The sequence below is a fragment of the Melitaea cinxia genome, chromosome 20 (genome assembly GCF_905220565.1).
Source record: "Melitaea cinxia chromosome 20, ilMelCinx1.1, whole genome shotgun sequence".
Taxonomy (NCBI): domain Eukaryota; kingdom Metazoa; phylum Arthropoda; class Insecta; order Lepidoptera; family Nymphalidae; genus Melitaea; species Melitaea cinxia.
This window is the reverse complement of record NC_059413.1, coordinates 10,741,495-10,885,673: the sequence shown is the minus strand read 5'-3', so window position 1 is coordinate 10,885,673 and position 144,179 is coordinate 10,741,495. Positions and strand designations below refer to the sequence as shown.

Sequence of the window (144,179 nt, the reverse complement as noted above, 5' to 3'; positions counted from 1 at the left end):
TGAGTGAGTGAGTGAGTGAGTGATCTTCTATAAGGTCGAGGTACTACCCCAGTCGAACTGCTCCAGATGTTGAGGCCTATGACCAGCAGTGGACTGCGATAGGCTAAAGTGAGTGAGTGAGTGAGTGATCTTCTATAAGGTCGAGGTACCACCCCAGTCGAACTGCTCCAGATTTTGAGCGGGAAATCCCCTGCTGCACAGCCTTCCTCAGTTCGCTAACCTCTTGGTGCGAGTTCGCAATTTTTGAAGTGAAAGGACAATACTCATGAAGTATGAGAATAAAACCCAAAGAAAGAAAAGAAAGAAGACGCAAAAGAAATGTAACTCAAATTATAGGTAAAAATAAGTAATTAAATATTACATAGGGGGCATCATCGAAATCAGTGGCTATATGTGTGAAATTGCTATTCGAATTTTAACATCTGCGCCACATTGCTACTCGAGATTTTAGAGGTAACATAATGTATTAGTAAAAGGAACAGTAAACAGATACAGTTGTGGTTTAAGAGTGTATATAATGACATTTTTATGCCAACTTCTCTACTATCCCAACTACTTTTACAAGATAATAGGATGATCGAACTAAAAACACGATATGAATGTACTTGTCATTTTAATAATTACGCTTAAAAGTCATCGATTCTCTATGTCTAACACGATATGATCCAAAAATGATGCGTGATGCGCGAACTGCTCCTCATGTCTAGCCCACCCTAAGTAATATAAATCGCTCATGACGTGGGCGCAACAGCCCAATGTTCTCCTCCCATGAATACAGGAGCAGTAATATCCTGATATGCCATTCCTGCCATTTTCCCTTTTATAAAGAACGTAGGTGTAATAGATCTTGCTTCTTACGTGCCTCGATTGTATGCGACATCTTATTAAGACACAGTTTTCATCATTAATGTGTATTAACTCGGGATGACGAAAAATTTCAAGTTCATAAGCACCTGTTTGCTTGATATGCTCACTGCAATAAGAGCGGGCGATTTTCAAGTGATACGTGCCCACAGCAATCAAAATCAAATCTTCATGTGTTAGTCTTGGGAAGTCTGCCAATTCAGGAAGAGTGGTTTGCATTCGTATAAATGCCACCCTTTGTCGATTTAAGTTGTGTTCAAGCACATAATCACATAAATGATTGGGATTATTTACAATATTTATTATATCAATGAATTGGTTTGTGTACCTACTGTCCTCGTAGGGCTCTTGAAAACAGTTGATGATGGCTGCGGCTATCTTAAAATCCTTCATGGTGTTAATTCCTTAATCCTTCATGGTGCGATTAATCATACCTATGTGTTTTGTCGCCGACAGCAATTAGGTAGTCATTTTTAGTACAATCGGTTTAAAATAACAGGAAAGAACGCACAGATCGCAACAAATACTGTCGATGGACTGCGCGGGCGACGCGGCACTCGCGCACGAAGTGAGAAGCCTATAACAGGCTCCGACAACGTGTGAATGAGACAGAGAAGTCGCGCTTTCGACCGACGACCGATGGTTACTTGGTTACTTGTTTGTTTTTTCAGATAGCACTTTAATTAAACTATAAGTCCCAGCTGCTCATGTTACCCCTGTAAAAATTCAAATGGCAATTTCATACATATAGCCATTGATTTCGATGATGCCTCCTATGCAGCATTTCATTACTTATTATTACCTATAATTTGAGTTACTTTTCTTTTGCGCCGGGCCTGGGTTTTTTTTATTTGAATTCGATGAAACGATAATGCGTCACGATAAAGAAACAAAGACATAAATGTATAGAAGGGAATGAGATAGAATACGTTACTGCTCAAAGCGCGTAAGCGACGCGTTTTGCAAAGCGCTTACAACCTTTCTCACGAGATCGTGATCATCTTCGAACAAATCGCAACGACCTACCTCCCTATTTTTGTTAGTGGATTGTTAATACATCGTTATTCAGAAGTTTCTCATCTGCCGCGTGTAAATTGCGCTTCGTATACACACTTTTTGATTTTTAAGATCTTTATTTTTAAATCTTCTTTTCGCTTCAGCCTGTAATAACCCACTACTGGGCGTAGGCCTCTTTCCCCATGCAGGAGAAGGATCAGAGCTTAATCCACCACGTTGCTCCAATGCGGGTTGGCGGATATATTCCCTACTTTGAGCAACGATCGCTATTAGGTGTGAATGATAACAACCGGCACCGACGGCTTAACGTGCTCTCCGGGGCACGGTGGTGAGACCCACAAGGACTGCACAAACACCCAGACCACGGCAAATATCTGTATGGCTAAAATCTTATTTTATCTTTGAGGTATAGAACTACTCTTATTTATTTTATAAAAATTTTTAATAAACATACATTCAGTCGTCAAATAATGTATTTTAAATATCAGCGAATTATTCTCTTAGTTATCACAATTATATTTTTAGTCTTAAAATAGACACAAGTTATGTTTGCGGAAAATTTATTTATATCATTAAAATAAATTTATTATTATACAGATTATGTGGTAAGGTCAGCTTCACACATAATCTAACCTACTTAATAATAAGTAAACGCATGTTTCGTTTACATTTATGTTGCATAATATAATAAAGTATAAGTATAACTCAAAATATATAAGAAAAGGAACTTTTATTACGGGTAATAATCAATCAACAAGGTTAGACCATGTGATAAACACGTATGTCAATATCAGTTAGGAAGAACAAAGTTATTCCTTTTTTAAGATTTTTTTCTCTTTCTCTTTTCTCTTTTCTCTATTTCATAAGTATATACATATATATAATGGTATAAAATTAGGTTTATTAAGGTAATTTGCATTTATGTTATACTAGCTGTGCCCGCGGCTTCGCCTGCGTTGAAATCAGTGTCACAAAGTTTTCCCGGCAGACTTCCAGTGAAACTCTCATCAAAATCGTCTTAGCCGTTCCGTAAACCTTCCTCTTGAACCGCATGAAAATCCGTTCGGTAGATTTTGAGGAAATCGATCACATACACTTGGGGGCATTGTTTTATAATACACTAACTGTTGCCCGTGACTACATCCGCGTGGTTATGAAGATATGCATTACTATAAAGATGTTTAACGCATTTTTTTTTATTTCAGTCACTTGAAATGCTTATTACACTGAGTAACTTTTTAAAAGGCACAATTTAGTATAATTTAATAGTTATTTTTATAAAACCTCTCTATACACCACATTCTTAGTTTTATTTTCAGGCTGCAGTATAAATAAGCTATCGACGAACTTATAGCTGCTGTATATGTTTCATACAAACTATCAACCCCAATTAAACCCCCTTAGCGGTGGAATATCGCAAAATCCATTCTTAGCGGACGTCTACTAACTATAATCTACCTCTCTGCCAAATTTCATCTTTATCCATCCTGGATGGATGGACCCTCCAGCAGTTTTTTGGTTCTCGTGATGAGTGAGTCAGTAACCTTTCTCTTTTATATACATATATAGATTACGTGCATTATTTGGACACCTCCTCACCATCTATAGAGCATACATTTTAAATTTTAAGTCTCTTACTTAAAAAACATAGGACTTTCATATAAACTTCCAACCCCGTTTTATCCCCTTAGAGGTCAAGTTTCGTAAAATCTGTTCTTAGCGGATGTCTACGCCCTATAAGGAACTTACCTGCCAAATTTCAAGTTTGTAGCTGTTATAGTTTCGGAGATTTCGTGATGAGTGAGTCAACCTACCATCCCCCGTTTTAACCCCAAAAGGGAATCGATTTCTAAAGACACATTATTTGGACACCTCTTCACCATCTATAGAGCATATATTTTAAATTTCAAGTCTCTCACTTCAAAAATATAGGACTTTCACACAAACTTCCAACCCCCATTATATCCCCTTAGGGGTTGAGTTTCGTCAAATCTGTTCTTAGCGGATGTTTACGCCCTATAAGAAACCTACCTGCCAAATTTCGAATTTTTAGCTGGTCTAGTTTCTGACATTTCGTAATGAATAAGTCAACCTACCATCCCCCGTTTTAACCCCAAAAGGGAGTTGATTTCTAAAGGTACATTATTTGCACACCTCCTTATCATCTATAGAGCATACATTTTAAATTTCAAGTCGCTTACTTAAAAAACATAGGACTTTCATACAAACTTCCAACCCCCGTTTTATCCCCTTAGGGGTCGAGTTTCGTAAAATCAGTTCTTATTAGATTTCTACGTTCTATAAGGAACCTACCTACCAAATTTCAAGTTTGTAACTGTTATAGTTTCGGGGATTTCATGATGAGTGAGTCAACCTACCATCCCCCGTTTTAACCCCTTAGGGTTTGAATTTCGTAAAATCCGTTCTTAGCAAATGTCTACGCCCTATAAGGAGCCTAATCTGCTAAATTTCAAGTTTGTAGGTATTATAGTTTCGGAGATTTCGCGATGAGTGAATAAACCTACCATCCCCCGTTTTAACCCCAAAACGGAGTTGATTTTTAAAGATACATTATTTGAACACCTTTTCATCATCTATAAGGCATAAATTTTAAATTTCAAGTCTCTTTCTTCAAAAACATGGGACTTTCACACAAAGTTCCAACCCCCGTTTTACAACCTTAAGGGTCGAATTTCGTAAAATCAGTTCTTAGTGGATGTCTACGCTCTATAAGGAGCCTTCCTGCCAAATTTCAAGTTTGTGGGTATTATAGTTTCGGATATTTTGTGATGAGTGAGTCAACCTATCATCCCCCGTTTTAACCCCGAAAGGGAGTTGATTTCTAAAGATACATTATTGGGACACCTTCTTATCATCTATAGAGCATACATTTTAAATTTCAAGTCTCTTTCTTCAAAAACATGGGACTTTCACACAAAGTTCCAACCCCCGTTTTACAACCTTAAGGGTCGAATTTCGTAAAATCCGTTCTTAGTGGATGTCTACGCTCTATAAGGAGCCTTCCTGCCAAATTTCAAGTTTGTGGGTATTATACTTTCGGATATTTTGTGATGAGTGAGTCAACCTATCATCCCCCGTTTTAACCCCGAAAGGGAGTTGATTTCTAAAGATACATTATTGGGACACCTTCTTATCATCTATAGAGCATACATTTTAAATTTCAAGTCTCTTACTTCAAAAACATAAGATTTTCATACAAACTTCCAACCCCCGTTTTACCCCCTTAGGGGTCGAGTTTCATAAAATCCGTTCTTAGCGGATGCCTACGTCTTATAAGGAACCTACCTGCCAAATTTCAAGTTTGTAGGTGTTATAGTTTCGGAGATTTCGTGATGAGTGAGTGACCTTTCGCTTTTATATATATTATATTATAGATTAATGTGTATTTTAAAAAGATTTATTTGAGTATTTTTTTACAAAATTCATCTATCCGATAATATTGTAAGATAGTAGGTAGTTTATCTACGCGAGTCTTCATGACACGTAACTTTTGCTAGCAGTATCTAAATCTATTAAAAATACGTGGACGATTCTTATCGTATCGGTATATATTTTCTGTCACACGCTTGACAGATTATTGGCACGTAATTTATAAGTCTGTCAGAATTCTTCATTATTCTGTGCGAACTCCTTTGGAAAAGAAATATGTCTATATTAATTAATTTCCACTTCAAAAGACTGAACGATTCGATTTCTTTGGCAGACTTTTCTCATTGATTCTAGACAAGGTTATTATAAAAGAAAATTACTTTAACGATAATGTAGGTATTACGTTGGATTATTAATCAATATTAATTATAATTAAATCATTGTAACATACACAATCGGTATTACTGCCTTACTTCCATTGGTACTATCAACATCTTAACAATTACGCTTTACAGGTAAAACACGAATACGAAATCAGGTAAACTTGAAAATATATGTGACGTGGAATGACATGGAAACAAGATAGTTATATATATATTAAAAAGATTACAATATTATACAATCAAAGCGGCCTAATTATTTTTTAAACCACAGACAAATACTATAATCAAATGCTCTACATTTATCAATACATATACATATAATTGTCTAAATTTAGTTTTCTTTGTGACACAGTGGAAAGAACGTCTGACCAGATAACATAAAGTCGGGGGTTTAAGTCTAAACTAGCACTGCGGAATTTTCGTAATAGAACAAGCCTCATAAATTAATCTCCCTTACCGTACATGGGACGAAATACATGTACCCAGAAGTGTGAATATATCTGTCCGTACATAAGTTAAGACTGTACTTAACAGTATCAGATTTTTTTTGTCAGACTTTCTTTTACTACGCTAATATGAAAAAAAAACAAGTGCAGCAAGAACTTCTTGACTAAGGTTACGACTATGATCGGAAAAAAGTAACCTAAGTAAGTATAAATTACTAAACTATTAACACAGGTCGATAAAGTATTAAAATATTAACACAGGTCGAATTGCGGTCTCCGTCTAGTACATAGATAATTACAAATCAACTACAACAAACGTCCACAGTCCAATGTCCAGATATCTCAAAGTAAAATGAGATCGTATAGTAACCGAATTGCTGTGTAATAAATAAAATATCGTCGACTAATCGTTATTCGAACGCGTGTAACACACATCCTACAATCGTTGTCAAGTATATAATAACGTATATTTCTTTTAATCCGCACTTTTCAGCACCTGCAGCATAATCAGCAATAATACTGGCGCCTTCGTGGAGTTTCGTCACGATTGTTATATAATCTTTGTTAAGAACAAGTAATTAATATGATGTATAGTTATGTGTATACTTATAATAGTTTCGTGCTTGCATTTCTTTGCAAATATTTACTCCAAGTCAACAAGTATGTGATTGATTTTTTAGTTACACGTGATTGATCTAATTGATAAGAATCTATAATCAATATATATATTTTAATTATTTATTTATTTACAGAAAAAATAAATAAATACAATTTATGTGATAAACAGTGCAGCAAAAACAATTAACAGCTTAACAGTGCACTGTGTATTAATTTAATAGTAGCGTTATAGAGTCAAATGAAATGAAAGAGGAATTCCGTTCCATAGCTTAATTGGCTAGAGCGCCGACACGGCAAGTCGGAGACGCGGGTTCGAACCCCGCTGGAGCGGTCAATTTTTGATATGATAGTCAAAAATGTTTAGAATTTCCTAATGTGGGTAACACAAAAATAAAAATAAAAATCTTAGATATGAAAGAGGAATGATTGATGAGCAGAAATGTCAATTCGAATCTATGGCAATTTCAAATCGACTAAATTAAATAATGAATGGTTTTAGATTTTAGATAAGAGTTTACAATGTGAACAGTTTTTGTAATTTTGTACGAAGCAAAATACTGTTTTAACATTGCCGAAAGAATTTAAAAGCGACGCTGTTAATGCTGCTATATCACTGATTTTCCAATCGTTTATATGTAACCTTTATTTTGCGATTGTTTTTATATAATTTTCTAATTTTTTTTATTATTATTTTATGATGCTATGATAATATTACAATGGAAGTTAATTAGTACTATATATATCTACGTAAATCCAAACACAATACTCATAGTTGTTAGCTATTGGTCAACTACTGACCTATGAGCTTAACACTATAATAACTAAGAATTCAATTTCTCTTATTCATTTATGATATACCTGTGTTCATAATTTACACAAACATTTACATAATTATTTACATACTAGCTGCCCGGACAGACTTCGTTTTGTCAATAGTTAATAACTACATAGTATGAAACAAACTCACTTCCTGCTGTCTGTATGCTTAGATCTTTAAAACTACGCCACCGATTTTAATGTAGAACTTGTGGAGGCCTATATCCAGCAGTGGAATGCGATAGGCTGAAGTGATGATCAGCTTTGCACCCGTGCGAAGCCAGGGCGATTCTCTAGTAGTAAAATCAATGTAACGTTTTTCGAGTGATGACTTTAATTTTTAATTATTTTTTTTTTTTGTTATGAAAACCTTTCGCGGGACTTAAGGAACATAAAAAAAAAAATTAGCGGAATTTGTCGAGCCATTCTCGATTTATGCGCTTAGCAACATTCATTTTTATTTATATAGATAATGTTGGAGCGTTAAATATGTAAAATTATAAGTTTAAAAATCTTAAAAACAAGACGTTTATTGTTATCTCAAATCACGATTCAGTGCGTGTACTTTACATAAGATTCGTGGAAAACGTGGTCAACTGATTACAAGGTGTTTTACTTATATTTTAGATTAAATAATTATCAGTCACCTGTTTTAGGTTTACATAATTAAGAAAATGATGAATTTTTTTATTAATTATTATTGTCTCGGTCGCTATTAAGTAGAAAATAATCGTATTGGTGTGTAAGTATCACGTGATATTTTATGAAAATTATTTTAAAGTGCGGAAATTTTACGCAATCTCTAAAAATTATTGTTTTTCTAGTTTTGTTATTTCTGTAATTTATTTTTGTTGGTGCTTACAAAGTTTTTGATTGTTTTCCATTTAGTCATACCGAATAAAAAATCTGTTTAGTCAAGTAGGCTTCGAACGAACTTTTGAGTTGTTATTTCACAATTATAATTATATTTATTTATAATTCATTGTAAGTTATTACGTATAACTAAATAAAGGAATTATAACTATTTATATTTCTATCAAAAATTTTTAACATCATTTTAGGTCTGAACTAATAGATAGTGCTGTGTGGCTACGGCACTAAAGAATTTAGCCACCCCCTCTCTTCCCGTGGGTGTCGTAAGAGGCGACTAAGGGATAACAAGGTTCCACAACCACCTTGGAACTTAAGAAGCCGACCGATGGCGGGATAACCATCCAACTGCTGGCTTTGAAATACACAGGCCGAAGACGGGCAGCAGCGTCTTCGGTGCGACAAAGCCAGTACTGCGGTCACCAACCCGCCTGCCCAGCGTGGTGACTATGGGCAAAACACATGAGTTCGCGTTATTTTTAGCGTAAACTTGTGGAGGCCTATGTCCAGAAGTGGACTGTATAGGCTGTAATGATGAATAGATTGACAAAAGAAAATAAACAATTTGAGCGGTAACGGGGTCGTGACCTATTTGCAGTTATATCGCATGACTTATTTGATCAACTTTGGCAAATATAGCTTATGTGACCTTCTCGGTGCTTTGGATATCTTTATACACATACTTTAACGTACATGGAAGCATAATATGTAGATACGGTTTCACCGTTATGACGATAGAGTCTATAACTTTATCCAATAAAGGATTATATACCTATAGTTATCAGTACATTGAAGCATATCTATGAAGTTCGGTTTCATCGGCTTTATTATTAATAGTCTATAAGTTTAATTAATGAATAAGAAGATTTTATAATGTAAAATATCATTTTAATAACAATCTGGTGCATAAACACGTCTGCTGTATAGGAAGTATTCGTAGATATCTGACTAAGATCTATAAAAAGAATGCAGGCGTGTACTGTTAAAAAAATGGTTATTAGATATTTTTAGTAATAACTAATAATATATACCATCTTTAGAAATTTTAACATCATTAGTATAAATTACATTATGTTTGATGCTTTATAAATATTAGAACATTTTTTTTATATGATGATGATGATAATGTCCTCCTTGATGCTTCTTCTCTCTCGTCATCTAGCCTCTTTTAAGTCCTTTGAAATAAAGCTTAGGAGGTCTACGTCTGCATTAGGCTAAACTATCTGAGTGACTGATGGCGAAAAGTTCTGGGTACCTCACTTACTACAGGATCACATCACTACTTGGGAACATTATTATGCGGCTATTATCTTCTATATAAGGGTGAGATACTTCACTAGTCGGACTGCTCCAGAGTTAAAGCAAGATATTTCCTGCTATGGCCTACCTCGACGTTGAATTCACCATTAGTTTAATAAAAACTTCAGACATAGTTTCTCGGATAAATTACAGGCAACTATTTATTTTATTTTGACGCGACGCCGCGTTGGCGCAACGGTTACAGTCATGGATTGTACCTGTTGCGCTGGCGGTTGCGGGTTCATTCCCGCACATGACAAACATTTTTATTGGCCATACAGGTGTTTGCCGTGGTCTGGGTGTTTGTGCAGTCCTTGTGGGTCTCCCCACCGTGCCTCGGAGAGCACGTTAAGTCGTCGGTCCCGGTTGTTATCATTCACACATAATAGCGATCGTTACTCATAGTAGGGAATATATACGCTAACCCGCATTGGAGCAGCGTGGTGGATTAAGCTCTGATCCTTCTCCTACATGGGGAAAGAGGCCTATGCCCAGTAGTGTGATATTACAGGCTGAAGCGTATTTATTTTATTTCACACAGTAAAGTAGTGTTTGACTACCACACTAATACTTATATAAATAGTATTAATAAATCTACTTAGACTTATTTATGATTTGGTTCACGGCAAAGGCACCTTATGGAATGCACTTCGATTTAAAAAAACGCCAGTCGCCGTCTACTGCTATTTTTGAAATGCGTAGTAAAAACTATTATTTGACCATGACCTAAATATTTTATTCATACGTATGGTAATGCTTTGTTTTGAATGTCTGTTGTTTTATAATACGAGTGTGTAATATTCCGGAACAGATTCAGAGAATAGATGACAGTACTCCTTGCGTCAAGAGCGATTTGATCCTATTAATATTATAAATGGGAAAGTTTGCGAGGGTGTGCTAACCTAACCTAACATACGAGTATACGCTTGTTAGTATCCCGATATTCCAATTTTAGTGTTGTTTAGTAAATTTATCGAGGAAGGCATGGTTTAGGATTTAGGCTAAATAATTTAATTTCAATTTTTTTTTCATTCAATTCGTTTTAATTCGTTTCACCACAAATCATTTTTATTTCACATTAATCATAAGGAAAAAGAACTAAATTTCTTAACTTACAACTTAACTTTGTCGCCGCGTTGGCGCAACGGTTACAGCACTGGTTTGTGGCTGTTGCGCTGGCGATCGCGGGTTCGATCCCCGCACATGACAAACGTTTGTATTGACCATACAGATATTTACCGAGATCTGGGTGTTTGAGCAGTCCTTGTGGATCTCCCTACAGTGCCTCGGATAGCACGTTAAGCCGTCGGTCCCGGTTGTTATCATGTACACATAATAGCGATCGTTACTCATAGTACGGAATATATCCGCCAACCCGCATTGGAGCAGCGTGGTGGATTAAGCTCTGATCCTTCTCCTACATAGGGAAAGAGGCCTATGCCCAGCCGTAGGATATTTATTACAGGATGAAGCGTACAACTTAAAACTCTTTCTTGAAAGAGGAATATCAGCACTAGCAATCACGAGGTTGTTCATGATTTATTTTATTAATCGTTTACGATATGGCAAAGTAACCCTGTGCAGGGTGTTCGGAATATACGAAATACAAACACAAATGCCCAGAACCGGACATTTACCTGCACGACCTTTACAAATATTTCGCCACCTGCAAGGAATACACCAGCTTATTAGAATACACAGGATACACAGATCTATTGTTGGTATACAGAAAGCTTCTAAGAAAATAATTGTGTTTGTTTTTAAACAAACCGATAATTTACGTCTTCAGCATTTTAAGCCGATACACATTATTAGGAATAACTCGAAAACTACTGATCACGCTAAAGGAAGAGCTATCAAATAAAAAAATAATTGAAATCGATACACCCACTAAAAAGTTATTAAGTAATAAACATCAAATATACAACCGAATTGAAAACCTCCTTTTTTGAAGTCCGTTAAAAATGTCAGTCAGTGATACATAGCTGAAACAATTAAAAAATAATAATAATCAGATTTATTTTTAGTAGAGTAGTAGAAGAAACATTATATTTAGATATTTATTAGAGGTTTCACTCAACCGTTCAAAACAAAATAGATAAATCTCTGTGTACCTACTTTAGTTTACCGGGAATAGTCGTCAAGGGGTCGCAGGAGATTAAAAAAAAATTGCACGCGTACAAATTACACATTTCAGAATTGAAACTTTTTTGACAAACTAATTGAAAAAAAAAACATATAAAAAAAAAACAAAAGTCCAACGTCACGCGGTGTTTCCAGGCTGTGGTTCACACGTTGCCGCGTCATACGTTCTCTCAAATTTTAACCATCATGCGTCTAAAAAAGTGTCACTTTAAAAATAGAGTACATAGTTTGAGTTACCTTAATTACTAGTATCACCATTTAATATGTAAATGTTAAAAATTTACAAATTTAATTTGACTGAAATGACTACAGCATTATTTGGATGCAAAAATAACCTTGACATTTCAACTTCACAACGCCGCTCGAAGTGTGTTTTATGTAACGTTAGTAAAACAACTCATTTTGCTTTACTAAGAAGTTAATTGTTCCTTAACTACGATTTTCATGCAAATTTATTCTCTCGCAAAAATGTTTTCAAAAAAATAGAGAAATGGACAAAAAGTTATTTTTCATTATAAAATTTTCAACAATAATTTTTATGAAGTTACTTACCGATCATCTATATCATCTATAGCTATGGTTTCTCCTCTATATCTAAGTGTTGTAAAAGGGTAAGTTGCCTTATAATCTTCCTCAAAAAGTATAAACGTACGCACACATGCATACATGCACGCACACCAACAAGAAAACACAAGACTATTTATAATGCTGCTCAAAAAGTTCAACTTGCATTTAAGGGTTAAGGTTGGCTAAGTAAAAAGTATTAACACAAAACACTTACCACTAAATAAACATCTATTTATAAAACAATCATTCACATAATTGTAAGAACAAGGTCTGTATGAAAACAAACGATTTGATCGATGTAACCTAGGCCTAAATGCGCCGCTTCAGAGGTCATTCACGTTTAGATGTGAGTCATTAACGAATCATACGTTCAAGGTCATACATACAAAAACTAGTGACACAATGTGATTAATTACTATGACAGCTCTGTAGAGTTTTGTATTTAAAAAAATAAAAATAAGAGATTGACTGAGGAGGGTTACAGCTGGAATATGTTACAGCTGGAATATGTTACAGCTTATAATTTGGAGCAGTACGACTGATTTACCTCTACCTTAAACCATATCGCAGCTCAAAAATACTATAAAGAGTGTAATAAGGAAACCACAAGGACGAGAAAAAATATATTTGTAGATATTCAAATATCTGTTCCGAGCGGGAATCGAAACCGTGCCTTCCAACGTTGTCATATGTATATTAGTACTGCGACATACACATGGATATGTTTATTTAATAATAAAAATAGAAATTTTACGACTAAGCAGCGTTTTCGGTGCGACAAAGCCAGCCCTGCGGTCATCAACCCGCCTGCCCAGCGTGGTGACTATGGGCAACACACATGAGTTCGCGCCATTTTTGGCGGTCATGACTGCGATTGGCTGAAGTGATGACGACTCATATTTTTGGTGTGTCTGAATCTCAACTCGAAAATTTCATTTCAGAAAAGTTTGGTGCGCGTACATGTTAGAGAATGTGTTTAATATCGACCATATATAAACTAAAAATTAACAAATACAGTAGTTGAGTACATACCATGAATTTATATCAATATAGTTGACGATTTTTTGACGTAGTGGTCACAGCAACTGCGTGCAGCTGTTGCGCTAGATGTAGTACTAAAACAATATTATAATACTGTTGAATTCAAAGTACAGTAGGCTTACATACCTTTTCTTTTTTTTTTTACGTGGGGAAAATCCATCATGGATACCCTCCAGCACGGGGGCGCCAGAGGGTTATGTCAGACTCCTACTGACTAAAAACCACCACGTGTGAGCAGTCGTTCGCCTGGGTGGGGCGAGTTGGGGTCGCGTTAGCATTCGCCACCTCGCCCAGGCGGTAGGCTTACATACCTATGTCAGATGTACAGATGTCTATCGTGATATTGACGTTGTCCGTTTCATGACCTGACTGACTTGTGTTAAGAATATAGACTTGACCAGCCCGTTGGCTCAGTTAGTAGTGACCTTGATTTCTGTTCCGCGGATTGTGGGTTCGATTCCCGCCGGAGTCTGGGTGTAATATTTGTATTTTTATATGTATTATTTCTATGTACGTTTAACAAATATATAGTTATAACAGTCGGCTGTTACCTGTAACACAAGCATTAGGTTCCTTATCATAGGAACAGACGACCGTGTGTGTATGTTATAAGATATTTATTTATGGGTGAAGGCACGTTAAATAATTATATTTTTTTACACTATATTATGTACAAAACTATTAATATACATCAACATATTGTGCATCAATCAATTCGTCTATTTTTATTTAGGTATGCCATGTACTAAGCCATTCGTGGCAATTGACCTCAGGTCAGCAGTACTCAAAAGGGCCACGTGCGAAGTTCACTTGAGCGCGAGGCCGTAGTCCGCGTCGTTCACGTCTGACTGTAAGCAAGACTAATTGAATTATACTTATAGGTAATGTCGCTAAAGGTATTAAAGAAATTGAAATGAAAGCCATGTGTTTTCATAATATCAAAGATGAATTACTTAAAGTGAACATATATATTTATAAAAAGATTTTTTTATAATGTGCCTGTACCATATTGAAGATTTATAATTATATTTGCTAACAAATGAAAAAAAAACCGACTTCAATTACATCGACAAGTAATACAACGTAGGTAGACGAAAAAATAGCCAAGTAAATACGCATTATCAAAGATCACTCCAAAAGTTGTAATCAGATCTCGATGAAATTAAAATGCAACTACATGATAAACATTGGCTTTCGATTAAATTAAAAATTATCAAATTCGGTACACCCAGTAAAAAGTTATGCGGATTTTCGAGGGTTTCCCTCAATTTCATCATCATCCTATCATCATATCCTAGTTTCCTTATCATGGTACCACACTTAGGATATCTCCTTTCCAACATAAATTTTATTTGCTCGCAAACGAAAAAAATCGATTTCAATTACATCGACAAGTAATACAACGAAGATCGACGAAAAAATAATCAAGTAACTATGCGTTATCAAATATTATTCAAAAAGTAGTTATCAGATCTCGATAAAATTTAAATGTGACCTCATGATAAACATCAGCTTTCGATTAAATAAAAAATTATCAAAATCGGTACACCCAATAAAAAGATAACTTTTTACTGGGTGCGGTGGGGTGGGGGGTATATATATGCGGTCGAATAGAGTAGTCCTCCTTTTCTGAATTCGGTTAAAAAATTGTAACAAATGCTGTTAATGTATGTCGGTAATGCTGTTGCTGTAATGTAACGGTTGTCAATGTATGTTAAATATATTTTTTGGAGGCAATTTATAATTATAACACAAGCATTAAATTGCTTATCATAGGAACAGACGACTGTGTGTGTATGTTATAAGATATTTATTTACTTATTTATTTATTTATATTGAACTCAAAACTGTATTATTTGTCTCCTATGTATTTGCATAGCAAAAGGATATTTGTCATGCATCAAGTTAAAGTAATTAAATAAATTTTAATGTAACTTCCTTTAGTTTGAGTATGTACTAGTGACTAGGATATTGGATACTTTCTATGCCTATCTATTCCTATAGCATTGTTAGGAGACTGGGGATGATTAAAATAAATGTCATATAAATCGCTTTCATAGTTATTATATTCGTGTTTAAATATTTAAAATTAGTCTTTACTAAAAAGTATTGAAAATGAACTCCATAGAGACGAACCCACAGTATCTGACATTGAAAAGATTCAATTTCACGGTATCCAAATTTTCAACAGCTGGTTGGTACTTATTTTTGGCTCACATGAAGTTGATTACGAAATCTTAATGACGTTTATCGCAAAACTCGTAGAATAAAAAGCTTATAATATGTTAAATATAAAGTAAGTAGTATAAATCAAATTATCAGTATAAATAAGTTAAGTCATAATGATATAATGAGTACGACTTTTGTTTGTTAATTTAGTCTTATTCAATATATAATTAGACAAAAATTAAGTGCGGACAACATCGATTAATTTTTTTCAGCGATTCTTATTATATTTATATGTATCTAAGCTATCTCGCAACTTCATACCGCCATTTTTTTAGGAATAAATCAATTTTTTTTAATTTTTTTTACGCATCTTGTCCTGATAATAACTTACACAAAAAAGGATTATCCACTGTGTTGCACACACTGTCTTACGAATATTATGAGCATATATATATATATATGTACATCATTGTCATTTTTTATATTGTATAGACAGATATATGTATGTATATTTCGAACTAAGTCAAGAAAGTACGTAAGACGTAAGTCATCAATGAGTTTTAAACGGTTTGTTTTGTAAATAAGTTTATTGTAATAATAAATACAAAAACAGTGAGGTCAGAGACCGCTGTACAGTCGACGCGCAACGGCCTTGTCACTCGGGTTGATGACGTTATATTCGCTACCTATACTGTCGACCTTAGGTTAGGTTAGGTAATAACTATATTTAACTGCTTTTGTATAATTTTACGCTATTAAAATTCATTTTATCGATATTGCAATGGTATGAGAACAAATTTTAAATTTGTGTTAAAAAGAATTAGATAACTTAATCTTATTAAGTGCAGGATTACATAGTTGATAAAGATATGTGGACTTAATGACGCTGTATTACATGCAAGATATTACTAATTTTGAACTAAAACACAGTTTATATATTATTTTTAAAAGAGTAACTGCGGAAATTCTTGCCGATTGTCGAAACCTTGAATTCAGTTTATCGAAGTAAAATTTCTTTTCGCACGCTTAACTTAGGAAGTAAGCTGGTGAACGCGTGACGAGGGCGTTACGAAAAGTGTGATTGGGCGAGGAGAATGGAAGCTGAGAGTGACATAGTGAAGATAGAAATAGAAAGAGTTATGTTTCGTAAAGTACTGTAGGAGATAAAGAAGTTTTACTTCAGTCGTGTGGTTTAAAGCACACTCGTTTTTTAGATTTTGATATTTATACAATACTTCCTTTTAACTAAGCACACCAGTATAGTACCTATGCCGTAACACCATTTGATATAATATTCAAATGAATCATCAAGGTATTGCAATTTATGTGCAATGCTCATATATAAAGTTACGGTATTCATGTAATAAAGTTTTTTTAAATTGTATTACAGCTTTAATTCATCACTCATTCATTCAGCATTTGCTTGTTTCAGAAAACTGACTAAGAAACACGAATCTAAACATGAGTAGATAGTTGTATGATGTAATTTTTGTCTGTGTATAAAAAATATAAAAGTGGGTGGATGGAAGAAGTTAAAATTAAGATATCCTGATTTAAATTTGACCACTAAAGGTGGAAAAAATAAAAGGCATTTGTATGCAAGGGTTCTTAAGCGGGCAATATTATGTATATGGCAAATAGTAATTGAGAACACAAAAGTGATATTTACCACTTATTGCTGAATTAAAAAAAAAAAAACAATTGCAAAAAGAAACCAAAAATTGGTAAGATTAATAATTTACTGAATAGTGGTTCTTTTTTTTTACTTTCTACATACGAAATCTAAAAATAAATAAGATGAGAATGGAACTCGACCATAACATTATTTTCCATTGAATAATAAATAACATATTTTATTAATTCAATTGAATATTTTCAAATTTAATTTTTACTTGAAAATTTTATATCCCAAAAGAATAAGGTTCTCTTACAGGAAAAGAATATAGAACTAATAAATAATTCGATCAGGAGATACTTACGGTTAAGGTTGCATATAACACTGTATATTATCTAAGTTAGTAATGTACCCAATGTTAAGATAATTTTTATTTTATTTTATTGTTTAATTTTTTTTTGCTACCTTAACTTTCATTTATTATTGTCGAGTTTTTTTTTAAATTAATTTGTTTTATTATTTTTGTAAATGACATTATTTTGACTTTTGTTAAGTGTGTATATCACTTTATGACGAAATAAATGTTTTCATTTCATTTCATTTACAAATTAAAATCTAATTAGTAATCAATCACAAACTCAATCCAATCAAATTAGTACACTACTATATTAATATGTTCTTAAATTAAAATTCAAATAAACAAACAAATAAACGCTTCACACTCAACGGCAAAAAAAACTCAAATTCATTTAATAAATAATTAATTGAAGTATTTTTATTAAAGATCTTCACCTACGGGTTATAATACAGTTGCCGTAACGGGAGTGCACACAAGATACACGTGGTTTCGTTTGAATATTCGCAAAACGCAGTGCAAATTAGCGATACAGATTAAATCATCAAGAAATTGCGTAACAAATATTAAATTTATATTTTATTGATTGAAGCAGGTCATTGATCGATTTCTCTTTGTTTAAAAATGTCGTGGATGTTCAAATAAATAAAAACAACTAATTTTATCAGTTCACTTATAAAATTAGTTGTTTTTATTTTAAGTTTTATCTTAAATTAATAAAAATTTTAAGTAATTGCTTAACAGAAAAAATGAATTCATTGTGGGTAGTCTGGAAGAGATCACTCACTATCTAGTGATAAGACCGCCCGTTGCATGAGACCTAATTTTTTTTCCCTTTAAGCTTTATTCTTATGTAATTGTTATATGTTACTGTGTGCAATAAAGTTATTTATTATTATTATTATCTCACTGAATGCCACTCCGCCCGCCCAATACATAATCGATACATATAATCACTACTTATATAAATAATATAGTAAATCTACTATATTATTATTATTATTATATATTAATTTACTATATTACTATTATTTACTTTTATTATTATTATTATTTCTTTTATTCAATATATTTTCCTTATGATTACATTTTTAAATATATTTATAAAAAAAAACAAATAAAAATATTTAAAAATATAAAAATAGTAGTCCTCCGGTGGCAGGTTGAGGCCCAGGCCACCGGTAGTTAAGGTTCCAGGCTGAGGAACCTCCTCACAATGCGGGCCGTTTCAAGCAACACTGCCTTTTGAATCCGACCCTTGATCCAACAGTCAAGTGAGAGTTTCTTAAGGTGTTGGTCGAAACTCTTCGCTAATAAACCATTAACCGATACAACAATAGGAACAATTATTGTTGAGTCTACATTCCACATGCCGGTAATCTCGTGGGCAAGGTCTAAATATTTACTTAATTTTTCTTTTTCGGCCTTTACGAGATTATCGTCATGTGGAACTGTAATGTCAACAATAATTGCTCGGCGCGCTGATCGGTCTACTAGCACTATATCAGGTTTATTGGCTGCAATAAACCTGTCAGTGACAATAGATCGATCCCAGTAGAGCAATGCACGACCATTCTCAAGAAATGGCGTTGGGTTATACCTATAATAAGGCAACTCATTTTCAACGAGGCCGTATCGAATAGCAAGTTGTTGGTGTATAATCCTGGCTACTTGGTTATGTCTGTGCAAGTACTCACCGTTAGCAAGATGACTACAACCAGAAACAATATGTCTAATGGATTCTCCAGGCTTATGGCAAGCTCGGCATATGTCTGGAGTTCCATCTTTCATGATATGTTTCCGGTAGTTATTCGTCTTAATAACTTCGTCCATAATTGCACAGACAAAACCTTCGGTTTCTCCGAAGAGGTTCCCGTGTTGTAACCAGGATATAGAGCTGGGCTGGTCTACATCTGGGTCTGTCAGAACTTTGTAGAACCGGCCATGTAATTCCTTGCTCTTCCATACGGCCACGCGGTCAACGGTACGCATTATTATAGGCTTACGACATTTCTCTTTGCCTAAGGACAGCGGAGTAAAGCCCCTATCAACTGCAACAACGTCCATGTGTATATCGCTCTTCATATTTAAAAAGTACTCTCTGAGATTATACACCTCACGATTGTGGAGATTTTTAGCGTTTAAAAAGCCACGACCCCCACATTTTCGTGGGATGTATAATCTCATCACAGACGATCGAGGATGGTGTATTCGGTACGCTGTTAACAGTTTACGGACTTGGCGATCAAGGGTATCTAATTCCGTTTGAGTCCATCTCAAAATGCCAAAGGTATAGACGATCAAGGGCATAACCCAACTGTTAAAGGCACGCACCTTGTTACCGCCCGAAAGAAAGCTATTGAGAACTTGTTTCAGCCGGCCAAAGAATCGTTCCTTTACCAGTTGTTTCATGGCTCCGTCATCAATGCCCAATGCCTCTGACATTCCGAGATATTTATAGGTTTCACCTTCGTTGAGAGATCTAAAAGACAAAGAGTTGTTAAGTTCTAAATTTTCTGATGATACAATTCTACCTCTTTCTACATGGATGACAGCGCATTTATCCACACCAAACTCCATTCTTATACAAGTGCTAAAGGTTTCAGTTATTTTTAACAACTTGTATAAGTCTGGTAGTTTGGATGCGAAAAGCTTCAAATCATCCATATAAAGTAGGTGAGAGATTGCTTTGCTTCCTCTACGAAGGTGAAAGCCCAACCTTGAATCCTCTAATAAAGTGCTTAGAGGGTTCAAGGCTAGACAAAACCACAATGGACTCAAACTATCACCTTGAAAGATACCCCGCATAATCCTTATCGGTTCAGTCGATCCTGAAATATCAACCGCACCCGGATGACGTAAAAAAGTGTTCCACTGCCTCATACACGTACTCAGAAAAGAGCACAAAGCAGCATCAATTTTGTATAGCTCCATTACTTTTATAAGCCATGTATGAGGCACTGAATCATACGCTTTCTTGTAGTCAATCCAAGCGGCAGCCAGATTTTTCCGGTTTCGACGTACCTGTTGGCATATGGTCATGTCTATGAGGAGAAGTTCCTTGGTACCGCGACTAACAGACTTACATCCGTTCTGAGTCGTAGCCAAAATATTATTTGTAGTAATATGTTTTGTAATTTTTGCGACGAGAACAGATGTAAGTAGCTTATAGATGGTGGGTAAGCAAGTTATAGGGCGGTAGTTTTTAGGATCAGCGGTACATCCCGATTTGTATAACAGGAATGTGGTACCAGTCGTCATAAATTTTGGTAATGAATTAGTACAAATTGCATTTTGAAATTGTGATGCCAGGATGGGGTGCGAACTATGAAACCATTTAAGCCAAAAGTTATGTAATCCGTCCAGTCCAGGACATTTCCAATTCGACGTTGAACGGATTGCATAACTTATATCTTCTGAATTTATCTTAACTTGTTCCATTTGTGGAAGTGAGCTGCACCTCTTATTATTATTATTATTATTAATTCACCAATGTTACGTAGAATGGAAAAAAGTAAGGGAGATTTTTAGTGTGGTCAATTTTACTGATGTCACTTTCATTAAATTACAAAATTATAAGAAACTAGCTATATCCGTGCGAATAATTTGCACTAAATAAGTATAATAATCATCACTTTACAAAATTACAAAAATGTATTTATACGTGAGTTGATTTGAAATTGAACAAAAAATTTACCGACCGTCAATCATATTGACGTTGTTTCAAAATTAAAGTCATAAATTTATTAAGTAAATGTACAATTTTAATAATTAATTAATTTACAAAAAGAGAAGCAAAAATATTTTTTTTTAGTTATGAATGCCAGTAGAGCAAGTAATCTAAGTATAAAATGATATATAATTTATGAGGAGTAATGATGAGGTTTTTTTCTAAAAAGGGAGGCAAACATCCTAATCTTAGCGTATTAATATATATACCTAATGATCGTTTAAAAAAGGTTATATTTCAATAGGCAACAAGAAATCACTTTTTTTTTTAATACAATGATAGGCTTGCGTTTGACCACTATTTCACCTGATGATAAGTGAAAATGCGGTCTAAGGTGGAGCACGCTTACCTAGAAGTAACCTATTCACTCGCGACTTACTCACTTGCCGGTAACAAAGCTTTTTATTTGCCTAGAATCGATTAACCCTGAAACAATTCAACTATTCTGATAACTTATACTATTAGAAATAATAAATATTTGTATATCATTGAATATAACAATAAAGATGAAGATAAAAATAAACATGATTACTGTGAATATTCACTGTATCATGACATGCCTTTATTTGGACTAGGTGTATATACTTTTTCAATACGTATCTGTATATAATTAAGTTAGCAAAGTAAGCTACCGAAGCCACTTTTACAGAATAAAGAAACAATACTTTAAGTCTAAAACAAACTGAATTAAATCAGAAGTTAGGTCAGAAATTCCATAATGAGTATTTATATTGATATGAATAATTTTTTTTAAATTATATTCACTTTCGCATCGAGAAATATTTACGATTTTCCTTATTATTTTTAAAAAATATAATAAATTACATGGAGAAGTATGACGCCACGTTTTAAGTGATTTTACAATAATCATCGGTTGAGCATTTCCGAACGTCTGATTGTAAACTGTGTTAGTTATTTTTAAACCTTGTTTTGAGTATTTCGTAGTTAACGTATTACTACGGAATTTACAGCCGGACACGCGTCCGGACTTGTTTTATGATGTAAATATCATTGACTAGGAAATTGTGATTTAAAAATACGGGAGTTCCTTAACTGGTATATTCGTTATAGATTTCATTCATTCATTCATTTCATTACAGCCTATACGGTCCACTGCTGGACATAGGCCTCCACAAGTTTACGCCAAAAATAACGTGAACTCATGTGTTTTGCCCATAGTCACCACGCTGGGCAGGCGGGTTGGTGACCGCAGTACTGGCTTTGTGCCCGAAGACGCTGCTGCCCGTCTTCGGCCTGTGTATTTCAAAGCCAGCAGTTGGATGGTTATCCCGCCATCGGTCGGCTTCTTAAGTTCCAAGATAGTTGTGGAACCTTGTTATCCTTTAGTCGCCTCTTACGACACCCACGGGAAGAGAGGGGGTGGCTAAATTCTTTAGTGCCGTAGCCACACAGCACCCGTAGCCACACAGCACATTCATTACATTAATGAAAATACTAGCTTTTACCCGCGGCTTCGATCGCTTAGATTTTTTTTTATAAAAAGTGTCCTATGTTACTTCTAATACCTCCAAAAATACGTATACAAAGTTTCATGATGATCGGTTAAGTAGTTTTCGCGTGAAAGCGTAACAAAAAAATTTACATTCACATTTATAATATTAGTAGGGATAGTATAAAAAGGGCTAAAATATATAGGTACTGGTATAATACTTCAGGCCTATCGCAATCCACTGCCGGAGATAGGCCTCCCCAAGTTCGCGCCAAACTTCCTGGTTTTCCGCAATCCCAATCCAGCCTCCTCTCATCCTCAGTTTGATTTCCGTTCGGAAAGACTTGAATTTGTAACAGTATTTGTCTCTAGCCTGGGTGTCTTGCTTGTCCTGTTACGTCCTAGTTATTATTACGAACACTTTCTAGCTATTGTTATTCATGCTAGTAAAATTTTCCATCAGTTGACAGTGGAGTAGTGTGGTGGATTAAGTTCCAACCCTACTCTTATTTGGAGAAATTACCAGGATCACAGTTTATACTTTCTGAAATATAAGAGCACGAAGCTTCGTCTAACACAAAGGAGAATAACATTTAACATTATACATGTATTCACACGTAACCAAATTATTATTCACATGCTGCTGCACGCGACGTCGTCTGTGTGAACGCTATACAGCACCAAAAATACCTACGATTATACCTTTTAAAATAATATTCATTTACCCGTTTCTTGTTTCCATTTCATATCTACAGAAAAATCTCATAGATGGCGCTGCTTTAAAATTGTCTTGTCTGCTTATATTCATTTAATTATGTTTATCGGCTTAGTTACTTATATTGCGTGATTTTTATAGTGTGAAGCTAGCTTATACAGCATGGTTATTAACATAACTAGCTGTGCCCGCGGCTTCGCCCGCGTTGAAATCAGTGAGTCGCAAAGTTTTCCCGGCAAACTTCCAGTGAAACTCTCATCAAAATCGGCTTAGTCGTTCCGTAAACCTTACTCTTCAAGCCCTCTCTCCATTGGTGAAACCGTATGAAAATCCGTTCAGAAATTTTGAGGGAATCGATCACATACACTTTTGGAGACTTTTTGTTATAATAATACACTAACTGTTGCCCGCGACTACGTTCGAGTGGTTATGAAGATATGCATTACTATCAAGATGTTTAACGCAAATTATTTTTTTATTTCAGTCACTTGAAATGCTTATCACACTGAGTAACTTTTTAAAAGGCACAATTTAGTACAATTTAATAGTTATTTTTATAAAACCTCTCTATACACCACATTTTTAGTTTTATTTTCAAGCTGCAGTATAAATAACCTATCAGGCAAACTTATAGCTGCTGTATATGTTTCATCCAAACTATCAACCCCAATTAAACCCCCTTAGCGGTGGGATATCGCAAAATCTGTTCTTAGCGGACGTCTACTAACTATAATCTAACTCCCTGCCAAATTTCATCTTTGTCCATCTTGGATGGATGGACCATCCAGCGGTTTTTGAGTTCTCGTGATGAGTGAGTCAGTGACCTTTCTCTTATATATATGTAGATTACGATGTATTATTTGAACACTTCCTCACCATCTATAGAGCATACATTTTAAATTTCAAGTCTCTTATTTCAAAAACATTTTACACACAGTTCACAGTTTATGAAGATAGAAAATAGAAGTGGAGACAACACGCCACCTTGTGGAACGCCGGCAACTACGTTTAGCCATTCTGAATATTAATCTTCGACACGCAAACGCTGCCGCCGTCCGCACAAGTAACTATGAAACCAGCCAATTGCCGATGGAGAAATGCCAAGAGAACACAAGTACAAGCCAACAGTATATCAAAATCCACAGTATTAAATGCATTACTGAAGTCCAGCAGGGTCAACACCGTGAGATTTTGTTTGTCCATGGCCAATCTAATGTCGTCGGTGATTTTGACCAGAGCCGTTGCCGCACTATGACCTTTACGGAAACCGGACTGATAAGGATTAAGGAGGTTATTTGAGTGCAGGAATAATGTTAGCTGCTGATGGACAAGACGCTCTAAGACTTTAAACAAAAAAGGAAGGATTGATATTGGGCGAAGATCAGAAAACGTGATGGAATTAGGTTTCTTGGGTAAAGGAATAATTTGAGCCTCTTTCCAGCAGGTAGGAAAGGTATTGGAAAACAAGGATTCGTTAAAGATGTGAGTTATAACAGGTAGAAGGGAGTCTAAGATAGGTATGATCATTTTACGGCTAATGGAATCTGATCCTACGGCATCTGAATTAACGGCTAATATGCTCTTCTTGACATCACATACAGACAATTGAGAAAAGAAAAAAGTGGATGACAGCAAAGGAGTCCTAGTAGCAAAAAGTTGATTAAGAGTGTTAGGTTTAGTCATAGAGTCTATAGTGACAGAAGATGTAAAGTGTTTGTTAATTTGGTTAAGGTTAAATGAATTTGAAGGTATGTTTTGTTTGATCTTGCCAACTCCTAGAGATTTGAGAAATTTCCAGATTTTCGCAGAGTCTGCTTCCTCTAATACGGAATTGTGAATATGGCGTCGTTGTGCATCCCTACACGCCTTGTTGCAGCGATTCCGAGATGTTCTATACTTCTCCTTATTCAACGGGCTCGGGTCAGACCTATATCTAGCTTTGGCTTTGTTCTTTAGAAGCTGCAAAGCCTTAATTTCCTTTGTAAGCCAGGGAGCAGGCAGATGTCTGACACGCACAGGTCGAACAGGAGCATGGACATCGTATAGTTGAGTTAGGCGGGTGTTAAAAATATTAGTTTTTTCATCCACCACAGTAGTGTTGAATAGCTCTGACCAGTCAATCCTAGCAGCATCCTCACGTAGGCGGTCCAACTCCATACTACCAAAACTGCGCTGCAGAAGAATTCTTGACTTTGCTTTTGGTGGTCTGATTTTATATGAAAGGAAAATGAGATCGTGGTATGAGAATGCATCAGCTGGGCATTGTCCATGCTTAACAACAAAGTCTGGGGAGGAGACAAGTATCAAATCAAGGAGGGATGGAGTACATGTAGGTAGGATATGGGTGGCGTTCGAGGGAAGAATGTGCATGTTTTCAGAGTTTACAAGAAAGCGAAGGCGTGTGGCTCTGCAGTCTTGCTTAAGGAGGCAGGTGTTAAAATCACCCATCACTACCGTGTGACCATACTGTGGTGTAAGTACTTCTAAGAGATTTTCAAGAGACGCAAAATAGTCAACAGCGGGCGATGGGCTACAATAAACACCCAAAAGGAGTTTTGTGTTACACAGACGGATTTCCAAGAAGAGGCCCCCCCCGTTTTAACCCAAAAAGGGAGTTGATTTCTAAATATACATTATTTGAACACCTTCTCATCATTTATAGAGCATACATTTTAAATATCAAGCATCTTACTTCAAAAACATAGGACTTTCATACAAACTTCCAACCCCCGTTTTACCCCTTTAAGGGTCGAGTATCGTAAAATCCCTTCTTAGCGGATGCCTACGTCTTATAAGGAGCCTACCTGCCAAATTTCGAGTTATTGGCTGTTATAGTTTCGGAGATTTCGTGATGAGTGAGTCAACCTAACATCCCCCTTTAAACCCCAAAAGGGAGTTGATTTCTAAATATACATTATTTGAACACCTTTTCATCATTTATAGAGCATACATTGTAAATATCAAGCATCTTACTTCAAAAACATAGAACTTTCATACAAACTTCCAACCCCCGTTTTACCCCCTTAGGGGTCGAGTTTCGTAAAATCCGTTCTTAGCGGATGTCTACGCCCTATAAGGAGACTATCTGCCAAATTTCAAGTTTGAAAGTGTTATAGTTTCGGAGATTTCGTGATGACGGAGTCAACCTACCATCCCCCATTTTAACCCCAAAAAGGAGTTAATTTCTAAAGATACATTATTTGGACACCTTCTCACCATCTAAAGAGCGTACGTTTTAAATTTCAAGTCTCTTACTTGAAAAACATAGGACTTTTATGCAAACTTCCAACCCCCGTTTTATCCCCTTAGGGGTCGAGTTTCGTAAAATCCGTTCTTAGCGGATGTCTACGTCCTATAAGGAGCCTACCTGCCAAATTTCAAGTTCGTAGGTGTTATAGTTTCGGAGATTTCGTGATGAATGACCTTTCGCGTTTATATATATTATTATAGATTATATATATATTATTATAGATTATAGATTATAGATAACAACAACATTCAAATATGCGTCGTTACAGAATGCGTTGAAGAAATAAAGGTTCACTGCTCGTTCCCCGTAGGTGATAGCGTGATAATATGTAGCCTATATGTTGACCCGACTTCTTAATAATATTCGTGCCAAATTTGAAGTGAATCCATGCGGTACTTTTTGAGTTTATCGCGGACATACATACAGACAAACAGACAAACAGACAAAAAATTCTAAAAACTATATTTTTAGCTTCAGTATTGATTGTAGATCACCCCAAGTATTCTTTTAAAAAAATATTCAATGTACAGTTTTGACTTTCCTACCATTTTATTATATGTATAGATTCCTAAGACTTGCAGGTATTTTCTTAACAATTTTTTTCCGCGTGTAGAATATTGAATGAATATTGCACAAAAATTAAAAAAGTATGGGATTCTTTTTTTTTTGAAACAAATGGTTTAAATTCCGTTATTGAAGTAAGTAAAAACTTTCATACTTAGATACAAATCATAAAGGTAATAAATTCGTAACTCTTAAAAAGTTTTATTTAAACTACGTTTATATTTAATTCACTGAAAAAACAATAAATTAAGAGGTCGCTAAGAAACACGAAGAAAATTGTGGGCAGAACATATACAAATGAATGGTTCCGCTAATTTCATCGAAGCGAAAACAATGGCTGATAGAGTGTACCAGGAAGCATATAATACCCGTGACTCATTACCAACACAAACGCTGCTTCAAACTCGTAATACAATAATATTTATAATTGAAATACGCGCCAGAAATGAGAAAAGTTTGTAAACATGTCTGTTTTTTATCGCTTCGTCCGTCTTCACCACATTAAGGAGTAGAGGGAAAAACTTGTGTTTCATGTAAATATATGGTCAGTACGTGTTTTGTCGACATGTTATCATATAAATCATATTTGATTGTTTCAGTCTGAATAATCAAATTATAAGTGAAGTGAGTGTGTACACTTATCTTTTTAGTATAACAATATAAGTATATATTACTGAGTTTAGTACAACGAGTATAAATTGTGATCGGTATTTCTATCTTACCTCTTATCTTTCGAAATGCTACTAAATACTTTTATTTGACGCTGAGATAATGCCTCACGCATCGCTTCGCGGGGATTGGCTGCGAGTTGTGCTGACATGATAGAACAAGCATGTAGGTGTTTACAATTTTATTGCTCAGAGTGAAGGATCACATAACGGTGTTCCTGAACCCTGATCGTAACATGCAAAGCGGGTCAGCATAAGCAGCTGATTAGCACTTTCGTTTCACGGCCTCTTTTAGGGCAATCACTTCCACACAGAAAGTTTTCTCGGCTGAACAGCACATCTCGCTGCCGAGTACGCCGCTACATAACGCTCGAAAGCGAAAAGTATCCGTTCTTTTTAGTCCATCTTAAAAGTAGTTAGTTGCAATGCCACATTGATGTGGCGGAAGAAAAGTGGCAAGATATTCCAATCAAGATTAATTCATCATCATAGTCATCAGCTCACGGGCGCCCACTGCTGAGCATAAGCCCCCCTAAAGATTTCCACGACGATCGGTTCTGCGCAGCACGTATCCAGCAGCTTCCCGCGACCCTGACCAGATCGTCGGTCCACATTGTGGGGGGCCTGCCAACGCTGCGGCGCCCGGTACGCGGTCGCCACTCGAGAACCTTTCCGCTAAGCCTTTCAAGATTAATTGTACTTAAAAAATTCCATAGATGGCAGTAATCACCAGGCGGGTAGCCCCTACCTCCTTTCTTCCTTTGGTTACTTCCACAAAATATATTTCTATTACTTAGTCGTGTATCTATTTATATGTCCATTTATATACATTACGGAATAGCTCTACGGAGTTGAATCCTTTTCCTTAATAAGGTATTTATATGAAGACGAACCCTTTTTCGGTAATGGAATTTTTATACGCTACTTTGCTTCCTCATACAAGTTATAACTACGTTATAATACGAAATTCCGTTGAGATATTAAATGAAACATCTTGAAATTTTAGACCGTTTATTTTTGTACCTATGAAAGAATGTGTCTTCTCCTAAATACTTTAAAACTGTAAATTAAAATTTTCTTTTTATGACTTTGGTTTAACAAAAGTTGCCTAGTTAGTTTTTCTTCTTTATTTATTTTTTAATCTTAGTATATATTACATTTTGACCTATATATTTCTTAAGATCAACGGAAATTTTTAAAGGTCCTATTTTGATACACAAAATTTAAAGCCCTGACCCCAATCTTCTCTAACTAAAAGACAATTAAGAAGCTTCCCATGGAGAGGCCATGACATGGTAAAAGTTTATACCGGCCATGATGTAGACTTTAGTAGTTTTCCCATAACGTTTTATACTTTTGCCCCTGATAGAAAACAAATAGCTTGAAGTTTCGAATTCATGGTTGAAATAAGTGTCAATATAATGCAACGGCCGCGTCTTACACCGTTGCGTACCTACTTATGTAGTTTCCTATTTATTTTAAAATAAAAAAATATATTGTGAAATTTCTACGACTGACATTTGTTAACCATGAATTATTGGCATAAATATCGTAATAATATATCATAATAATCACATATAATCACATGCTTTTTTAAATTAATAACAATTATTAGTTAATAGAAAAATTTGAAATTTGATAAAAAAAGCAAAGTTAGTTAGTTTTTTTTAAGAACACAATAAAAAAAAAAAAAACACGTGAACAACATGTGAAAAAGTCTGTGACTGTAACTATGCAGATCTCTTGACTTGGAGCAGACTGTAGTGATTGATCGTTGATTTTCGTCACTTTGATATTTAATAAATATTTTATCATTGTTATTATTTTATTACTAATTTATCATTTGTATTATTGATTGGTAAGGTATCGATAATAGATTTGGTGCTTTTGCTGAAACTGATTGTGCTTGCTTGCTGGCAATATGCTGAAAATTTAGATACACAGTTCTTGAAGCAGTTATATATCATATAATATACTGTATATAAAATTTCCAAATAATTATCTGCGCCTTGCGGTTCGACCCGTGTAATATCCGATTGCATGAGAATGTCGGGATAAAAAGTAGATATGTTATTGTTATTTCTGTCTACGTATAAAGTTTCATAACAGTCAACTTACAAGTTTTAGCTTGAACGAGTAATAAACATTCATCTATCTATCCATCCATCTTCACTAACTTTCTATTTATAATATTAGTACAGTCTGAGATCTTTATCAAAACAATCAAAACCAAGGTAACCTACAAATACATCACTGCCATCCTATTACAACGCTTAACTATTTATCATATTCTGTTAAAATGCGTGGGTAAAACATGTGTTGGCTTACAGTTTAATTTAAATATCCTGTATTAAAATTACACTTCGTTTTAAATGGATAATAAATCGATCGACGATGAGAATTCTTATCGAACTGTTGTTAAAATGCTCAACTTCAAGTAATGTTGAACTATTAAAACTTAGTTTTATTAAGATTTAACTTCTATTGGTGACAAATAAAAAGGTTTTAGGCACATAATAGCTTCGACATGAAAAATATTAATATGATGTTTCGTTGTGCTGATATCTAAACACATTGTTTTATTTTCAACACTACAATCATTTAAAATCCTACAAAATCAAATCTCCTAAGCTTAAATCAAGAATTCTTCTGCAGCGTAGTTTTGGTGGAATGGATGTGGAACAACTGCGGAGGGATGCAGCTGAGATTGATTGGACTGCGGTTTACGATGCAGGTACAATTGACAGCCAGGTAGCTGTTTTCAGCTCTCTGCTTACACAACTTTACGATATTCACGCACCCATTCGACCAGTAAGAATAAAACATCTACCTGCCCCATGGATTACACCCGAAATTAAAAAATTGCAGGAAAAAAAGTTCGTGCTAAGTCGCGGTACAGACTGAATAACAGTGAGGCTAATAGAGAGGTATACGTAAAGGCTCGGAATCACTGTAATAGGGTGTGTAGAGATGCACATCGTCGCCATATCCACAAATCTGTCATCGAAGAAGAAGATTCTAGCAAAGTCTGGAATTTTCTTAAATCTCTTGGAATTGGCAAAGCACGTCTGGATAATAGTTCTCAAAATCTTAATCTTGACGAGTTAAATCTCCACTTCTCTTCGTCTGTTGCCATAGATAGTGCAACTAAAGCCCATACAAGAAATCAACTTTCAGCTTTGTCAGTTCCTGATTCTCCCATTTTCTTTCTTGATCAGCTTTCTGAATGTGATGTTAAGAAGAATATATTAGCAATAACTTCAAATTCCGTTGGTTCCGATAGCATTAGTCGGAAAATGATCATTCCTCTCCTTGATATACTAACACCGGTAATTACATCCATTTTTAATACTTCCATCTCTACCTGCACTTTCCCATCGATGTGGAAAGATGCTGAAATTGTACCTCTCCCAAAAAAAACTAATCAGTCGTCCTTATCCGAATATCGTCCTATTTCCATCCTCCCTTTTCTGTCCAAAGCACTCGAACGGCTTGTGCATCAACAGCTCAGCAGTTTCCTTTTGAAACACCGTCTGTTGAATCCCATGCAATCCGGTTTTCGTCCAGGTCACAGTACGACTACTGCGCTTGTAAAAATAACTGATGATATACGATCAAATATGGAAAACCAACAGGTCACGGTATTAACGTTTCTCGATTTTAGTAACGCCTTTAATACTGTGGACTTTGATATACTATGTGATATTTTACGTTCTCTTAACATATCTCCTGAGGTTGCTGATTGGTTTCTTAGTTACTTGCAGGGTCACCGGCAGCGAGTTAAATTGAATGACTCATACTCCAATTGGTCAATGGTCAATACCGGTGTCCCGCAAGGTGGCGTGCTCTCCCCTCTTTTGTTTTCAATATTTATAAACTCTATCTGTAATGTAATATCTTTTTTCTACCACCTCTATGCAAATGATCTCCAGATATACTCTCACTCCACTGTTCATAACTTATCTCAGTGTGTATCGCGTATAAACAATGACCTTTTAGCCATTGGTAAATGGAGTAAAGCCTATGGCCTAAATATAAATCCAAATAAAACGAAAGCTATTATTATAGGAAGCTCCAGACTGCTCAGCCGCATTGATAAATCTGAGCTATCTCCTGTTACATTTAATGGATTCACCATTCCATATAGCGAAAGCGTGAGAAATTTAGGTGTTATCTTTGACCAACATCTCTCTTGGGGTCCTCAAATATGTGAAATTAGTCGCAGACTGTTCGCTTCGGTTGGGTCTCTCCGCAGATTGCGTAATCTTCTGCCCATTCCTACTAAAATTGCTCTTGCACATAGTCTCCTATTACCAATTCTTGATTATGCTGATACTTGCTATTTTGACATTACAGAGGAGCAGCTTAATAAGCTTGAGCGCATTCAGAATGTATGTATAAGATTTATCTTTGGACTACGCAAATATGACCATATTTCGGAATTTCGCAAAAAACTCAAGTGGCTCCCAATTCGCCTTCGCAGGAATACTCATATCCTTACCCTACTTTACTCCATTTTATTTAATCCCTTTACCCCTTCCTATCTGAAAGAACGTTTCAAATTCCTTTGTGATTCTCACGAACGCTGTCTTCGTTCTGACAGTAATTTTCTTCTTGAAATTCCTTCTCACTCCTCTTCCTTTTATGACAAATCTTTTACAGTTCAAGCCTCTCGCTTATGGAATACCTTGCCCTTGAATATCAGACGTATACAAACACCTGCACTTTTTAAAAAGACTGTTTGGAAGCATTTTCTTCAAACTCAACAATAAACAAGTAATTCATAATTATAATGTATACATATATGTATTTATATGTATGTATGCATGTATGTGGGTATATATGTATATATGTATGTATGTATGTATGTATTTATGTATCTATTATAGTATGTAGTATGTATGTATATGTTTAATTATTTGAATATTTATAATAAATTTGTTGTAACTTGTACACCTATGCTGACGCTAGACCATTTCCTTTGCCCTTAGGTTGCCTGGAAGAGATCGCTTTTTAGCGATAAGGCCGCCCTTTGTACCTAATGAATATATTGTCAATATTTTCTTTCTTTCTTTGATATGTATTATTTCTGTTTTTGGTGTACAATAAAGTGTATTATTATTATTATTATTATTATTATTATTATTTCTTTTATTCAATATATTTTCCTTATGATTACATTTTTAAATATATTTATAAAAAAGACAAATAAAAATATTTAAAAATATAAAAATAGTAGTCCTCCGGTGGCAGGTTGAGGCCCAGGCCACCGGTAGTTAAGGTTCCAGGCTGAGGAACCTCCTCACAATGCGGGCCGTTTCAAGCAACACTGCCTTTTGAATCCGACCCTTGATCCAACAGTCAAGTGAGAGTTTCTTAAGGTGTTGGTCGAAACTCTTCGCTAATAAACCATTAACCGATACAACAATAGGAACAATTATTGTTGAGTCTACATTCCACATGCCGGTAATCTCGTGGGCAAGGTCTAAATATTTACTTAATTTTTCTTTTTCGGCCTTTACGAGATTATCGTCATGTGGAACTGTAATGTCAACAATAATTGCTCGGCGCGCTGATCGGTCTACTAGCACTATATCAGGTTTATTGCAGCCAATAAACCTGTCAGTGACAATAGATCGATCCCAGTAGAGCAATGCACGACCATTCTCAAGAAATGGCGTTGGGTTATACCTATAATAAGGCAACTCATTTTCAACGAGGCCGTATCGAATAGCAAGTTGTTGGTGTATAATCCTGGCTACTTGGTTATGTCTGTGCAAGTACTCACCGTTAGCAAGATGACTACAACCAGAAACAATATGTCTAATGGATTCTCCAGGCTTATGGCAAGCTCGGCATATGTCTGGAGTTCCATCTTTCATGATATGTTTCCGGTAGTTATTCGTCTTAATAACTTCGTCCATAATTGCACAGACAAAACCTTCGGTTTCTCCGAAGAGGTTCCCGTGTTGTAACCAGGATATAGAGCTGGGCTGGTCTACATCTGGGTCTGTCAGAACTTTGTAGAACCGGCCATGTAATTCCTTGCTCTTCCATACGGCCACGCGGTCAACGGTACGCATTATTATAGGCTTACGACATTTCTCTTTGCCTAAGGACAGCGGAGTAAAGCCCCTATCAACTGCAACAACGTCCATGTGTATATCGCTCTTCATATTTAAAAAGTACTCTCTGAGATTATACACCTCACGATTGTGGAGATTTTTAGCGTTTAAAAAGCCACGACCCCCACATTTTCGTGGGATGTATAATCTCATCACAGACGATCGAGGATGGTGTATTCGGTACGCTGTTAACAGTTTACGGACTTGGCGATCAAGGGTATCTAATTCCGTTTGAGTCCATCTCAAAATGCCAAAGGTATAGACGATCAAGGGCATAACCCAACTGTTAAAGGCACGCACCTTGTTACCGCCCGAAAGAAAGCTATTGAGAACTTGTTTCAGCCGGCCAAAGAATCGTTCCTTTACCAGTTGTTTCATGGCTCCGTCATCAATGCCCAATGCCTCTGACATTCCGAGATATTTATAGGTTTCACCTTCGTTGAGAGATCTAAAAGACAAAGAGTTGTTAAGTTCTAAATTTTCTGATGATACAATTCTACCTCTTTCTACATGGATGACAGCGCATTTATCCACACCAAACTCCATTCTTATACAAGTGCTAAAGGTTTCAGTTATTTTTAACAACTTGTATAAGTCTGGTAGTTTGGATGCGAAAAGCTTCAAATCATCCATATAAAGTAGGTGAGAGATTGCTTTGCTTCCTCTACGAAGGTGAAAGCCCAACCTTGAATCCTCTAATAAAGTGCTTAGAGGGTTCAAGGCTAGACAAAACCACAATGGACTCAAACTATCACCTTGAAAGATACCCCGCATAATCCTTATCGGTTCAGTCGATCCTGAAATATCAACCGCACCCGGATGACGTAAAAAAGTGTTCCACTGCCTCATACACGTACTCAGAAAAGAGCACAAAGCAGCATCAATTTTGTATAGCTCCATTACTTTTATAAGCCATGTATGAGGCACTGAATCATACGCTTTCTTGTAGTCAATCCAAGCGGCAGCCAGATTTTTCCGGTTTCGACGTACCTGTTGGCATATGGTCATGTCTATGAGGAGAAGTTCCTTGGTACCGCGACTAACAGACTTACATCCGTTCTGAGTCGTAGCCAAAATATTATTTGTAGTAATATGTTTTGTAATTTTTGCGACGAGAACAGATGTAAGTAGCTTATAGATGGTGGGTAAGCAAGTTATAGGGCGGTAGTTTTTAGGATCAGCGGTACATCCCGATTTGTATAACAGGAATGTGGTACCAGTCGTCATAAATTTTGGTAATGAATTAGTACAAATTGCATTTTGAAATTGTGATGCCAGGATGGGGTGCGAACTATGAAACCATTTAAGCCAAAAGTTATGTAATCCGTCCAGTCCAGGACATTTCCAATTCGACGTTGAACGGATTGCATAACTTATATCTTCTGAATTTATCTTAACTTGTTCCATTTGTGGAAGTGAGCTGCACCTCCTTCTGACAACATCCATCCAATCACTCTCAATGTGATCAATGGGGTTCGACCAAATATTTCGCCAAAAATTATTTATCGATTCCCGGGTCGGTAAATCACCATTGACCACATTAGTAGTGCACTGTTCCCAATTCCTGTATACTTTTCGTTGGTCGCTTTGAAATATGCTATTTTGATGATATCGATCCCTGCGTTTTTTATACCTCTTAATGCGTTTTGCCCATGCACAGAGTTTTTGCTTCAGAAAATCTATGCGGTCTGAGACTGATGTTATGTACTCGTTGGATCTTATATTTGTACCCGCAAAAGCCTGGTGTACAAACCGCATGATTTTTGGACGCCTGTTACCTGTCCTGAAACATGTTAATTTGGCTATTAGTGTTCTGGTTAAATTTATTCGTTTTTCAATTCTGGTCTGCCAAGCTGGAGCCTTGTGGGATGGTAAAGTAACTTTATTTGATGTAAACTTCACATTAGCTACATTACAAACAGCTGCAGCTCCACAGTACAGAAGTGAGTGAGTATCGGATAAATTTTGAGTGCTGTCTAAATATTGTTGTAAAATTTTATCCATAACACCTACTAAAGCCAAATTACGTCTGTGAATAGGCAAACGAGGTAGCTGTGGCCTAATATTTGGTGGCAAGGATCTATATTTCAAGATAGCATCCTCCAAAGCTCTCCTCATAGGCTCATTATCCTGTTCGTTTACCGACAAATCAACACTGTTAGGAGATAAATTAAAATTTATTACCTCTCTTGTCTCTTTTTGCGATGTTTGTATAGCACGAATGTGACTAACAGTATTAAGTTGTGGTAAATTTGTACGCAGCCGCTCAAGTACTGATTCATCCAGTAGGTGACAACGCTGAATGGCTCGTACTTGATCCGATAGTCGTTGTGCGGTTACGGTGACGGTTGGTTCAAGCGCCTGAAACAGAGACAACATCGTTGAACGATACGCAGTGAGGTTAATTCCCCCACCTGTTGCCTCATAGTACGCTCGCATGACACTCTCATTCACTTTTTGAGTCCATCTCATGCGGCGCACAGCACCACCGGCAGCGGGATTTCTTGTGGGAGGGCGTTGTCCCGGAACTTCCAAGCAAGCTGGTGGTGGGCGTATGACTCGTCGACGGTTAGATGGTCTCGTAGATGAGTCAGCATCGTCAGCGTCCGATTCCGCGGTAGACGGCGGTGTTTGATACTCGTCGTCAGTCGTTGACGACTGTGTTTCGGAGCTCGATGGAACCTTTGGTCTTTTTTGTGCGCGTCGTCCTCTGGCTTTATTCATTTTATCTTCTTGTTATATGTCATTTTTGTGATATTTAAATTGTATTTTTATATTTTAACATATTTTAAAATAATAAATTAAATGACAAGATAAAAAAGCGTCATTTCAGTTGACAGCTGCCAGGTATTTTCTTATTATTATTATTTTCGGTATTTTTTTTTCTCAGCCTTTGGCTGGTTTTTCTGCATTTACGGGTCAAAACCAAGTAAATGCAGCGTGTGGTGTGTTAAAATTATGTGTTGTGTGGGATTTCGTGTTCGTCAATTTGCAAGAACTTTCTTACGATTCGGCATGTATTTAAAATGGCGGCTTTTTGTAAGGTGATATAAAGAGTTTCGTTTAATTCTAGTAGTTTAAGACTATGTAACAGATGGTTTGGGATAACACCTGTCGTGGAAAGAGCTATTGGGATTATGTATACTTTATTTTGGTTCCAAATTCTAGCTACTTCCTCCTTTAGTTCAGTATATTTGTTGATTTTTTCAGAAATTGTTTTTTGTAGGTTATGAGTGTTGGGAACAGCAATATCTATCAGATAGGTTATTTTATTTAATTTATCTTGGAGCGTTATATCCGGTCTATTGTAGTGGATGGTTCTGTCTGTAAGTATTGCGCGATCAAAATAGAGCTTATGTGTGTCGTTTTCTAAGACTGTTTGTGGCTTATATTTGTAATAAGGTGTGTTTGTGTTCTGTATGAGTTTGTGTTTTAGTGCTAACTTTTGGTGAATTATGTTGACTACTTGGTTATGTCTATGTGTGTAATCTGTTTGTGTAAGTGTTGTACATGCCCCGGTAATGTGTTGGATGGTCTCTGGTTGAACGTGGCATTTGCGGCATTTATCGTTTGGTATTGAGGAGTCTTTGATTATGAATTTTCTGTAGTTTTTAGTGTTGACTATTTGATCCTGTATCGCTATTATAAATCCTTCGGTCTCTGGAAATAGGTTTCCTATTTTAAGCCATTTGTTTGAGGCTGCGGTATTTATGTGGGGTTGTTCTAGATCGTGAGGATGGCGGCCGTGTAATACTTTTCGTTTCCAGCTATCTAGTTTTTGTGTTTGAAGATCGTTACTTTCGGTATTTAGAGAGCTTATGTCTTCGTGTAAGTTTAGTGGAGTATAGTTAAAATCATTTATTATTATTTTATTATTATTATTTTTATTATTATTATTATTATTATTATTATTATTATTATTATTATTAGAATAATTATTTATGAGATAAATTATAAACAAAAAATATGTGTGTACTTATGTACGCACGTAAGAAGTTATACTTCATTGGCTAGTTAACTTCTTCTTCGTTGACTAGCTAACATCATGGTGTCGGTTTATGTGACGATGTGCGCGCATTGTAAAAATTTACTCTCATCATTTTTCCCAACGCGCCTAAAAGTATAACTAAAAATAATTGTGTTTGCAGGCAAACGAAGAAAAACCGACTTCAATTATATCGACAAATAATACAACGTAGGTAGACGAAAAATTAGTCAAGTAAATACGCATTATCAAAGATTACTCCTAAAGTTGTAATCAGATCTCAATGAAATTTACACGTGACCATATGATAAACATCGGCTTTCGATTAAATTAAAAATCATCAAAATCGGTACACCCAGTAAAAAGTTATGCGGATTTTCGAGAGTTTCCCTCGATTTCTCTGGGATTTCATCATCAGATCCTTGTTTTCTTACCATGGTACCAAACTAGGGATATCTTCTTTCCGACAAAAAAAGAATTATCAAAATCGGTTCATAAACGACGGAGTTATCCCCGAATATACACAAAAAATATATCTATATACTTTCGAATTGAGTAGCCTCCTCCTTTTTTTGAAATCGGTTAAAAAACGATTACAAACTTACTTATACGTAAGTCACGAAGGATCCTAAACTCTATTTGTCCTTCATTTTCAGAATACTTCCTTCCGTAATCTATTGGTCTAAACGATTTTTGTGTTTGAGGTAATGGCCCTATTTCGTGTCCTCTCGTGACTCAACAGGTAAATAGCAAATAAATAGAATTGAATTTTACCTGCTTGTGTACACCCTCAAAGTAAACACATTTCAAATACAGGTTAAACATGCAAATCTAACACGTATAATACGGTTGTAATTCTTTTTCAAGTGTATATAAAACAGAACACACAATCAGAGTAATGTTGTTTAATTCTAAACAGATTGAAACTAATGTTTTTATGTACAAAAATGATAATAAATAGCGAATAAAGAAACTTTATTTTAAAAAAACAGTTGTACTATACTCAAGGGCGCGTTTACACATTTCCAGAAACAGCTGTCCATTTGTATCATTATTTGGCTTACGATGGCTTCCGTATATAAAAATGTATAAAAAATTAGATTCCGAAATATGGTAAGGCTAGGTTCAAACTATTTTCTAGGATTATAATAATTCTAAAGAAAATTAAGTTAAATGTGATCACAATGACTATTTCAATAATTAGTATACTAGTGATTTGATGGGAAAAAAATTGTTTTGCAATTTTTTTAAATTCTCGACAAGCTCTTTTTGTCCCATAGCAGATATGAAAAAGAGCAATAAGGAGGTAAAACGGATCCGTTTTTAATTTTTTTTAAAGTATCGTTAGTAAAAGAATTAAAATGTTTCTATTCATTTAAAAAATAAAAATAAAAGAGGTATATTTTTCTGCACCTATTCTATATGAAAGAAGCTCTAAATTGAAACATTATATATATATATATATATATATATATATATATATATATTTATAATGAATGTTTGTCTGTATGTCCTTTATAGATTCGTAAACTATGCATTTGATCGTGTCATGATCTTCAGTAGTGTTGTGCATGAGCCCACGAAGGTTTCTGAGTTGGTACGACCGAAAAAAAAAAGCGTAGCAACGTCACATAAAACATCTTAAATGTCAGTATTACAAAATAAATTATCTCTCTTAAGTGTATATGAAAACTACTTTTTTAATTATAAGGAACCATTATACATTTTGTTTATCCTGCTTAAACCCTTTGCCGTACTTTTGATCTACATACACAAATAACCATGAGTTTTGTTTAAGAACTTAAATTTAATTTATTCTCTTAAATGTTCTACGGTGTAATAGTCACGGGCTCTGTGCCCTCGTATGTCAAAGCGGTTGACTTCGCTCGACCTCCAGTGCTTCAGGGACCGCGTATATCAATGACACTTTCTTTACATCTCTTCCCTTGTAACTCATTTTAAAGAATATGATCTTTATTATATTATACTAATTATTAAAGAATTTTGTACATTTTATTGGGAATTTCTCTAATTTTTTTTCAAGTCAGTAGGTCATAAATATTATAAAAGTGTAGGTACATGTATTTTTGAAGTATAACTTCTGTACGCATGGTTGACTTGGGGAGTAAGCTTGTGAATGCGTGATGAGAGCGTTACGAAAAGTGTTGTCGGGCGAGGCGAACGGAGGTTGAGGAGGAGATATAAGTTAGTGAAGTTAGAAAGAGAGAGAGTTTGGTTCCACCATCACCATCACCTTTCTACCACCGAACCGCAAGGCATCGCATGAATCTACACCGCTATGTGGTTGAAATCCCACGATCTCGCACTAAACGATTTGCTTCCTCGTTCCTAATACGCACCGCAAAAATTTGGAATGCCCTTCCGGCTTCCGTTTTTCCAACGAACTATAATTTGGGTATCTTTAAATCAAGAGTGAATAGGCATCTTCTAGGCAAGCGCGCACCACCTTAAGCTGCATCTTCACTTGCCATCAGGTGAGATCGCAGTCAAGCGCTAGTCTATATATTAAAAAAAAAAAGAGTTATGTTTCGTAAGTTTTACTTCAATCGTGTGGTCTAAAACACACTCGTTTTTTTACTAGCAAATGTAATATTCTTATTTTCATGTTTCTTATTTCAGCAATATAGATTTTCCATATGATTTATCGCCATGTTTTAAAATACCTGTAAAATATTTATTCGTTAACTTTTTTCCTTATGCCTTATTCATTTTTACATTATTACTTTCCTTATACTTTTTTCCTTGTATTGAAAATTCGTACAATAACTCGGGCCTCTGCTCGACTTCCAAATGAATTATCGATAGCATCTCCAAAATCCATAATAAAGACTTTATTCTATTGTCAGTCGATATCTTCAAAACTTTTTTCGCTGAAACATGCCCGACACAAGGTCAAGGGGCACGTGAGTACAAAAAGACATATCCTCACGTGTCGTGTGTATCTCTAGATTAACCTCTTGCCTCGTGCCTTTCCAATTCCGACTTAATCAATTTCACGTGCCATTTAAAGAATTGTATATCTTAACATTTAGACTAATTGAACGGGCTAATAGAAATTCATACGAAATGACTGGCAGATGTAAATAAAACAAATGTTTTATGTACATTTTTAAACTAGCTGCGCCCTGCGTTTACATCCACGGTAGCTAGCTACTTAGTTCAGAAAAATTAAAATTAAAAATTACGAGTTACCTATACAAACTTGAATCTCAATATCAACTTTAAAAAACATCTAAAAAAATTGGAACTGATCACTTTTAGTTGTTATCAATAGCCTATATACCCATTCTCGTACTTCTAAGTCCAGATTTAACGTTCCATGTACATTTTAAACCCTTGACCGAAAGAGTTTTCCAAAATACTTTCCTTAAAAATATTTTTTTACTTACTTCTATATATGTATATTGTGTTATATCACTGTGCTAAAATTAACATAGAATAGTTTTGGAAATATCGCGATAAGTCCGTGAATGAATAAGTGACCTTCGGTTTATAAGATTGAATTTTAATTCTTTGATACAAAAACTATTGAACCTATTGTGAAGAATCTTGATATGCAAACATTTGTTGATCTGGAAAAAGTTTTGGTTACATAAGATGTGGGATTTATAATAATAAAACTGCAAGACATAAGTTAGTGAATTCGATAATGATAACTCGAGTCAATAAAAGAGTTTCTATGTTACAAAAAAAAAAATGTGGCTAAGAAATATGGGGTCGCTAAACTGTAGTGGTGGCGGTTGTCGAACTTAGTTTTATGTTCTAACACTTAATGAAATTAACTTTATATAGTTACCAGCTAAAGCTAAGATTTTAAACTCCCTGATGTTAGGTGTTTGCGTTGCTTGCTTTGCTTCAGCCTGTCGCAGTCATCTGCTGGACATAGATCTCCCAAAATTCGCGCCAAATATTCCGTTTGTGTGCAATCTTCAATCAGCCTCCAACGCCGATTGTACGCAGTTACGTCGTCGGTCTAGCGGGCTGGAGAACTCCATGTGTACTTAAAATTAATTTAGGTTGTAAACGGGTAAACAATAAATTAAAATTTAAACTACATTTACAATTTATCGAACTCGATGCATGTAATACTGAAGCGATAATATAGTGTGAAGTTACTAGTTATCTTAATTATAAGATAAAAGACGTAGTTAACTGTCTATATTCGATTTTATTGTCCTAATTTATAAAACACACTATGTCACATATTGAATTACGAAAGTATTTTTGTCCTCATCATATAAACGTTGCGGTAAAATTATGTCGAATAGACCACGCATATCAATGCTGTAACCGCTATTGTTTGATTTTCATGTACTGATTGATGATGCCGAAATAATTTGTTTGTATGCAGCCTAGCTACATGGTGTTTGTGTAAACTACGAAAATGATTACACTTAGGCAATAAAATTATTCAATGATTGCATGAGCGCGTGAATCTATAAACAGCGCGTTTCATTATTAATATATATTTCTGATATACTGATAAAAACCAGTAACTAGTAGTTTTCTTTTTCAAATTTCAAATTGTATTTACAATTCAGTGGAAGTCCACCAGTACATGATACTACTGCTGGACATAGGCCTCCATAAGTTCGCGCCAAAAATGGCGTGAACTCATGTTTGTTGCCCATAGTCAACACGCTGGGCAGGCGGGTTGGTGACCGCAGGGCTGGTTTTGTCGCACCGAAGATTTAGATTAGGAAAAGGTAATTCAGGACGTTTCACACAGTCAATATTGGTTCAAATCAAACCCGCTTCGACCTAAAAGCAAAGCGATTAACTTGTCAAACAGTAAAGGATCGTTGACCCATTATCTTCTTTGCTTTGTACTTAAACTAACCTTTGACACAGTTGCAAATTTTAGGGATCTAAAATTTCCAATACAAAGTAGGTATTAATCTCTCTATACTTTTTTTCTTCTTTCAGATGTTCGGTTACCGTGACGACTACGGAACGAAATTACATAACAATGTACCAGGAGATCATAAGCCGCGCGGAGATGGCCGTATCCTAGAGCAACAGCTTGAGAGGACTGGTTATTGAAATATAGGTCTTATATTCCGTAAAATAGAGCTTATTTTCAAGTATATGCTAGCTTCCATTTATTGAACGATGGAGTATAGTAATATTAATAAGGGTGCATGTCTGATTGACCTGTGTAACGGAATAGCTTTATTCACACTAGTATATATAAATAGTAATGGCTATCTCAATAGAACATAATGTATTCATAATAAATTATCATAAATTTTAGAAAAAAAATCTTTTTTTTTTCAACTATATCTAAATATTGTAATTAATCTTGGCTTTTGCGGGTCTAATTTATTTAACTTAAATAAAATAAATTTAAATTTAAAACAAGTTGTTAATTCGAGGTATTTCTTTTTCATAAAAACTATCTTGCGCTGGCGGCTTGGCGTGCGTGGAAAATACGATTTTACTTCATCAGTTTTCTTCCTTTATTATATCACTAAGTGATAACGTAACATTGTTCTGGTGCAAGAATTTTTAAAATCGATCCAGTAGTTCCAAGATTATACATTACATAGAAAAAATTTATATTTTTAACCAAGTTTAAAAAAGGAGGAGGTTCGCAATTCGTCTGTATATTTTATGTGTGTTTCGTTTAAGTTTGATCAAGATCTGACGATTACTTTTTGCAATGTCTCTAATAATGCGTATTTAATTGACTATTCTTTTACTTGCGTTGTACTTGTCGATTCAATTGAATTTCAATTAAATGGTTTTTTTCGTTTGCGTGTAAACACAATTATTAAGATTAATATTGATAAATGCTAATAAATAAATATTTATTAAAATTATGAATGATTGTTTAATATTAGATTAAAATAAATTTTACCTGATGGCAGCATCTGATTATTCATTTTAAATACATCACAGATTTTATAGTCATGAACTAGAACAGAACTGATCTAGATAATGATTAAGTAAATATTTGTTAATAATTTCATTCACTGTTGTATATTTTATAGTCATATGTTGTTAACGACGCCACAATGAGTTAGCTATAATGTAATGTACACATTATTTATAAATAACATATACTATTATAATAATGCTAGCTGTGTGGCTACGGCAGTAAAGAATATAGTCACCCCTACTCTTCCCGTGGGTGTCGTAAGAGGCGATTAAGGGATAACACAGTTTCACTACCACCTTGGAATTTAAAAAATCGACCGAGGACGGGATAACCATCCAACTGCTGGCTTTGAAATACACAGGCCGAAGACGGGCAGCAGCATCTTTGGTGCGACAAAGTCCTGCGGTCACCAACCCGCTTGCTCAGCGTAGTGACTATGGGCAACACACATGGGTTCACGGCATTTTTGGCGCGAACTTGTGGAGGCTTAGTCCAGCAAAGTACTGCGATAGGCTGAAGTGCATTATTATAATTTAGAATCGACTTCTACAACCACTGCTAACATTTAAAATTTTTTTTGTTTGTTTCTACTTCTTTGCAATATTTTTTTTTCTGTAATACCTCTCCATAAGCATAACGCATGACTAGTGTTGTAATAAACACAAGAATATCGACTTCAAATAATACTTTGAACTAAAACCTAAGTAATACTTTCGTCTTTTTATTACCAAAAATGTTATTTTATTGAAATTTAACTACCCTACGCTAAAACAATAATACAACTATGTACGAATATAAATATAAATAATAAATGAATAATAAATGCGAATTGACTCCTGTGTTGGGGGTCTGGAAACACACACGCCAAAAACATAAAGCCACCACATAGATCACGGCATACATCTTTATGGCCAATACTAATGCATGCCATGTGCGGGGATCAAACCCGCAACTGCCAGCGCAACAGTCACAAACCAGTGCTGTGGCCGCTGCGCTAACACGACGTCAAATGTTGTTAATAAGGAGATTTAGGGGTTGATCTACTTATTGTTAATTAATTAAATAGTCTCCGTAGACAGCGCACTAATGTGTTTTATTTTTATTTATTATTATTAATTATAATTAAACAATTTGTATGGAAAATTTTTGGTAATGAATATTTAAAAACATATATATTTTAAAGTAAAAAGCAGATGGGTTGAAGGGAGTCTAGAAATTTGAAAATCTGAGACTGATCGTGAGACAGTAATAATGACTAGAAACGTTAACAAATTTACACGCATTAAAAAATAATCGATGTGAAACCAAGGAGTGGGTGTAGTTTAAAAAAAATATTACGCTTCAGCCTATAATATCCCACTGTTGGGCATAAGTCTCTTTCCCTATGTAGGAGCCTTCTTCTACAGAGCTTAATCCACCACGTTGCTCCAATGCGGATTGGCGGATATTAATATATATATAAGATATTAAAATGTAATTATATTAGTGATAATTAAAAGTTTTGCACTTCTAATAAATATTAATGTATTATTTGGGATGCGTTTTTATATATTTTTATTTATAACCGATAAAGAAAGTAATTAAGTAGGAATATTAGTTGGGTATTAGTGAAATATTAATAAGCTACTTGATGTAAATACTTCCTCGTAATTATCGGCTTTATGTCGATGTCAATAAGAACTATACAAACACGGAAGTAATTTTAAACAATTTCATTAACACTTAGGAAGGTCGAAAGAGGAATAACCTCTGACGTAATACAACTTCCCATTATCACCCTTAATAGTAACAGAATAAGAGCTAACATTTTTTAAATAATTTCTTTATCATAAGGGCAGTTGAGCGACCTCTGTCGTCATATATGATGCTACAAAGGCCTTTGTTGGTTACGGTGACCTATTTCGTATGTTTCACTGCAGACCGTGTGGCCTAATGGATAAGGCGTTGGACTTCGGATCCGAAGATTGCAGGTTCGAGTCCTGTCACGGTCGGAGAGAAAAAGATTTTTTTTTAGAATAAGTATTGTATTTAATTTTGTTATTAATTTTTAGTTTTTCAACAAATACACTATTTTATAACTTCCAAAAAAATTTTAATTTTTTGATTTTCTTACTTCGTTTTGATTTAACTTGGCGAACATTTTTAGTATGATTTTGTTGGAGAGGATAATTTTGAAGCATTTAATCGATTTTAGGCTCTGTTAGTAGGTGTCTGCCTCTGTGTTAGCGCTGAGTTAACTACAGCTTACAAAATAGACAATAGAAATTATGGACTTATGTTATTATATATCAAAATATAACATCGAAACTTTTAATGATATTTTAATATTAATGACAAATTAGACGTTTTGTAAGGAATTTAATTATTTTTTCATGATATTAATGGCATCCGTTTACCTAAATATTCAAGTGAATTAAATAAATATACTTACTTCTTTCATACAGCCTATACAGTCCACTGCTGGACACCAGCCTCCACAAGTTTAAGTCAAAAATAACGTGAACTCATGTGTTTTGCCCATTGTCACCACGCTGGGCAGGCGGGTTGGCGACCGCAGTACTGGCTTTGTCGCACCGAAGACGCTGCTGCCCGTCTTCGGCCTGTGTATTTCAAAGCCAGCAGTTGGATGGTTATCCCGCCACCGGTCGGCTTTTTAAGTTCCAAGGTGGTAGCGGAACTGTGTTATCCCTTAGTTGCCTCTTACGACACCCACGGGAAGAGAGGGGATGGCTATATTCTTTAGTACCGTAGCCACACAGTACTTGTACTATATGTATCTATACAAATAAATAAAAGTGAAGTGTCTGTTTGCAATGTTAAATAATTGTGTTTGCTCGCAAACGAAAAAAAACCGACTTCAATTACATCGACAAGTAATACAACGTAGATCGACGAAAAAATATTCAAGCAACTACGCGTTATCAAAGATTACTCAAAAAGTAGTTATCAGATCTCGATAAAATTTATATGTGACCACATGATAAACATCAGCTTTCGATTAAATTAAAAATTAGCAAAATCAGTACACCCAGTAAAAAGTTATTGCGGATTTTCGAGAGTTTCCCTCGATTTATCTGGGATCCCATCATCAGATCCTGGTTTCCTTATCATGGTACCAAACTAGAGATATCCCCTTTCTAACAAAAAAAGAATTATCAAAATCGGTACATCCAGTAGAAAGTTATGCGGTATAATACAACGTAGGTCGACGAAAAAAGCGTCAAGTAAAAACGCATTATTAGATATAACTCGAAAAGTAGTTGTTAGATCTCAAATGAATTTAAATGGGACCAATTAGCACACACCACCTTTCGATTAAAACAAAATTTGTCGAAATCGGTCTACGCGGTCAAAAGTTCTGATGTAACAAACATAAAAAAAAAAAAATTACAGTCGAATTGAGAACCTCCTCCTTTTTTGGAAGTCGGTTAAAAAACTGCTTTTTAATGAATGCATATTGATGTATACACGGGACATATACTAAAATAACATTTTTTATAATTTGTATCTGTCTATTTGTTTCGGCTAATCTCTGAAACAGCTAGACCGATTTTGACGGGGGATAGCTTTTGTTTTTTTTTCTGCGGGGAAATGCTTTTACACATCTAGTGTTGTACTCCTGGCCAACTCAGACTACTCACTAAAACCCAGCGGTGCCCTCTTCGCCATAGCGGGGCGCCACGGGATCGCTTTTGCATGCTACCGCGACCCCCGACGATGGTTGGCCCGCCATGTGCGGGCCGCCTTTGTCCATAGAGCGCCCACGGGCACTGTGAGCGCTCTATTACCCCGGCGACGAGTGGGAGGAATAGTGATGCCCTTATCCCACTCTATTACGAAGGGTGCAGGAGCGCTTAATGACGCCTTCTTCCCCTTGGTTGTCTTCTGCGGAGTGGGTTGGCGTGATCGTAAGGCTAGGGCTGTCGCTTCGCAGCCTCTTTTAACGCCATGACCTCCTCGCAGAAGGAGGTTACGGCCGACCAGCACCTCTCGCTGCCAAGCATGCTGCGGACCACGCTCGGCAGCGACAGATCTTCGCCCATTACGGCCACCAGGGCGCAGTGCTGGGGCCCCCAAGCGACACAGTCCTCGAAAGTGTGACGCACCGTATCACGTGGCTCACCACACGCGTGACAGGCAGGGGTGGCCTCTCTACCCCCATCTGATGCAGGTACTTACCTAAGCAGTTATCTTGCTTCATTACGAAGCAGCCTCAAGATCGGAAGATCGGGGTATGTATCGTCCTCATTGCACGGTCCTGAGGAGGGAGGCGATCTTAGTGGTCGAGGGAGCCACTCAGGAGTTACGAATCGCGTCGAGCTTGAAAGGCAACTGCTAGCGGTATCGCGGAAGTGCAACTGCGTCCCTTTGATTCCGCCCAGGCGTGTCGAAGGAACACCCCAAAGGTTTTAGTCCGTGCGACTCGGACATACCCTCCAGATCCCCCGGGCTGTAGGCATCCGTTAGGGATTTCCTCTGGGTAAAAAAAAGGTACTTACCTAAGCAACCGTGCCCATTAAGTACCTGTGTCAGGAGGATAATGTGCCGTTTTTGGACCCAACAACGTAGGTGAGGGTGTATGGCATCCACCGTTGCTAGACTCACCGTTGGAGACACCAGATCATCCATCCACCAATCGATCAGGGCTCTCTGAGTCTGAGCCCTGATCCTACGAATCTGGTCCGCACTCAGAATTTGTCCTCGAGCTCGGAGGCTTGACCGTTACCGGTACACTTTCGCAAACATCTGCACCTGGAGTTGACGGGGGATAGCTAATTAGGAGTAACTTGACTACTTTTATTCTAGAAATTTATTTTATAACTGCGAATTGAACAATAACTCTTTTGTTAAATTCCATGCGAACGAAGTCGCGGGCACAGCTAGTTTCCACATATATTTGAATTTAAATTTCGAATTTTACAGGAAATGTAAGTTATATATACCTAAGCTAAAGTTAAAATGGCAGAATACCAATATAATAATTTGTACATAATCTAACCCTTGCATTTTAGATAATATTCAAAGAAAGAGGAGACTTTATTATTAAACAGTTTTTTTTTACATTTTGGTAGCAGGCGTATGGTTTGGGTTTGCTCGTGGTAAGAGTGACCAACATAAACATATGAGACTCAACGATCTCAATTAGGAGGATCATGTGTAGGAGTCTAGAAACGCACACAACACACAAACACCCAAATGTCATCCAACGGATCGTCATACGTAGCTATTTATACTGTTTGCATTTTACATCTGAAAGATTAACTGGGGGATACCGCTTTAGAGTGTAAAAAACAGTTTTCCTAATTATAAATCTAATCTTCACTCTTACTAAAACGCTGTTTAATATATAGGTAGAAGGGGATTGTCCATTAATCACCAGGGGCCGGCTCGAATGAGAGGGAAGGAGTTCAAAAAAGTCAGGAAACATCACAAAGAAGGGGGGGGGGGGAGTTGTAATGTGATATCACGTGTATTTATTTTTTGTTAAAATCACGATTATAAAACAAATCTCAACTAACACCTAGCATCCTTAATATCTCTAGAAATTTGAATCACAATGCTTTATTTTCTAAAATTATATTCCGATTATTCCAATAATATATTATTCATAATAAAATACACGTGATTTTAGAGTATGGGGTAGTCTAAAACCTCAACACATATTACCATGAGGTAGAACCAAAAACTTGCTAAAACTATTACGTGATTAATAGACAACCCCAGGGCAAAAGGATTTTTCCAAATTAAAATGAGATAGGTAGTTAAATCCCGAGATAGCGCGTTGCAACAAATAACACTTCAATCTTTCGATATTAGAACTGATAACGCAATGTTATCTTTCATTATGAACCGATTTTAATTATTGTTTTATATTTAGCTAGAAAAGGATGCTCTATATACACTCGTATTATTTGCATATTGATTAAATTTGAGATATTTTTATCATCACTTGAGCCTGTTGCAGTCCACTGTTGGATATAGGCCTCAACAAGTTCGCGGAAAAAATGGCGTGAACTCATGTATGTTGCGTATATAGTCACCACGTTAGGCAGGCGATCGCAAGGAAGGCTTTGTCGCAACGAAGACGCTGCTACCCGTCTTCGGCTTGTGTATTTTAAAGCCAGCAGTTGGTTGGTTATCCCGCCATCGGTCGGCTATATAAGTTCCAAGGTGGTAGTCAAACTCTGTTATCCCTTAGTTGACTCTTACGACCCCCACGGGAAGAGAGGGGGGTGGCTATATTTTTTACTGCCGTAACCACACAGCAAGAGTTATTTTAACCTACATATAGATTCCCTAAGGTTGCAAATGTTCATGAGGGGCTGGAACCACAAACATCAGGTGGTGTTGACTGCTCGTTTTACTTTCCATTAGCAGCATATGTATTGCAATACAACCTATTTCGGTGAAACTAACATAGACCGTGTGGCCAAGCGGATAAGGCGTCGGACTTCGGATCCGAAGATCGTAGGTTCGAATCCTGCCACGGTCGCATTGTAATCTCATTTATTACATATATTTTTTTAATATATCAATCGTTTCGAAAAGAAAATAAAACCTAACGTTAAAAGTCTTCTGCTTTTGCAAAAGTACTAAAAAAGTTAACTCTTATTTCAAGAGGGTAGTTACACAATATACGGTAATATATCTAGCAAAAATTTAAAAGAGATAATAGAAAAATTAAGGAATCATAATTTGAGACACTGACTGCTTTCTGATTCTTTCTTATTAGGGCAATTAATATGTATGTATGATATAGTAAATGCATAATTAGTTAGAGTATCAGATATTTATATTTATTTTTGATTCTCTTCGAGTTGCATAGAGGGTAGTCGTAGAAAATTCCCGAACTGGCTGCAAGGCACGCGGTATCTAAAAGCGTATGCAAATCATTCAGAATGTTGAATAAAAATAACATATAATAAACCTTTTACCGCTATAACTTAAAATCACAATTAATAAACAAAAAAAAAAAATTTCAAACACCTAGCAACCTTAATGTCTCCCCTAGACATTTGAATCGTAACGCATAATTTTCTAAAATTAAATCAGATTATACTTGTATTTAAAAAGATAATATATCAATTATTTTATTATAATTTTGACAATAAAATAAATGTCATTTTTGCGTAAAGGATAGTCTAAAACCTCAAAACATATCACCATGAGGTAGTACTAAAAAGTTGCTAAATAAATATCACGTGATTAATGGACAACCCCAGGGCAAAAGGACTTTTCCAAATTAAAATGAGATAGGTAGTTAAATCCCGAGATAAGCGCGTTGCAACAAATAACACTTCAACCTTTCGATATTAGAACTGATAACGCAATGTTATCTTTCATTATGAACCGATTTTAATTATTGTTTTATATTTAGCTAGAAAAGGCTGCTCTGTATACCCTCGTATTATTTGCATATTAATTAAATTTGAGGTGTTTTTATCATCACTTGAGCCTATCGCAGTCCAGTGTTGGATATAGGCCTCAACAAGTTCGCGGAAAAAATGACTTGAACTCATGTATGTTGCCTATAGTCACCATGTTAGGCAGGCGGGTTGGTGACGCAAGGATGGTTTTGTCGCAACGAAGACGCTGCTGCCCGTCTTCGGCTTGTGTATTTCAAAGCCAGCAGTTGGTTGGTTATCCCGCCATCAGTCGGCTATATAAGTTCCAAGGTGGTAGTCAAACTCTGTTATCCCTTAGTTGACTCTTACGACCCCCACGGGAAGAGAGGGGGTGGCTATATTCTTTAGGCCGTAACCACACAGCAAGAGTTTTTTTTAACCTACATACAGAGATTCCCTAAGGTTGCAAATGTTCATGAGGGGCTGGAACCACAAACATCAGGTGGCGTTGACTGCTCGTTTTACTTTCCATTAGCAGCATATGTGTTGCAATACAACCTATTTCGATATAACTAACATCGACCGTGTGGCCAAGCGGATAAGGCGTCGGACTTCGGATCCGAAGATCGTAGGTTCGAATCCTGCCACGGTCGTATTGTAATCTCATTTGTTACATATATTTTTTTTAAAATATCAATCGTTTCGAAAAGAAAATAAAATCTAACGTTAAAAGTCTTCTCCTTTTGCAAAAGTACTAAAAAGGTGAACTCTTATTTCAAGAGGGTAATTACACAATATACGGTAATATATCTAGCAAACATTTAAAAGAGACAAAAGAAAAATTAAGGAATCATAATTTGAGACACTGACTACTTTTTGATTATTTCTTATTAGGGGAATAAATACGTACGTATAATAAAGAAAATGTATGATTAGTTAGAGTATTAGATATTCATATTTTATTTTTGATTTTCTTCGAGTTGCATGGAGGGTAGTCGAAGAAAACTCCCGAACTCGCTACAAGACGCGCCCTATATTTAGTTCTAAAAATGTATGGAACTTATTCAGAATGTTGAACAAACACAACATCTAATAAACCTTTTACCGCGATAAGACTTGTTAACATAAATATGATTTATTTTAATGGCCAAAGTTATATGTGTGCAAAACTATCAATATTGTTATTGCGAAAGTTTAAATGGATGGCTATTTTTTCACACAAAAGTACTTAATTAATTACAGTGGAACTTGGTACGAAGATAACAGAGTCATCAGTTCAGCCTATCGCAATCCACTGTTGGACATAGGACCGCCCAAGTTCGCGCCAAAAATTGCGTGAACTCATGTGTTTCGTCTTCGGTGCGACAAAGCCAGCCCTGCGGTCGCCAACCCACCTGCCCAGTGTGGTGACTCTGGGCAAAACACATGATAACAGACTATCAAGAATAAAATATAAGCTGCTTCATTTCGACATTTCCATGGAACTGAAAGTTACGAAAGTAAATCCATGTGGTAGTTCATAATTGTAAGCAAAATAATTTATATTTTCAGTAAACACATTTTTAAATATCAGACTCAGTCCAAGTACTATTTTCCATCATCAAATCAATCATCAAGTGCTATTTTAATCAAGTAAGATAAAAAAAACATGCTCAGACCAAAAAAACACTTACCACTTTGGTTTTATTACTTAGCCGACAATGATTTAATTAGAATCTATACATATAATAAAATGGTAGGAAAGTCAAAACTGTATATTGAATATTTTTTTTTAAAGGATTCTTGGGTGTGATCTAGAATCGATACCGAAGTCAAAAATATAGTTTTTAGAATTTTTGTCTGTTTGACTGTTTGTCTGTATGTATGTCCGGGATAAACTCAAAAAGTACGGTATGGATTTACTTCAAATTTGGCACGAATATTATTAAGAAGTCGGGTCAACATATAGGCTACATATTATCATGCTATCACCTACCGGGAACGAGCAGTGAACCTTTATTTCCTCAACGCATTCTGTAACAACGTGTAATCTAACGACGCATATTTGAATGTTTTTGTTATTATGTTAATAACCATGCTATTAAAGCTAGCTTCACACTATAAAAATCACTCAATATAAGTAACTAAACCGATAAACATAATTAAATGAATATAAGTAGACAAGACAATTTTAAAGCAGCGCCATCTATGAGATTTTTCTGTAGATATGAAATGTAAAGAAGAAACGGGTAAATGAATGTTATTTTAAAAGGTATAATCGTAGGTATTTTTGGTGCTGTATAGCGTTCACGCAGACGACGTCGCGGGCAGCAGCTAGTGTATATATATATTACATCCAGATTCGGGGTGGGAATCGAACCCACAACCCCAGGGGCAGTAAGAACTACAAACTACGCCAACGGGCTAGTCAAAATTATATTATTATATCCTATAAGCATAATTGTAATTAAAACAAATATGTGATGTCATGGGACACCAGGTAGGAACGAAGTTCCTTGGGATAGTATAGAAGCAACACAATTTGAAAAAAAAAATGTTGGATTTTATATATATTTTCCAGTTCTTGATTTTTTTTAATTTTGTTTATTTTTTTTTTATAAATTTACATACTAGTGGTTGAGCAGTAAATAAAACATTATACGTATTTACAATTCACAACTTAAGAACTAAATATTTACAGATAGTTTTGGTATAAATCATGTCCGCGTGGAATTGTGCCAAGAATGCTGGCAGCATTTCCCCGTTGAATCGCTATGCCGATTCTTTGGGCAAAAAATGCACCAGCCCTCTTGTCACCAGTGGAGGCAATAAGGTGAGGATTTATCTCATTAAAAAAAATTTAGCCCTGCTACTCCAAGGTCCAAGTGTTTCGACTGCAAACGGCACAAAGATGTAATTTGGAATTAGTGACGAATATTTGTGCCGTTTAGTCGTTTCTGCTGTGTGGCTACGGGTGCTGTGTGGCTACGGCACTAAAGAATTTAGCCACCCCCTCTCTTCCCGTGGGTGTCGTAAGAGGCGACTAAGGGATAACAAGGTTCCACAACCACCTTGGAACTTAAGAAGCCGACCGATGGCGGGATAACCATCCAACTGCTGGCTTTGAAATACACAGGCCAAAGACGGGCAGCAGCGTCTTTGGTGCGACAAAGCCAGTACTGCGGTCACCAACCCGCCTGCCCAGCGTGGTGACTATGGGCAAAACACATGAGTTTACGTTATTTTTGACGTAAACTTGTGGAGGCCTATGTCCAGCAGTGGACTGTATAGGCTGTAATGAAGTCGTTTCAGCTTTTTCCGCCGCGGCTCCCGCTTTTAGGGCTGTTTCCAGGTTCCCAGGGAACCAACGTCAATCCATTAGGTCTCTTGCCATCATTGCGACTTATTCCATTAGGCTCGATAAGAGCTGGAACGTCGATGGTGGCAAGAGCTCTTTTTATGGTATCGTTTAGAGAACCGTGACGGGAAAACCTACCTGAACTCTTGTTACAGGAAAGGCCGTGTAATCCGAAAAAATCGACCTCTTTTCCGCACGGACATCTGTGTTCAAAGCACAGTAGAGCTCCCAACCGAAGACCGAGAGCAATTCTAAAACTTTCATTGTCTAAAAGTGTCCCAAGATTTTTTGACGGCATGGCGTGTAACCAGTGATCTGACTCTTTATTTGACACAGCTAAAAGCCTGGCACGGTTTTTGTCACTTGTAAGATTTTGCGTCAAACTTATATGAGTATTGTAAACTATTGGTATATCCCAAAGTTTTTGTTTTGTAACATCCTTTAGAACACATTAACTTCCAGTTTTCTATTGCATCTGTAGCATCTGTAATTTGGACTGAATTAGATTTTAAGATGTAAGAACATAAACCCTTGATACTATGCACAGAAGCAAGAAACGCAGGAAAACCGACACTAGAAATTTTTCTCACGCCGATGCCACCATCTCTAATTGGTAAAGCGGCTTGGGTCCACGAATTTTCATAAAAAGATAAATTTAGAATTTTTTCTAATGAATTTTTTAATTGGTTTTTAATTAAGTACATAAAAGTATTTAGGAAATTTTGTATTTTAGAAAATAACAAATACTGTAAAATAAAATAAATTAAAGAAAATAATAATAATAATAATAATTCAAACTATTAAGTGAAATAAAAAACATGTCTTTATTTATTTTTGTCGACAGTATAAAATTACATAAATAATTAAAAAAAAGTTTACTAGTAATATTTTACAAACGTCATATTATACAGTCGTGTGACTGATATTACGTCACTTCCGTTATATATTTTTCTTACGGTTTTAATATCACATTTATTTCAGGTCGGTCGCCCACTCAAATGTCAAGTCTGCCGTAAGGAACTTCGTTCCAAAAAGCGCGTGCGCACAAAGTATACATGTCAGAAGTGAAACTTCTTTGGCAAACTAATTTTAAGTCTCATATACAAATTATACAAATATAAAGCTTTAGATTTCCGTTCCAGCGCCATCGACGAGAACGTTGCCGTTTCCTGCCGTTCCTTAGAACGCGATCCGACTTTAGAAAAGTATTCTTTTGTAATGTTAAGGTAATTCTGCTTTAGATCTGATCTGAAGGATATCAGCAAGATATCTTCTACAGTGTCCTATCGAATACCTTATCGAATGCTTTTCGTATCGGCGCATGTATAAATCGGGGTTTATTATGTAGTTATTGTATATAATAATAAGATTAACTAGTTATTTTTTTACTTAGAAAATCATTATAGCAGGTTAAATCATACTGTTCACCAGTTTACATAATAACGAAATGATGATTTGATAAATGATTTAATATTTAACCTTTTATTTACAAAACTTTATGATTTGAATTTTAAATGAATATTATAATTAAATTTTGTTGTTGCAGTATTTTTCCTTTAGTCTGGTTTTATATCGGTTGGAACATCATAATCGTCAGAATTATGTATTAAAATCACTGACAATTTTGTGATTGTAGATTTCAGCAAAACTATATGCAATGTAGGACTTGAAGTACAGAACAGTCTGTTAAAATATTCTAATTCAAGCCGAATATTAAAATTTACTATCATTTTTAAATTACTTATTTGCCATTAGAAACCTTTATTGGTTAGGCATTTATTACATTCTTTTTTTTATTGAGCAATTTTATACTGTTTGTTTATTTAAAACATTGATAGAAAAAGCGGAAATACATAATAAAAGTTGTAAAATTTGATAATAAAATTGGATTTGTGATCATAATACCGAGTGATTAATTTTTTCCAATCAAAAGGCGGTTCGCTATGTGAACACAATGTTTGTTTCCATAAGATTTCCTCGATTCAATGCGTAGGATGGAATGCACAACAAAATTCTATGTTCTTTATTGTTCTTACAGTTAAATAGTTCATTCACGTCCCTTCAAAGGTTACAACGTAGTACTTAGTTTGAATAAGTGAATTACCATTAGTATTCTTCTGGTGGCTTCTATTTGGTAAGAGTACTAGGTGAAGAACGCAGATTCACTTGCCAACGCTGTTAGTAAAAAAATAAAGTTGAATTGTTGATATTTTTGATTATCGGTATTATTTTGTGATATTTTATAGACCATTATCTTCTATGACAAACAGATTTCAATATTTATAAAGTTCCAAAGAAAGACTTCAATTTTATAACGATTACGAGAGATTTACAGTAATTCAATAAATAAAGACTGACCTTTAGATTATTCCCTGATAAATATTATTCGCAATTGCGGTGCTTATTTTCTTTTTCATAATACAGTTTGTACAGCTTCTTTATCGAAAACAACAAAAAAGTAAAACAATGTAAAGTAACGTCATTCATTTGAAAATAAAACAAATAAATAAAATATAACAATACGAACAGAATAAAACAACTATACAACAAATACGTACATCAATAAAGTTTCAAATGATTAATTAAATGAGCAAACATACATATATAATAAGGTCTGGTAAGGTTACTGTACTCCGCCTTTTTTTACCATTTCAGCCCTTGTAACCACGACTCCTTTTCATAAAATATGTTTCAGTTAAAATTAGTTACTATTTGTATTTTGTATATTATAGTCTCGTATGGTGTAGGAGAGGGCTGGAATCTGGAAAATATATCAGCCCTGGCTGTAACATTGATGTAAATAACTACATAATAAAATGAAAATTAAAGGTTTTTAAATATATTTTTAAGCATCCATAATTTGTTAAATAGCCTATCAATTTGAATGTACCAGATGTTGTGCTATTGTGCTGTGAACCAAGTTTGCCATTGTGTTGTATCATACAAAACTAACAGTTGATATTAACTTGATCTACAGTAAAGTAAAGTACAATAGTATTAACTATCAGATTTCATCAACACTATCCACTGTACCACATCAGCTCTCTTTATTGTATCTTTTATGTAATGCTACCAATGTGATACTGGTGGTGTATTATGTGGTCACGCGTAAATGTAGATGACTCAATTATCTGAGTGAACGTGACAATTAAATCGTTTCATATGCAGTTTCCTATTGACTATAAATATAAAAGACCAAGGAAAAACCGTCCGAGAACAATACTGGAACATCAAAAAATATATTTACATTCAAAGTACGTCGGACTTCGTATTATCCATACGATTTTAATAACAATAAAACAAAAAATTTTGAAATTATCTATCTTACTACTTAAGGTTTAAGGTTTATTTCATATTGTTATACATTATGTAACGTTTCTATTTTTTGACGATATGTAAAGAGGTGGGTAATCGGTTATTTCTCTTATCAAGTTTCTGAGAAGCATCAAAATGTTAAGGATAATTTAATATTTTTTGAGCTTTACCTGTCTTGATGATATCGTTTCGAATGGGTCTTTTAAAAACTAATTACTATTATTATAAACACGATTAAGCCATGATTAATTATGCGGCTTTGTATGATACATTTGTTAAATCAATTGTGTACTTTGAACGGCCTGAAAGAATATTCGTTTGATTCAAAATTATGATAAAGAATTAATTTTTGACAAATTTTCGTGTGATTATGTCAGTTGTTTTTTGATAAAAACGTTTGACCAACAAGTTTATTAAATAAATTACAGTAAGTACTTTACAATTTGGACATTAGACATGCTGATACAGAACTAAAGTATAAATGTTGGTCAGATGTGTAAGGCATTGCATTGACGTAAATTTAAGTATAAATTCGACTTCGTTTATACGTAAATGCATTTCCATTTTTCCGAAATTATGAGATCGATCCAATTGCGGTGAAGAGAGCGACAAAAAGATAATCCAAGAACGAAATTATTCCGCGAAACTGTTTATCTAACATTTAATATGGATACAAAGCTAGCAAACAAATTCTATCCTATTCCTCGTGGGTCCCCTCATCTAGCCTCGTAGTCTCTGCATGTTAAGTTATCGGTCCCGGTTGCTTTCATAAATATCTGACAGCGATTGTTACTTTTAGTAGAGAATTTTATCCCCCGACACGCAAGGGTTCGGCGTAGTGGACTAAGCTTCGATCCTTATCCTACATTTAGAAAGAGACCTAGGCTCAGGTTTGGATTTTACAGGCTGAATAAATTAATAAAAAAAAAAAAAAAATTCCGTTCTTTATTTGCATATCATTGGAAAATTAGATCTTCGCTGTAAAATGAATGTCTCATTAATCATTTTTACAGGCAGTTTTAAAACAAGGTACATACGATTACCCTAAATATTTTTGAAAGATGAAAAGCAGAGACACAAATCTAAATGTATAATGGGATAAAAAATAGGCCACTCTTTCTTTTGAATTACGTTTTTATTCAACCTTATTCCAAGAAAAAATATTTTCTATACGGCGAATTGCGAAATTTCTCCAAAATTTGTAAACGCAATTCTAATCCTTCTAACAATAATGTTATGTATCGTTTTAGGATGAACAGTATACATTATTAGGAATAACAGTTGTGTTGGCGGTTTTTAAAAGTTCAATTCATTGAGAAGTACATATATATATTTCAAATGACAAGCCCACGCAGGCGTTGTTTTAGAGTTACTCAGAAAAGTTGCGAAGCCGTTTAACAGGCGGTTACACAACATTTTATTTTCGGATCACTTTGATTTCAGAACCTATGTCATTTTACAATTATATAATGTCAATATTTTTTCTCGGCATCGACTGTTCTTATTTGATGTATCTTGATTGATTTATAAACAAAGGAATAATTTTTTTTTTAAATAAGTATGGGATGTCCTCTGGCCCGCTGGACCGACGATGTACGTAAGATTGCCGTTGTAGGCTGGATGAGGATTGTGGGAAACCGGGATGTCTGGCGCGAACTTGGGGAGGCCTATGTTCAGCAGTGGACTGCGATAGGTTGAAGTGATGATGTATAAAACTTGTGCGTGCAATGGAGTAACATTATTTAAAACTGTAAAGTAAAAAGAAAAATGACCAATGAGACAGCCTTATTGCTCGATAGCGATTTCTTCTAAAAAACCTTATAAATATATACTATTTTCGTACATATAGTCAATAAATTCATTGTTTATATATTTACTATATATAAAATATTTAATAATTAAAACAGTGTTAGCATAATGTAATAAAGAGGCTGTTGGAATCCTAAATTTGTTTTCCCTTCAGCCTATATCTATCAGTTTTAATTTATAAAAGAATACAATTTACCAACAAAAATCTTGATGGATAGGCGCCTGCATATCAGCATAGTTATCGAATTATTAATGTTTACTACATACATACGACTACTAACTGCAAAATATGATTGTATCTTTCATGGGCACTATCGACGTTTTTACATATACAAATCTATACAAATAAATAAAATGAGTGTCTGTTCGTGATAGAAAAATAACAGTTTTTTACTAAATGATTATGGGTACACGGTACATGCACCAAATAACATTTTTTACAATTTTTGTCTGTCTGTTTGTTCAGGCTAATTTCTAAAACGGCTGGACCGATTATGTCGGTACTTTCACTGCCAGATAGCTGATGTAATAAGGAGTAACTTACTACTTTTATTAACTACTTTTATCATAGAAATTTATTTATTTTGTAACTCTACGCATTGAACATTTTTTTTTAAATCCACGCGGACGAAGTCGTGGGTACAGCTAGTAAATTAATAAATGTCTTATAACATACCTACATACACGGTCGTCTGTTCCTATGTCAAGTAACTTAATGCTTGTGTTACAGGTAACAGCCGACTATTATAGTCAAAAGTTTTTTTTTTTTTTTTTTTTATAAATATACAAAGAAATAATTCATATGTAAATATATAAATGCAAATTTATACACAGCATAAGGTGGGAATCGAACCCGCAACCCGCGGAGCAGAAAGCAACACAAACTGCGCCCACGGGTTAGTCGAAATACTAGCTAAATGCACGTGAGTAGCCAGTGACCACGGGGTCTTCAACGTCTCTGAAATATCGGGAGTTTCAAACTAAGATGGTAAGTCTCTTTAAACTTAGTGTTGATAACTGCTTAAAGTCACCTCCATCACTATATATGTATACAATATGTGTATTAAAAAGTTTGTTTATGTGTAATCTCGACTAGTGTAAAAATAAAATTACAATTAAGTCCTTTTTAATAAAACAAAATATGTTATACCATTCAAATGAAAAAAAGTCATTTTGTAAATTAATATTTAATAGCCGGGGACCGTATTTTTTACCTGCCTCCATCACATTGTTAGAATTTCAGATTAAAAAGTAGTCTATTTTGATCGGGTCATCGGCATACCAAATGTATTTTTTGTTATAAAGTGATCGTTTTTAGGACCGGGCTTAGGACAAAAGTATAACAAAAACGCAGTAATCGAAGTTATTTCTAACGCTTCTGCGTTTTTGTTATCTATAAACATATATCATATAGAAGATAAAAAATATCAACATACAATTACTAACAGTTTAAACCATTATAAATTTAATAAATTAAAATTAAGGAAATTAAAAAAATTAGAGAACCAATCGACAAGAATTTCGCGACTCACTGATGACTATTTATCATAATATGACCCAGTGACATAGTGGCGATGAGTGAATAATCGATGACACGGTTCTAACTCGTGTCGGAGAGATAAACATCGTTTGATCCACTAATGGAATTGGTGACAATGAAGAAAATGCTCGTTATTTCTTTGAAATTAACAGCGGACACTCCCTACTCTTGTCATTGGCCACTGGCCACACACACACACACACACAAACACACACACACACACACACAACATACAAATGATCGTGTATTAAGAGAATTTAGAGCGCATTGAACAGTAGGTATTTTATCAGTCATCATAATTATTTCAGCCTATTGCAGTCCACTGCTGGACATAGGCCTCGACAAGTTCGCGCCAAAATTCGCGTGAACTCATGTGTGTCAAGTAGGTATTTAATAATGATCTAAAAGTGATGAAATAAATCACATAGATAGGTAGTCTGTTATGGGGACCCCGTTAAATTTTTAGGTTTTTTAATATTCACTCGTTGTCGTTTTAGCAGTCATAATGTACGATTTTTAATTAACATAGGTAAATGTGCTTCAAAAGTGGTTATCTTGTAACAAACATGGGTATGGAAGGACAGCGAATATTATTTTACTGTAAGTTGTGATAGGCTCAAGTGATGACGATGTAGCAACTGCGCTTAATATATACATATATCACGAATAGTAGATTAAAAGAGTAGTTAAATGATTTGACTCCTATAAATGTATGCTATAAAGTCTTTTTTTTTAATTATTTATACTGATATTGAGACGAAACATTTTTGTTGTTTGTGTCGTAAAGGAAAAATAAAAGTACTGCACCGATTTGAAAGGGTAGTTTTAAATATGAATAAACGGAAATGCAAAATCGCTCTCGCAATAATGTCCACGCGTCTCTAAGCTCTGTACTCGGAAAGTCAATCAAGAATTTAATTATTTATATTCATGCGACGTCCTTTATATGCGGTTATTCTTTTCAATGAATTTATTATTAAAAAGTAGTAGTTAACCAATCCATTCCTATGGTAGGAAAAATTAGGAGCTAGATTAGCTTGCTTATTTTATTATATTTTTCGTAAAACTTATCTATCCACAAATAACTTAAGTATTGTTTTATTTCATTTTATTTTTTATTTATTTTGTAGGACAACATACAAAACACACACTAATACAGATTTTACAAAAATGTTTACAACTATTTCCTGAGTGTTGTTTTATTTACAAGTTGTCACGGCGCGGTTAATTGGTCGTATAAATGAATACCATGACTTATTGAAGGAGTTTTCATTATGAGTTCGAGGAAAACCGTTGATGACGTTGAGTTAAGCAAGATACAAAAAAAAGTCATAGCCTTGAACACACTGAACAATTTTCTTCCTGTATGCTCCATTTCACGTAACATTTTAGAACTCTTCTGTGTTTAATGTGCACCGTAGAAAGTCACTAAACCACAATACGGAGAATATTGGAACGAAGTTCCTTACGGCAGGCTTGACATTTAGCTGGGCGAGCGAACTGAAAAAAATGTGATAGTAAAACCGTAAGAAAAATATATAACGGAAGTGACGTAATATCAGTCACACGACTGTATAATATGACGTTTGTAAAACTAAAATATTACTAGTAAACTTTTTTGTAAATTATTTATGTAATTTTATACTGTCGACAAAAATAAATAAAGACATGTGTTTTTTTATTTCACTTAATAGTTTAAATTATTATTATTATTTTATTTGAATTATTTTATTTTACGGTATTTGTTATTTTCTAAAATACAAAATTTCCTAAATACTATTACGTACTTAATTAAAGACCAATCAACAAAATTAAAAAAAAAATCAAGAACTAGAAAATATAATAATATATAAAATTCAACATTTTTTTTTCAAACTGTGTTGCTTCTATACTATCCGAAGGAACTTCGTTCCCTACCTGGTGTCCCATTTAAAATATTTTTCGTCCATTTACATGTTTCAAGATTAAGCATGTTTCTGAAATTCTAACATTTCCTTTTCCACTATTTTACGTAAAGAAAAGCATAATAAACTATATACATGATCGCCATTCATTTTTTTCGCCCCAAAAGGGGCGAATAAATGAATGTAAATACATCGAAACAAAATTTATACTTCTGCCACCAATCGCCAAACCACAACTCTATTTATATACACCACACAATGTAAGAATTGACGTACATATGCAGTTATGTACATATCATAAAACAAAATATTCGTGCCTTCAATTTTAATAGATTTTAAAATCATAAATCGACGGTAAAATCGTACCTGACGATTTCACCGTCAACAAGGAGAGATGTCAATATATTTCATAAAATTCTGGAAAAAATAAATAGTAAGGCGCTGTGTTTGTATAATTGTATGCTGCGTTATGCTTAAAATGTAGTGGATGTGTTTGTAAGTTGTCTTTGCGTTTGTATTTGTGTGTTTCTAGTAGATTGTCATTAAATTTTTATCGTAGTAGAGGGCCATGACTATGAAGCGTTTAAATATTTTGAGATCTTTATATGAACGTGATAAAGTAAGCTTTATTCTTTTGTATGTAGTAGACGTGGTAATTCAGTTTATTTCTTCAACGCATTCTGTAACAACGTGTAATCTAACGACGCATAATTATTTGAATGTTGTTATAATAATAATAATAATAATAAAAACTCTTTATTGTACACCAAGATTAGCAAAATTACAAAAATAAAAACAGGAGATAAGTACAAAAGGCGGTGTATTGCTAATGAGCGATCTCCTCCAGGCAACCTTTGGGTAAAGGAAATGGTATATATGTAGACAGTTTAGGTGTACAGTTTTACCTAAACATATACAATGAATTATTGTGATAAGATTCAAAATGAGGACAGGAGATAATATGTGACTAGATAGAAGGATTAAAATTATATTATGTTAATAACCATGCTATACATAAGCTAGCTTCATACTACAAGTAAAGACATTCTGTAGTATATTTAGTATCAGCATTGCACATGTGCGAAGCCGGGCGAGTCGCTAGTATAAAAATAAACACGTGCAGTATCCCAGGATAAAACATAATACGTCTTGCAAATTGTCGGTTTCCGGTTTAGTTATAAAATAACATGATAAATTGATACACGTGGCATTATAATGTGTTCGTGAGTATGGCTTATTTGGGAATCTAATGATGATAAATCAAGTTTAAAAATAGATGGATTCTTTTGTATCAAAGCACACGAGCAAAAAGAATTGAAATTTATTTTAAATGGTTCTATATATTATAGTTTGTAAATAGAAAGAGATACGCTATAGATATTTTCTGTAATAGTAGGTATACCTACAATTATAAATAAATTATGTAATAAGTTTAGAGTTCGATTTACTTTACTGAAACTAGTAGTAATAAACATTTATGCAAATAACGTTCATCGCCGTTCTGGATGTAATAAGATTGATGGTGATCGTTACTAATGAATATGAAATGATAGTGAAATTATCCGCCAACACACAATGGAGCACATTGGCGGATCAATTTTGAACTGTTACCTTTTTTCTATCTGAAGTGTAGGCTGCGAGAAATAATTGACGGTCGTAATAAGACATTGATGGCGATAGGGAAATTACACGGCTAACACTAACTATGAAAAAAAATATTCACCAACTCACAATTGAGCTGCGTGGCGGATTAATCTTAAACCTGAATATTTTTCGATAGAAAGACGAAACTGTCACTAAGCATTGTATAAAGCCATAATAAATTTTACTATACGATAATGGAAAATTTATACCGGTTCAGCCTGTAATATCCCACTACTGGGCAAAGGCCTCTTTCCCCACGTAGGAAAAGGATCAGAGTTTAATCCACCACGCTGATCCAATGCGGGTTGGTGGCTATATTCCCTACTATGACTAACGACCGTTATCAAGTGTACATGATAACAACCGGGACCGACGGCTTAACGTGCTCTCCGAGGGGAGTGGGGACGGTGGAGAGACCCACAAGGACTGCACAAACACCCAGATCACGGCAAACACTTGTATGGCCAATTCAAATGTTTGTCATGTGCGGGGATCGAACCCGCAACCGCCAGCGCAACAGATACAATCCATGGCTGTAACCGTTGCGCCAACGCGGCGTCAAAATTTATAATCAGGCCATAATACTATGTATATTTCCTACATTTTTGACAAATTAATCTCTTAACACCCTAACATGGTCGGCTGCTCCTATATAATACATAATTAATTAAACCAATTAATTTTACTGTCTCCCGAGAAAATATATATCGAATTTGTCCTTGACACAAATAGTGTGGGCGTTTCTAGAAGTTACCTATTGATTAAGCATTCAGCGACGATGCTTCAACGGCTGGAAGCGCGTTTTCATATTTTATTGCGTCGTTCTCTTTCTTAAGACATTAATTAATTTTTATTTTATTTGATTGCGTTACCGCTCTAAAATTAACATTTTGACGTTTAGACAATAGGTCAGCCACTTACTCGCAATAGACCAGCAACGGGCTTGCAATAGGCCGGCAATGCAACCGCAATTCTTATTTTTTTGCTAATGTCCATGGGTGGCAGTGACTACTTAACACGTGTCATTGGTAGTTTACTCCCCCTTTTGTTATATAATTAATCAAACAAGATGACACCTTCTCTTCTATTTGCTTTTATAGTTAACAGCGTAATATTTAATGCTGGACAAGCCTTGAAGGGCGCATACTTACAAGAAAACTCAGAGTCACAATGGCCATACTTTTCTCTGTCATTTCAATAATTGCATTCAATTTGTATTTCATATGTTGGTATTACAAAGTTAATTAAACTTATTCAGTTTAAACTCTTCGCAATTTTATTTTAATTTAATAAATAAATACACATGAGTTCACGCCATTTTTGGCACGAACTTGTGAAGGCCTATGTCCAGCAGTGGACTGCGATAGGCTGATATGTGCGTGTAAACAAATCAACGACTCACACTTAACGGTATTCTGAAAGATAAAATCATGTGTCAGAGATTTTTATTACTTATTATTATTTATAAAGCTAAGCTATTCCTTTCTCTATCACATTTCGTTGGTTTTAGTTCTTTTACACATTGTGCGAATTGGAGCCAATTTTATAAAACACTAGAATAAAAATATAGTCCTAGTGTCGTGACACAATGGATTCTCGTAATCAACAGATCATTTCCACGAAGCCTTACTTAAATTAATAGCCTGCCGACATGGCATATGTCTACGTCGGCGAGCCCATAGCTTTCTTGAAAGTATCTTTTGTATTAATGTTTACGTTATAAGTGTATATACTTCTTGATAGTTTTATTTTCTTTAATTATCTAACATATACGCCAGTAAATAGGATCAACGCGATGGCGCATTTTGTTGTAAACCCGCTTTCTGCTTTCACGTTGTGGGTTCGATTCATAAGTAGGTAATATGTATATACCTACATACATATTTATTTAAGAAAGAAGCTATATCACTTGACAGTTTTGGCCTTAAGTTATCTTTCTTACAAACAGGCAACCGTGTGTGCATGTTAAGTTTTTAATTTATTCATCATCATCATCATCATCATCATTTCAGCCTATCACAGTCCACTGCTGGACATAGACCTCCACAAGTTAACGCCAAAAATGGCGTGAACTCATGTGTTTTACCCATAGTAACCACCGTAATAGTCCCAATTACAAACTAAATTTATGTTGCGTTTATATCATATGTTTTAACCGACTTCAAAAAAGGACTCACTCATTCTCATTCTAGCTCAATTTTTAAACACTTGATACTAAGTTTTAATATAATTTAAATTTCAAAATTTGTTAAAAATATATACATGAAACTAAGCAGACAAAGTAAACCAAGAAACTAATAAAAAAATATCATGTTTCATTTATTCAAAAAACGCTTTGCTATGCTCACGAGCCACTCATGTCAGATCATGTCGTGGTCGAAATCCAATGTCGTAGGCCAAATGAATTTTTTCCTGAATCTAAATCGTTAAAAACTGTTAAAAAATATAGTCTTTTTTGTACGTTTGACGGAACCTCAAAACATTCATACCAGGAAAACATAAAACGTAACAGCTGAAACATTGGAGAGTAACAGATATATTGATTTAAATGCAGGTGAAAGTGACAACTATCACACCACAAACGATTCTAACACATACAAAAATATTGAAGCTCATAGCCGGTTTTAAATATGCGTGCTAAATAATTTACATTCTTTAGTCTTTTTTTTCTGAATATATTTCTTCAATTTGGACCTTTTAATTACACTAAACAAGTACATGCATTTATATTAATCTTTATAAAATTTTGTAAAATTATATAAAAAATGAGTGTAGTGTTTTAGACCACACGGCTGAAGTAAAACTTCTGCAATAGGCCTGCACTGTGTTTTAGATATATAGAAATTGTGTGCTCGCACCTCTTTCTCTTGCTTCGTTCACCTCACCCGATCATACTTTTCGTAACGCTCTTGTCACGCAATCACCAGCTTACTCAAGCCCAAGTCAAGCGTACGTAAAGAACTTTTACTTCAAAAATAATACACATTTAGATCAACCTTCCTTTTTAGATGATCACAGCCAATTAATATTGATCACAAGTAGTTTTGTGTTTCAGTGATTAAATAGCCATAGATCCTGGGGATGCGCTGTGTTGACAGCAAGAGTTAGGGTCGGTAACGAGTTCGTGATCCGTCTAGTATTGTAGGCGTCCCTAGGTTACGGTAAGCCCTACCAACAGAGGGACCACACGTTTATTTTTCAACCCTAGTGGTATATATAAATAATCACATTAAATACAGTAATACAGTGATTCAACGGAGAAATGCTGCCAGTATTCAAAATCAAAATCAGAAATAACTTTATTCAAATAGGCTTCAAAAACCTTCCAATCGTCATTTTACAAATTAAATTTTTTTAGGTTCACTTCATTCATTCTTGGCACCATTCCACGTGGACATGATTTATACCATAAGTATCTGTAAATATTTAGTTCATAAATTGTGAATTGTAAATAGAGTACTGTGTTTAATACAGTATTTACATTTATATTGGCAGCCAATACAAGCACTAAGAGTAGGTATTCAATATGATTTTATGTGCGTAACGATCACCTTAAAAATATTAAAAATACATAAAAAAGTAAAGTATTCTATAATTAGATAATGCATATGTTCCTGTATTGTTAACCACTTACCTGTCGACCTTGTGAATGTATGTTCAACAGGTATGGGGTTACTTGTAAGGTAAACTTCGAAGTCTCATCGCTACACCACTCATGTGCTCCTAGTATGCAGTGTTTTGGTTATGTCAGGACTCAGGTGTGTTGAATTTGTGTCGCCTTTACAAAGTAAAAAAAAATTAGTTTTACCCACATTAGAGAACATTTATTGTGTTAATTTACGTACATATTTTAATTTAAAGTTAATGTTTTAACCGACTTATAAAAAAGGAGGAGGTTCTCAATTCGATTGTATTTTTATTTATGTATGTTAGTTACCTCAGAAATTTTGACAGGATGGACCTATTTTGAATTTTTTTTAATTAAAAGGTGGTGCGTGTTGTCCCATTTAAAATTGATTGAGATCTTTCGAATTATATCTAATAATGCGTATTTACTTGACAATTTTTTCGTCGACCTCATCATCATCATTACAGCCTATACAGTCCACTGCTGGACATAGGCCTCCACAAGTTTACGCCAAAAATAACGTGAACTCATGTGTTTTGCCCATAGTCACCACGCTGGGCAGGCGGGTTGGTGACCGCAGTACTGGCTTTGTCGCACCAAAGACGCTGCTGCCCGTCTTCGGCCTGTGTATTTCAAAGCCAGCAGTTGGATGGTTATCCCGCCATCGGTCGGCTTCTTAAGTTCCAAGATGGTTGTGGAACCTTGTTATCCCTTAGTCGCCTCTTACGACACCCACGGGAAGAGAGGGGGTGGCTAAATTCTTTAGTGCCGTAGCCACACAGCACGATTTCGTCGACCTACGTTGTATTAAACCGCAAAAATTTTCACTAGGTATACCGATTTTGATAATTCTTGTTTTAATCGGAAGGTGATACTTGTCTTGTAGTTTCATTTAAATTTGATCGAGATCTGATAACCACTTTTTAAGTAATCTTTAATAACGCGTATTTTTATTTTTATTTATTTATTTGTTTAAATAAATAAATAAATAAATAAATAAATAAATAAATAACCACTTTTTAAGTAATCTTTAATAACGCGTTATTTACTTGACTATTTTTTCGTCTGCTTACGTTGTATTACTCTTTTCGATGTAATTTAAGTTGTTTTCTTTCGTTTCCGAACAAACACAATTATTGCTCAAACAGCACTGAATATTTTTTGTAGGAATCTTTGGAAAGTAAATCAGGGTTACATTATAAAAAATATGAGTTTTTTTTCCCTTAAGTTATCTGAAACCAATGCAATGTGACAAGTATCCAGATTACGTGTTTGAAACTGTATGGTACGTCTATTAGTGTACACAGAGTACTTACTATTAAAAATACGTCTAAATTAAGTTAAAGATCTTTTATCGTTCATTAACATTTTAATAATTTTTAATACTTTATATTTTTTATGACTTTGAAAAAACAACTTCCTTATTAATCTATACACACATACATATATATATACAAATAAATAAAATTGGAGTGTCTGTTTGTACTTAGTATAAAAATAACCGCTTATTACTTAATGTATATGGATGTATATACGATTCATATACCAAACTAACATTTTTGTACAATTTTTGTCCGTCTGTCTGTTTGTTCTGGCTAATCTCTGAAAGGGCTGGACCGATTTTGACGGGACTTTCACTGACGGATAGCTGATATAGTAAGAAGTAACTGAGGCTACTGTTATTTTAAAAAATTTGTTTATTTTATAACTCTGCGAACTTTTGTTAAATTCCACGCGGAAAAAGTCGCGGGCACAGCTAGTAATATATTATAAACAGTAATATTTTTACTGCAAAGGTGGCAAACAAGTATACACTTCTGCCTGATGATAAGCGGATACGGTACTTATGGCCGATCTTGTCTACCCTTCCTAGGAGTTCTGGCTACACTACTCTCCAAAGGAACACAACACTATTTGGAAACGGCGTTATTTAGCAGTGATTGTCTGAGTTTCAGGTACTTCCCCAGTCCTCCAGCTCCAGCTTCACCAGTCCTAGCTCCAAATGAGCAAGATATTTTCGGCTGTGCCCAACCTCAGTAAATGATGATACTATTATAACAATTTTGCTTTAATAACGATACTTTTAGTACATCTGATGATAAAATTTGAAGCTATCGCTATCCGGGTGTTATCCGCAAAGCGAAATTTTTCAGTTACGAACAAAGTGTATATTGCCTTATTCTTTTTTCATGTTTTGTCAAATTTTACCGCAGTAAAACTGTTTAATTAAATAGGCACCTGGTCTGTAGTTTTAAAGTGGTAAACTAGAAAAAAAAGCAATGCGTCGCAACATCAATGCTTCAACTTCAATGTTCAAAGTTATGTGATGATTATTAGTAAAAAAATAACTCTTCGTCTCCTCAATTCGTACATTTTTTTTATCGGTTAAAGTTTGCAGAAAACTCAAAACATTGGTACTAGGGAAACATAACGCTGAAAAGGTATACATCATCATACATCTGCTTCCATTTCAGTTGACATTATTATATTATCTACGATTCAGCCTTTAAAGCTGGCCATTGACGATCAGTTTTTCGCGTCAGTTTAATTGAACAGTTTTTTGCTTCAGTTAAACTAACTGTTTTACACAAGCATTATGAATTTTTATATTTTTCAATAAATTCTGTCATTGTGACTCGTCTAGGGGAGACCGACACCGACATTTTAAAAACAAAAACTACACTAGTGCACTCACCGCGGACGCTACGAGCAAAGTTGAAAACTCTGGAGTTCTGAGAGTGTTCTACACTCACGATCAAATTTTGGAGAGCGCGAATAACTGATCAGTTAAACTGACGCGAAAAACTGATCGTCAATGCCCACCTTAACATTCCAATGCTGGGCATAGGCCTCTTTCTCCATGTATGAGCTCATATCACGCATCCTCTTCACTGGAGATCGACGGATATATATTCCCTACTATGAGTAACGATCGCTATCATATATATTATCTGATGCGTGAACATTTTTGACGTAAGAAATAATATTTTGTAGGAAAATATATAGAACAATTTCTTCCCATCTTTTATGATAGGAAGAAATTTTTACTGAAATGAAACGTGAATCGAAATAAAAATATTATAAATGTGATTTATATGAAACTTTACTAAGGAATAATTTATTAAATAATTCGGGCGTTAAGCTTTTTTTAGTGAAGAAAATGAGCATAGTTGTTTATATTTTTGTACGCCAAGACCTCAGATTAATAAACACCTTTTGTTTATTAATCTGAGGCCAAGACGAATTAGTCGTAAAAATTTGTTATTAAAATTAATTATAAAGTGTTTAACAGTAAAATATACATTTACCAAACATCGTTAAGTATTTCTATGCAAAAAACTTCATTTACTCAACAATTCAAATTAAACTTCACTTATCTAACAATTTTTAACTACATTCATTTTACTAAATTCGACCGACGTATATATTCTTGTATGTTCGGAGGTAACTTTGTCGCGTGTATGAACCGATTTTGATAATTATTTTTTTGTTGGAAAGGAGACATCTCAAGAATGGTGTCATGATAAGGAAACCAGGATCTGATGATGGAATCCCAGAAAAATCGAGGGGAACTCTCGAAAATCGTATTGACGGCTAGTGCGTTTATTATTATTTTTTCGTCTACTTACGTTTTATTACATGTCAATCATGTCAATCATGCCCTGCGGTCACCGACCCGCCTGCCCAGCGTGGTGACTATGGGCAACACACATGACTTCACGCCATTTATTGGCGCGAACTTGTGGAGGCCCATGTCCAACAGTGTACTGCGATAGGCTGAAGTGAGTGAATTCAGTCGGTGGAAATAGTAGTTAGCACCAACATTTTCAAGGTCATTCATTATTACCTTGCGTGGTTTTCCCATTTGGCAAACCACTTGCTTGAGGAATCTTATCCGTGCTCATGATGACCTGGTACTAGTTTAGCTACAATAGGTGCAACATTAAAACTGTTTGTTTTCCCATATAGATTTTGGTTTTGTCTCATTTTAGCTTAAATTGTTTTAAATAAATACAGACACTCTTATATAAATATGGTTGCCTAGTATCTAATGTTTTTTTCAGCGAATATTTTTTTTCTAAAAAAAATGAACAAAAGTTTTATTTTTCCAAGATTATAGAATTTTATTTCGATAGTAGTAATTACGACTTTTTTGGATTATGCTAATAACTAGCTAAAAAAGGGTCCTCGCTTAAAATACAAGACCAAATCAGCAGTGTATGATGAGCAGTGTTTTGCTAGCTTATTTTAGGTTAGCACTGGGTGTTTTAGTATGTATATTTTGTTTATTTACATAATAAATATGTCTTTATTATAATAAACCACAATATAATATGAAGAAAGTTTTACAAGTAATGCAAGAAACTTAAGGAAAGCAATTTACATTTAAGATAAGAATGTCAAGTCATTTCACTGCAACGAGGTATAAAAATTCCGACATAATAAAAGTATTTACTTCAAAAATCATTGGAATTCCTCAAATCTGTAGCCTCTGTAACCTTTACCGAAATTCCAAAAATTAAGTAAGCCCAAACCAAATGAAAAATGCGTCTCGGTATGAAAACATGCGATACTAGGGTACTATAAACGAAAAGATATGGAAATTAAGTCACCATATTTGACTACCCTGCGCAGTCAACCACGCGCAGGGAGGTTTTGCAATCGAGGCTTTTAACCCCTAACGAAGCCACGCCCACAAAGGCTGCACTAGAGTGAGGACATTTCACATTAACTTTTCAGACCGACTGATGATATGGTTACACAATCGCAAAAATATCACTCACTAAAGAATAATACTAAAATTATTCGAGTCCATAGGTAAACATTATTGTTCAACAAGTGATAAATAAGTCACTTATTAGAACCGACCAGAAGAGCATTAATTCAATGAGTGTGAGGCTGAAGGGAATCCAAACAAGTAGAAAGTCATTTGGAACCAAGGTTATACTATCCGGGGGAACAAATTGCATCCAGATGCAGGTACCTTAATCGATAGTCTTATACCTATTAAGCTTAAAACATACTAAAGTTATTACAGGATTAAAATTATAATAATAGCTAGAACAATACAATCATCTCACATTCTCATTAACATACCTCATTATAAAATATAATTAATTTTGGTAAAATTTTATTGTTGATGATCATAATATTACAAGGATCTCATGTCACATAATAATAATACTACACTCTAATCACTACTCACTACTCATGCTACTCACATAGTATTGCATCATAATGAATAACTTATACGAATTACGTTATAATTTGCCTTACGCATTGTAGGGTATATTTTATTGATTTCATGGTTACATTTTCATGATCCCCTTTGTATGAAAGCGCCGAATAACTGTATTTCTTCTGAATCTTATGTGATCCTAGTAAGAGAGGTCGCAACGCGGGGAGATTTTACCATGAAAATATTAGGGAAGAATTTACTGCATAACTTGAACAACAATCAAAAACTCTGAATCCCATTATTTTTATACAACGTAGGTAGATGAAAAAATAGTCAAGGAAATATGCATTATCAAAGATTACTCCAAAAGTTGTAATCAGATCTCGATGAAATTTAAATGTAACCCACATGATAAACATTGGCTTTCGATTAAATTAAAAATCATCAAAATTGGTAATACCCAGTAAAAAGTTATGCCGATTTTTGAGGGTTTCCCTCGATTTCTCTGGGATACCATTATCAGATCCTGGTTTCCTTATCATGGTACACTTAGGATATCTCCTTTCCAACAAAAAAAGAATTATCAAAATCGGTTCATAAACGACGAAGTTATCCCCGAACATATATAAAAATATATACATAATACATATACGGTCGAATTGAGTAACCTCCTCCTTTTTTGAATTCGGTTAAAAATATGTTTATAATAATAATATTTTGTCTTAACGAAAAGCCATAACTAATGCGTGGTTTTTTAAATGCTATTTATAATAAATAAGTACATTATTGTATATTACAAAGGAAAAAAAAATTAAAAAATAAAATAAAAAAATCGGTGAACTTATTTTTTTTTACTTTAAAAATATATTTAGGCCAGTTCTTTATTCGAAAACGATTCGTTTTGCTTAAAAAGAGTTCAATTTCGAAAAATATCGTGTAAATATGAGTACCACCTCGAATTATTCGATACGCAATAGAACAAAGAAAAGTTGGTTTGTATTTATTTTCAATTGACATACATTTCTAGGCTTTCACTTTGCTAACGTTAATTAATCGAGCCCATGGTAATTGATCCTTCTACGAAATTCGTTCAATAAATATCGACAAAATTTTGGTTACTGTTTACTTGAAACTTTGACGTCTTTATTATACAAAACTTTAATTACATAATATAAAAAATATTAGAAAATAAAATATTAAGAATCATTTTTCTAAATTAAAAAAAAAATTAAAACGTCTTTAAATGTAATGAAATATATGAGATTTGAAGAGAAACAAAAAACGTTTAACAGATGAGCTCCATAAACGTCAACTAATATGACAAGTGCGATCTCAACACAAGTGAAACTCAGAGAGTTTTCTAATTAGCATTAGAATAAAGCAAAACAACCAGTTTGTTTGAATGTTCGTCAGGAATGATGCTTTGATCCCTTCTCAATTTTTTTTTGCGTCGAGCGACTGTGACACTTTTAGTAAGGCGTGAAACTATGTTAAAAATAATAGTTCAAATAGATCACCATTAAGCCTCGTAACGTAAACAAAACGCTTCCTGTTAAGTAGTTTAAGAAATTTAGATATAAATAGCAAGTTATAAAAATGTAACTGTATAATTAAAAAAAATTATTTACCAGAGTGACATTTACTATCAGAGTTATAACAATGAACTTAAAACTAAAAACCTTAAATATATATAAATAATATAAAAAATATTTTTAAAAGGAGTCAATATTTAAATTGAACAATGTAATAATTTAATATTATTTTGATTGATACGAAATACAAAACAGAATTATTATTAAATACAAAAATAATATAAAATTCGACGAATAGGAATTCGGACACCTACGAGTAGTGCATACATAATTGACATCATATAAACCGAAAGTAATATTTGGATAAAAGTGCCTTTATAACGGACAATATAAAATAAAGACTACATTAAAATATTAATGTGTTATATACCTATTACCTACATGTATTACGACTATAGAATAAAAATAATAACTTACAGTGTAGATTAAGTGAAAACTAAGTACCTACAGTATTATTTTCTGTATGTATCTTAAAGTTTTTTTATATTTTTTATTTTTATACGTTTTTATATATAATTGATTCATAATAAAATAAATAAATAACCGCTTTACACTCAACGGCCCCCAGTAGGATTTTCTCCTGTGTCGGGGGTCCGGAAACACACACAGTATACAAACACAACGCCCAGACCACGACAAACATCTATATGGCTGATATAAATGTCTGTCGTGAGCGGGGATCGAACCCGCGACCGCCAGCGCCACAGCCAGTGCTATGACCGCTGCGCCAACGCTTCGTCACATATATAGTTATATACATTAATCTGAATAAATTTAAATGAGGTTGACTTAAAAAGTTTAATTTATAATTTATATGTGTAATTTAATAAATATTTAATAAAAAAAAAAAATGTTATAAGTCCTAAGAATGGCTACGTTGTTATTTTGAATTTAAAACGAGAACATAAAACTTTTTTGTAATGTATAAAGTTATCAAATCGCTAAAAGGAAGCGTGAGTAACATGCATCCCTAGAAATTACAGATCCATTGCATACATATATTGTAAAATCGTAAAAGTTTGTGTGATCCATGATGGCTTGAACGGAGAGATAAGTATAGTTAACAGTTTTTTTTAGTAACATTCAGTCACGCTATAACTGGTGAATTTTTTACCGTTTAATTTTAATGTAGACACAAAATTTAATTTTATGCGAAGTTGAGACGTGGTTTAATATACAGTCAACGTATTTATATTCATATCTATATTTTAGTTCGAAATACCCAAGGGCTTAGGATAATAATAGGAAATAAACTCACTTTGAAGAGTGTCTTTAAAAGGTTATAACGCAAAAGTAACAAAGAAACGTTTGTAAAAATTACTAGTTTTATAACAACAACAAAAATGATAAAAAATTAGATTTACTTACCTTAATTAAATTTATGTTTCAGTATGTCTAGTCATAAAACAGTGCATTGCATACAAATATATAAAAGTACGGGTATGCGATGTTAATAAATATCATTATAAGGAATGTAAGGATTCTCTGTAAAAGCACAACGATCTTAATTATGTTGCCAATTCGAAACTTAATTAAGCCTTTTCTTTACAGTAAATCACCTTCTAACCAATCTGGAAAATTCGTGAAAACACGTTTACATGATTGCTATGACTGTGTGAGTAGTATACCTATTGCTGTGTGCGGGATGTCCGGGTTATTGGATATTGATCGGTTCGGAAGTGCTCTTGCTATTCTGTGATCTCCTAGTACTTTCCGATCGACTGTCCATTACTGATACTTTCCCAATTATTGCCGATTATCGATGACGTCGATCATCAGTGGAAGTAGTTGTGGTATTATCGATAATAATAAAATATAGTTTTTTCTAATTTGTAAAATACAAAAGTCTTATTTTTCCCGTCGATTTTATTAGGTAATTAATGACGGGTCTTAATTTGAATAATTTGATGCTGTGTTAATTTTAAACACCTATTTCTCAAGTTTTTCGTATGTTTTTAAGTAACGTTTACTCACAATTTATTTCACAAAACATTTATGTCATATGGGAAATTAAAACCTGACTCAATCGGAATGATTGAATTAATTTATAAGCAGGATTTATAAGTTTTGTATCATTGAATCAATTAACACTGTACAGTAAATGTTGATAACTTTTTAAGTCATACCTTTTTTCTATTTTTTTTTTCTTTGTGTCTGCGTTTGTAAGGAGGTACTACCATAATTTTTTTTAAAGGTTTGACCATTACAGTTAATTTATGTATTTTTTAGTTTTTTGAAGAATAATAAAAAAATACTATTACAAAATGTTTCAACAAAGTTCTTAGCCCCCACAAATACTAGGTTAACAGCGTGGCGTAGTAGTCAGCTGCATTCCCGAACCCGCTCCCCTATCCTTACCAGCGGATACACCGTGTTAAAAGCAGGGCAATGAACCGAGCGTGCGAGAAAGACAAAAACGGGACAGCTATGCCTATGGTGTTTTGGTTCATTAAAAATAAACCTTACGTAATTCAACATAAGTTTTACTTTATATTATTTCGACTCAATTGAGGCTGTCGAAGACCAGCTGATTCAGGTAGTAGCAGCCAGCTGATTTAAATAAACCTTGCGGATTCAGAAAATAAAGTAAAATCGAACTTTTTTAGTTGTTTTAAAATTTTATTTTGTTATTTTTGGGTTTATTGAATACAGGGAAAGAGCGTGAGAAATTCGGGAAGAAACTTCTTCGATTTTACTAGGAACGCATGAACATAGAGGAGTATAAAATGCACGTCTTAAGACGATTCTCACGCCTCGATATTATTTGACATCGAACTTCCTCATTTATTAGTTTTAGATTGACTTATAAGAAAGTATAAATTGAAAAGAAAACCTTCATACAAAATTGAATTATTTCATTATAGATGGCATTGCGTTAGAAGGTTACTTTAGATAGAATCATTAATTGTCTTAACACGTTTTATTCAATTGTAATGATTTGATATTGTTACTTGATTACTTCCTGAATAAATAGTAAACTTTAAATTAATTTTAGACACAAGATTAAATGGAACTTGGGTATTTCATGTTCGAATAAACATTCAAACAACCTATTCAAGAACCATCGCATCGCAATATAACCAACGATAGCTCCCTATTGGAAAGTTATCGGAAAACATCGATGATGAAAGAAGTATCGGAAAGTACTAGGAACGAATAGGCCATGAGAAGTTCTATCGAACGAATCAATAAACGATATCCCGTCTATCTATCAATATATGCTCCAGGCTCAATTTGGGTTTGTGTGAAATAATATACACTTTATTTCTTAACAAGTAGAAGTCTATTTGCTTTAACAAGGTTATTAAAATAATCGCATGAGAGGGATAGCAGGTGTGCATTCCAGCAGGTGTAGGAATGTGTGAGACTCAAGTTTTTTTAATGAGGAATGTTGCAATGAAATGATGTCATATTGATGTGTACGTTTTTTGAAGTATTGACAACTTAAATGCTATACGTATATTATATACTATATATTATATACTAATAAAACGTCAACAACCGCTCTGGTATAGTGATGCGTATAGTTAACTAAAACACCGAGGGATTACAGGTTCGATTCCCGCTTAGGATTAATATCTGTATTTGTACAAATATTTCTTTCCGGTTCGGATGTCTGGGCTTGTGGATCTCCCGACCGTGCCTCGGAGAATACGTAAAGCTGTCGGTCCCGGTTGTTATCTGATAGCGATCGTTACTCATACTAGGGAAAATATCCGCCCACCCACTGTGGAGCAGCATGGCGGATTAAATCGGAACCTTCTCCTAAATGGAGAAAGAGTCCCATGCCCAGCAGAAGTATTTTATAGGGTGAATCGTGATAGTCCTCTGACATTTTTAATGTCAACAGGTGACAGATAACTTTAGGAATATAATAATTTTAAATATTTTCACTTAGTGCAGTTAAATATAATATGATATGTTCGTATATAAGATATATTTTAGTTTACAACTTTGTCAAGATAGCTTTATTTTAATAAATTTTAAGTCGCCAAATAATTGTCCCAGAAACCTAAATACATAAATGAATTATTATTATTAGAAACGTAACTAACATAATAAGTGCAAAAATAATATTGACTTTCATAGGCTATCCTAAATTACATCGTTGTTATATTCATGATTATTTAGTGTCAGCCTCTTAAGTCACTATTTGAATCAATAGTAATTAATTTAAGTACCAATTGATCTATGGTACCAATAACGTTTTACTTACTACGTCCTGACTACAGACACCACGCATATTGATTGGCAATGAGAATTTTTTTTTTACATTCTTAGGCGTGTAATGCTTAGGACCTGTTTGACCACTTCTTGGTGCATTAACAGGTAACAAAAAAAATTCCCATAAATAAATTAGAATCTGATAGCGAAAAAGACAAAATACATCTATATAGGTATAATACATTTACGGTAGAAATAACTTTAATAATAATTTACATATATCTTTAATGGCAAGCGGTGAAACTAGCCCTTAAAGACGTAAAAAATTTATAAAATACAATTATTATTTTCTTAATGCTAACGTGATAAATATTAAAATTTAAATGAATCGATTTATTTATCTTTCCATTTGTAATAACCATAAGAATGACAAGACAATAGATAAAAAATCTATAATTAAATACTAATAATTTGTTTTATGAAATTACTTATTTAGATAATAATGCAAAACGATTAGTTCTTGCAAACATTAAAATAATATTAACGGCAGTCCTCATAATAAATTAAACGATTTCTCTAAAGGTCGTTCGACTGATGTACGTCAATTGAAGAGTGTATTCGCATATTTGTGATTGAAATTTGATTACTATCACTGCCACGAGCTGATCTGACATACGTCTTGTCCTACGACCTGACAAATACATAAGTACCAATCATATTTTCAAAACTAATATCTGATTTTTTAAATTTTCTGTGAATTTTTTTTTTTTTTATTTTACTCTAGCTGTACCCTGCACGCGTTACCACGCTTTTTTTTGGTCGTACCAACTCAGAAACCATTGTGGGCTCATGCACAACACTTTACTGAAGATGACATGATCAAATGCATAGTTTACGATTCTATAAAGGACATACACACAAACATTCATTTTTATATATAGATTTAATGCATAAAAAAACTTTTTAAAAAATCAGCTAGAACTGGTCGAGCTGTGGGTGAAATTACCACCTCGCAACACATTTCGAATTTCGTTTTTATTTATGTACTTATTCAATTTCTAAAAATGGATTTTAAATCAGCTTATTACGCTAGTCAGTACGTTAATAAAAGTTTTTGTATCAGCCCTTGTTACAAAGAATATTTTGATTTCACTATTATGGGTCTCTGGGATGTTATTGGCTGAATCGTAATCGCTTTCTTTTTCGGTTAGCATGTAATATCCCACGGCTGGGCATAAGCCTCTTTCTCCATGTAGAAGAAGTATTAGAGCTAAAATAATAATAATAATAATAATTAATCTTAATCGTATCAGTTCAGCCTATCGCAGTCCACTGTTGGACATAGGCCTCCACAAGTTCGCACCAAAAATGGCGTAAACTCATGTATTTAATCGTATATTTGAAGGAAATTTCTGTCAACTATATCTTTAGAATCCGTAAAAACGGACGAATTTATATAATTTATACCATTCATGGTTCAGTAAAAAATATTCAAAAAAGTTAATTTGAACAATTTATGTTTAGGTAGGATATAAGATTATTTGTCTCAGACAGAATAAATTATATTGGGTAAATGCTTCAGTAATTTGGTTACCCTACAAATGACCAGAGCTTCAAATAGCCAATCAGAACAATTAATTGACATACTTGTGATATTTATTACACCCTAAATAAGTTATGGAACCTGGTCATTGGGACAATTATTTCGTGTACTAAATTTATTTAACGATAGTTTTATTTGGATTCGGTATTGTTCTATATATATAGAAATGACCTTAGAACTTAAGAAGCCGACCGATGGCGTGATAACCATCTAACCGCTGGCTTTGAAACACACAGCCTGAAGACGGGCAGCAGCGTCTTAGGTGCGACAAAGCCAGCCCCGCGGTCACCAACCCGCCTGCCCAGCGTGGTGACTATGGGCAACACACATGAGTTCACGCATTTTTGGTGCGAACTTGTGGAGGCCTATGTCCAGCAGTGGACTACAATAGGCTGGGATGATGATGATGATGATGATGATATAAAAATTTCTTGTCACGATATATGTTCTAGATAAACTCCGAAACTACTGATTATAATATTGATTTTTATTTAGAATTTCGTCTGGCCGCATCTACATAGTTGAACATTTGACGATCTATGTATGTGTGTTTCGTCACTTATCGTTTTGTTACATTTTTTTCTGCATAGTGACCCGTCTTACCATCGATGTAGTGTGTTTCTACCCTCACTTTTTTGCTTTTTGTGACGATATCGTTTAATGAACTATTGTATATTACCGACACGCTCGGCTAAATTTATTGTAAACTTATAGCTATTTAAAAATGTATTTATTCTTTCTAATGTATTTCTCATATAAGTGAATTGTTAATTCTTATGAGAATAAATATCTTTGACCTGACCTACTGAACCACTTTTTATCAATTTTGTAAGCATCTGTAATTTAGTCCAACTTGAGAGGTAGGGTAGTTTTTATCTCAATTGGACCCGGTAGGTGGCGCTACTATTGGTATGTAAGCTATCAAATTTGGTAACTATTTTCCGGGCAAGGCAACGCCTGTTGGGTCTGCTAGTAGGTATATAATTAATTAATTATATAATCAATCAATTTGTGTGAAATTCTGTAATGTTTTTCTAACAACCAGAATAACTTTGAATATTAATGGAGACTTTTAAAATAAAATAAAAAACCCGTAAAGATATAGGACATTTTAAAATTTTGTATTCATTTTACTTTTAAATAGGAAGTACTACTTAAACTTTTGGAGGTACCAATAGTTTTGTAAATATTCGCGCGCCTCATCATCCGGCAACAATTTTAATTACTTTCCTTTAAAAAAACACTTATTATTTATAGATTCCATAAATATACTAAAATACCTATTTGATCGCGTTGTTATTTATTTTTGGTGCAGTTGAGACTGACATACGAGAACCAAGCTGATTTTATTGTCTTACCTTGCAGTTCATTTCTTGAAGTTTTTATGATCTATCAATAGGACTTTGTCCACCAGAGTTCTCCGAGATCACATTATAGCTATCTTATTTTTGCGTGACGTTTGACATGCTATTAAATATAAGACAAAACAATATCAGCGCATTCTTAGAAAACAATGGAAGTTGGTCAGATACATTGGTCATTATTTAAGAAAAACGACCATTATTCTTTTTAGGTCACAATTTATTTGGGTTAGCGAGGCTAGGTATAATTAAGTATAATTTATTAATAGTCACGAAATAAAACGAGTTGATTTTATCCAATTAACTTGATTAAAATAACATTTTCCGTTTCTTGCGTTTACTTCGAATTGTCTAATTGTCAATTAATAATAATTTGTTTGCACATTGCAACTGATGAAGGTCGAGCAGAGAAACTGAGAAGTAAAAGTGTTTTCATATCGTTTTCAGTACAATTTGATACAATTCTCAATGTCATTTAAACTAAATTATTCTTCGCGGTTTTACGCGCGTTTATATTTATGGCTATTGTATCGTTAACTACGATAATTTATAGTCTACGCTAGGAACTCGTGATTCGTGAATAATGTAGCTTTCTAATAGTTCGATAATTGAATCACCAAAATCGCGTTATGAATTTAATAATGAAATAAATATGTTTTCATTTTCATTCAATATAACGATTCTATAGCAATATTTTTATTAAAGATATATATTATAGAGGGGACGTGGAATGACATAAGGCGCTTGAAACTTGTTTTGTTATTTAGTCCTTGTTTAGTTGTCTTGCTAATGATATCCAATAACTACTAACCAAAGATGTTTTTTTTTTTATCTCATTAAATTAAATAAACAAAAATATATATTACCTAACATTGTAAACTATATAGCCTATACTTTTGTAAGTTTTATTATCGACTGTAATACTCGTATTACCTACCAAATATACCTAGATATGAATTTGGAAATATGACGACATAATTTCAAAATGGTGGCTTCGAACGTAGCAATCTATCGGTTTAATTAAAATATCACGTGTTTTTGTAATCCGTTTTCAAAGCATTTATGACATCATAAAAAAAATTCAGTACATTAATTATTATCCATTTCATCACCAATTAGTTGCCAAAAGTAACAAACCGGCGTTATATTTGCTGTTTTATGAGACATTCATGTATATATCATCCATTTCTAAGAATTATATCGTTTTATCTTCACTATAAATCCATTGTTTTCATGAATTTGTATGTATGATACAGTTTTAGTCCAATTCTACAAGAATGTGAATGATATTGAGGATGCCGTATTCTCAATCGCACCGATTCCTTTGTGTATTCACCATTCTACGTGACATTGAAATCATCGATACTAATTTAGCACTGATGGAGCCATTAATCTGAATGAATTAATGATATTGAGGATGTTTTTATAAAAAGCTATGCTAACGTAATCAAACTGAAGTATTTAAGAAGAATGTTATACTTTTTTATAATTCTTAGTTCTTACTATTTGTTAAGTCAATTTTTTTTATATCACCAGGTCGACAAACAAGCGTACGACTCACCTGATGGTAAGAGATTACCGTAGCTTATAGACGCCTGCAACACCAGAAGCATCGCAAGCGCGTTGCCGACCCAATCCCCAATCCCCCCAGGAGCTCTGGTCACCTTACTCACCAACAGGAACACAATACTGCTTGAAAACAGTATTATTTAGCTGTGATCTTCTATAAGGTCGAGGTACTACCCCAGTCGGGCTGCTCCAGATTTTGAGCAGGAAATTCCTGCCGTGCCCTACCTCAGTTAAAAAGTCAATTTAAAAGTTTCTATCAAAAGATTCATAAGTTGACTAATTTTTATATATTGTAACCACGGCTACCATCGACAAAAAAATAGATTGAAAGATGTTCACAGAACTTCGATAAGACAGCAGCAAGCTTATTTGTTCTAAGTCAGGGATTTGGAAGGACGAGAAGTTTTAGGGGCAATTATATACGAAATCCCTAAACCACTTTGAAAACTTGTTTAACTGCTGTAGACCTGAACTAACTCGAAAGTGAAAAAGTTACTCTATACGAGATTAATATGGGCTCAAATATCTGAAGAACATTAAAACATCGAGTAACGGTGGAAAAGTTTATTATTTATTTATTATCATTACAGCCTATACAGTCCACTGCTGGACACAGGCCTCCAAAAGTTTACGCCAAAAATAACGTGAACTCATGTGTGTTGCCCATAGTCACCACGCTGGGCAGGCGGGTTGGTGACCGCAGGGCTGGCTTTGTCGTACCGAAGACGCTTATTATACCTGTATCAAATTATTATTTCTTCAATCTTGTGTCAGTTTAGGTGCCCATATTCGACAATTTGTGCAAAAGATGTTCAAATTATTTGCGGTAAAAATCATTTAAAAATATATTTCATCGAGGAAAAGAACAGCAGAAAATATTTTTATCAAAATCTGGAGCACGTCATTTGGAGAAGTGCCTCATGTTTATAGAAAATCTCAGCCAAATAACACTGTTCTTATGTAGTGTTGTGTGCTTGCTTCTTATATTAAATAAATAAGGCTCATTTGGAACCCTAACTACCAGACCCATAAAGATAGATTGGAAAGTATACAGAGACGGTTTACGCAATTTTATTCTATTGGACAGGACAAAAGAATGCCCTACTACTCACGGCTAAATAAGTTTCGGTTAAACTCACTCTCTAACCGGCGCAAGCTACTCGATATGGTATTCTTACACAAACTAGTGAATGGAACTGTGGATAATTCAGAACTCCTAAGCAAAATTTCAATTAACGTTCCCTCTCGCATACCACGATATCCCCTTTCACTATTTGCTTATAAAACCCAGAGAACAAACCTCGGTTATTATTCCCTCATCCCTAGACTGAGTAGGCTCTACAGAGAATTTACAGTTAAAAACAAGTCATTAGACATCTTTGCAGATAACTTAGCTGTATTTAAAAAGAAACTATTAAAGTCATTTGATTCCTCAAATCAAAAGTTATGTAGCACTAATATTAACTTATCTTAATTTATAATAGTAATAGTTATGTATTTAGTTCTTTATTTTGTTTGTATTTTTTTTTATTTAAATCCTATATGTTTAAAATCTTTTGATGCTGATGACTCAATTGTCTAAAGCGCATGCTGTAACTACCTTTAAGAGGAATTATATGTATATACTTAATACCTTTGCATATATCTAATTGTAAATTTTTTAAACATACAATTCTGTTGGTGGTTCTAAATAAATAAATAAATAAATAAATAAATAAGGCAATCGAGCAGGTATTTCTACAAATTTTCATCACTTTTCATCACTTTTATGACTTTTTATTAGTTTAAAATTTACGAATATTATATTTATTACAAAAAATAAATTGAACTGTTTTCTATTTTTGCTATTTAAAATGGCTTCATTGTTAACCTATTTCTTGTATTATTAATTTTATCCCTAACTATCTATTGCAAAACCATGAATCTATAAGAAACGACCCCGCAAACGTCCCCTTAATCCCCCCCCCCCCCTTATAACTTACGGTTATGAAAAATAGATATTCGCCCATTTTCAGACGTACCTGATATGCACACAAAGTTTCATAAAAATCGGCCCAGACGTTTCGGAAGAGTATGGCAACTTGCATTGTGACACGAGAATTTTATATATAAGATAAAATTTAAACCTCCAGATTATGCAAGCGTGTAATATTCAAATTATTATACGAAATTCATTCGAAATTATGTGGGAATATACTTCGTCATTTAACGCATTATATTAATGTAGGTACAACTGGTAAATTTATAAAATGTGTCAGTAGAGGGCTACTTATTAATTAGGATACTGTAACAAAAAATAAAAGAAATGAAACTACTTATTAATGTCGAGTATATAATATATTTCATTTACATTTTTTTCTTCTAAAATATCTTAAAAAGTTCATCAAAAGCTCCCGCAGATACCGAGTATCATCACAATCTTCTTTAACCTAGAACAAAGAAACACAATAAAACTTATTACTAATACAGTAATTAGTACATTATTTATTTTAAGAGTGACGCAATTTAGGTACAAATGAACATTATGGACACTCATCTCTATTTAAATTTTTAACATCAATCATTTTTTATATTATTAGGTTTAATTTTTATCTGGAGATTAACAAAGTTCTAATTTCAGAATACCTTTAAAAATATTCCACGATCAGATTTTAACTGTTGTAGCTGTATTAGTTGTTTGTTATCTATAACTCAAGCCCTTATTTTTTTACCTTAGAAAAAAACAATCTTGAGTATGTTAAAGATATTTTTATAATTTTTTTATGATTTCAAATAGAAATGGTTAGCATTCGAAAAAATAGTATGTGGATAATAAATAAAAACACAAATGGTAACACATTGTCATAAAGTGCAGTTTCTATTCAAAGTTTCGATTCTAGCTTGTGACAAAATAATTTATTCGCTTCCACGATATGCCGTCAAGTTTGTTGCACTTGGGATTTCCCCCTATCGTGACTAAATGACTACACTTAGGAATTGCTACGCCAATAATCTATGTGCGTGATACAAAGTTGAGTGCTTAACAATGACATTGTTTATGGTGGATATGGATTTATGGCCAGGATTTCATGTTCAATCAAATACTTTAACTTTCCTTAAAGTTAGAACCAAAACATCAATTATCACAGTTTGAGTAACAGACCATAACGGTTGACAATTGTTATTTATAACTAGGTTTTGTGTAGGTATAAATTGTACCTACATTAAATATGTCTAATTCCTGTTTTTCATTATTTACAAAAAAAAAAAAATATTTTATAATTAAAGTGTCAAGTTTTCATTTACAATTAGCATAATGGAATATGTACCATACATTTTTGTATATTAGGTAAACTTTGAATAGTTAACATATATAAATCTATAGAAATCAATAAAAATTGGAGCGTCTGTTTGTAATATTAAAATAACAGCTTTTTACTAAAGCATATGGATGTATACACGGTACATATACCAGAATAATATTTTGTACGAATTTTGTCTGTCTGTCTGTTTGTCCCGGCTAATCTCTGAAATGGCTGGACCGATTTCGACGGGACTTTCACTGGCGGATAGCTGATGTAGCAAAGAGTAACTTAGGCTACTTTTATTTTAGAAATATATATCATATTATAATTCTGAGAACTGAACAAAAACTTTTTTAAATTCTACGCGGACGAAGTCGTGGGCACAGCTAGTAATAAATAAATATCTTATAACGTACACACACAGTCATCTGTTCCTATGGTAAGAAACTTAAAGCTTGTGTTACAGGCAACAGCCGACTATTATAGCTATATTTTTTTGTTGATAAATGTACATAGAAATACAGTATACATATAAATAAAAAGATATATACACCCACACTGCGGCGGAAATCCATCCCGCAACTTCCGGAGCAGAAAGCAGAGATATTACAAAAACGCGCACGGGCTAGTCGAAGTCTATAAATCTTTAAAACGTATACAGTTTACGATAAATTTTTATATCCTTTATTAAAATAATATTTTTTATTTCAATTATTCTATTTAAAATATACATTTTAAGTACAGGAGTTCTCGTCTCATAAATAATATTAATATAAACGTCAATCAAGACAGTTCCCTAATCTAATGACATTTGTAATTAAGGCATCCATACGTAAATGTAGGCACGTTAAAATCCTTATTGGTTACCGTTAATTAGGACGTTGACACTATAAATCAAGTCACATAAGTTGAACAACACTTAAACTGTTACTCGAGTAAACCTTTCTGGATCGTTTGAAATGAATTTGTTTATCTCTCCGTCGTAACTTAAGGGTTGTAATAAAAGAGCAATCTCGATTTAAATTATAAAATACATATAGCTATCGGTTTGGTGACTTTGTGTTACATCCAAGACATGACTATATCCTTAAATATTAATATTATAAATGCGAGTAAATCTGTCTGTGTGTCGCGCTTTCACACCAAAACTACAGAGCCGATTTAAATGAAATTTGGTACACAGATAATCTAGAGCCTGAGAAAGATAGGCTACTTTTTAATGTCAAAAAGGGGTGTAAGGGGTCGAAAGGTGGGGATGAAAGGTTGTATGGAAGTATCGTCATTTTTAGAGCAGAAGGTTGAACCTTATTTTTTAGGGTGTTGACTGTACAAATAAATTAGACATTTAATATTTGTAAAAGTTTTATTCTCAAGGCTCTAAAATAACAATAGGGAATAGAGGATGAAAAGGTTTATGTGAATGTTTTATAAGTTTGCGACAAGAGACAAAATATTGGAGCTGTTCTGATGTCCAAAATAAACCAAAACATATATCTAAAAATGCTTTCCAAAATCACTATTCCACACGTAGTCGCGGGCACAGCTAGTTTATAATTTACAGTATTTTTTAAAGAGTAGCTGCGGAGTTAAGTTTCGATTTTTTTTTTTGCATTTCAAATCGGTGATATTTTTTACCTTAACGCGTAATTAATTTACCAAACGCTAATATAACTAAAAAGTAAAAGTAAAGTGACCATTTGTGCTTATGCAGCTACTAAATATTTATTTCAGGAGGTTACTAAACTAGTCAATTATTTTACTCTTCCACATTTGCAATTACGGCAACATTCGAAAGTGATTTTTTTTTGCAAGACTATATTTAAAAAAAAACAAGACGCTAAAAATTACTTATTAAGTAATATACATTATGTTAAAATTGGTCAAAAAATTATAGAAAAAGTTCAAATCCTCAGTAGATATATATTTATACCAAATAAGGTTTTACTTTAAATGTGGAGATGACCACTTTTGACAATTATTACCTTCTTATTGTATCACAATATCCGAGGAAATGATACTATCGTTACCAATCTTTATTAGAAATACAATTTCAACATAACTCAACTATTTGTATCCTGCCAGCCTGTAAAGTTTCCACTACATGAATTGCTACACATTTATTTAAAAAAAAAAGGTGTAAAACAGACATCATCTGTCTCTTCAAAGGTGAATATAGTCTATTGTAATATTACAAAATATACCAGATGCATCCAATACTATCATAGTAACATCTGATTCTTTATAATTAATGAGTAAATACATCTCTATAGAAAGTGTACAAGAAAGTAGTCATAAAAATTAAATGATATATATTTAAGTACAGCCCTAAACAACACATAATTCACGCTTATATCTTTAAAGATTAAAAAAAACAAGTAAGTCATCCATTCTTAGAAGCTTTTTTTACTAATGGTTTTTTAAATATAGTTTTGGTTTAGTTTAAGTGCATCAATTAGTAAAGTATTTAGGGTAACATGTAAGTACACGGTAACAAGTGACAAATGTCTTGAAGTTCTTCTAATCTATCATTCCATATTTCATTCATATAAATAAAATTTAAGTGTCTGGCTTTGATTTCAGAATGACTGTGTTTTTTTTCAAGTGCATTTAGTTATTTATATAATAGTAGAACGCAAACGATTTTAAAATTTTTGGAAATTTTGGGATATTCACTGACGGATAGAGGAGGTTGTAAAGCAACATATAGGCTACCTTTTATCCCGGAATTCTCAGGAATTTGGGATTTACGCGGAAATAACCGAATTTACCGCACGCGAGTTCCTACCTCCCAGATAGATATATAAGAGCACCAAACATTTTTCTAAAATATGACAATTTTTGCAAGCAAAAAACACTAAAATCCTTAAGTAAGAAAAAGGAGGTCATATCTTAAGGAGGAGATCCTTAAGATATGGCCAACATATACTTTTTATCCCATAATTCTTACGGTATCAGGATCACGCAGTTAAAAAAATAATGGTTAAAAAAATAATGGTGCAGATACAATCTACCACGCGGATGAAGTCACGGGTGACAGCTAGTTTACTAAAGAGGTTGATTTTTATAATAACTGTTGACATGACTAGACTATGCAATTAAATACTAATAATATTTAATGTTTTTGGCGTATAAGACATTTCACGATATTTTGATAATCTGTCAATATACTAATAACCAATTAACACAAAAAAAATTATATCTAATATGTACGAATTTATTTTTGTGTTACCCACATGGCATGGTGTCGTCTCCTGTCAAAGATTTTCATTGTAATATGAAACTTTGAATAGTTACGGGTTTCTGTAAAAAACTCACTATAGACGGCGCCACGGTTCGCTTAAACCGAAAATAAAAATCATCATATCAAAAATTTGTACCCACATCGTTCCATAGCTTAATTGGCTAGAGCGCCGACACGGTCAGTCGGAGACGCGGGTTCGAACCCCGCTGGAGCGGTCAATTTTTGATATGATATTCAAAAAAAATGTTTAAAATTATATCTCTCATAACTCTTATAATTAGCGCAATAAAAAAAAAATAAGGCGTCTATGAGTAAGATGAATTGAACAAAATAAAGCTCTAATACTTAAGGATTTTGCCTATATCGATATACCTATACTTGCCAGACCATACCACAAATGAAACTGTATCGGCCCATGCGAAAAAATCTCTTTTGTACCTTAATATGATATATTGCTTACTAGACCGTTCAGTCACCGACTCACACCGTAGCGTACCATGACTGTCTACGGATTTACACTGAGAGTAGGTACTGTTACGCGTCTTAGCATCGCCCTTCATAAAACGTGACATAACTTGTTGACCACAGATGCAGTGGATGTGGACGGACGCAGTGGCATTTGAACCGCAGGTAGGTATAACTGCTGTCGCAGATTTAAATCGCGTAAACTGACACTAAGATTGTGCAGGGATCAAAAAGCTTATTTATAGAAATGAAATATCACACTTCAGCCAATCGCAGTCCACTGCTGGACATAAGCCTACACAATTTTGTGCCAGAAATGGCGTGAACTCATGTGTGCCCATAGTCACCACGCTGGGCAGGCGGGTTGGTGACCGCAGGGCTGGCTTTGTCGCACCGAAGACGCTGCTGCCCGTCTTCGGCCCTGTGTATTTCAAAGCCAGCAGTTGGATGGTTATCCTGCCATTGGTCGGCTTCACAAGTTCCAAGGTGGTAGTGGAAGTGTGTTATCCCTTAGTCGCCTCTTAGGACACCCACGGGAACAGAGGGGGTGGCTATATTCTTTATTGCCGTAGCCACACAGCTTAGAAATTAAATATCCAAACTAATTTTATTATCAAATACTAAATAGTCAAAATTAGGAAAATACTTTCATTTGTAATGTCATGTATTGTCGTTTTGATATTATTTTCTAGATTATATTAAATCAGTAAGCACTGACATAATAATTAAATGTACCTACCTCTACCGATTTATTTTACCAAAGCGATAAAATTTGTACTGTGTTGTATAAAGTTTGTACTTGTGTGTATGTTAAAAACATGCACTATTAGTGAAAAACGAACGTAAAACAACCAAGATAAAAAAAAGTAAATCTCTGTTGTAATTCAAAAAAGCTGCATTATACAAAAAACTTCAAAGGCGTTGAAATGCTCTTTTTTACGCCACGGTGGGCTAATATTCGCTTCATGAGTTTATAGCCATATAGGTACACATCTCATCAGACTGACACAACAGACAGTAAAATAAAAGTTGATATAACGGATAATATGTGTACAAAATACTTATGTACTTGCGTATACAACGTATCATGTACGTCATCATCATCATCATCATTCCAGCCTATTACAGTCCACTGCTGGACATAGGTCTCCACAAGTTCGCACCAAAAATGGAGTGAACTCATGTGTTTTGCCCATAGTCACCACGCTGGGCAGGCGGGTTGGTGACCGCAGTACTGGCTTTGTCGCACCGAAGACGCTGCTGCCCGTCTTCGGCCTGTGTATTTCAAAACCAGCAGTTGGATGGTTATCCCGCCATCGGTCAGCTTCTTAAGTTCCAAGGTGGTTGTGGAACCTTGTTATCCCTTAGTCGCCTCTTACGACACCCACGGGAAGAGAGGGGGTGGCTAAATTCTTTAGTGCCGTAGCCACACAGCACATAAGAATAACCTTTTTTTTTTATAAGAATAAACACGTGCAGTATTTGAATATCCCGGGGTAAAACATAATACGTCTTGCAAATTGTCGGTTTCCGGTTTAGTTATAAAATAAAATGATAAATTGATACACGTGGCATTATAATGTATTCGTGTGTATGGCTTATTTGGCAATCTAATGATATACGATAAATTAAGTTTAAAAATAGATGGATTCTTTTGTATCAAAGCACACGAGCAAAAAGAATTGAAATTTATTTTAAATGGTTCTATATATTATAGTTCGCAAATAGAAAGAGATATGCTATAGATATGTTCTGTAATAGTAGGTATACATACCTACAATTATAAATAATAAGTTTAGAGTTATGTAATAAGTTATGTAATAAGTTTAGAGTTCAATTTACTTTACTGAAACGTTAATATATCTGTTTATAGTGTAATAAATGACTAGCCCGTTGGCGCAGTTTATAATGACCCTGCTTTCTGCTCCAAAGGTTGTGGGTTCGAAGCCCACCCCGAGTCTGGGTGTAATATAAATATTTATTTATATATTTATATATATGTATTATTTATAAGTATGTTTATCGAAAAAAAATGTAGCAATACCAGTCGGCTGTTATCAAGCATCAAGTTGTTTACTTTAGGAACAGACGACTGTGTGTGTATTGTGTAGATATTTTGCTTTGTCGCATCGAAGACGCTGCTACCCGTCTTCGACCTGTGTATTTTAAAGCGAGCAGTTGGATGTTTATACCGTCATCGGTGGGCTTTTTAAAATCCAAGGTGGTAGTGGAACTATGTTATCCCTTAGTCACCTCTTACGACACCCACAAGAAGAGAAGGGGTAGCTACATTCTTAATGCCGTAACCACATAGTAAATGCATACAGCATCATGTACGTACAAAAAATGTATACCAAAATATGTACCTAAATAATGACGCGTATTCGAGAATTATGAAATAAAAACGAAAAAATAATATTTTGGACTATAGCAATTTCAAATATGGGGCCCTAAAAGATGTCTTGTGTTATATTAAATTAGTTGATCCAGCGAAGTTCATAATGCCATATTTTTTTATGATTATATCGTAACGTATAAACCATCGAGAATTATTAAATATGATGTAGTCGTTTGGAAGTTATGCGCGTACATATATTTTGACGATTCGCTACTCGTATATAGAAGATAAAATAGGTAAATATTTACATATAGGTCCCTGTACACTTGCATTCTACAAAACGAACTCATTATGTCAAAACACGTAGAAAATTGACGAGGGTGATACAGAACAAAGAGTAAGGTGGAAATACCAATGCAACTATGTATAGTTTTATTACAAGGGTCATTGGGCTACATGTTATTTACAACAGATGACAGCTGTTTTGGTATAGATAAACCATACAAACTTTATTGAAATACATCTGCCCGTTAACAAAAATAGTTTTAGAATTAATATACAGTAAAACAGTACCTTGTAACCTGAATAATGCAATTACAAACATTTTTGAATATCATATCAAAAATGTTTAGAATTCCTAATGTGTGGGTAACACAAAAATAAAACCGCACATAATGCAATTACATTTTACCATACTATAGAATGTGGTTTTAGTCCAGTAATATCATGAATGATGATGATGATGATGATGAGTATCATGAAGTTCAAGTGTTTGCTTAAACGCGCAAACTTGATTTGTGAAATTATTTTAATTACTGAATTACCGTAGCTTATAGACGCCTGCAACAAAAGAAGCAACGCAAGCGCATTGCCGACCCTGTCCCCAATCCCCCCAGGAGCTCTAGTCACCTTACTCACCAACAGGAACACAATACTGCTTGAAAACAGTATTATTTTGCTGTGATCTTCTGTAAGGTCCAGATACTTTCCCAGTCGGTCTGCTTCAGAATTTGAGGTCCACCGCAGTTAAAAACTTCTGTCAAATGCACTATAGCTAATGTATTTATTTCAACTTACACCGACATGTCTTTGCCCTCATGAAGTTCACAAAGAGCATTGAATTTAATCACGGGAATATCTTTTAACGTTTTTAGAACACCTCGTTAAATCTAACAGTAATGAGAAATTTTAAGAGTAATGACCTTTTTAAGGCGTGAATGAATTAAGTCAGGAAATAAATCAAAAACTTAATTAATATTAGTTACACTAAATCAGATTGTTATTCAATTGCTAATAATGTTTCATTCATATCGAGATTAACGACTTTTTAACTAATAAAGTGATAACTGACTGTTTAAAATGACTTAGAAAATTATTGTCGATTGAAGTTTGGAAAAAACCCTCACTTCTTATAGCTTAAAAATTCTACATTATCATTTCATACTTTTCTATGTTGTCTATAGAGATATAAATTAAATATGTTACATTATCTATACTAATATTATAAAGAGAAAAAATTTGATTGTTTGTTTACATTGAATAGGCTCTAAAACTACTGAATCGATTTAAAAAGTGTTTCACTGTTTGGAAGCTACGCTATCCGCGGGTGACATAGGCTAACAGCAAAAAAAAATATTTCGAAATTTTTGTTAAATACCCGTGCGAAGCCGGGGCGGAATGCCAGTTACTTCTAATGACTTAGGTACCCTAACTTACTAAAGACTACATTTTAATTAATAATGTGTCATCTAGAGTTGCTCTTCATTTTCATTAAACCTATTCTTAGTGTTCACACACAAAATTAGTCTGAAAATGTTAATGTTCTTTAACCCCTGGCGTTTAATTTTAGGTGACGTGGAAAATTCGAGAGAGATACGGATTTAATTAAACGGAAATGAATTAAAGCTTCGCTTTGTCTAAAAAACAGATTTAGATATAGAAATTAAGTGCGACAGTAATTATCTTCTTAAAGAATTTTCCTTGTACAAAAACAATTGATTAAATCTTAATTTCAGTTTTTGTATTTTATAATAAACTAGCAATGCAGGTATACCGGATAATACACATGATGGATGCAAGGAAACTAAATAATCTCTGAACAAAAATAAAAAAAGAAAAGTTATGTCATATTTAACCTTTTCCCGTAAATTTTCTTACATGCAAAAGTTATCTTAATAATTATGAACACGGCAAACACAAATTACCCAAAAATTAAGCCAATAATGATGTGCGAATATTGCCAAATACGTTACTGTTTACCATACTGTCAATATGACTTCAGTGTTTGAATATTTATCATTTAATGGGGCTTAAATTGATTAAGCCGGTTCAACAGGCACGTTCGTTAGGCTCGTCAACGTATTCTATGACCGTCTAGTCTGGGTATGTTCTCGATGTCTGGAAAATTTTCCTATGTCACCTAATATTTTGTTCGAAACACAAAGTTTCGGGTCATCAAACTCTCCAATTTTACGACAGCTATGAGTATAACGATCTATTTACAAGATGACAATAATGTTAAATTTATGTGTAGCTTTAAATTTGGTATTATTACGAAAACTTGTCAGCGCTTTCATTTATAAACTCCCTGTTTTAAGTCTATATGACTCTAGGAGTCTAGAAGATTGTATTGCTTCAGTTTGCTCAGGGCCGCCGTAAGCGGGCGTGCAAAGCGTGCACCGCACACGGGCGGCACGCCCAAGGGGCGGCAAAACGAGCGACTCATACCTAATTCTAGTCATTGTACCCCTGGCCGGTCGACTCCTACTTAGAGGGCGCGCATAGGATACCAACTTGGGGCGCCTAGTCCATAGCGGACTAACTGGTCACCGCGCGCGATTCGCGTGACCAATAGGCATTTTATAATTTTTTGTAATTTTTCATAATCATAATTGAGAAAAAGATTACAAGGTGGCGGAGCAATCACAGAGGAAACACAAAAAAATTTGGCACGCAAGCCTGCGACTTGGGACACCGAAGATTCACGGGCATCATTGTTGCGCCATTATTCGGAGAGTATCCTGGACTTCGAAGAGGGCGACATTAGTGCAGCGCTCGGGCAGCTTAAAAACGGGAGGGCTGAGGGGGTGACGGAGCTCCTTAAAGCCGCAGGGCGACCTGTCCTAAAAGCCTTGGCAAGACTCTTTAACGCCGTCATCCACCGAGGTACCACACCGGAGGCGTGGTCCAGGAGTGTGGTAGTGCTGTTCTTGTCGGTCTCTGTATGAACTTGGACAAAACAAAAGTTATGTTTAACAATTAAGTCATACCGAGATCGGTATCGGTCGATGGTACCCTTCTCGAAGTTGTTCAGGATTATATTTACCTAGGCCATACTATCCAACTAGGCCGCAACAACTTCGAGAAGGAAGCCGACAGGAGGATTCGGTTGGGCTGGGCGGCGTTTGGCAGGCTTCGTCCGGTCTTCACTTCGAAGATTCCGCAATGCTTGAAGACAAAAGTCTTCGAGCAATGCGTCCTGCCTATGTTAACATAAGGAGCCGAGACTGACGAAGGGATTGGTCCACAAATTTAAAGTCGTGCATCGTGCAATGGAACGGGCTATGCTTGGGGTTTCTCTCAAAGATAGGATTAGAAATGAGTTTATCCACGAGAGAATGAAAGTAACCGACATAGCCCACAGAATTAGCAAGTTGAAGTGGCAGTGGGCTGGTCAAGGACCGATGGCCGTTGGAGTAGACGGGTCCTGGAGTGGAGACCGCATCTTGGCAAATGCAGTGTAGGACGTCCTCCGGCCCATTGGACCGACGATCTACGTAAGATTGCCGGTGTAGGCTGGATGAGGATTGCGGAAAACCGGGATGTCTGGCGCGAACTTGGGGAGGCCTATGTCCAGCAGTGGACTGCACAGGCTGAAGTGATGATGATGACGTATTTGGCTTTTTTAGCAATAAATTATTTAATTATTCCAATGATGAGTTAATGAAACATTGTAAAGATTTAAATCTGAAACTTAAAGATAATTCAAGTAGTGAATCAGACATTGTCAGTATTGGTTTATTTCATAAAATCATTGCATTAAAGTTGTATTTTACAGAAAACCAGTCTAATGATTCACAAACCTTATTACAATATATTTTTACCAATGACTTAATTTCAACATTTCCGAACACAGCAATAGCGCTAAGAATATTACTTACAATGCCAGTTTCAGTTGCATCTGGTGAAAGATCCTTTTCTAAATTAAAAATTATCAAAAATTATTTAAGATCAACAATGCTTCAGCAAAGACTAAGTTATTTAGCTATAGTTTCAATTGAACATGAAATTTTAGACAGTTTGGATACAAGAAAGTTGATAGAAGATTTCGATAGATAGTCGATTGGCGGCATAATCGGTATTGCACGCGGGCGACGACACGGCTAGCGGCGTGCCTGAGTTTGCTATACCTTACTTTAATACCTACCAACGATCACGGGTTCGATTCCATTTTCGCAGTTATTTGCTTTTATATAAATATTCTTATATGTTTAGTTTTGTTATTCATGGCAAGAAAGTTATACAATCCGGAGAAACTTGGCTTGAAATAAATTCTAATCATTCTTACACAACAATTATCAGCTACCTACTTCAGTTAAACACAGGCTGTAGCTATTACTGTATTTAAATATACAATATTAATAATAAATAATAATATCATCATTACAGCCTATACAGTCCACTGCTGGACATAGGCCTCCACAAGTTTACGTCAAAAATAACGTGAACTCATGTGTTTTGCCCATAGTCACCACGCTGGGCAGGCGGGTTGGTGACCGCAGTACTGGCTTTGTCGCACCAAAGACGCTGCTGCCCGTCTTCGGCCTGTGTATTTCAAAGCCAGCAGTTGGATGGCTATCCCGCCATCGGTCGGCTTCTTAAGTTCCAAGATGGTTGTGGAACCTTGTTATCCCTTAGTCGCCTCTTACGACACCCACGGGAAGAGAGGGGGTGGCCAAATTCTTTAGTGCCGTAGCCACACAGCACGGCAAATAATAATATACAATACTTAAATATTTTTCAACCAAAGCACCTACGCGTCTAGTCACGCGTAGTCTTAGCGAGGCCCTTGATCTTAGGACGTCGTAAGCTAGCTCATTTAGTGCCCGCGACATTACGTTACATTTGGTGCTCTTAATATAATGGAATAAAATCCAGGCGTAATAAGAACTTTTATAGGCTTTTTTACACCCGAATAAAAACGGATAAAATACAAAAAATATAATATTCTAAACAAAAAAAAAAAAAAAAACAATACCCTAAGCCATTTTGTGATAAAAATTATTTAGGACTACTAAATTTCTAGTTTTATTTTTTTTATTTTTCAATAAACTTCTAATGTACCAATTAGAGCCTCTTTTAATGAAAGGACATGGGCGTATTTACCCTAGGGCCAAAAAGGCCATTGCCCGAATGGGATTCTGCGAGAAAATACTTACTAGGGATGTGTAAAAGTAATTAATTTTTATTTGTGTCGATAGTTATTTGCTATAACCGAATAATAACTTAAAAAAAATGCCGAAATATATTCTAGAGTTTTACTCAATTAATTTATGGAATGAGCGATCTAAAAAAAAGATAAGGTGAAATATAATGGGTACTATTAGTTTCATCGAGCATTAAATGAAAAGTATGCGTAATAGGCGGCCTAAAGAAGAAACAAGATCATCCGAATAATTTCTAAAATAAATCGAAAATTTTGTGCCGAAACGTCACACTCCTAACAGATAGGTTGCTTTTCCTTTTTTCCCCTAAATTTATCGGGCTGCAAACCTTATAGGCCTGGAGCGCTAAATCTTCAAATACGCCATTGCGCAAGGCACTGTGGTAGTTATGATTTATTACATAGGTACCTAGTTGTAAAACTTGGAAATGCATGTTGTACCATAATCATCATTGTTACCTAACCCAGTCTGACATTATGTTCGCTGCATAATACTCCTCCCATCACACATCTTGATGACCGTTATTGGTATCTTAATGCACATCATTTCTATTCGTAACTAGTTTAACAACACAAGCTGTGTGGCTACGGCAGTAAAGAATGTAGTCACTCTCTCTCTTTTCGTGGGTGTCGTAAGAGGCGACTAAGGGATAACACATTTCGACTACCACCTTGGAATTTATAAAACCGACCGATGGCGGGATAACCATCTATCTGCTGGCTTTGAAATATACACGCCGAAGACGGACAGCAGCGTCTTTAATGCGACAAAGCCAGCCCTGCGGTCACCAACCCGCCTGCCCAGCGTGATGACTATGGGCCTCACATGAGTTCACGCCATTTTCATACGAACTTGTGGAAGCCTATGTCCAATTAGTTTAACACTCCTTACGTTTAGTACATTTCTTGTCATAATATGACTATACCAAATTAACCTCCTGGTACTAAATCTATTCCAAACTGTGTTGGTACTTCTAAGCCTATAATGGCCTGTTCCATCACTTGCAGATAAAGTATATCTAACAGCATGAGGTAGAATAGCATATTAGAACTCGTTTCGTCTCGATTGCATTCAGCCTGTAACACCCTACTGTTGGGCATTGGCCTTTTTTTCCAAGTAGAAGTATTTGAGCTTAATCCACCACGATAGTCCATTGCGGGTTGGTGGATATATTCCCTATTATTAGTAACGATCGCTATCAGGTACTTGTGACAACAACCGGGACCGACGACATTCCGTGCTCTCCGAGGCACGGTGGTGAGACCCACAAGGGCAGACGTCCAAACCGGAAAGGGGTTTTGTACAAATACAAATATCCATCCCGAGCTGGAATTGAACACACAAACTGTTAGTGTTGAAGTCGATTACTCGCACCACTACACCAGAACGGTTATCTACAACATTTTGATTTACAATTTCGTAGAGATATCGATCGTATAGATAGTAGAATGCGATGGTGAACAAAAATAAGATAAAATAAACTTTAATCCGTGGTAAACGGTATTACGATAAGTACTTTTTGTATATATACTGATGTTGTTGATACCCATTGTAATACTGTTTGTTTTCCCAAATAAAAAGAAAAAAAAAAAATCCTTGTATAGCGTCATCTGTCAAATAGCGATATCGGCAATCGGAGGATCTTTTGATGTGTCATTATTTTTCGCTATACTTATGAGATATTTCTATTCGCAAATATTAATCTAAAAGTTGTAGTTTATTAATCGAGAACAAAAAGGCTCTAATAGGCTATTCTAACTCTTGCTAGTCTATTCGTAACTTAAGTGCTGGATAAACTTTATTCACAACCGGTTGAACAGGCCCTTAGTCAAGTATGTTAGTTTTGTATCTTGTCTCTACTTTTCACTATAGATATATGGTAGGTACGTCTCTGTCAACATTTTTATCAGTCTTCATTTAGCGTTCTCCTCTACTTCAGACGAAATGTACAGTAAACTACGAGATTATAATATGGCTACAATACACTCTAAAATCTATTATTATTAAATATACAGGACAAAAATGAAACTACAAGTAAAGTGAGTAACACGACTATTTTATTATATTTTACTCTTAAAATATCAAAATACATTACAAAACTAAAGTAGAAATATTATTAAATAATATTTTACATAAATAGTCATAAAACTGTCACATTGATTATTAAAAAAATATTATTTATTGTATGATTTATTATTTTCAATAAAAGTTTGTTTCAACGACACATTAAGCATCTATATGTCTAATTATAATTTACTAGTGACAATACTAAATTACGATAATACTCATAACTACCTAATTTCTTTTATCTATTAATCTCCAATTTAAAAATAAATATAATTCATCATTAAATTCTAAGCAATGAATGCCAATTGGCAATAATATTTGACGTCTAGCGTTATATTACTAAAAACTAATATTAAAAACACCAATACATGAACTTCGGCGCAATTTTTATTTAATTTCCGCGCCAAACAGCAGTTTCTGATTTTAAATGGCGGGCATTTTTGTCTATCACTGTCAAATGTTTGCATAGATAACCATATGTTTATTTGTATGTTTTTTTTTTTTTTATAGCTGGTAACTTTTTTAACTATTATAATTCCTGTTTTTATGTATGAGTTGAAAGTTCATGTTTATTTCTATTGTGGGTAAGTGGAATTATTATTGAATCCACTTGTAATGTCACTTGTATTGTGTTGGTATAATACGTGTTTAGTATGCGTGGTTAGCAACGAAAAGACCGGCGTCAGCGCCCACACCTGTTACGGATCCAGCGACGTATTTACCCTGGGACGCATTACCATTGGCCTGGAAATAAGAATATTGTATAATGAATTTTTGAAAATGGCAACATTATTATTACATTTTTAGTTTTGTTGTAACTTAATACTAGTATATTTATATTAATCATTAATCTTAAATTGTTTTTTTATTTACTTTGCAAGATAAATATAAAAAAAAAAAACGATTAACCTTTAAGTTCCGATAAAATCATAAAACTCAGAGTTTACTGTTAATGTTTAGTAGTCTTATATATCTAAATTTTATCTAAAAAAAGCGCATGTCAAATACTTATAGCACATACTAATAAAACTGTGGATTACTATGTGAAGATAAAATTAATCTTTTTTTTAAGTATTAGATATTATTGTACCTACAGAATTAAAAATTCATAATCGAACAATGTTTATTTTATGAAGTTATTGAGAGTTTGAGTACTTTTATCTGTACCTAGCGCGAAATTGTTTTTATTTCAAGTTAACGATATTTTTCATTTCATTTCAAATTTGACGATGTGTCGCTTGTTTTCAATCAACTTTTATTTTATATGTTATTAGGTACTATACTAAACTTACTACTACCTATATATATTTTAACAGCATATAACAAAATTGTAATTAATAGGCCAGGAGAGCTGCCATCGGAAATATTTTAAGCCCACTGAACCTACCGTGTACCTCGTCAGCGTCACGACCACTCTGACAAGAGTGTCCGACTAAGATGTGAAATAATAGGTCTTCATATATTTATAAATCCATAAACATATACTATATGTACCCACTATATCTACTTTTAACCGATTTCCAAAAAAGGAGAAGGTTTTCAATTCGACCATTTTTTAATGTAAGTTAGCTACCTCAAAATTTTCGACTGAGTAGATTTTCGATAATTTTTTAATCGAAAGGCCATGGTGCATGTCATGTGGCCCCATTTAAATTTAATTGCGATCTGACAAGTTATTTTTGAATTATATCTAATAATGTGTATTTTTACTATATAGACTATTATATTTCATCGACCTACGTTGATATTATACTGCATAACTTTTTACTGAGTTTACTTGAGTTTTGAGATTTTGATGATTTCCGGTTTAATCGAAAGCAGATGTTTGTATTGTGGTCCAATTTGATCGATTTGACCCCAAAATCGAGATTTGATGACTACTTTTTGATTAATATTTGATAACGCGTATTTACTTGGCAATTTCTTCGTCTACCTAAGTACGTTGTATTACTTGTCGATGTAATAATAGTTAGTTTTTTTTTTTTCGTTTGCGAGCAAACAGTTATTTACGTAAGCCTTTTTCGCAGGAAGACAAAAAGAGTCTGCGACGTTAATTGTTATTGTCTAAAAATTATATTTTTCTATCTTTAAAAATAATGTTTGGCACAATCGCAGCCAATCGTCACGTCACGGAGTCAAGCTTTATTGTATATTGAACTGTATTGCGATTACGTAACGCTTAAATTAATGTTAATTTAATTTAGTGTCATATGACGGGGTGCGTCATTCAAACTCAACGTGAAAACACTAATGATGGACGAATATGGATATGTATATATACCATATTACATACATATAAAATGTATATAATTTTACTTTGACTAGCCCGTTGGCGCAGTTTGTAGTGACTACTTTCTGCTCCGAGGGTTGCGTGTTCGATTCCCACCCCGAGTCTTGGTGTAATATAAATATTTATTTATATATTATTATTTATGTTTATCGAAAAAAAATGCAGCAATATACCAGTCGGCTGTTACCTATACTTATAACACAAGCATTAAGTTGCTTACTTTCGGAACAGATGACCGTGTGTGTATTGTGTAAATATTTACTTATTTATTTACTTGATTGATTTTGGTTAGTGGTAACGGAAGTTGGGGGGAATAAGTTAGTGAAGATAGAAAAAGAGAGTTAAGTTTCGTATATTAACTGTAGGGGTAATTAGAGAAGCTTTACTTCAGTCGTGTGGTCTAAAACACACTCGTTTTTTATTATCTAATAATTTAATATTTAAATAGTTAACAGCTATTGAACGAATGCTAAATTGCTACGCAATATAAAAATATAAGTACGATAAATAAAACGAAAAACAAAGTAATAGATACAGACAAAAGGTTTCTACTGCAGTGTTTCAGTTATACAATGACATACTACTTTATAAATGTTAAGAGTGAAAGATTAAAGGGTGAAAAAAAAACTCAAGATAAAAAAAATATTTTTATTATACAAACACAAAAAAAAATGTTAGTTAACAACATTAACACAAAATTGTTATACACAAACAGTAACGTGCACATGTAAATACGCTACTAAATGCATGTTGCCAATACAATAAAATTTAATAAGTCATAATGATAGTCATAATAGGTAATTTCAATAGAAAATGTACAAAATCTTCCTCACGAACATCTTTGGACTTTTAACTTTGACAAGTTAAAACATGTTTTTGAGAACAAAAAGCACTTTTTAGCAAATTTGTGGTCACGTAAGTCCATCAATCAAGGAATTCTTGCCAAATATCATTGTAATTTTGCGGAGAAAGTATTGACATCGTATTCTATTGAAATAGGCTATATTAACAATGTCAATAAAATTGTTTTTAAAATAAAATTAATGAGAAATAAAAACAAAAAAATATATAAAAATATATAATTCCGAATTATTTAGTTGCCATAATTCAATAACACTTAATCATATATCAATATAATAAATCGACACCAGCAATTTATACTAAGCTAACTTTTAAAAATGAACTTTACAATAGAGACTTATAAAAGGGAAAAACGTGATACCTTTTATATTAATTAAGAAACTTATTTGAAATTCGGTATCTTTAATAGTTAATTTATTCATTGCAATTTCACAATTTTTTTTTATTACATATAAAAACACATTTTATCAAGTTCGCATTAAAAAACAAACTTATCGAAAAATCGAATTGGCGTAGTATTAATTGTTGGTGTCGAAATATTGCATACATCCAGGAAAAATTAAATTTTTAATAAGCATGTGATTTTACAAAGTTTGATTTTGAAGAAGCGAGAGATGGAATCGAACCAGCTACATATTTTCCTTGGCAGGCAAGACCGTTAGCCTGTATTGATTGATAATTATGGCAACAAATTATACATATAAATTTTGAAATTTTGAAGATTTTGAATCAGCATCGAGAATTGAGTGTTGTAAATTGCGCGATGCGTCGGTGGTGGCAACACGTGCGTGAGTAAAAAAAATGAAAATGAAATAATTAGTGTACATATTATTTTAGTACAAGCAAACATTAAGGTTAGTTACGATCACTTTTAATTTTGTTTTCTACCGACTAGTTAGTCTAGACGTCGAAAACTCATAGTAATATTTTATTTTTAATATTGTTATCAGCCGTACAATAATTGTATATTAATTTGTATTACTAGTATTTTATGTAAAATTTAGAATATTCATAATCCATCTCTTAGCCAGAGGTAGATTATATTGTGAACTTTATATGTTTAGTTATAATTATGCAAAGAGATGTTAATGACTACTATTGTTTACAAATATTTAAAAAGTGATCGCAACTAAATCTTATGTAAAATAAAATCATGCTAATTTAAACACAGAAAGCTTCTCAATCAACATTTAACTACGAGTCTTATTTATTGCATGCCTACAAATAACTAATGACTATTATTTAATTAACAATGTTATACTCAAGCGTTAAACGGAGCATTTTTACTAACTAAACTTACCTTTTCATTGATCAATTTTAATGTAAATTCAGGAAAATTATCTCTAATCAGAGATTATTTAAAATTTATTTTAATTGTCTAGCGAGCCAAGTAGTAATTTACTAGGAGACCATAGAAATAAAGTAACAAATGAAGATACATTAGGTACCTTAGTTGTCACTTGTTGTTAAATAGAGCTAGTGAACCATGAAAGTCTACAGAGATCTACAGAGTACTAGGACAGCATAAAATAGAAAATGTCTGTTGTATTTCCCCATACATTAACTATCTATATAACGATAGACTTCAACTGGTAAGTAATTTGTTATATAAATTAATTTTTTCGAACATTTAAATTATTTCCTCCACCAATACATCCTACTCACGAAATATTGTTAAAATGAAAGCCCGGATATAATTTTTTTTCCTTCAACCAGGCCAGCCTGCTTTATAGTCAGCGAAGTACCAGGAATATATAATCACATAGAATGTTACCTTAGCACGCTTCAAAAGTTCCTGTTGTCCAGCAAGAACATTCTCTTGTTTGCCTCCCCAAGCGCGGAGTACGGAGGCCTGTAGGGCGCGACCGTAGCTGAAGGTGAGTGCCCACGGCCTCTTCAGGTCGACGGTGTTGATGGCGTTCAAGTTCACAGAAGCCTCTTCCTCGGATTGTCCACCAGAAAGGAATGTTACTCCTGGAAATAATATTTATATTTATATTTATTCATAAGTCAACACCAACAAGTAGTACAACAACAAATACAAAATTAATAAAGTTAACATCGGTATCTAGATAATTGCCTACTTTTTTACAGGTGTTCCTAAATTACTAAGAATATCGTCAAAATCGAAACAAGTCAAATTAAAAATTGTCCATTTAGTATACAGTAATAAATATTCGAAATTAAATTCAATATAAATATACAAAATAAAATCAACATTAATGTCAGAGAGCAATATTAAAACAAAAAGTCAAAAACATTCAAAGTTTGTTCACATTTACTGTGAGTGCATAAATATAAATTACGTCCTTACAAAATAAATTAATTCAAATTAAGCTAGTAAGCTATAAAATTGTCAAGTTATACTATTGAAAATATTCAGATTTTAATTATATGGAATGGAATAATTATATATACAAATATCATAAATATTATATTATATACACATCTGCTGCTTCAATGGCTAATGTAATTAGTTTCAATAACATATGTGTGAGGGTACAAGAATTATTTACCGGGAACAGCAGCGGGTACGGTCCTAAGGAGTGCGGTGACGGTGGCGCGGCCGATGTCCGTTGGAGTGTAGGACTTCTTGCATTGCTGGCCAGCGGTTACCTTGAAATTATATTTTTATTTAATGTAACTATATCTACATGTATTATTAGCTTCTGAAAGTCATCTGTTGGGCAACACCATTTTCTTCTTTACGGTAAAATTACTTCAGTATTACACGGTCGCGAATATAAACATCAAAAAAACATGATTCCTACTTATTGCCTTTACACTGAGCACATCAAATTTAAGACAAATTTACACTGGAAACTGGGATGTTCGATAGCTTAGTAGCGATGAATACAATTTACCCACTGGGCATTCTGGCTTGCACTTTGTAGCTTATTCTAAAAATGTCTGAGAAGCTTTGAAACAGAATTATATACTTTATTTTAGAAAGTAAAGTTAGTAATAATAAGTCATGAATTACCATGTTAGGCTTGAGGAGAGTACCCTCAAGGAAGACGTGGTGGTCGTTGAGAGCCTTGTATACGGCGGCCAATACGGTTTCGGTGACCTTCTGGGCGCGGTCCAAGTCATGTTCACCTAGTAAGAATTGTTATAAATCACGTAATTTTTTTGTGTATTTTATTTATTATCTTATCTAACAAACTAAATATGTACATATCTAAGTTGTTGTGAAAGGCGATTATTATCCAAGGATTTCAAGTGGTGCAAGCATTTGACCAAAACAAAATAACCTTCTCCATTGAATCAACAAACAAAATGTCTTTAGACCATTAAATTACGATAAAATTCCTATAACTTTTGTATAAAATGACATTATTCGGTTTATAGGGGGCTGGTTAAAACAACTGATCGTAACAACATTTGCCTTCATTATATGATTATTAAACAAAAATAACAAAGTCGGAATACTTGTTATATTTGTATATTTAGTTGAATTTATATAAGATTTCAAATAGATATTTAGCTAATAACAATTTTTTTGACGTGAATGATGCAATTTAACAAAATATTTTACTTTAAATCTGCCTCATATTTATAATATGGAATTTTTCTGGTCACCGCGACTACTGAAAATTATTAGAAGTTTTAGGTTTCGTGTCCAAAAATCTTCACGATATTCATGATAGCCTAGTAATTTGAGAATATTTTTATCTAGTCGTCTCTAGCGTTTTCACTTGCGATTGATTACTTTGACGTCGGTGGCATTTTATAATATAACATAGGTATTACAATTGGATTATGTAGCTTTTAAATGACGGATTGATGACCATCTTACCATCAGGAAGTACTTCGGGTTCGACAATGGGGACGATACGCTGGCTCTGGCAGATTGAAGCATAGCGAGCTAGAACGTTAGCATTCTCCAAGATGGCCTGGTAGGAGGGAGTGTTACGACCGATCTTGAGCACACAACGCCACTTGGCGAAGTGGCAGCCATCCTTCTTGTATTGAGCACAACGCTGGGCTAAGTCATCCAAACCTGTAAAGGAGATTCAAACGATAAAAGAGGAGTAATTTTTGGAATATTTTTATTAGCAACAGTAAATGTTTTTTTTTTAATAAAATTTTGATAAAAAATATACGTTTTTTAATAACTCTAATAGTAATTAGTTTTTCATCAGATTGCATTTTTAACCGACTTCAAAAAAGGAGGAGGTGTATATGTATATATATATATATATATATATATATATATATATATATATATATATATATATATATATATATATATATATATTTTAATGTACGTTCGAGAATAACTTCGTTGTTTATGAACCAATTTCGATAATTCTTAGTTGTTAGAAAGGATATATCTTAAGCGTAGTACTATGATAAGGATACCAGGATCTGATAATGGGATCCCAGATAAATCGAGGGAAACCCTCGAAAATCGCAGTGACGACTAGTGAGTTTGTTAATTTTTTTCGTCTACTTACGTTATATTACTTGTCACAGTAATTAATTTCGGTTTTTTCGTTTACGTGTAAACATAATTATAAATACTCAAATGCACTAATCTAATTAATATTTAAAGTTTGTATATAATTTTGTTTGTATATAATGAATAATACATCTGAATGACCGTTATGACCTTGGAAGTTGACTTTACATATACAAACAGTCATACATCAGAAATGCAAATTTTAATGTGGTTAGTTCTACACTCTATATCGAAATCAAATTTATTTTGCTCCAAACTGTATATTTGTTTAAATTATCAGTGGAAACTTGTTTGAATATGTGTTAGTGTTATGTTGTGTATGAATGTCGCATTGATTTCGTTGGTTTCCTAATGAAAAAAAAAAAAAAAAAAAAAAAATCTAAAGACATAAGTACTCAGAGAACAATCTTTAAAAGGGTTCTAAATATAAAATATGCATTTATATTTAAAATTTAAACATAACTGAACTATTAAACTAAATTATATTTGGATTGGAGAATCCAGAAGTTATAATAGAGATATTCATATAACACACTAGGTCCATATACCTAAAGACAAAAAAGTAGTTCTTGTAGCTGACTACAATTTAAATTAAAACAAAATTAAAATTGATTTTTACGGAGATTTTGAAATATACCTGTCCTATTAAATCATAATTAAGATTGGTAAGGTTATCAAAATAGGTGTATAAGAAATTGAAAACTTATTTTGTTTTTCTCTCCTTGACCTTATCAAGAACATGTTTACCTACCACAATTAAATAATCATACACAAATAGTACTTTGACATCGTTATCTGAGAGATTAAACGACAGACCCCTCAATACAAAATAAGAAAATATCTCACCATCACTGTGAAATTAATATCAATACTTAGTAATGATACATATGAACATTGTACTTTTAAATAATGTAATATTATACAAAATTGTAGCAGATTTCTCAGTTTCTTATTTCTAATTATAAAGTTAATATAGTATGGTGTACTGAAGGAAAAGTTTATTCCATTCGATTTAAATTTTCGACTACTTTTGTCATGTTGAGCAAATGATCACAGCCGAACTCTGATATATAAATGTTACACAATTATATTGTTGTCTTTATAAGAAAAATGTTGTACAACGCTCAAGTCACAGTTCAGGAAGTAAATATCAAAACTAGTCAAGCCAACTTTCCATAATTCCACGTAGGTACTACAGTGTTTGAAAGTAGACCTCTGGTATTACGCTATTTTATAAAATTGGTATCTTAAAATTGTATTTAAGTATTTCCATTTATATTACACTTGTTTTGAAAGGAATGTAATTCGTTCAAATTTTCAGAAGAAATATTTAAATATAATGTTTAGAAAATTTCAATTTAACGCTTGCTAATTGCTTTCAGGTGTATTCCGATTTGTCGATAAGTTATATTCCAACGGTTGTTCAGGAATTGAAAGTTATTATAACATGATTGGATATGCTATAATATAAGTAATTTTTGAAGTGAAACTTCTTAAGGCGCACGAGGAGTAAAATTTTTACAGATCAAACGCGTCACGGCGTCACGAGTCAAGTACTTGGATGGGGTGACCGCCTGGGAACACCGCGTGACGTTGGCTTTGTTTTTTTTTTCAATTCGTTTTTTTATTATTATTTTTTTCATTTAGTTTCCCAAAAAGTTTCACTTCTGACATATGACTTTGTACGCACATAATTTTTCTATGTAGCTTTCAGATAAAATACTTCAGCCTCATGGGTTCTACTATTGGATCATAACTGTAGCACCGTGTCATCTAGATACTAATAAAAAAATCTGAAGAGTTTGTTAGTTTGTTTGGTCCGCTTTGAAAAATTCTTTCAGTGTTAGATAACCCATTTTCGAGGAAGGCTATAGACTATATATTATTTTAGTACCTCTTTTTTCTTAAATTAACGTGGGCGAAACCGCGGAGCACGTCTAGTGACTAATACAGTACAAGATCCCAAGGACCAAAAAAGAGCAAAAGTTAAGTCAAGCTATTGTAACAAAATAAACGCTGAAGTTATACAAACATTTTATAATAATTATCATTCTACTCATAACTATTGAACAATTATTAAAAGAATATAAAGAATTGAAAACTGTTTAACAGTAATTTCTGATAAACTTACCCTGGGTAGTGCATTCGTCCTCAGAGCCGAATAGAGGTACGACACCCTTGTCGACCTTGATACCGGGAATGATTCCACGCTTCTCCAACAAAGATACGAGAGGGGTACCGTCATCGGCCTTCTGGTAGAGGGTCTCGTGGAAGAGGATCACACCAGAAATGTTCTCGGAGAGAGCCTGGGTGGAAAGTAGAAAATAATATGGTATGTTTTCAAATACTCTGGTGCGATTTCCGCAATGACAAATTTTGAAATGTGCCTAGTTGATGTTTCAGTTTGTTACTAATATCTTATATTCAATGAACAAGACATTTAATTCGGGTAAAATATTTCTTAAATCTAATCGATACCATCTCACACAGACACGTTAAAATCGTTATGTCTTCAGTTAAATATTATATAATATGAATATACATAGTGTAAGTATTGGGAATAATATTCTCTGCTGAATCTTATTTATAAAATTCTCGTGTCGCGGTGTTTGTAAACTCCTCCGAAACGGCTTGGCCGATTTTCATGAAATTTTGTGTGCATATTGGGTAGGTCTGAGAATCGAACAACATCTATTTTTCATCTCCCTAAATGTTAAGGGTTAGTCCACTCCTATTTTTTATTAATTTTTAGATAAATTATTTATTGTTTATTTTATTATGATTTGGCGTTGAAAAATACATCAACCCTAAATTTTCACCCTTCTACCACCAACCCCTATTTTTAAATAGCGTTAAGCGGACAAGACTATGTTTGCCGAGTCAGCTAGTAGCAACATAAAATTAACATGGATCAATCACTTTATTATTAGCAGACAAGGAGCCAACTTTAAAGTATTTATTGTTCTGTAATGTTATAACATTGAGTCGGCACCGCTTTGGGCAAACAACTTCTGGTTTTCGAAAGCCTGTTTGTATGACTTCGTATTTGAGTGCCACGCTTTGCACGAAAAATCAAATTAGTATTTTTTTTATTTAACTATTTTTTCCGCATTAATATAATGTTAAATAACAATGCTATAGAAATATTACTTTTACAAATTATTGTCGGCAAATAATGGTAGTGACCATCGATATGCCGATTGATAAGTAACAATAATATTATATTATAAATATTAGTAAGCTGTTTTTTTGACTAAATACCCATATAAATTAAAATTAATCACGAAATATGGCGCTAAGCGCAAAACTCGAGACCGGTTGGACTAATTCCGCTTTTACGATTCTTTGAAGAATAATACGTTCTAACTAAATTAAAAAAAGTAACAATAATTTTAACTTTATGCACTTGACAATGTCTATGACAGTCCATTAAACAATTATTAACTGGCTGATGAGTTTTGTTAAAACTTTAAAAGTCTGGAGTCTAAAGTCTTACTGGGTCTGAGCTGAAGAGGAGCTGGCGGTACTTGCGGCGGTTTTCTTCAGTGTTCTCAACGCCAATGTCTTGCAGACGCTTGCCCATAGTACCTTAGTAAAAAAAAGTATTACAAAAATAGTAGGTACATGTACTTACATAATTTGTTTTTCAAATTCTTTTTTATTTGACCTTGCCGTAGATACTTCTAGTAATTTATCAAATTCAATAAACATTATTGCAATCTATTAATACGCTCATAAAGTCGTAGAACAATTCGTTATTTTGACCTTGAGACATGTAAAAGTCAAAACATTTGACGCGTGCTAAATATTTCACTTACCGGTAGACTCGTCAGCTGCCAGAATACCCTTTCCAGGTAATACGATCGCTTGAGCGATCTTCTTGAGCTCCTCCTGGACTTCGGGGGTGGGGTACTGGAAGTATGTAGTCATTGTGGCTGCAAGAAAAATAAAGTAGCACTGTAGTCGTTAAACACCAAAAAGAACTTATGATACCCTAAGGATTTTTCTTTAAACAAGTGACGTAAAAAACAAATAAAAATAGGTACTCAAAGATAATTTTTTAAAATATAAAACAAGCACTTATTAACATAACAGCAGAATACAGTTGATAAAATCTTACGCAAGTGTTTTTAATTATTATCAATATAAAAAATCAGTTCAGTGTCGACGAGACCACGTCAGAAGTAGGTGTGTACAATAAGCATGTCATGAATTAATCATGATCCGACACACCTCCGTTTCGAAAACCAGTTTATCAAGTTATTTCAACAAAATATATTTGTAAAAACAATGATATTGGTTGATATTTACAATTCTTAATTATTGTTTTTAGTTTATATCCTGGTAATAAGCTTCTCGTATCATTTTTCGTTTTTGTTGTTTTTCAATTTAAAAATATTTTTCTATCTATTTACAACAGATGTTTTCTTGTGCCACATCTCATAATGTTCGATCAACATAAATGGAACAACTTTCAGATTTCTAATATAACAGAAGAATTTTCTAATGCTGAGAGAAATTGTAGGTTAGCTGTTAATCATGATTTTATGTTGGAACTCATGGGATTAACTTTATCGATTTACTAAAACTTCAATCAACACATATAAGATATTATTACATCAGAAGTAAACGATAGTATGATTAAAACAGTTCTTAGTGTTCATATTCATCAATGAAAGAAAGCTATAGCCTAACAAAAATCTGTACTAATATTATAAAGCTTAAGAGTTTGATTGTTTGTTTGAACTTGCTAATTTCACTATCTACTGGTATTAATAAGAAATGTCACAAAAAGGGAAAAAATATTCTTTGTTGCGAGCTTAAAATACTTTAGTACATTTTTCTCTCAAATTAACGCGGATGAAACCGGGGCGCACAGCTTAGTAGTATCTAATAGAATAGAACAATTTACTAAGAAGGAATTCCTCAACTGAACTACTTCTTGTGTCATGTTGAGAACTTGACTACTTTAGACAATATTTACATTATTATAATACAAAAAAAAAAAAAAAATCATAATCTAATGATTGATTTTTTTTTAAATTATTTTCTTAACATAATTAAACTTCATTACTCTGTTTAAATACATGATTAAAACATCGTTAAATAATAAATTCAGATACATGGAACTAAAACTTAACTCTATTTTTGATTTAGTCAAAAAGTTATCAAAGAAAAATGTTTGTCTAGTTTATATTATGTAGTTTGTTTAAACAACAAATTAACTTTATTAATTTTAAACAAATTACGTTACAAAAAATTAAGGAAGTATTATTATTACCACTTAATTTAGTTGTTGACAATGAAAAAGTTTCAATAAATGTTTTTTAATACAAATGATTATTATTGAATGCCATTACTTATCAAGGCTATTTACTATCCTAACATTTTTGATACCTAATATATTTTTGTAAGCCTAATAAATATTACAAAGAAAACTCTAATAAAAATTGTATGGTACAACCTACTCCCGAACCCGATATAAAACAACCTTCACCGAGATGTTTATTTGTTAAAACGTATTTTATATTTAATTTATTATGTCAATAAATATATTGCATATGGGTTGCCTAACAAATTGCTGTCCAGGATATGATTAATAACTAAAAAGTTTTTTTTTTTTTTTTTAATATTTCACCAGTTTGATTATTAGACAAATTCTAAACTAATCAAAAATGAAGCCCATAGAATATGCAAACGTTAGGTTGCCTATTCTTTTCCGGTCATAACTCTCTGGTAGCCAGGTATAAACAGGTATATCTATTCATCATAGGTCTGATTATTGAAATAAAATTAAATGAAATTAAAGATTATTTCATTATGAACACGGTGGTATAGGACTGCCTGTGAAAAATCAGTCTCGAATTCCAGTTGTGAAATTTTTGATAAGTGAAATATTGCTGTCAGTGAATGTGTGCGTCTGAGAGGTCCCAACCAACCATCCTATGAAATAGAAGAGGGCACACAGCATAGCAGCTGTTTGAAGTCTGTCCATTTAAAGAAAAAGTGCGCATGCTATTTGTTCTTGAAAATGAAAAGGATAGCGATAGACTAGTAGATGCTGTGCATCATTTTGGAATAGTTTATTATTAAAATATATATATATTTTTTTTTAGTCTTAGAAAGTTATTTCTTCATCTATCAGTTTAATATACCTTTTGTTCCAAAGCCAGGCATCCATCCTGACTCGGGTGGGCCCTTTTTACCTTTTTTACCTTTTGGTGGCATTATTCAAAATTTTTAATTCACAAATTATACTAAAAAAATAATCTTATACTCGACATTTTTTATAATATTTATAATAAACTTACCACAATAAACTGTCACTGTTACTTCACTTACAAATAATTAATAATAGTTTAAAGATGGAATTTTCTAATGTTAGTGCTTATGTATCTGGTTGAATACAAATTATTTTCTTTTCAGAAAAAAAATGTCAGTCATATTGTACCATGTCATGTATTTTTAGTGATGTTTGTAAATATATCGATACAAAGGACTTACTTTTTATGTACTTATGTCAATTATGTTTCATTTTATATATAAAATTAAGTATTTTGTTTCAGAAAAATTGAATTTCTTTCAAAAGGTGACTGCGACCTTCAGAGGTCATATGTAAAATAACGTCATGAGCATGATAGTTATATTTATGTTAGCTAAAGAAATGAACTTAAATATATTACCTATAATATTTGGAGCAGTACCAAAATTTTTTAAACATTTATTTAATTACGCTTTTTATAACGTAAGAATATATTAAACAAAATACCGTATATGGCATACTTTGTACTTTGTAGAGAAAAACCTTTCGGTTTGATAGAAATAATATGAATACATAAGTAATATGATTATATTCATTCGATGAACTCTCTCACGAATAAATTGTGTAATTAGTTAAAATCGCGAATAGTTTACACGTAATTTATTAAATTACAGTACACGATATAAATTATCACTAAAAAGGACCTAATAGCAATTATGTTTTGGTTGTTTTCAAATTCATTATTTAATAAATAATAAAATAATTATTACAGTTCATTACATCACGTTTTCACGAAACTTACAGAATAAATTCATTAAATTAATTTTATTAAATATCTTTGAAGACAAACAAATATTAAACAACATATAAAATAAAAAATAAAACCACTTACTTTTTTTAAATTTTTATAAGAACTATTTCACTCCCCAACTGACTGTACTAAATTGAACTGTCAAAATTATTATGCAGTGAGAGGACACGAATAAAAGGTCATTTGAAGGTCTCTTATCTACGTTAAGCAGGCAATATGATTTTACCGACAAAAAGTGCTGTCATCTGTCAATGTATGTTGGCACCACGAGTTGGCACTTTAAAGATTAACTGAATGCTATTCTGTTTATAATAATTTGATATTTTGTTAACGTAGTTTACCTATTACAATATAGGTGGCGCTTACAAATTATTATGCTCTCCATAATCATTTTAGTAAAGGCGACATTTAGATTATTTGGTTTAATTTTTAACACTAAAATTTATTTTAAATTTCATTTAGAACAAGATTTATATTTGATTTTTCATTTTGGAATATTTATAGTATACCTACATATATAGCAATTGCCACCCCAGACTTTATCGTAAAGACAATGATAACCTTACGTTAAAAAACAGGGCTTAGTTAATCTTTACTACTCAATAATTACACTTATCTCGTTTACTTTATAAAATTAGGTAAGTACGTAAAATATTATTTTACTCTTAATTATTTGTGTTTTTGTCGATTTAATTGGACTTTTATTACGTATTATATTGATTTGTTGTATGTGTTTTATTAAGTGATAATTAATAATTCATTTAAATTGTGCTATTATTATAGTAAGCGTAAATATTATGCGTGAATGTAAAATAACGATGCGTGAAAAATAACGATAGGATAATCCAGGTATTTTTTTTCAGATAACAACAATATGCCTACTTTCTTTTCATACCCTGATATTGAACTTCAGCAGAAGTTGAAGAACACTGCTGAAGCTATTGTAGCACCAGGAAAAGGGATTTTGGCTGTTGATGAATCTAACGGTAATAATTTATCAAACTATCATTTTTTGGATATCGTCATCCGTCAAATAGCGTTATCTACAACTGGTGATACGGGCCCTAAATCTAATAAATAGGTACTTTATTATTCCTCTTCTACGCTATCCTTCTCCTATATGGGGAAAGAGGCATATGCCCAGCAGTGCAATATTACAGGCTAAAGCGTACCTAATTATTGTCTCCTAATTTAAAATACTTAACCTAATTTAAAACTAATATAGGAAATTAAAGAAAATATTGATATTGATTTTTGTGAAACGCTCCGCTACTAAAAAAAAAAAAAAAAACTATAAACGACATTATTTCGCCGTTGTTTTAAATATATGATAAAAATTTGCTTTCGGGAAATGCTGAAGCGAAAGATCATTAAATATTTATTAGGCCAATAAAAAGATACTACAAATAAAACATTTTTTTTTCAAATAAAATAATAAATATATATGATTATTTTATAGAGGGTATTGGCAAGTTACTAGCATCTGTTGGACTGGTCAATAACGAAAACAACAGAAGAAAATATCGACAACTTCTTTTTACCACAGATCATGTAAGTATCTAATATATTTTTAATACGCGTCTACAAATAGTTCTATTTATAAAATAGACCTTATAACCTCGCAGACTATCAGCAGTAGTTTTTATCTCTTTAATTTATTTCACATTTTCGGTATGTCTGTCTATTATACATAGATTCATATTATCTGCAATGATGTAGGTACATAGTGTTGAATTAATCCGTTTCAAAATAGCTAAGCTCCTTTGTAATTACCTACCTTCATTTGAATATAAGCGTCTAATTGATTAGACCGAATAACAAAAGGCCTTAATATGTGTGGAAACGGGATTACTTACCTACCTACAATTCGAAGGTATGTGTAGGCATCTTTATACTGTTCTCTATTTGAAAATTATGACATTATGGAATTAATTGGCAATTATATTTCAAAGAAATGCCTTATTTTTATAGCTAGAATAAATCTCTTGAATAATCTAACAATCGTTCTGATATACCTACCTAGTGGCCTACCTAATCGGCTAAACAACAGTCGCGGGTTCGATCTCCACTCAGGGCAGATATTTGTAAGTGTACAAGTCTGAGTGAATGCCCCTTATGACCCCAGAGTGGCTAAGAGAGCACGTAAACCTGCCTGTGCCGGTGGTTATCAAAAGACACCTAAAAGCGATTGTTATTCATAGTAGGGAATGTATCCGCTAATCTGGAATGGAGCACCGTGGTCAATTAAGCTCTGGTCCTTTTCCTACGCGGAGAAAGAGGCCTTTACCTAGTAGTGAAACGTTACAAGCGGATTTATTTAATTATGGAAGATGTTTGTTAAATAGTTTTACAACTTTAATTTAAGTCAGTTAAACTTTGCGCCAGAGCTAATTGCAAAACTTTTACCAGCCCTTTTTAAACTATAGTTAAATTAATGCTATAACAGTATACGTAATTACATATCGTGGTCATTAGGTTTTGATACTTGACATAAGTTTTTAATTTAATTTTGCCTATATATATATATACGTGCAATGTATATAAAATTTTTGATTGTTTTAAGAAGTCTTACATTATCTTCAAGTTTGTTTTAAGTTCTAAAATATAATTAAAAATTATCTTATATTTTCACCCGTGCAAATACAATCTTAAATTTAGCGTGTTAGACTCTTTTTTTATACCTATATTAGTACTTGCTACAACTATAGTAGTAGGCAGTTGTAGTACAGTCATTCATACATTTCTTCGTCTGCATGACCCCTTTAACCCCGGATATTCTTTTTATTTATAATTGTATTTGCTCGCAAACGAAAAAAAAAAAAACCGAAAAGAGTTTTGTATATATATATATATATATATATATACAAAACTCTTTTAAATGTCATTCTTATAAAATGAATTGAGTTATTTCATTTGGTATGTTGTGCCTGCTGTGTGATTAAAGCAGTAAAGAATATAGCCACCTTCTCTTTTCCCGTGGGTGTCGTAAGACGCAAATACGGTATAATACAGTTCCACTACCACCTTGGAACTTATAAAGCCGACCGATGGCGGGATAACCATCCAACTGCTGGCTTTGAAATACACAGGCCGAAGATGGGCAGCAGCGTCTTCGGTGCGACAAAGCCAGCCCTGCGGTCACAAACCCGCCTGCCCAGCGTGGTGACTATGGGCAACACACATGAGTTCACGCCATTTATGGCGCGAACTTGTGGAGGCCTATTTCCAGCAGTGGGCTGAAATAGGCTAAAATAATGATGATGATGATGATGATAGGTAAAAAGGGGTACAAAGTTTTTGCTTCACGTTTTAATATTCCATATACTTACTTATATAAATCAATGAAATTGTATTGTATGTATTGCTTAATAGTTTACTCTATTCATTATTAAATACATAAGGATGTATGCGGTAAGCAGATAATGCAATAACGTCCGGAGTCAAATACTTTGACGTAGACTTCACTTTTGAATTATATGACAGTACCAGTATATCCATTGATTCTATTTTGCATATAGGATAGTTATATATGTAGGTTAGATGATAAGGAAAATAATAATGTACCGTAGTAATACGTCACAAGATGATATATTGTCTGCGGTTTCATATTGTTGACCGTAAATGGTCATTGCTTATGTTGAGGGCATTGTTCTCTATTGTTTAACGAGAATACTGTGTGATGTATTCTTCAAAATTTATTAAAAAAATTGACGAGGGATGCATATTTGTTACTCTCTCCCACAAATATAATGGAAAGAATGGAAATCCAGAAGAACACTTTTTTTTTCAACGCTCCAATGAGATTTGAAATGATGCTGATGAATTTCTGTAAATTCAAGTTCAAGGTATCCTGAAAGCCAAACCCAAGCGATAATTCAATGCTGTTTCATTCATATTTAAATATTTTATGACTACTGTTTCACACTTTCATTTATTTTGAAAATAACTAGTCTTTAAAGACTGCTAAATTCATTTATGCTCACTAAGCTGAAATATGTCACAAAATAAGTATGTTTTTTAGTTTAAAATGAGTTATTGAACAGTCTGTGACAAAATATGCTTTCTTTGCTACACGAATAGCATTTTATTTATATATTATGTAAATTACTATATACATATATATACATAATACGTAGCTATATCAATCGGCTGTTATCAAATCACAGGTATTAAGTAGCCTAGCTTAGTAGCAGATGACGCATGTTCAAGATATTTACTTGTACGATTATCGTCCTAACTATCTGTGTTTTCAATCACATAAGATACAATTTTAACATAAACTCCATACTTAATGAGGCAGAAAATCGCTAGTGAGCAAAATTAGAGATAAATTGATTATTGATCAGCATATTGAAGTCTACTGCTGGACATAGGCCTCCTCAATTGTGCGCCAAACATCCCGTTTAGTCCTATCTTCGAATTTAAATAACAGCAGTGTTGGTCTTAAGTTCACGGAGAAAAACATTTCTGAAAAGACTTGTATAGTTCACAAATATGTGGGAAGATTTACATATTTACAGAGAGTAACATGAATACGCTCTTAGAAAACCAAAGTAGAGAAAACTATTTGTCGGCGAGTATCTCACTCGTCTTGTGTGGGTATCGCCTGGAGGCAAGCGGGGTTTCATGGAAGGGAAAGAATTTAATATAACGCTTCTACGATAGTTACTTGCGCTTTTTTAGTACCCAACACATATAATAGTTTGAAAATATATTGCGTTGAAAGGTTTATTAACCGACTTCAAAAAAGGAGGAGTTTCTAAATTCAATTGTATTTTGTGACAATTTATACTGGGTGTACCGATGTTGTTGATTTGCGACTTAACAAGAGGTTTTCATTTTGACTGTATTTTTTTATATTAATTTATTAATTTTTACTGAGTGGACCGAGTTCAGTAGTTTTTTGCTGGTTACAAACATCCACCCATCGATGTTCACAAGCTTTAGAATTAATAATAGTAGTACTTATTTTTGAATAAAACCCACGTGTTATGATTTTCATTTTAATTATAACGTGTACTTTGAGTTTTTATATATTTTTTAAATGTATTATCTATCTGCTTCGGATTTCTGATACTGTCATAGAAAAATAAATAAATGTAGTATGTGATAGTTAATTAATATTTTTCGTCCTTCAGTTGATATCTCATTTACAGTAAAAACAACTCTCGAATAAATTTGAATGGGACCAAATGACAAGCACCACCTTTCGTTTTAAAAAAATTGGTCTAAACACAGGAGTTCTGAGGTAACACACATAAAAAAATATAATTGAGTTGAGAACCTCTTTCTTTTTTAAGGCTGTTTATAAAATAAAAACTACAGAGCCAAACTGAATAAATTTTTTATGGAACTAAATATGCTAATTATTCCGCATCGAACAAAAAAAAAGAATAACGTAAACCGAATCAGGCTTGGCGTAATCGTCGTACATACACAAGAAAAAAATTACCAATCGAAATGAGAACCACCTCGTTAAAAAAAAATCCTGTATTGAATTTATTATAAATTAGTGTATCAACTGATTTCCGCAATTATTAACTACTGTCTACTGAGTGTCTATTATGAATGCTATTATAGTAGCTGATCATTGCCTATATTGTGAGTTTTATATTATGAGTGTGCATATTATATCGTTTGTTACGATTTCACTACAATTACTCATGAAGTAATTATTAAACTAGACAACGTATTGAAATGAAACCTACTCCAAGTTTTATATAAGACTCGAAGATCACGTTTGTGGAACTCGTGTCAAATTTTGTGCTCCAAATTTGATGTGATACGGGAAGTAGCGTCGAGACGGGGAGGACAGACTAATAACTAAATACCTAGATACAGTCAAAATTTCTAACAATAAACATTTTATTTTTTATTTCACTTAATAAATGCTTGTTTTTTTTCTATTATTACTTTTGATGTACCTTAATAACATTCTAAAACACTTATTTTATATTTTTAAATTAATTTTATTTACAGAGTTTTAAACATTAAGTAATACAGTAATAATCTTACAGTAAGGTTAGATCATAAACGCCTTAATACAAAACAACAAGTAACGTAAAACCATTTTTATTTTATTTTCAGACACTCTCAAAGAGTATTTCAGCTGTTATTCTCTTTGACGAGACGGTGTATCAGAAAACAGACGACGGCACGCCTTTTATGGATATACTGAAAAAGAATAACATAATACCGGGTATTAAAGTTGACAGGGACGTAGTACCGCTGTTTCTGTCCGAAGATGAATTTACGACTCAGGGTAAACGATACCAGTGAATTATTACGTTTGTCACACAAGCATTCATTATAAATTACATTGTTGTAATGTTTCATACGTTTTTTGAAGTAAAACTTTTTTACGTACGCTTGACTTGGGGAGTAAGCTGGTGAATACGTATGAGAGCGTTACGAAAAGTGTGATCGGGCGAGGCGAACGGAAGTTCAGAGGGATATATAAGTTAGTGAAGATAGAAAGAGAGAGAGTTACGTTTCGTATGTTACTGTAGTGACAATTAGAGAAGTTTTACTTCAGTCGTGTGGTCTAAACACTCGTTTATTTAACCGATCATCTAGTATAAATAAAATAAATATAATTATAACAAGTATATTATCTACTAAAAGATATAAATGAATCTCCGAAATGTACACGCACAACTTCCGAAAGAAAGCACGAAATGGGATAATTCTTTTTTATTTTGGTAGCTTCGCTTTTAAAAATAATAATCACTTTAAAATTTTAATTTGTAAAATGCTGATTTGAAAGTGCTTTTGAAGGATATTCGAATTGAGTTATTTTTGATTTTGATTTTGAAAACGAATAAAACCTGTTTTTTTTTTTTGTAAACTTAAACCACTTGTGATTTCTTATTGCTTGTTGCTGCGGTTTACAGGGCCGAGCTTTCTGTTCCAGGGTTGTGGACACGACAAGCATTCCTTTATTTATTCATTATATGCACTTTTATTATTAAAAAAAATATATCTAAGTTATCTAAACACAGACATGTAGCCTACATTGACTCTGTGTTGGAACAAACGATCATGTGTATATCGCACCCTTAATAAAATAAAGATGTAACTCAAAAATCGCAATTTGTGGGAATTGGCGTTTGAAGTTTAGCACTTTTTCCGCATTGTGTTTGATTAAAAATTACCAATTATTTGTAATGCTTTTAATGACTTTTATTATTGATATCAGTAGTTTAAAGTACAGAGATTAATAGAATAATAGAAAAACAACTGTGTTAAAATCTATAATAGCTGTAAAATGGAGATGAAAAAAAAGTTCCGACTTAAATCTCTTTATGCCAAAAATTACTTAATATTTTAGGTAGTATTTCAAAAAAATTCTCTTTAGTATTAAAACATAACAAAAAGTTTTAAAAATAAATCACAATGTTTCGTTTTATGATTATTTAATTGTAATTATGATGTTGTATGTACTAATGCATCATTTTTTTATAAAACGAAAACTGAAATTTATCACCTTTTTTTTAAATTAAACAAATTTTTATTAATCATCCGATATTTATATATCTCTTTATGGCTACAAATATTGTTTTTTAAACAAAACAAAAACTATACACTATTATAAGAATTAGGTACAATTAGTCTCTAGTACTGTGTGGCTACGGGTACTGTGTGGCTACGGTACCAAAGAATATAGCCACCCCCTCTCTTCCCGTGGGTGTCGTAAGAGGCGACTAAGGGATAACACAGTTCCACTACCACCTTGGAACTTAAAAAGCCGACCGGTGGCGGGATAACCACCCAACTGCTGGCTTTGAAATACACAGGCCGAAGACGGGCAGCAGCGTCTTCGGTGCGACAAAGCCAGTACTGCGGTCACCGAGCCGCCTGCCCAGCGTGGTGACTATGGGCAAAACACATGAGTTCACGCTATTTTTGGCGTAAACTTGTGGAGGCCTATGTCCAGCAGTGGACCGTATAGGCTGTAATGATGATGATGAGTCTCTAGTAAATATCTCCTAAAATCACAAATAATTACTAACCACAAATAATCTAATATATAAAATTCTCGTGTCGCGGTGTTTGTAGTTAAACTCCTCCGAAACGGCTAGACCGATTCACACGAAATTTTGTGTGCATATCGGGTAGGTCTGAGAATCGAACAACATCTATTTTTCATACCCCTAAGTTATCATATATGGCAAAACAACGTTTGCGGGGTCAGCTAGTAAATAGTATAAAAATCAGCAGTCTCTTCTTTCTTATATTGTCTATCATCTTGTTTTTGCTCATTGTTTGAATTATCATATGATACACATATATCACACTGACCTTTTTTTGGTTGGTGAAACCCTAAGTTAAATACCGTCGGAATCAATATTTTCTGCACATTTGAATCGTCTCGCCATAAGACTCGACGAATTCCAACCACCAGAGCAGGTTGGGTTTCGAAATGACTACAACACCGTAGACCACATCCATACTGTTCGACAGATTATTCAAAAGACAGAGACATATAATCAGCCGCTGTGTATGGAATTTGTGGACTGCGAGAAAGCCTTCAACTGTGTCGAGACCTGGGCTGTCCTGGACTCTCTGCAGAGATGTCATATCGACTGGCGATATATCGTGGTACTGAGATGTATGTACGACGCAACGACGATGACCGTTCATGTCCAGGACCAGAGAACAAGACCTATTTCTCTGCGGCGTGGGGTAAGACAGCAAGATGTAATATCACCGAAACTGTTTACCACTGCGCTAGAGGATATTTTTAAGACCTTGAACAAGGCATCAATGTCAACGGTGAATACATCTCACCTTCTTTTTGCCGACGATATCGTCATCTTTGCGGACACGTTAGATGAGTTAGGCCAAATGCTAGCCGGTCTAAACGAGTCCTCCCGACGTGTCGTTCTCTGTATGAACTTGGACAAAACGAAAGTTATGTCTAACAACCAAGTCATACCGAGACAGGTATCGGTCGATGGTACCCTTCTCTAAGTTGTTCAGGATTATATTTACTTAGGCCATACTATCCAACTAGGCCGCAACAACTTTGAGAAGGAGGCCGATAGGAGAATTCGGTGGGGCTGGGCGGCATTTGGCAGGCTTCGTCGAGTCTTCACTTCGAAGATTCCGCAATGCTTGAAGACAAAAATCTTCGAGCAATACGTCCTGCCTGTGTTAACATTACCGAGCCGAGACATGGACACTGACGAAGGGACTGGTCCACAAATATAAAGTCCCTCAACGTGCAATGGAACTGGCCATGCTTGGGGTTTCCCTCAAAGATAGGATTAGAAACGAGACTACCGCGAGAGAACGAAAGTAACCGATATAGCCCACAGAATTAGCAAGTTGAAGTGGCAGTGTGCTGGTCATCTGTGGCGCAGGACCGGTGGCTGTTGGAGCAGACGCGTCCTGGAGAAGAGATCGCGTCTTGGCAAACACAGTTTGTGACGTCCTCTGGCCCGTTGGACCGACGATCTACCTAAGATTGCCGGTGTAAGCTGGATGAGGATTGCGGAAAACCGGGATGTCTAGCGCGAACTTGGGGAGGCCTATGTCCAGCAGTGCATTGCAATAGGCTGAACTGACTGACAAATATTTGGTTTATTATTGCAGTCAGAGTCAGAAGAACTTTGATTTTCAAACATAAAATTTCTTCTGTTGACAAGCTTATTAAACAACGTATTAAAATCTACAGTGCATCGTCGTCACTCAGGTCGACGTCACTTAGATCTGTGTATTATACTGGAGAAATATTGTAACTGGCCACACTATTGTAATTTCGTCGCTCTCTCAGCTGAATTTGCTCATATTTTGCTCAGTATCTTGTGGTGAATTGGTGTAAGACGTCTTTTCTTCACAATTCGTTGTAACGTTTTGTGGGGCAGGGTTTTGGGTAGGCATTGAACTATTGGAGCTTGAAAAACTGGATGAAGATGAGCTAGAAGAGCTTGACGATGATGAGCTAGATGAATCGGAACTAGATGAAGATGATCTTGAAGATGAACTAGAGGACTGTAAATGGCTAGTATTATTTAGGTGTCATTTTTCTCGTCAACTCATAAGTGACAGTAAAATATTGAGTCGGTGTCATCATTTTCGTCAGCTCTGCAGTTACATTTTTGGGCTCTGGAGATATATGTATTTTGTTGATTTTCCTCTTCAACCTGCATAACTTCTTTAGTCTAAAATAACAATAATTCATAACACTGTAGTATATTTTAAAGATGAATAATAATCATAATTATTTAACGTCAAAATAGCAGCATTGTTGAATGACAATGATCTATTCAGTCGTTTTGCCATAAAAGAGTAACAATCATCCATCCATACGTCATCCTCATAAACTTTCACATTTATTACAGTAATCAGATGAAAAAAAATTATAACTTATTACACTATTATTATATTACTTAAAAAGCCGACCGGTGGCGGGATAACCATCCAACTGCTGGCTTTGAAATACACAGGCCGAAGACGGGCAGCAGCGTCTTCGGAGCGACAAAGCCAGCCCTGCGGTCACCAACCCGCCTGCCCAGCGTGGTGACTATGGGCAAAACACATAAGTTCACGCTATTTTTAGCGAAAGCTTATGGAGGCCTATGTCCAGCAGTGGACTGTATAGGTTGTAATGATACACTATTATGTTTATCTTATAACTTTGACGCTCGATACGCTGAAACTTAACAAAAATTGTGAGCTCTAAGACGACTCCGTTTTCAAAACCTATAAAAATAAGCACAACAGTTACAAGTTATTCTTAACTTTTACACGAAAAGGGAATTAATGTTGAAAGTTTTTATTTATCTTTCGTCATTCTAAATAATAAAAAGAAGTAAACAAAAGTGACTTTTATAAATAGCCTTATTTATTACAATAAAGTGATACTTAACCAATTACTCCAACAACTAAGGCATATATTTCAATATAAAACTGAAGTGTTAGGCGTTAACTTTGTAAAATTTGTCAATTTTTAAAACAAAACCGAAGTAAATCCAAATGTTACACATCATTATCAAATGCGTTTTCTGAGAGAATGAAGTATAACAAAAATCATCTTTTTATTTTAAATCCCTTTTAATCTAATATCGAATTATTTGATGTTACTCAAAACGGCAGCACTTTAATCTCCACTCACTGCCGGTGCATCTCTAAATCACGCCACTTTATAAGAACTGACTTGTCAGTTCCAGTTCATAGAAAAGAGAGCAACAGTCGCGTATCTCTCTGTATCTTATAGTTAAAACGCCGGAGTCGAAGTCTACCTATTCTTTACGCGACGAAGACGGGTTTTCTTGTAAAATCTCCAAATCCACAAATTTTGAGTTACATCTTTGTTTTATTAAAGGTGCGATATGTTAAACCTATATGTATTTATATTTATTTAAGTGTATGGTATATGGTAATTGTAGGTATTTCCTGCTCAAAATATGGAGCAGCCCGACTGGGGTAGTACCTCGACCTTACAGAAGATCACAGCTAAATAATACTGTTTTCAAGCAGTATTGTGGTCCTGTTGGTGAGTAAGGTGACCAGAGCCCCTGGGGGGTGGGTTGGGGATTGGGTCGGCAACGCGCTTGCAATGCTTCTGGTGTTGTAGGCGTCTATGAGCAACGGTAATCTTCTACCATCAGGTGAGCCGTACGCTTGTTTGCCGACCTAGTGACAAAAAAAAATAAATAAAAATGGTGAATGAAGATTATAATTACGTTTTTATATAACCGAACTTGTGTAAGATCATTTATTTCCGGTCCAGAAGTTTATTCTTATGGGTTTTTCCACCGTGTGAACAGCGTGTAATCTCATGGTCATCATCTGTCACGGTGTTTACTATTTGCTCATGAAAACAGTTCTCAAACTACTAGGAAAATATATTAGAAATATTTGCCAAACCACAATAAATCAACATGTAAAAAAACCTTATACGCTTTTCCTGCATAGAAGATATCTAAAACAATTGAAACAATTTTTAATTAAGAATTCCATCAATAATACACAAGAACTTTATTACAAACAATATTTGTAGAATACTTTCCTTAAATCAAAATGAAATAATTTGCTTCCCGAGCTTATTCGAGCAAAATACGGTATCTCGAAATTTTTTGTCATTTTGTAATAGCGATACTTGAAAACGCTATTTAAAATTTTATAAGTCGCACCTTTAATAAAACAAAGACGTAACTCAAAATTTGTGGATTTGGAGATTTTACAATAAAACCCGTCTTCGTCGCGTAAAGAATAGGTAGACTTCGACTCCGGCGTTTTAACTATAAGATACAGAGAGATACGCGACTGTTGCTCTCTTTTCTATCAACTGGAACTGACAACTCAGTTCTTATAAAGTGGCGTGATTCAGAAATGCACCGGCAGTGAGCGGAGATTGAAGTGCTGCCGTTTTGAGTAACATCAAATAATTCGATATTAGATTAAAAGGGATTTAAAATAAAAAGATGATTTTTGTTATACTTCATTCTCTCAGAAAACGCATTTGATAATGATGTGTAACATTTGGATTTACTCCGGTTTTGTTTTAAAAATTGACAAATTTTACAAAGTTAACGCCTAACACTTCAGTTTTATATTGAAATATATGCCTTAGTTGTTGGAGTAATTGGTTAAGTATCACTTTATTGTAATAAATAAGGCTGTTTATAAAAGTCACTTTTGTTTACTTCTTTTTATTATTTAGAATGACGAAAGGTAAGTAAAAACTTTCAACATTAATTCCCTTTTCGTGTAAAAGTTAAGAATAACTTGTAACTGTTGTGCTTATTTGTATAGGTTTTGAAAATGGTCTTAGAGCTCACAATTTTTTTTAAGTTTAATGCTACATTCAGAAACTGAACACCACAATGAAGAGTTACAGCGTATCGAGCGTAAAAGTTATAAGATAAACATAATAGTGTATCATTACAACCTATACAGTCCACTGCTGGACATAGGCCTCCACAAGCTTTCGCCAAAAATAGCGTGAACTTATGTGTTTTGCCCATAGTCACCACGCTGGGCAGGCGGGTTGGTGACCGCAGGGCTGGCTTTGTCGCTCCGAAGACGCTGCTGCCTGTCTTCGGCCTGTGTATTTCAAAGCCAGCAGTTGGATGGTTATCCCACCACCGGTTGGCTTTTTAAGTAATATAATAATAGTGTAATAAGTTATAATTTTTTTTTTCATCTGATTACTGTAATAAATGTGAAAGTTTATGAGGATGACGTATGGATGGATGATTGTTACTCTTTTATGGCAAAACGACTGAATAGATTATTGTCATTCAACAATGCTGCTATTTTGACGTTAAATAATTTTGATTATTATTCATCCTTAAAATATACTACAGTGTTATGAATTATTGTTATTTTAGACTAAAGAAGCTATGCAGGTTGAAGAGGAAAATCAACAAAATACATATATCTCCAGAGCCCAAAAATGTAACTACAGAGCTGACGAAAATGATGACACCGACTCAATATTTCACTGTCACTTATGAGTTGACGAGAAAAATGACACCTAAATAATACTAGCCATTTACAGTCCTCTAGTTCGTCTTCAAGATCATCTTCATCTAGTTCCGATTCATCTAGCTCATCATCGTCAAGCTCTTCTAGCTCATCTTCATCCAGTTTTTCAAGCTCCAATAGTTCAATGCCTACCTAAAACCCTGCCCCAGAAAACGTTACAATGGATTGCGAAGAAAAGACGTCTTACACCAATTCACCACAAAATACTGAGCCAAATATGAGCAAATTCAGCTGAGAGAGCGACGAAATTGCAATAGTGTGGCCAGTTACAATATTTCTCCAGTATAATACACAGATCTAAGTGACATCGACCTGAGTGACGACGATGCACTGTAGATTTTCATACGTTGTTTAATAAGCCTGTCAACAGAAGAAATTTTATGTTTGAAAATCAAAGTTCTTCTGACTCTGACTGCAATAATAAACCAAATATTTGTCAGTCAGTTCAGCCTATTGCAATGCACTGCTGGACATAGGCTTCCCCAAGTTCGCGCTAGACATCCCCGTTTTCCGCAATCCTCATCCAGCTTACACCGGCAAACTTAGGTAGATCGTCGGTCCAACGGGCCAGAGGACGTCACACACTGTTTTTGCCAAGACGCGATCTTTACTCCAGGACGCGTCTGCTCCAACAGCCACCGGTCCTGCGCCACAGATGACCAGCCCACTGCCACTTCAACTTGCTAATTGTGTGGGCTATATCGGTTACTTTCGTTCTCTCGCGGTAGTCTCGTTTCTAATCCTATCTTTGAGGGAAACCCCAAGCATGGCCAGTTCCATTGCACGTTGAGGGACTTTATATTTGTGGACCAGTCCCTTCGTCAGTGTCCATGTCTCGGCTCGGTATGTTAACACAGGCAGGACGTATTGCTCGAAGACTTTTGTCTTCAAGCATTGCGGAATCTTCGAAGTGAAGACTCGACGAAGCCTGCCAAATGCCGCCCAGCCCCACCGAATCCTCCTATCGGCCTCCTTCTCAAAGTTGTTGCGGCCTAGTTGGATAGTATGGCCTAAGTAAATATAATCCTGAACAACTTAGAGAAGGGTACCATCGACCGATACCTGTCTCGGTATGACTTGGTTGTTAGACATAACTTTCGTTTTGTCCAAGTTCATACAGAGAACGACACGTCGGGAGGACTCGTTTAGACCGGCTAGCATTTGGCCTAACTCATCTAACGTGTCCGCAAAGATGACGATATCGTCGGCGAAACGAAGGTGAGAGATGTATTCACCGTCGACATTGATGCCTTGTTCAAGGTCTTAAAGATATCCTCCAGCGCAGTGGTAAACAGTTTCGGTGATATTACATCTTGCTGTCTTACCCCACGCCGCAGGGAAATAGGTATTGTTCTCTGGTCCTGGATATGAACGGTCATCGTCGTTGCGTCGTACATACATCTCAGTACCACGATATATCGCCAGTCGATATGACATCTCTGCAGAGAGTCCAGGACAGCCCAGGTCTCGACACAGTTGAAGGCTTTCTCGCAGTCCACAAATTCCATACACAGCGGCTGATTATATGTCTCTGTCTTTTGAATAATCTGTCGAACAGTATGGATGTGGTCTACGGTGTTGTAGCCATTTCGAAACCCAACCTGCTCTGGTGGTTGGAATTCGTCGATTCTTATGGCGAGACGATTCAAATGTGCAGAAAATATTGATTCCGACGGTATTTAACTTAGGGTTTCACCAACCAAAAAAAGGTCAGTGTGATCTATGTGTATCATATGATAATTCAAACAATGAGCAAAAACAAGATGATAGACAATATAAGAAAGAAGAGACTGCTGATTTTTATACTATTTACTAGCTGACCCCGCAAACGTTGTTTTGCCATATATGTTATTAAACCCCTTAATCCCCCCCCCCCCATTTTAACTTAGGGGTATGAAAAATAGATGTTGTTCGATTCTCAGACCTACCCGATATGCACACAAAATTTCGTGTGAATCGGTCTAGCCGTTTCGGAGGAGTTTAACTACAAACACCGCGACACGAGAATTTTATATATTAGATTATTTGTGGTTAGTAATTATTTGTGATTTTAGGAGATATTTACTAGAGACTAATTGTACCTAATTCTTATAATAGTGTATAGTTTTTGTTTTGTTTAAAAAACAATATTTGTAGCCATAAAGAGATATATAAATATCAGATGATTAATAAAAATTTGTTTAATTTAAAAAAAAGGTGATAAATTTCAGTTTTCGTTTTATAAAAAAATGATGCATTAGTACATACAACGTCATAATTACAATTATATAATCATAAAACGAAACATTGTGATTTATTTTTAAAACTTTTTGTTATGTTTTAATACTAAAGAGAATTTTTTTGAAATACTACCTAAAATATTAAGTAATTTTTGGCATAAAGAGATTTAAGTCGGAACTTTTTTTTCATCTCCATTTTACAGCTATTATAGACTTTAACACAGTTGTTTTTCTATTATTCTATTAATCTCTGTACTTTAAACTACTGATATCAATAGTAAAAGTCATTAAGAGCATTACAAATAATTAGTAATTTTTAATCAAACACAATGCGGAAAAAGTGCTAAACTTCAAACGCCAATTCCCACAAGTTGCGATTTTTGAGTTACATCTTTGTTTTATTAAGGGTGCGAAGTGGTCTTTTGCAATTACGTTAATTTTATAACACAATTTAAATATTAAATATTTATTAAGATGTTTAATACAGAATATATAAATAATTATGTATTATCCGTAAAGTAATTTTCAACTGAAATGTACATAATGAGAAAATTAAAATAAACAAATATTTCAGGTCTAGACGATCTCGCCAAACGTTGCGCCGAGTACTCGAAGCAAGGATGCAGGTTTGCGAAATGGCGATGTCCATTAAAGATAGGGGAGCACACACCATCCTTCCTGGCTATACAGGACACAGCGAATGTTCTAGCAAGATATGCCGCAGTGTGCCAGAGTCAAGGCCTGGTGCCTATCGTGGAACCCGACGTCCTTTTAGATGGTAAAAGTCAAAATTTAAAGTTATTTCCAGTTTCATTTGCTTACTTAAACTTTTAATGAATTTTCATAACTTTTAATGTTTATGTAATATTTATATCTGTTTATGTATAATAAGATTAACGGTAAGTGGAGAAATTCTTCGGACATAGTATTTTATATCAGACAGTTTTGTAGACTTATTACACACTCAGAAAGTTGGACAGTTTGTTAGAATTTTCTCGCTCTATCATCCGCAGCCTAATGTTTTACATTACATTCCATTTACATTGGATTACTATCATACAATATCGAATATATAATGTATGTATGTATTTATATGTCTATATGTGTTTACGTAAGTATATTTACTAGTTTATGCTTCAATTTAAATAGTATATCCCAATTTGTACACCTACACCGACACAATACCACCTCCTCTGCCCCTAGGTTGCCTGGAAGAGATCGCTTTTCAGCGATAAGGCCGCCCTTTGTACCTTATGATAATTTGTTAAAATCAATCTCATACGTATATATACTATAGGTGTATTGTTATATTATGTTATGTTATAATTAGAAAAAGCCTGCGAGTATTGTATATTTTGGTAAAAAAGGAAGTGTAGTATACTTATTAGCTTCTTTAAGTATTCGATTCTTCTTCAACTTATACAATAAATCCTGATTACACTTATTTGATAGATTAAATCGTATACAACATTAATAAGTAACTGTGGACTTATCTATAAATATAGATCTCCTCTCTTCCAGCCAACCGCATACTAAGAACTAATATTAAAAATCCGACTAAAACACGCTGTAATGTAGATAACATACAATAACTACACTTACAGTAGAACTGAGTGTACTTCCTCAATAAATTATTTTTGAAATGACAAAGATATTAATTTAACTCGTAAGAGAAATCATTAACAATATTATAAATTAGAAAGATTTTCTTAGTTTTAATCCTTATGGATTGTTTGTTATCTAAAAACTGAAATTGTTTAACAAATTTTCACACATTTTCACCCCGAGAGCTATATCACTCAGAAAAACACACAGGCACACTTCTAACCGCTGCTACTGTATCGTGTCCAGTACCCAAAGGTTATCTGGAAGAAATCGCTACTTAGCGATAAGTTCGCCTTTGTACATCTTGTATTGTATCTTTCTTTATATGTGTCTGTATTTTGGCGTACATTAAGAATAAATAAATAAAATAAATAAAATAAAAACAATAGTAAAAAAAAAGAAAAACAATTACAGCTAACCAGAGGCAGCGTGGTTGAAATCGACGTCGATTTTTTTTATATATAATGGAATGTAATTTGAATTTATAACTTTCCTCCATTATCTTTTAAGAGCCGCGTCTTTAATAAAGTTGTCGTGAACCCTCTTATGAAAAATTTAATAAAAAAATCTTTTACTCAATAACTTGGAAGGTAATAAAAACGCACAGTATAAAGGTATATTATATGCTCTACAAAGGTTTGTTGAAGTTACATTAATAATACGAGATTTCAGATTTGGTTATACAATATCTATTTATCATGAGACGAATAAAACACAGTTTATATTTAATTTTTTAAAGTTTGACTGCGGAGGTTCTTTCATATTCTTCTCTGCAAAATCTATGTCCCGAATCGGTGGTAGCTTTACTTTTAAAAATAATAATCATTTCTCAAATTTTAATTAGTAAAATGACGATTCGAAAGTTCTTTTGAAGCCTTTTAAAAAAAAGTTATTTTGATTTTAATGATTTTCATTTATAAACAATATAAAATTCTCGTGTCACAATGTTAGTGAACATACTCCTCCGAAACGGCTGGACCGATTTTTGTGAAATTTTGTGTGCATATAGGGTAGGAGAGAGAATCGGCCAACATCTATTTTTCATACCCCTAAGTTATGGTGGGTGGGGGGGGGGATTAAGGGGGTTAATAAAATATATGTCAAAACAACGTTTGCGGGGTAGTGTTCTTATAAAATTTCTGTATGTTCCGGTTAATCATTATTGTCTTGTGTTGATAATAGAATGAAAATTTATAATCTTAAAATGTATGTATTTATCAAAGTTTAATAATTAAATTGTATTCAGAAACAAGGTTTAACCTTTTTCAAATTTAAAACCACAACAAAACTTTATGCTTAGTATAGGTAAAATATAACCTTAAAATAAAAACGATAATTAAAAAGAAACTTAAATTTATCGAAAAAAAGTGGTAAATAAAATTTACATTTATTATCAGGGGATCATGACATTGATAGATGTCAAAAGGTGACCGAAGTCGTGTTAGCTGCTGTTTACAAGGCGTTAAATGATCACCACGTGTTTTTGGAAGGGACTTTGCTGAAACCTAATATGGTATGTGTGACTTATATTCTATTCAACTGACAATCAATCTTATATGCTAAAATAAAAAACAATATTTGCAAATGTATTTGTATCAAAAATTAAAATATATCTGCTAATAAAGGTTGCATTTAATTAAAAATCCTATACTAATATTCGTTTACCCAAACATTAATCTTTATAATCTTTTTCGCTTTTTATATTAGTAGGATAAATTACATGAAATTAATCATGAGAAGAATAGCATTAGTAGCGAAATCAAGGTTGCCAACTCTCGGTGAAACAATTCGTATTAATTAAGCTACAAATACATTTATTTTGTATGTTAAATGTATGTACAAGCAAAATATATGTTACAAGTCGACCTGTGACCACTTCGTTGGGCGTTATATATTACTTTTGTGATGCAAATGTATTGTAAAGTTTTCATATCGCTCGCATTTCTCCGACTTGATTTACATATACTATTATTTTTCACTGAATTTTAAGTTCAATAACAATAAAATATAGCCTATATCACTCCGGAATAGTGTAGATTTCTGTTAGTGAAAGAATTTTCATAATCGGATCGGCATTTGCGAAAAAACAAACAAATTTAGAAACTTTACCTTTGATAATATTAGTATTTAAGTACGTTTTACACTCAACGGCCGCGGTACGATGAGATTTCTGTATGGAGAATTCTGAAAATCACATAACACAAACATTTGGTGTTTGTGCGATGACTAGCATCTACATGGCCTATACAATTGACTACAAGAGTAATAGTGTGTGTGTAATTTTAAAGTAGCTACTATATATTTATTTATAGGTATTTATGTAGCGTGCTATCCTAAAGTATAAGTAGTGCAAAACTATAATAATTTTATAGTACGGTTAGCACTTGGCAACCCTAAGCGAAATTGATGCGTTCACATAACAGAGGATTTGCCTTGAATAATGGAAATATTAATTCGAGTTTTTCTTATGTACAGGAAAGATAAAATACCATTTAATTTAAGATATACTTAAAACTATCATTACCGTATAACTTAATAACTAAATAACTTACATTAAATTTCAGGTAACGCCTGGACAGGAATGTTTAAAAAGAAGTAATCCGAAAGAAATAGTATCAGCTACGGTAACCGCGTTATTGAGAACAGTACCTGCAGCCGTACCAGGTTTGATACATTTGTTTAAAGGCATTGCCTTGCAACCAATTATGTATTTCATCTTATGTTACGTGATTCTAGACATTCACAGAATCTTTCAGAATCGGAGATCATATTATTCAGTTCAATGTCATAATTATATTATTTATTATATTTTTATAATATGTAACTCGCTAAATTATTCGATGACCATGTTTCGTCATTTCTATACAAAGTACTATTTATAACAATGATAAGATATTATTTTTTAACCGACTTCAAAAAAGGAGGAGGTTACTCAATTCGACCATATATATATATATATATATATATATATATATATATGTGTGTGTGTAAATGTATGTTCGGGGATAACTTCGTCGCTTGTGAATCGATTTTGATAATTCTAACACCCCAAGGGTGCTACCATGATAAGAAAACCAGGATCTAATGATGGAATCCCAGAAAAATCAAGGGGAACCCTCAAAAATCGTAGTGATATTGCGTTTGTTAATTTTTTTCGTCAACTTACGTCATATTATTTGTCGATGTGATTAAAGTAGGTTTTGTCATTTGCGAGCAAACACAAAATAGACAGTTATCTTGGGTAGGTGATTAGTTTAGTTCAAACTCCTTGGAGCTGAGAGCGTTGTGTGTTTCTCTAATAGCAAATTAATAAGCTTCGCTGTTTATTAGTTAATCACCGAGTTTTATCTTTAAATTTGTGATAAGTAGACTCTTATTTTTTTACAAAATGAAAATTATATTATATAAAGTATATTATAAAAGTATGATTTGTATTTCTAATGCTCTCTAAATAATAATTATTATTACATAAAAACAAGGCAGGAAAATCTTCTACCAGATAAGCTACATCACTTATGCACGGCAACAGAGCTTTAAGTGTCGAAACTCCCAAACATGGATCACGTATTTAGATCGGATTCAGTCCAATATAAAGTTACGACGTGTTTTCTTTTTCTTGAGATATTCAACATCAAGTTAGGAGTAAAAACATTACATGGTTCTGGAAGTCGATACTAAAACTTCACATATGTGACCGCGTTTCGTGTTACTGGTGTAAATGTTTTATTTTATTTTTGTAATCTACCCTCATAACCCAAATATATTTGGTTATATTATGTTCAAGCAAGGGGATTACTGTAATATAAAGCTGAGGGCGTCCCAAATAAATTTCGAACACAAGGTCCATTATAGTTAAGCTACGACACTTTGCGGAGCTCTTCACGTGTACTATATTGTACAAAAATGTTTAAATGTTTTCTCTGAGTTATAAAAGTTAGTTATTCCATAATATGGGATAATATATCCATATGTTCAGTCTGTTTTCACAATTTTTTTTTTGTTATTATACCCTTTGCATATGTACATTTTGATACCGCTTGTTAAAATGTTTATAGAAATAAAGCTTGTTGTTATTATTACAACAAATCCTAAATTTCTCCTAATAACTCTTTTAGGCATAGCATTCTTGTCTGGTGGTCAGTCAGAGGAAGAAGCTACTCTCAATTTGAATGCTATCAACCAGGTGAACATGAAGAAACCGTGGGCCCTAACCTTTAGCTACGGTAGGGCTCTCCAGGCCTCCGTGTGGAAGACTTGGGCCGGTAAAGATGGAAACGTCTTAAAAGCCCAGAAGGAACTGTTAAAGAGGGCTGAGGTGAGACCATTTAATAACACCGTACACCTTTTAATGCACTATTTTAAAACCAACTAGTTTAGCGCTCGCGGCTTCGTCCTCGTAGATACACTATTTCAGTTGTTTTAATTATCTTGTTTTAAAATTATCCTGATAAAATAATTTTTAAAATTGGTTTATATATATATTTATAATTTATCGATTACAAACATTCAAAAATATAAAAATGCAAATATTTCCTTTTAAAAAATTTGCCTTTTAATTTCAATATAATTATACATTTTAAAAGTTATGTTAGTCACCAGTTTTGGACTTGTCATTTACACAATTTTCCCACTCTTGAACCCTCTAAAACTTCTATCTGTCCGCTGTAAGTTAGCCTTTTTTATAACATAGAATATACGGTAGAATTTAATGTGTGTGTGAGCTTGTGTGAGCTTATCTCCTTGTATGTAAAAGAGCATGCTTAATTGTTCAAAATTTAATCAGGTTATACGTGTATTTAAAGATAATATTCCGAAAATATCCAGAAACTGATATATCCTGAAACTCTACCACATACGACAATGGGATAGAGTGGGGGGTTAAAAAGTTGTTTAAAAAAACACCACGTGATTAATGAACGAAGTCCTTCTCAATTAATTTCTAAAAACTAAAAGAGTAATTAATGGATCACCTATCTCTGAGTATAGAATATAAAAAAATGTATAGAACATATTTCTTTATTAATTAATATTTCACCTAATTTCAACTTACATAAAATAAAAATAGGCTTCATACATTTTAATTGAAATTTTATTTGTAATTATAGATAAAAACAATAATTATATTCAGAGAAAAACGTAGCCCATTACGTAAATAGCGGGGTTATTGTTATGTAAATGTTATTTTCACATAATTTATTCCATTTCCAAGAATAATATTCAATAATAAACAAAACAACAAGTTTGTTACAATTATTGTTACATAAAATAAATTCATGGAAATCATTATGAAGTGTGTTTGGTAGGGCTGGCTTTGTCGCACCGAAGACGTCCCGTCTTATTTCAAAGCCAGCAGTTGTATCCCGCCATCGGTCGGCTTTTTAAGTTCCAAGGTGGAAGTGGAACTGTGTTATCCGATATTCGTCTCTTACGACACCCAGGGAAGAGAAAGGGTTGCTATATTCTTTAATGCCGTATCCACACCAACTTTGTACCGGTGTTGAGTAAAAATAGGGTACTATGTATTGTTTTGTTTCAGGCTAATGGACTTGCTTCCTTGGGAAAGTACACGAATGCAGTGTCAACGTCTGCCGGTGATGCATCGAATTATAGTAAAAACCACAAATACTAGACGCATTTATATGTAGCAAATAATTCGTTTGTTACTTTCATGTTGTTTCATTTTAAAAGAAAATATAATTTAGAATAGTTTAGAATATCTTTTTAATTTTTGTTATAACCCAACCCAACAATTTCTAAAATACACATCAACTCAAATTTCCTTTTGGATTATTTTAAATGTATTTAAAAACTAATACCCAAATTCAGTGAGCTTGTCGCTCGCAATTTATTACTTCTTAGAAAAAAAATGAAAATATGTTATGGTTTTGTTTCAAACTTAGAAAGTCTGCTTAGAAATAATACACTACCTGTAATAATATAAAGGATAAAGTGTCCTCCTAAAATATAATTTTCTAAACAAAACATGAACACTTAATCCACTTTTACAACTTATTTTAACACAAAAAAGGTACAAGCGATTCTCGCATGCTTACACGATGACCAGGTGGGAAATTCCCACCTATATACAAAATTTTTTTTTTTTTTTTTTTTTTTTTACGACAAATAGGCAGGCATTTGACCACAATCTCACCTGATGTTAAGTGACGATGCGGTCGAAGGTGGAGCATGCCTGCCTAATAACAGCCTATTCACTCTGGCCTTGAAGGCACCCAGATTGTATCGTTCGGGAAACACAGACGCGGGCAACGAGTTCCATTCCTTAGCTGTGCGCATCAGGAAAGTAGAGCCAAAGCGTTTTGTGCGCGTAGGTGGCATATCGATGACATAAGGATGGAACGATCGACCGCGCCTAGTGTCCCGATGGCGGAAGGTTGTTGGGGGAATTAGATCGTGTAATTCCTTCGCACACTCACCGAAATATATTTTGTAGAACACCGACAGACGAGCTACCCTACGCCGATGATCGAGACTCTGCAACTTGGTGTCTGTCAGAGTAGGGTCACCTATGAGTCTCTTAGCTCGTTTTTCCACCGAGTCCAAAGTTGCCAGTTGGTATTTGGCGGATCCATCCCAAAGATGGCAGCAATACTCCATACAAGACCGAACTTGTGCTTGGTATAGTGGGAGCAGCTGTTCTGGAGTGAAGTATCGCCTGACCTTAGAGAGAATACCTAGTTTTTTTGCTGCAGTTTTTGCTTTGGACTCGATGTGTTGCCCAAAGTTCAGATTGGACGATAGCTCTACACCGAGGAGCTGTAGGGAGTCGGTAATTTCCACAGAAACATCCCGGAAAGTCGGAGCCAGGTGTAAAGGGCTCCGTTTAGAGGAGAACACACACGCCTGTGTTTTTGTAGCGTTGAACGTGACCAGGTTGGCATCGCCCCATTCGGAGACTGCCTGGAGGGCGACGTTCAAGCGGCTGACCATATCCTCTCGACAAGACTGGATAACATCCTTACTAGCCCCTGCACTCGAAAAGTATCTGTCCGTCACTGTGCAGTCGTCAGCGTACCCAAAGGTACCGGGGACGAGCAGATCGTTAATATGCAGCAGGAAGAGGGTAGCGGACAAGACTGATCCCTGAGGAACACCAGCGTCGATAGCCATTTGGTCCGACGAGTACCCGTCAATGACAACTCGTATTGAACGTTCGCTCAGGAAGTCAGAAATCCAAGTGCAAAGGCCAGGTGGAATACCATATGAAGGAAGCTTGCTTATAAGGCTCGCGTGCCAAACCCTGTCAAAGGCCTTCGAGATATCGAGAGACACGGCAAGTGCTTCGCCGTGTTTGTCAATGGCCTCACTCCAAATATGTGTGGCATACACTAGAAGGTCCCCAGTCGAACGGTGCTGGCGGAAACCGTACTGCCGGTCGCTGAGGAGATCGTTACCTTCCAAGTGGGCCAAGAGTTTGTTGTTAAGTTCACGTTCCATAGTCTTACAGAGTATGGATGTGACCGAGATGGGACGGTAATTGACAGGGTCTGCACGACTACCTTTTTTGGGCACAGGCTGCACGTTGGCAAGCTTCCAAGACTTCGGCACTTTGCCAGTCTTAAGTGACAGGCGGTACAGGCGTGTAAGAGGTGGAGACAACTCAGGGGCACAGGTACGCAGGACTATCGCTGGTATACCATCCGGTCCGCTGGCCTTGTTCACGTCTAGAGTTTGCAGGATTTTAAGGATCTCTTTTTGGCGTATGCGTACTTCTGCCATAATGCAGTCAGCACGAGTTGAGATTGGTGGAGCTTTTCCTGCAACATCCAGACGCGAGTTCTCAGCAAAAAGAGATGCAAACAAATCCGCTTTCTCTTTCGCAGAGTGGGCCAGTGATCCATCAGTCCTCAGCAATGGTGGAAGTGACGGCCGACAAAAGTTAGATTCAACGGCTTTTGCCAGGGACCAAAACGCTTTGCTCCCAGAAGGGTAAGAAGCTAGTTTGGCCCCAATGCGGCTGATATGGTTGAATCTAGTCCTGCGTAACGTCCTTTTACATGCCTTGGCGGCTTGGTTAAAAGCTTTCTTCAAATTCCGAGAATTTGGAGACTTGCGCGCTCGAGCTTCAGCCCATGCAGTGTATGCCGACCGCTTTTTGGCTTCTGCACGATAGCATTCCGCATCAAACCATGGGCGAGCTTTTCCATTCGTCGCTACGTCAGAGTATGGTATAAAATATTCCATACCCTGGCGTATAACCGCGGTAATGGCTTCAGCGCAGCTTGACGGATCATCAGAAGAAAAGCATACCTCTCGCCAAGGATAGGACGAGAAAAAGTGACGCATCTCATCCCAATCCGCTGCCTTATATCGCCACACCCGTCTTGGGCCACATGGGGATTCTTCGGGTGGGGAACAGACGGATATTGATTTTACCAGACAGTGGTCAGAAGTACCCAGTGGTGCAGAAACTGTTGTTGAGTATCTGTCTGGATCAGTTGTTAAAAATAGGTCTAAGCAGTTGGCGGTATGAGAGTCTACGTCTGGTACCCTGGTAGCACAATTTACAAGCTGGGTGAGGTCCAGCGTCAAGGCTAGTTTACGCACTTCTCTCCCAGCATGGTCGGTCACCTGGTATGGGTACAGCCACTCCTGGTGGTGGGCGTTGAAGTCCCCCAGGATGACTAACTGTGCCGAAGGGTAACGCTCTCGAGCCTTATCCGCCGTTAGGGTAAGATGGTCACATAACTGAGTTGTCTCCACGTCTCCACTGTGCGAACGGTAGACACAGGCATACAGGATTTTCTCCTGTCCTGTGTCCACCAGAACCCATAGGATGGAGTAACTGGATGTCTCAAGGTGCTTAAGACGTTTGATGCAAATGTCATCACGGATGTATACACAGACTCCGGCACGAGGTATGAACCTGTGCTCCAGAGAATACCCGGGGTAGCTGAGGTACGCCGTGTCAGCCGGACATCTGATCTGCGTCTCAGTGAGGAACAGCAGCTGCGGTTTTTCTGTTTCTAGGTGGTGGTGGACAGATTCGAGATTGGAGTGCAGACCTCGGATGTTAGAGAGGTGCACTTTCAGTGGGAGGACGTGCAGCCGCTGTGTATACCTTTTTTTATTCTTGTGTGCTTTCATGGGGAGTGAATAGGTGCAGGGGAATGCGAACTGGACGAGGCGGCATCCTACCTACCGGGTGTCAGACTCTACACCGCCGCACGTAGGGAGCCTGACGCGGAGACTGCGGGGACGCCCGAGCCCCCCCAGAATGGCTACCTGGTCCTCCCTTCCGGTCGCCAACCGGCAAGGTAGAACATTCTGGGATTTTTCGTCAGGTGGCGGGGCAGCCTTTCACAGGTGGCTTTCCTGCTACTTGGGCCCCCAACTTCCTACGGTCGGCCAGCGGCGGCACCGTGCCTCGGATCCCGCTACCCTCCGAAGCCAGGCACCCGATGCGGCAGTGATGAGCAGACAGAATCGGTCACATAGAGTGCCACAACTACCCAGACACATCCCCCAAATGGCTGCTCTGGGACCCGCCCCGGAACACGGCAATTGCCGTTTGGCGGCGCGACTTTACCCAGAGGGTGGTAATTAAGCCACGGCCGAAGCCTACCACCTCAAGAATTTTGTCGGCTCTTACGACAGGCCTTCTTGCCGGGCCGTAGGAAATTGTATTCTACTGCCCGTCCCTACACGGGGGGATACAACATATACAAAAATTATAAGGATGTTATCTTGTTTGGCAGTATGCGTTTCAAACTCGTATATAATCCCATAAAGAAACGTGCACACTAATGATAATTACTTGTGATCGCATTAACGATAAATTTAAAAGTTTTTTAAAATAATATTGTTAGTACTAAAAATTTTTAACAAGGGATTTTTGAGTATTCCCAAATAAAATACACTTTTAATATAATAAATAAAACAGGCGAAGCCCATAATCCCTAAAATATCATAGTAAGGTAGCTTAAAAATAAATATTGACACTAAATATCGAAAACACAAAATTACTCACAATCTGAGATTTATTTTTGTATGTATATTTAGGGGACTATTTTATAATTGGATTCGTTTATAAATCTACAACTATATGTGGAATCATCAAGCCTTTATTATGTTTAAAAAAAATAATTGAGTTTAACATAACAAATTAGTAATTTTAAACGTAAAAAGATTTCCTAAAATATTCTGTAAGGATTATACTTATTACGTAGCTACGATTCTTACGTACTAGCAGCTGATATCTGAGGATTAAGCTCCGATCCTTCTCCTACATGGAGAAAGAGGCTTATGCCCAGCAGTGGGATATAACAGGCTGAAGTGAGGTCGTCGGATTTAGCTAGCGGGTATGTATACTTTAACTGTACACACTAATACTACTCTATTGTCTGTCAGAAAGGTCTGGGCCGGGGAACCATAACATAAGTACATCATAACTTACGTCAGTAGTCGAAATAATAGTCACTTAAATACGCACTATTCTGTCATTTTATTAATTTTCGAAGAAAATTCTAAAAATAAGTTAGTTTTTTTTTTAATTTGCATTTCAGTATTGTTCTTAGAACGAATGATTTGTACTCATACTCATTCGAATATTAATCTAAAAAAGGAATTTAAATTTATCTCAACATTTAATAGAAGCAAACTTAATTAAATTAATCATAGCTGACACAACTGCTCAACTCATCAGCTTAGGGATTTTTAATTGACGTTTTTGTACTAATTATTTTTTGTTCTAAATACAAACTGTCATTAGTCATCGTGACCTGAACGTAGGGGAATTATTGAAGAAAAGCATCATGGCGTTCCCCGTATTCAGGAAATGTACTTTAGAATAGGTAATGTACAGGACATTATATCTAGTAGTAAAGTATCTAAAGTTACTAACTTTGTTTGTATGTAGGGGGTAATCTTCGTAAATACTCATCTGATCATGAAAATTCTTTCACTAACAGAAAGCTACACTATTCAGGAGTGATATAGGTTATTTTATTGTTATTGAACAACAATTCAATAAAAAATAACAGTATATTTAAATCAAGTCGGAGAAATGCGACCGAGATGAAAACTTTACCATAGCTATACTTGCATCACAAAAATAATTAACGCCCAATAAAGTGGGCACGGGTCGGGTAGTATATTATAACTTGACTCTAAAAGCATTTTTGCATTGCCATTTAGAATTATAATTATACTAGCAGGCGCTGTGATTTCGAACGCGTTAATTTAAGGGGGAAAAAATAGCCAACACCTTCGTAGGTAAATGGGCCATCCTATACAAAGAGAATATTTCAATTCGAACCAGTTGTTTCTAAGATAAGCGCGTTTAAACAAGCAAACAAACTTTCTGGCTTTATAATATTAGTATAGATTATTCTATGA

At 34.4% G+C, this 144,179-nt stretch overlaps 3 protein-coding genes and 3 non-coding genes across 6 annotated transcripts; 4 read left to right on the top strand and 2 right to left on the bottom strand.

Annotated features, from left to right (window-relative positions):
• Nucleotides 1–45,902: 45,902 nt before the first annotated feature.
• On the top strand, nt 45,903–45,975 carry Trnar-ucg. The gene has a single exon. It is a non-coding gene; the product is annotated as a tRNA-Arg (tRNA).
• A 4,429-nt stretch (nt 45,976–50,404) lies between these two features.
• On the top strand, nt 50,405–50,477 carry Trnar-ucg. The gene has a single exon. It is a non-coding gene; the product is annotated as a tRNA-Arg (tRNA).
• A 1,433-nt stretch (nt 50,478–51,910) lies between these two features.
• Nucleotides 51,911–51,983, top strand: Trnar-ucg. The gene has a single exon. It is a non-coding gene; the product is annotated as a tRNA-Arg (tRNA).
• Nucleotides 51,984–100,781: 48,798 nt separating this feature from the next.
• LOC123663369 (fructose-bisphosphate aldolase-like) lies at nt 100,782–115,650 on the bottom strand. The gene is made up of 9 exons (XM_045598058.1): nt 115,585–115,650; nt 112,249–112,365; nt 111,927–112,018; nt 110,562–110,736; nt 107,765–107,968; nt 106,949–107,064; nt 106,482–106,581; nt 105,740–105,939; nt 100,782–101,558 (listed from the first exon to the last, which is right to left on the bottom strand). The coding sequence occupies exons 2-9, from the start codon at nt 112,358–112,360 to the stop codon at nt 101,463–101,465; spliced, it is 1,095 nt and encodes a 364-aa protein (XP_045454014.1). The 5' UTR covers nt 112,361–112,365; nt 115,585–115,650; the 3' UTR covers nt 100,782–101,462.
• Nucleotides 115,651–116,092: 442 nt separating this feature from the next.
• LOC123663413 (fructose-bisphosphate aldolase-like) lies at nt 116,093–138,542 on the top strand. The gene is made up of 9 exons (XM_045598098.1): nt 116,093–116,141; nt 116,367–116,489; nt 116,963–117,054; nt 121,591–121,765; nt 131,794–131,997; nt 134,222–134,337; nt 135,389–135,488; nt 136,940–137,139; nt 138,361–138,542. Exons 2-9 carry the CDS (start codon nt 116,378–116,380, stop codon nt 138,451–138,453), a joined length of 1,092 nt encoding a protein of 363 aa, XP_045454054.1. The 5' UTR covers nt 116,093–116,141; nt 116,367–116,377; the 3' UTR covers nt 138,454–138,542.
• A 159-nt stretch (nt 138,543–138,701) lies between these two features.
• LOC123663260 lies at nt 138,702–141,929 on the bottom strand. The gene is made up of 2 exons (XM_045597948.1): nt 140,480–141,929; nt 138,702–138,751 (listed from the first exon to the last, which is right to left on the bottom strand). The coding sequence occupies exons 1-2, from the start codon at nt 141,927–141,929 to the stop codon at nt 138,702–138,704; spliced, it is 1,500 nt and encodes a 499-aa protein (XP_045453904.1).
• Between the last annotated feature and the right edge of the window lie 2,250 nt (nt 141,930–144,179).

Excerpts from the sequence above, each read along its gene's own strand:
- LOC123663413 (XM_045598098.1), top strand. The coding sequence starts at position 116,378 with ATGCCTACTTTCTTTTCATACCCTGATATTGAACTTCAGCAGAAGTTG. Across the intron at positions 117,055-121,590 it reads TTCTTTTTACCACAGATCAT|ACACTCTCAAAGAGTATTTC; the intron begins GTAAGTATCTAA and ends TTTTATTTTCAG. Across the intron at positions 134,338-135,388 it reads CTTTGCTGAAACCTAATATG|GTAACGCCTGGACAGGAATG; the intron begins GTATGTGTGACT and ends ATTAAATTTCAG.
- LOC123663260 (XM_045597948.1), bottom strand. The coding sequence starts at position 141,929 with ATGAAAGCACACAAGAATAAAAAAAGGTATACACAGCGGCTGCACGTC. Across the intron at positions 138,752-140,479 it reads CAAGGCCAGCGGACCGGATG|GTAGTGTATTATTTCTAAGC; the intron begins GTATACCAGCGA and ends ATATTATTACAG.
- LOC123663369 (XM_045598058.1), bottom strand. The coding sequence starts at position 112,360 with ATGACTACATACTTCCAGTACCCCACCCCCGAAGTCCAGGAGGAGCTC. Across the intron at positions 107,969-110,561 it reads GGACGAATGCACTACCCAGG|GTTTGGATGACTTAGCCCAG; the intron begins GTAAGTTTATCA and ends TCTCCTTTACAG. Across the intron at positions 106,582-106,948 it reads CTCTCCTCAAGCCTAACATG|GTAACCGCTGGCCAGCAATG; the intron begins GTAATTCATGAC and ends TATAATTTCAAG.